General features: G+C 47.2%; 1 protein-coding gene and 3 long non-coding RNA genes across 7 annotated transcripts; 2 read left to right on the forward strand and 2 right to left on the reverse strand.

Moving 5' to 3' along the window:
* Positions 1-21,091: 21,091 nt before the first annotated feature.
* LOC105101258 (uncharacterized) lies at positions 21,092-45,901 on the reverse strand. The gene is made up of 6 exons (XR_004137271.2): positions 45,834-45,901; positions 28,749-28,828; positions 28,196-28,373; positions 27,507-27,614; positions 22,453-22,727; positions 21,092-21,834 (listed from the first exon to the last, which is right to left on the reverse strand). It is a non-coding gene; the product is annotated as an uncharacterized LOC105101258 (long non-coding RNA).
* A 26,614-nt stretch (positions 45,902-72,515) lies between these two features.
* Positions 72,516-81,703, forward strand: LOC135318911 (uncharacterized). 3 transcript variants are annotated; one of them, XR_010377357.1, is made up of 4 exons: positions 72,516-72,694; positions 80,517-80,569; positions 80,714-81,232; positions 81,410-81,703. It is a non-coding gene; the product is annotated as an uncharacterized LOC135318911 (long non-coding RNA). The 3 variants fall into 3 exon arrangements; XR_010377355.1 differs by having other exon boundaries at positions 80,714-81,703; XR_010377356.1 differs by lacking the exon at positions 72,516-72,694 and adding an exon at positions 72,997-73,047 and having other exon boundaries at positions 80,714-81,703.
* An 8,547-nt stretch (positions 81,704-90,250) lies between these two features.
* Positions 90,251-96,988, reverse strand: LOC116153490 (uncharacterized). Of its 2 annotated transcripts, XR_010383914.1 has the most exons (5): positions 96,937-96,988; positions 94,418-95,893; positions 93,221-93,290; positions 93,068-93,144; positions 90,251-92,163 (listed from the first exon to the last, which is right to left on the reverse strand). It is a non-coding gene; the product is annotated as an uncharacterized LOC116153490 (long non-coding RNA). The 2 variants fall into 2 exon arrangements; XR_004137274.2 differs by lacking the exon at positions 90,251-92,163 and having other exon boundaries at positions 92,244-93,290.
* A 1,176-nt stretch (positions 96,989-98,164) lies between these two features.
* On the forward strand, positions 98,165-100,672 carry HES1 (hes family bHLH transcription factor 1). Its single transcript, XM_010994381.3, has 4 exons — positions 98,165-98,534; positions 98,678-98,773; positions 99,009-99,096; positions 99,752-100,672. The coding sequence occupies exons 1-4, from the start codon at positions 98,427-98,429 to the stop codon at positions 100,300-100,302; spliced, it is 843 nt and encodes a 280-aa protein (XP_010992683.2). The 5' UTR covers positions 98,165-98,426; the 3' UTR covers positions 100,303-100,672.
* The last annotated feature ends 43,507 nt before the right edge of the window (positions 100,673-144,179 follow it).

Raw genomic sequence — 144,179 nt, forward strand, 5'->3', positions numbered from 1 at the left:
CCTTTTGTTATAACAAACATTATTTGATTGTCAAAACTTGAGTGGCATCTGAGGATTAGATGGTAGCAATGTATCAATGTTAGTTTCCTTGTTTTGATGGTTGCATTATATTATGTAAGGGAATTTCCTTGTTTGTAGAAATTACACACTAAAGTATTCAGACTCCAGAAAAAAGGTGGGGTTTTTTTTTTTGCAACTTTTGTGTAAGTACGGAATCATTGCAAAATTAAAAAATTTAATGAAGAAATTCAGATACAAACAAGTCAAAGTAGTGAATACTAAGCATTTTTTGATCACTTCTTCCAGGAAATAGGCTCCTTCCCTCAAGGGAGGTATCACAGGGCAGGGCAGTAACCTGCCTGCTGAGGTGGCCTTTCTGCAGGGCTGGAAAGACTTGCATGCAATATCTATAAACTGGTCCTGTTATCCTAGTTTAAATTGATAATTGGTAGTTGTTTACAGTTGGCAATGGCTCTTTCATTTTACCTTTAAGTTTGACCCATCCAACAACAACAAAAAAACAGTTCTGAAAAACAAAACACTGAAGGGTATTAAGATGGTTCCCATCTAAAAGAACACTTTAAGGTTTGTGGTTTTTTTTATTTAATTTTGTAATATGAATGCTGGTTTTCTTCAAAAGGGGGATCATCAGAAATGAATGTGTTCTCATCAGATGGATAAAGATGAATAAAAGCAGCACCAGCTCGCCACCACACAAAACAATGCCTTCCTGTGTTGGATTCTCCCCTGGTCTCTACTGCCTTCCACTAAATGATGAATTTCCAATGAATTACCATGCAGGGTATGTCTCTTCTTGTCTACCAATGACTGGTTTGCCCTCCCTTCCTTCTTCCTTCCCTTCCTTCCTCCCTCGTGGTCTTAATGCACTCATCATTGTCTGGGTCGATCAGTAAGTCTATTTTTCTTGCAGACTTTAGGAAACCTACAACACCTAGTGAACATATAATTTAGCTTAGTATAACCCAGAGAAGGCAGAAGAGAAAGCAAAGGAAGGCTGTGAATAAGGGGAGACATGCAGTCAGCACAAACCCATTTCCTTTGTGAAGAGTAAATGAAGTCTGCAGACAACCAGCGTTCCCTACATGTGTCCATCTTAGCTGTTTCAATTCTTCTTTTCAAAGAAATGGCGTGTCTGGGGAATGTGTGGAAGGTTTCCACAGCATTCCACAGGAAGCTGCACTGACCCTCCATTCTCTCCAAGCGGAACAGGATGTCCCCAACTCACTATCCTGCTCTGTTCCAAAAGTTCTTATATAAATTATTATTTAGAATGTGGAAATCATGTTACAAATTATGGTTTGATTTCCAGATTAGCCACAAAAACTCCCCATAATTAGTGTGTAAAGTAACCAACACACACACATACACACCCCCAAACTTCATCATTAGAACTGCTCAGGTGGCATCTGCAGGTAATGGCTGTGAGTCGCGTGTTTACAAGTCAAGAGTTCAGACACTCCATTGATGTAAATGATACACATCGACAAATGGCTCCTTCACCTGGAATTCTGATGTGAGCAAGAACATGGTGAGGGGTTCATGCTAGACCAGCTTCTCACTCACCCCCCAAAAGTATACACCCCAGGAGCTACACTGAGTTTTGTTATACTCTGATCACCATCTTGCTGTAATTCTTATTCCACCCCTCACGGTACCATTTCTTTCTTTTCTTTCTCTCTAGCATAGTCTGTTTCACTAAGTCCTGAAAATACGACATTTGGGCAGAAAATGAGGCCTGAAAAGAAATTTAGGAAAGCAGATATCATTTATCATTTTACCACTGAATAGGTATTTCATTTAGAATGGGTAAGGATACTTGGCAAAATTCTCGGGTTTTATACATCTTTTGAAGATTCTATTTGCCATGATAATGAGGCAAAGGAACAGGAAGACGAGGAGGAAGACCTCAGCAGCCCTTGGTATCAACTCATTGCCGTAACCACACCTGGCTGTAAATTTATTAGATGTGACATGATTTAAGTTTCAAAAAATCACAAGACCATCGCTGGGATGATCTCACTAAAAGTACAGACATCCTTCCAATTCTTATTCTGTGACAAAAAAAAAAAATGAAAGCAGATCTGTCTGGTGTTCTTTCTACGTGTGCTTCTTCAAGACAAAGTTTCTAAAATAATCTCAGACGCAGTGTAACACTTGCCAGACAGCTGTTGTAGGGAGAGCCAATAACGTAATCCTCAGGTCTATCATAGTCTTTCGTGTTTCTCCTCCCTTCAGTGAATTCTGGGTCCAGGCCAGTTTATCGACGCATGTTCCGAAAGTTCAGAAAGTCTCTCCGAGGAGACTTGATGTCACTTGAGGCCTTTAACTCCTATTCTACTGACCCAGTTGAGAAGGCAGTTTGTTGCTTCTTGGCAAAGGAATTGACCTTAACTCTGTTTCTAGAGGACAAATGTCTGTGCAGATGAGGCTTCCTCCCCGAGCTCTAACTGATGCATGTGCTCTCTCCAGCCCTGAGATAGCTCCCACCCAGAGTGGATAAAACCCTGGGACAGGGATTTACAGACTTGCTCTTAGAGCTGGAAGGACATTCTCAAGGTCATCTGGCCCAGCGTTCTCCTTTCTGATCTGTGGGTTACCCTTACCCCCACTGGCTAACAGAAATCAATTTTCTAGGAAATGAAATGCTTTTTACCAATAAACATGTTCAGAATCTCATATTCATGACTTTATCTTTCATTCAAATGAGTTTATTGAAAGAATTTTAGACAGAGAAAAAAGGATGTGGTGTGCTTTTACATGGACGAAGGGATGAAACCTTGGGGTCAGCCCTTCTCTCAGACTTCCACAACACCGGTTCTCTGAAGCTACTGCTTCTTAAATCATCATCATCTGTCAGACAACAAAGAGGACTGTCACTAGAAGAGGAAACAGGAGTGTACACTATGGACAAGGGACTGGAAAACACGCTGATGTCAGACAGAGGCAACATGAGGGAGGAACGTTCACGGCTCTCTTTGAGGTCTAGCTAGATGGTCGCAGGAAGCCATTAAACAAATGAAATCTTGCCATTTGTGACAACATGGATGGATCTAGAGGGTATTATGCTCAGTGAATTAAGTCAGAGAAAGACAAAGACTGCATGATCTCATTTACGTGTGGAATCTAAAAAACAAAACAAACAAAACAAAATGAAAACAGGCTCATAGATACAGAGGACAAATGAGTGGTTGCCAGAGGGCAGAGGAGCGGGGCTTTGGATGAAATAGGGGAAGGGGGTAAAGAGGTCCAAATCTCCAGTTAGAAAATAAATAAGCCAAGGGGATGTAATGTACAGCATGAAGAATTTGGGCAATAATATTACAATAACCATGCATGGGGACAGACAGTTACTAGACTTATGGTGGTGATCATTTCATAATGGGTGCAAATGTCAAATCACTATGTGGTACACCTGAAACTAACATAATGTCAACTATATTTTTAAAACAAGAATTAATTTTAAAATGTACTTTATCTATTTATCAATATATTCAAATTATCATGTTAATATGTCATCAATATTTAGAAATTATTAATGAGATATTTTACACTCCTATTTTTGCATTAAGTTTTCAGGCCATGTCTGGTGCTCAGTATCCACATGTGGCTAGTGGCTGCCGTCCTAGGCAGTACAGATGTAAACAGTGGTTGGGTCCATAGTGGTCCAGAAAATTGACCTGTGTTATGCTCCAAACAGAAGTCTGAGGGTTTCACGAATGAGCAGAATGGGTGTGAAATTGAGATTTTCACAAGGTCCTCAAGAGTGGCCAGTGCCTTCTGACCACTTCCGAGAGCTGCCTTAGGGACTTGTGAATGGGGTGGTCAGATGTCACTTTTTCAAACTCAATACTTTATGGACTAACCAAGGGCATGACTGAGAAGCAGAATAGCCCAAGAGGGACACTGACCTTCCTCCTATTCTGCCACTGATGAGCTAGAATTTTGGCCAAATCATCAAAGCCCATGCCCAAATAGACCTGAAATGTTCTGTTACCCACCCTTGTCTCTTTCCTTTCACGCTGGCTTTTCGAGGAGGTGAGAAGGAAGATTTTTTCCTGCAGACTAGCAGGTGTATTATGATGATGTGATATAAGGAAATATTCATTGAGGTATAAAAATTGGGAGGTGATGACCGGTTGGTGAAAAATATTGGAAGTCACATGGCCTTAGAGGATTACTGACTTGGCAAATTGTATAGGAAGTGAAGCATCGCAGCTCTCCCAAAGGGTTTTAAAGGTTTAATTCATGCCCAGAGATAAAGCAAGTGGCCTAAAGGCTGCTTTCCCACTACAATAACACAGGCTCTCTCCTGTGAGAGAAGTCATTTAAGTGTGGTGTTAGTCAGCAAGAATTCCATGGTTATCCACAAAGTTAAGGTTTGTCCCACCAGCACATTCCTTGTGTCCTGATATTGACATCTGTTTACATATGACATCCATAATGTATACAAAGTCAGTGGACCATAACCACGTCCCTGTGAGGCAGGACAGAACCCTGAGGAGCTGGCAAAGTTAGTGGGTTGTAGAGGATTTTAAAACCAGTCTTCTGACTCCAAATCTACATAAATAGTGCACAGGGTCATTGACATGTAATGTATGCTTGGCATGTAGTCAATAAACAATAAAAGTTGGTTGATGGAATGAATGAATGAATGAATGAAAAATAAGAAACTGAATTTCTTGAAATTCCTCAGAAGACACCATTTCCAAACTGATATATGAGCTCATCCTCAGGAAAGGGTTTTGCTTGATTAACGTTTAGGAAGAGCAGAAAATATTTCCTTTCATCTAGATTTCCTTATCGAATCATTATGCAGAAGTAGTTTGAGAACACCACACTACTGCTCCACACTTCGTGCAACTATGTTCAGACATCTCAGCAGTGAGTCCTGAACATTAGGCAAAGCAGCCTTCACCAGGGAATGTGTTGTCCACAGATGACTTGGATCCTCTATAGAGACAGAGACAGACAGAGAAGGTGCTGGTCAAGTCAGCCTCTGCCAACACCTGGGCTTTCCTCACTCACCTGGACGTGGGAGTTTCCAGGGAAGAAGATGCTAGAGAGGGGGCCAAAGGAATTCAGTAGACATAACCGAGTAGAAGGAACAAACCACTTAAGAGAGAAAATAGTCTGCCTATAGACTGTCTTGTCCTTCAAGTTCAAATTCACTTTCTCTATTTCTGGTGGCGGTGGGGTATTTTTCTCTATTTCAAAGGATCTCAGGCACTAGATATTCCAGCTGGAAGAAATTTAGAGATAATAATAACAATAAGAACCAACACTTGCATATCCCAGGTGTGACCCAAACGCTTTACCAATATTATTAACTCATTGAATTCCCCAGCAGGTACGGTCATCCCCCTCTTTAATAATCCCATCCTGTACAATCCCAGGCACCAGTGTTCACATTATCTTTGAGAAATTCAAGTGGACGGCGCCCACTGGAGTTTCGAAACCCTGCAGACTTGCCCGTGTTACAGAGGAAGAAACATCACCTGTCCAGCACTTGCATTTTACTGATGGAGAAACTCACCACACAGCAGCTTATTGACAGAGCTGATTCCAGAATCTTGACCCCCTAGTTTTGAGGCTCATGCCCGTGCAGTCTGACAAGTGCTCCGTTTTGGAAGCTGTGAGTGACTTCAGTATCCTGTCTTTCAAAGAGCTCACCAGTAACAGGGGAGGTACTGGCCACAGAAGTACCTAAAACTCAGCACATCTTCACATTCGGTTCTGGTTAATGGTTCCATCATCCTCTGGGTTGTACATGATTCTCCTTCCTTGAGTTCCCCGCCGGTAAGTGACCGCATCCTTACATCTCAGCAGAGCATAGTAGTTGTAGACCTGTGCCCTGAAGTCACGCCGCTATATGACCTTGGGCGAGTTTCTCTGCCTCAGTTTCCCCCTCCAGAATGTGGAGGTAATAACAGAACTTATTCCTAGGGTTGTTATGTTTCTAGAGCAACTAAAATAGTGCACAGCATGTAGTAAGCATAAGTATGTGTTTCCTAAAATGCTGGATTCTGAAACAGCCTTCTAGCTTCATTCCCTTCCTACAATATCAAAATACTCTTGCTAAAACCCAAGTCTGCTTCCAGGCTCCACATAATCTACAGCAGTAGCTCTCAAATTTTAGTTTGCCTAAGAATCCCCCAGGGTGCTGACAAAAAAAGGGCAAACTTCTGAGCCATTCCCGGAATTTTGGTTTGGAAGGTGTGGGTGGAGCTCAGGAATTCCATTTTTACCACGCACCCACAAGGGATTCTGATGTAGGTGGTCTGAGAGCCCAGTTTGAGAGGGAGCAGCCTCCTGAATAAAGTCCACTTTTAGCATGGCTTTCAGTGACCCTGGTCCACTGGCCCTTGTCCACATGGCTCGGAACACCACCCCTAGCCCTGCCAGCCAGACCTGCATCAGGAAAAATTAAAAGTCATGTTAAAGTCAAGCCCAACTGCATTTCTCCCTATGACTGCTGTGTGACATGAAATGAGGAAAAGATACCTGAGTTGACACCCAGCAAATTCTCTGCGGGCCCTGCCGGTGGGTCAGCCTGGGAACCACGTCTCCATGACTTAGTCCCGAGGGAGCATAAAAGCCCGAGAGAGACAAACACATCATGTTTCCGAGTTCCTGTTCTCCTTCTCAACCTCCCTTAGAGACCACGCCCCTTGTTTTCTTCTCTTAAAGTAACTCAAGGGATTGTCAGTTCTAGATTTGGGAAAAGGAAGGTGAGAAGGGGCTGAATGGAGACAAACATAGGCCTGAAGCCAGGGGACAACACGCTGAGACAAATGGCATACTGAGGTCCAGGAATGCCCTGCAGAACTCACCAAAGAAAAATCTATTTTTTTTCCTTCGTGGCAAAGCTACTTCAACTGACTCGGTATTAGACTCCCTAAAAGCTAAGTCTTGACTTACTAGTCCAAGAACTTGATGGCACCTGTTTTGCCCAGTTATACAATCCGAGCACTTTTCAAAGGCATTTAGTCAGAAAACAAAAGTCCCGGAGCTTCCTTCACAATGAATTCCAGGTTTTTTGGTTTTTTTTTTTTTTTTTTTTGTATTTAAAGTTGACTTCATCACCCACCCGAGGAGCCAGCGCCATTCTCTGCCTGGCCTGGGTTGAATAGTGTCCCCTCAAACGCATGTCTATCCGAAATCTGGGAAAGTGACCTTGTTTGGAAATAGGGTCTTTGCAGATGTAATTAAAATGTATAAGGGAAGATGAGATCGTACAGATTTTCTGTCTCACTCCGCATGGGCTGCTACAACAGAAGTACCACAGATGGGTGGCTTAGAAACAATAGAAACTGATTCTTCACAGTTCTGGAGAGAAGCCGGAAGAGGCAAGGAGGGGCTCTCCCCTGAAGCCTTCGGAGGAGCACAGCCCTGCCGACACCTTGATGCCAGACTTCTGGCCTCCACAACTGAGAGAATAAATTTCTGCTGTGTGGAGCCACCCAGTTTGCAGCACTGAGCTATGGCAGCCCCAGGACCCTGCCCAACTGGCCCTTTACTTGATGATAGAAAATCCATACTCTGCTGGCTTTCAAACTGATCATTGGACAATCATCAGGTCAGCTGAGCATGAAAACATCACTCGGCTAAGCTCAGATCATGGAAAACAGTAAAAAAAAAAAAAAAAGCAGCTTTATTTTTGAATTAGGAAATTTCCTTGAGCCAAGCCAATGTGGGGTGGAGTTAGAGCTCCCTGCTGGAAGCAAGTCCTTTGATAACAGCATTCCAGTCTCCGTTAGGGCTCTGTCCTCTGCCCTCCTTGTATGCAGTTTTGGTGAGGCTGTCAAAATTCCTTGACATCCCCCAATAAGGAGTTATCACATGACCCATGCTTTGCCACTTGGACTCAATCCTGGGATTTTTGTCCCAAGCACAGTGATGCTGGAAAGAAGAGCCAGAGGTTGTCCATCCAGCAGCTGAGCCCCAAAGGGACTGCCCACCAGCACCTGCTGCCTGGACACCGGGAGGTAATCAAGACTGGTTCTGCTCCTCTGTCTTCTGAAGCCATTTTTATTGCCTGCAACCCACAACTGTATGGAGACACCTGCCTGCATCCAACCACCCTAACCACCCCGTCCTCACAGAGAGACGGAGGACAGAAGGGATTCCTGGGAGGGTCTGCCGAGATGTCCCAGTCCCCCTACACACACCCCGCCGATACACAGACACAGCTGCACCTGTTGCAAAAGTGCAGCTAAAAATATAGTCATTACAGTTTTCAAAGTACCTTGTATACAGATCTTTGACATAAATTTATTTCAGAAATCAATACAGTTGCTTTCTAGCTAACACAGTTAAAGCTACTGCCAATCCTAACGACTGTATCATTTGCAACTTGAAGTACATTCTTCCTTCTCCTTTTCTGTTGTTTTTGATCTTTGATTTTCATTTCAAATATGTATTATAGGAATCCTAAAATCGCAAGTGGAAATAAGTGAGATATAAATTATAAACACATAAACAGACACATAGGGAGATCAAAATCTCCATAAATGTTGTCAAGCGAGATTCATAACTGATCTAAGTTTAGCTTCCAGAAGCGTGTCATTTATTCCCCAGACACAGTTTAATTGGGAAGAAGACAGATTGGATCACAAAATACAACACGCCCCACCCGATCTTCATAGACGTTGCTCATGCACTTACGTTACCCCCAGGCTCGGACACCATCACCTTCAAAGACCTCCCTCAAACCCTGAAATATATTCTTCCAAGTGCTGGGCAGTATTCACAAAATAAAGCAGACCAATTCCTAAACCACCAGTCAGAGGTCCCGGATGCCAAAGGCCAAGCCACACCCTCGCCTCGCACCAGGCACTTTGTGAGAAAGACAGGTCACACTGGGCTTCTTTTGTTTTCATATTTTTTTTTTTTAAACTAAATCAGTGTGCTCACCTGATCGGGCTGGCCCATCAGGAAGGGATTTCATTGGATGACCATTCGGCCAGAGAAAAGCCATCTTTGTTTTCCAACCCCGTCTCCTGTCCCCAGGGCCTGAAAATAACACCAACACCAACTTCTCTCAAATCTGAGGAGCTATTGTGCAAACTTGAGTAAGTCAGTTACTCTTTCTTGGCGTTGGGGAGGAGGAAAAAACAAAACAAAACACAGACGGGACTCTTCCCAAAAACCAGACCAGAGGACTGAAAAGCTTAATATTTTCCGCAGTCGGATGAAAGATGGGATATAAATGCAAAACGGGTTGCTGTACATTATTAAATTTCAATTACACTTGAATTAGTTATAGAGTGACATTTTGACTGTTTCCTCCTTATAATTCTCATAACTCCACCTGCCTGACATTTCCTTCCTCTCAGGGGCCCATGTAGAACAGGTCTCACTTTGTGGGAGGGAGGCCACCCTGAAGAACTTCAAGAACACGTTCCCGGGAAGGCCATTCCTCAGGCACACACAGGAAATTTCAAATACTCAAAGATATCAAGAGATTTGTCACCTGCAGGACTTGATCATTTGAGAAATACCCATGGAAGAACGGAGAAAGTTCTTCATAAAAAAAAAAAAAAGAGAGACAAAGAATTCGAAATCCTTTCACCTCCTTAGAGCCCTCGAGGACCAAAACTCACAAACAGACACTTCCCTCCTGATCTGACTGGACAGTCAGAGAAAAACCACAAAGACGAAAAGCTTAGCAACTACAGTCCAACAGAAATGCAGATGGCAGCGAGGGGTCTGGGAGAGGGGAACCAGGCTGCCAAGAACTGAGATTCTTGGAAAAGAAGAGAGAGAGAAAGAAAAGACCAAAGGCAATGACTTCAAGCAAATATAACCTTTACCGCATGGAGGCGGATGACAGGCAGAGTGTTTATGACTTGCCCGCGCCCCATCCCCACCCCTGCTTTGTCCTTGGGTCACAGCCAAGAGTTCAGGTGGCATCACAGATGTGATTCCGCAGACTTGGGCACCTTCCTCACTTCAAGGTAACTCGTTCAAGCAGAGTTCACTCTAACGCATATTCTTCTGTCTTGGATAAATCCAAGGCGCCTTCCTTGCCAAGTCCCTGAAGGCTCTTGTTATATGTGGTGGGGGGAGGACTTGCCTTGTCCCCCCACCTGGCTCTGTGATATTAAGGGATCATAAAGGAGTGATGTTGGCACCCAGCCCTGAAGCACAGGCATTGGTGGCCCTGCCATTTGAAGCCAGTGTTTCTCATATCTCCCTCAAGTACCCCAAATCAGAAAAAAAAAAAAAATGAAATCATACCCCCAAAGGCTTGCCAGCAAGGGCCCAGGTTTATCTATACACTCACCTCCACCCTCCCTCCACCTGCACTCAAGCCCAAACATTCCCTAAGGCCTGTGGTTAATCTTAGAAATGTATGCAGAATTTGGATCCCACTAGTCTATAATATGTTTTTGTTTTACTCTAAAAATATTTCAAATTACCACAAAGTGACCTTACACCCCATGAAGATATACCAAGTTTATCCTGTGAATTAATGTATTTTGCAGGGTCCCCGCCCCGAAAGGAGACCAAGAACCCCAGTTTGAGGAGCACAGTCTTAAACAATTGCTTTTCTTGGAAAAGCAAAGGCTTGGCCAATTATTCTGGAGACACATTTGGGCAGCCGCCCTATTTTATCTTCAGTTGTCACCAAGAAGGGCTTTTGATAGGTGAGCAACCATCTTATAACCAGACTGTTTTTAGTAAAGAAGGAAGCTTCAGCAGTGGTGATGCGCCTGCCTCCTTCCTCATAGCTCTCTCAAGGGAAGCAGCGGAAACAGGCTCTGCTTACTCACAATCTCTCAAATCTTAAAATGGTCTGCAAAGCTCTGCACGATCTGGCCCCTCCCTGAATCTCCAGCCTCATCCCACCATTCAGTCTTCCCCTTGATCACTGCACTCTAGCTTTGACCCTACTGGGTTTTCATTGTGAAAGTAACGCCTGCCTTGCTGCAAATTCCCCTAGTTCAGAAGAACGGAAATGGTTCCACTCTCGGTCCACGTGAGTCTGAGGCTCTTCTCTAACAGCTTGTCCAGGACCCAGCTCCTTTAGGACTTGCTCTCTCCAGGATCTTCCTGCCACCAGTCCTTTATCTCCTGGACACCCTTCCCCTACTTTATAACCGTCAGTCTTGTACAACTGGCCCCAACCTAGCTCCAGGATCAAAATCAGTCATTGTGATCCTCTTCCTCTCTCCACGGTTCAGGACTAGGCATGTGACTTCAGATCACTCAATGACAAAAGCCCGGGACTTTTATTTGATGGTTCGGGAGGCAACATCTGTACTGTCCTTCTTTCTCTGCCCATGGAAAGAAAGCTCGTTTCCTGGGGGCTCTAACAGACACTGTGTAAGCAGCATAGAGGCTTGTCTTAGGACGGAGCTGATACGCAGAAGGCAGAGAAGACGGAGCAATAGAAACTAGATCCTCAGTTACATGCCCAAGTCACTGAATTAAAGCGATGTTGAGGCTACCCTCTAGAATGTTTTTCTTTTTTTTAATTTAGTAGCATTTTATTTTTGTATTGAAGTATAGTCGGTTTACAATGCTGTGTTAATTTCTGGTGTACAGCATAGTGATTCAGTTATATATGTATATATGGAGAGAGAATGTTTATTTTCAAGAGCTAATACACATATTCATTATTTAAGGCAGTTGGATTTGCGATTAAAACAGATTCATTTCCTGCCTTGGGAAAGTCTACAGCCCACTCAAGAAGACAGAAAATACGTAACATAGTGAATATTAATCCTGGAGGAAGTATAGGGTGCTGAGAAGCATAGACCTGGGCCATCTGGTCCAACTCTGGAGTCCAAACTTGGAAAAACTGACCAAGATGTGATGAGTGGATAAAATTAGACAGGCAAAGTGAGGGGAAGAAGCAAAAGAAGAGGGAGGGGATAGGGCTCCACACAGAGAGAAGCAAAGACTTAAAATGAGAAAGAACATAGTGCTTTCATGCAACCATAATGGTCCCATGATTTAGTCCTGTCTTAAAAAACAACCACTGAGAGCGTGGTTACCATGGATCCCGCCACCCCCTTTAAATTAACTGTAGCCTGGTGACCAGACCCTGGTGCCATCTTCAGCCCGAAGGCATCCTCACAGGAGCAGTTCAAGTAGAGGCAGCAGGTCCTGACCCACCAGGTGTTTGGGAGCCACACACACCATCTCTACGCACACCCCCACTACACACACACACACACACATGCACACACACATACACACTCCTAGTACTAGCCCTGCACCTCCCTCAATCCTTCTGACCCCAATCCTCCTTACCAGCCAGGATGTGCACATCAAAACATCAGGCCAGAGGACCGTGGTGGTATCCAGCAATGGTCTATCCCCACGGAGGACACTGGCTCCGGGCAGGGATGCTGAGACCCTGGCAGCTCCCAGAGGCTAGTGGGAGGTCACACGCAGCCAGGCGAAGCCTGAACCAGACCTGCCTTTAGCCGTCTGAGCCCCTTCCCACACTGTGAGGCCAGCTGGGAGGAGCCTGAAGGAATGTGACAGTGTGAGAGGGACTTGTGGATGAGACAGCAGAGAATGGAGGGACCTCATCTTTAGCCCACCTCCAAGGAGGAGGAGGGTCTCTTTGTGCTCTGGACTCATCTGTAAGAGATGAGGGGGCCGCAGCCCCTGTACTCCAGCTACAGTAAACAGCAGCACAGGCAGGCGGTGGCCCACAGAAAGGCCCTCCAGCCTCTGCCCTCCCTCTGTGCTCTCTCTCCTGGGTGCCACAAGAAAGACTCCCATTCTGTAAACCAGCAGCTTCAGGGGGTCTGGAAACAATCCCTGAAAGGAAAAATAATCACTGTATTTTGAGCGGCAGGCCCTGTGATAAACATGTGCCATGTGTGGTGGTTCTGAATTCTCACGATGAGCTGTGAGCACGGTATTCTAATCCGCATCCTACTAAGAAGGAAACTAAGGCTCACAGGAGTGAAGTCGTTTGCCCACGTTCACACAGCTAGAACAGAAAGAGGGGGAGCTGGGACCTTCTGTCTGACTGCTAAGCCTGTCTGCTTATCTCTAAGCTCCAAGGATCTGACAGCGCTGGTCACTTGTTGGGCCGGGGCAGGGGAAGCCCTGCCTGCTACTGTCTTCCCTCTGCGCCCCCTCCTCCACAGCTGAGGCTTGTCTCCTTTGCCGGAACTGCCCCCATGCTGACCACAAAGCGGAATGGCCCCGTCACTTCCACACATTCACCGGACTCAGCCCTTTCTCTCCGATAGGCTTTCGGGCCTCTCCCAGGCATGAATGCCATCCCAGTGGCCCTGTCAGTTCCCAGGTGCTCTGCCCACCTGCCGCCTGAACTCCACTGTTGAAAGGGGGTGTCTCTGAGATGCTCAAGGGAGCCTCAGGTGACAGAGCTAACCACGGGAATGCTCCCTCCTCCTTGGTCGCCCCCCTTCAGGCGGCTCTTGAAGAGACTTGGCATTGTACCCACATCTCAGGGCTGAGGGCTTCCCCTAGCCTTCCCACAGGGTCTCACAAGGTAGCGCAATCCATCAGTCAGAGAAGTTCATTATCAGCCCGGTACCAGGCAGGGATGTGGTCCATGCTTCCCCTCGGCAGGCTGCCATCAGAAATGCCCCCTTGATCTTCACCTGCGCAAACAGCCCACAGGATGGAGTTTAGCCCTCGACAGGCAGGAAGGAGCTGGGGAATCTCTGGATCCTGCCACTGTCACCCTGCTGTTTGACCTCGGACAACATTCCTCCTTTTCCAAACATGTTAAACTGAAGGTCCTTCTGTGGATTTCCAGGGAAAGCCTTAAATGATGCAGTTGGCGGTCATCTTGGCCCATTCTCTCTGGAGGCAGTCACCACATCTAGCCTCCTTTCATTCTTTTTCCTCCTTTTCGTTTTTTTTTTTTCTTTCTTTCTTTCTTTTTTTTTCAAAGACATTTATTTATTTATTTATTTATTTATTTATTTATTTATTTATTTATTTATTTATTTATTTATTTATTTATTTATTTATTTAATGGAGGTACTGGGGACTGAACCCAGGACCTCACTGCATGCTAAGCATACACCCTGCCACTGAGCTATATGCCCAAACCCCTCCCCCCCTTTTTTTTCTTAAAACCGACCCTGTGGATGAGTGTGGGAGGAAGCCAATGAAGATCTCGTGAAGGCCCACCACTTAGGATGTTTCTTCTTTACATTCTTCCTAGGGTTGGGTGGGGGTGGGGCAGGGGGGTTGCATAAGCCAAGTCTTTATGGGGTGTTGCTAAGCCAGGTCAAACTCTCCCCAACTTTTCTCCCCAACCAGATCCTCTTTCCAAGGCCATGGACGAGCTGGGAGAGAAGGGCTAATCGGTGGCACAGCTGTGTTCCCAGGAGTCTGGGTCATGCCTGGCTGCCCAACTGCATTGGATTGAGTGACGCTGTGGTTAAGAGATTTGCCAAAAATCACACAGCTGGAGATGGCCCTCCCAGAGGGCAGGGATATCAGAGCAGGCCAAAGGGTCCAGAGTCAAGTCTTGAGGAGGAAGGATGCAGGGAGCCACGGAGAGTGCCCGGGGCTGAGGGTGGCAAGCTTGCTCTGGCCTGACTGTGGACAGCTCCGGGGAGAACAAATCACCATGCATTCCAGGGCCCCGGTCTTCTCATCTGGAAACCAGCAGGCCAGCCCATCGGAGGCAGAGAGATCCTAAATGGATCCAAGCTCCCTTCTAACTTTGGGTTCTCCAACTACTTTATAATATAGGGATCCAAAAATGCCTCCGAGGCCTTCTCCCATTTGCATGGAGTGCTGGGGCCACACCAAAGCTCAGATGTGGCTCACAGTCCCCCTCCCCTCCACACTCGCACCCTAGCCCTTGCCAAGGAAGTGGGATTCAGATCACTCTGATCCATCTTTATGTAAGGCAAGCAAATGATGGCCTTGCAGAGGGTTGATGCTTCCAAAGCCCTGCTGAGCCTGCCGGGTGGGTGACCTTTATGATTTCTCTCCCTCCTTGGGACCAGAAAGCTCTATTTGACCAACATTCAAGTCCCCAAACTTTTAGTTTGCCTGGAGCAAGCTCAGGTGTCTTAACTTTAGGGAATAACCTCCTCAGCCTTCACCAGACACCTTGAAGGGGGTGGGGTGGGGGTGGGGGACAACACATCACACGTACTGCCCTGTGACATCCTTATGGCCCCCACCGCAGGAAGAGCAGGTCCAGCCAGCGTCAGAGATCCAAACAAAGTTCCTTTTCCATGTGCATTTTCTTCCTCAATAGCTTAGACTGTAAAGTCACCAGGAAGCACGGTCTAGTGCTCCAAGCTCAGACAGACAGCCTGACCTCTGCCCTGGCTCCCAGGTCTGGCCTGGGCCAGACACCGCATTGCCAGGACTGTCTTCTCATCTACAAAACAACTCAGGCCTCTTCCTGCACAACACAGCCCCTCCCTCCTCTGGCAGCAGCAGGACTCAGGACCAGCCTATCTCTCAGGAGAGGGAATCACTGTGGGAAAGGGCCTGGAAAAACAGAGCAGAGTAAGAAAGGGTTCCTTGTAAGTGGGGGTGGTGGGGGCGGGCACGAAGACCTCAGGGAGTGTCTCCCCCATCTTCACTCTTCCACTCTCCTGGTCCTGAGGTGGAAGGTCCCTGCTCTGGGTTCCCCCACACTTGGGCTGGTTTCCTTTGCAGGGGAACAGCCTGATGTGCAGATAAACAGAGGGGCCCACTGTGGATGACTGCTGGGCATCTCCCGGGATCAGCAACACCTTCATCAGAGAGGTGCTTATGTAAGCACTCACTTCCCTTCCCCGCCCCCACCCCTTAAATAAGCAGGCCGTTTCCTCCCCTCCACCCCTCCCCTCGAGGCTGGGTCATTTTGCCTTCCTCAGGCTGGAGCCCGACTTCTCATCCAGTTTCGACCTCAACTGCCTTGGGTGCATCCTGTCTCTTGCTCCTTATGAGTTCTCCTTTTACACCTGCCTTTAACTGTGACCTGATGTAAAGGGGAACTTGTCTTCCCGGCTGTGCTGGTGGGACAAAGATTTTTGGAGCTGAGACACATAAGGCCTTGAGGTTGCTGAAAAATAAGCCCCTTCAGTGACACTCTGCCAGGCCTCTGGTGAGGATTTTCATCTGATCCTTAATCTTCCTTCTGCCATGATGGCCAAACACACCCACCATGTCCGCCTGCGGGAGGATCCAATGTCCCTGGCTGTCCTGCTACCAGACAAGGAAACGCATGTGCCTTTCATCACTGACACCAGACATGTGTTCATTCCCCATCACCAACACCAGGTGTGCATTCATTCTTCGGGGAGGAAAGGTTAATAGGAGCCGGGGCAGAGAAATCCACGGATTTGAAGAGGTAGGCATGCTTGCTTCCCAAAAGTAAACCATCAGACCCAGTTTCATGGCCCCTGGACAAGATCTATGAGAGTGGTTCTCAACCCTGGCTGCAAGGTAGAATCCAGCCCCACCACCCTAATATCAATTAAATGGAAATCTCTAGGGATGGGATCCAGGCATCCACCAACTTTGGGAGCCACTGATCTAAAATAAAGCCTCATTTAACAATTTGGGAAACAGAAGCTCAGAAAGGGCACGTGATCTGCTCAAAGTTAAACAGCCAGTTGGGACAGAGCACTGAACAGAATTTGGGTCTCTGAACTGTGAATTCACCTCTCTTCCTATCATGGTTTTCCTTCTGGTCATTTTAGGAAAGAGGGACTTAATTTCAGGTATACATTAAAATTATCTGGGGAACTTTTGAAATATATGATGACAGGCTTCATCATGGAATTCTGATTTAATTTCTCTGGAGTGTGGCCTGGGCATATATATGTTTTGAAGTTCCTTGAGTGACTCTGATAATCATGATTCAAAGAAATCCTGCTTTAAAGGTAAAACTCAGAAAAAGAGAAAGAAAGGGGAGGGAGGGAGAGAGGAGGAAAAGAAATAATGCTGTGGAGGTCAGGGAAGGGAAGAATGTTCCTGGAGGAGGAATCTTTGGGATCTGCCAAAATTACAGGATGTTTGAGCTGGATCTTGGAGGAGAAATGGATTTAGATACTTGGAAGTTGTCAAAGGCTTTCCGAGGGAGGGAACAGTATGAGCAGAGTCCCACAGGAAGATATGAGAGATATAAGAGTTGAGAAGTGGACAAACAGATCAACTTGGGACTAGAGTGTGGGAGATCGTGACTGCCACACCCAGGAGCTTGGACTGCATGGTCAGGGCCACACAGCAGAAGTGCCTGGAGGGCTGCTTAAAGCAGATTACTGGGCCCCACCCTCAGAGCGCTGAGTCAGCAGGTCTGCAGGCGGGGCCCAAGCACTTATATTTCTAACAAGTTCCCCGGTGATGCTGATGGTCCACGGAGGATGCTTTAAGATCCACTGGGCTAGGCCAAGGGAAACCACAGGAGGTTATGGCTCTCAGATCAGTTGCAGACTGCGTGTGAGAGAGCGAGAGAGAGACTCACTAAGACAGGAACATTGATCTGATGTGGAGAGAGACAAACAGGAAGTCCAGAGCAGAGGCTTCTAGTAGAAGCAGCAAGGGGCTCTGGGGAGAAGGGCACCTAGATGATGACCGTGGAGCAGTGCAGAGAACGTGGTGACCAACTGGATTTGGAAGGAGGTGGAATCAGAGTCCAGGGTGAGTGAGCTGTGGAGACTAAGCGGCCCAGACGATGATGGTACAACTCTCGGAGCTGAGGAGCCAGGAGAAGGAGCAGGTGTGAGGTGGCACCCAGGGCTCGGCTGGAAGACGAACACTGCGCCCTTGTCCCGAGCTCCCAGCAAGCCCGTGACCTCTGACTCAGGCCTGGGGCATGCCAAAGTAAAGAAGACTGGGCTCTACTCCCCTAAACATCCCTGCTTCTGCCTTAAAGCTCCTGCCCTCCTGGGGCTGGGGCATGGGCTGAGCCAGCGTGGCCTCACCCACCACACAGAGCTTTGGGCCTGGAGGGAGCCGAAGACCACGGTGTGTCTCTTGCAGGTCAAATCAGGGAGGCAAGTTTAGCAAGCGTGGGTATGTATGTTACTCACGCTCAAACTCATTTTGTCCCAAACTCACTTTCTGTCTGCCTTCATATTGACAGATCGTGCTTGTTCCCTAAAGCAGTGATTCTTTTTTTTTTTTTTTAACGGGGGAGGGGGTAATTAAGTTTATTTATTTATTTGATTTTTCAGTGGAGGTATTGGGGATTGAACCCAGTACCTCAGGCACGCTAGGCATGCGCTCTACCACTTGAGCTATACCCTCCTGCCTCTAAAACAGTGATGCTCAATCTTGGCGACAGGTGAAAATCATCTGGGAAGCTTTAAAAATTCCTTGCACCCGGGCTGCATCCCACCCCAATTAGAAGAGAATCTCTGGAGTGGTCCTTGGTCACCAGTATATTTTCAAGCTCTCTGAATCACTCAAAAGGGCAATCAGGATTGAGAAATGTGCCCTGTATGGTGTGGGTAGGGAGCCTTCAAATAGTGTATTTATGAAAATGACATTTCCTCCTGAAGGAAATGGTTTGAATGCATCTAACTCTGCCCTGCCATCCCCCCACTCCCTCTACCCGCAGTGGGAACTCATCAAGGGACAGCCGGCCCGCCTGTGAAGGTTGGGGTGGGGGATGTTGACCAGGGCTGTGGTTCATGGAGGTGGAGGCCGTGCCCTGGAAGGGAGGGGCTGGAATGTCCAAAGTCCAAGGAGGCCTGCACTCTAAGAGGCCAGCCCGAATGTGGAGGGGTGGGGTGGAGTTCACAGCCAAGCCCACAGGGAGGTTTTAAGGACCTAAGAAGCCCCGTGGGAGGAGGGAGACGTGGGTGTGGGCAACGGGAGGGGCTCTGCACGGATGCTGGCAACTCCCAGAGCTGCAGTCCAGGTACAGGTGAGTGTGGGAAGCCAGGAGAGGGCAGAGTGTGACAGGGGCCCCGCTCCGGGTCCTCCTCCTTGACTCTGCCCAGAGACAGAAAAGATGGGGAACTCACCAGGGAGGGATGAACTCTAAGACCACTGGGATTTGGGGTCCTGAAGCTAGTACAGTTTAGGGGACTATCTGCAGGAAAAAGAATACAAAGTGCCAAGTATAACATGGAGTCCGGGCCTTGGAAGGAGCCTGGGCGAGGAGGGGCCCTGTTGTGGAGTTTTGTGACCTCTTGGTAAATACACTCTGGTTCACAGGCTAACGTTTTTGTGATAGGACATTCACTGTTTCATTTCCAAAGCGTGTCGTACCTTCCAGGGTGTTACCGGTGTGGTCCTATAGGTACTGTGACCTTCGGGACATCTGTCAGACCAGGGAGGCCAGTCATCCATTCTGTTTCTGGGGAAACAAAGGTGTGGAGAGGTGTCTCTGGTCAGTCACCCAACACGTCAGTGACTGTGTCACCAGCAAGGCCCTCAGTCCCAGTCCCACATGCCGATCATTCCCTCCACAGGCTGGCACGAGGACTTCCTGTGTGTCAGGGCCATGCTGAGCATGTTCAGTTTCACAGTGACTCAGCTGTGGCCCCGGATCTCAAAAACGAGACTTTCCCTCAAGGAGCTGTAACTGTGGTGAGGAAGCCGACTCACGCCAGCAATTACAGTGGGAGGATGAGCACAGTAGAGCAGGTGAGAGGTACTCCTCTCGGGCCGTTAAGGCAGGCTTCCTGGAGGAGGCAACATGGGAAGGAGCCTGAGAGAACTAGCCCAGCGGAGGGAACTCACCAGCCTGGGAAAAGTTTCCTGCACAGTGAACAGCTACAATAGTACCTATTAAGCACCTACTATGCACCACGCCTTGGTCTAATCATTACATATGTATGAAGTCAATGAGTCCCCATGACATCCTCACATGATGGGTACCATTATTATCCTCATCTTATAGATAAGGAAGCTGAGGCATAGTGCCATTGAGGAGACTGTTCTCAAAGTCACAGCTATTTAAATGGTGGGTCTGAGTACTAAACGCAGGAAGTCTGGCTTCCAGAGCCCATGTAGGCACAAAACTAGGAGGGGACTACTTGGAGCATTTGGAGAACTGCACGACATTGAGCATCTCACACACAGGGAGCATAAAGGAAGCCAGCCAGGAAGGAGTCTGAGGAGGCCCAGAGGGCAGGATGGATCCTGAAGGGCCTAGAAGAATGAGTAACAGAGTGTGGGTTGGTCCTGTAAGGGGCAGGATAATGACTGAAGGTTTTCCAGATCCAGGCTTTAGAAAGGTTGCTCTGCACAGGAGATGTAATTAGAGAAAATGGACTGGAAGCCATCTGATGCGAGCAGGGGGGGCCTCTAAGGATGCTCTTGCAGAGTCCTGGCAAGTGCTGGTGCAGCATCAGCTGAGGCTGAGGGACTAGCTCAAAGTTATTCTGCCTCCAAAGACCAGTTTAACCAGCCTGAGAGAGGTGGGATGGGGGAGCAGGAGGAGGGTAGCAGCTGAATGCCCGAAAAGTGCTCTGGCTTTGGAGTCAAGAAACCTGAGTTCAGTGACCACATTCCCACTGGCCACCTTCGTGGAATAGTCAAATCCCTTCGCCTCTCTGAGTCACAGTTTCCTCATCCAGAAAGTGGGCATCATAATTCTTGCTCTGTCTGACTCACTCAGTTTGGTGAAATTCAAACAACATTATGTTTGTGAAAAATGACCCGTAAGTATCATTGGCAATCCAATGGAAGTTTTGACCCAAAAGTGATCAAGAAATGACCCACCAGTGTTATTGGCAACCCAATGGAAGTTTTAAAATGTCTTCACAATTAACTGACAGCCCTGAGACCAAAGGCTTCATCTTCTCAGGATGAAGTGGTTTCCTCTGCCTTGGGAACAGGTCTCACAGCTCATGCACGCTCCCATCTTTACAGGACTCACCAATCTCCTCCTCATTTAAAGCCGAGCCCAGATGGAACCCCCTCCATGAAGCCTTTCTTCAGACCTCCACCTGGAAACTGCCTCCTCTTCCGCTGAAGGAGTGCTACTGACCAGCCCTTCCGGAGCCTCGCTTCTTCCTATCTTTGACTTAGCTGCAGCTCGTAATGGCTTCTGTGCACACACACCCCCAGCCTAGTGGCTGCTGCCTTTCTAATTCCTCTTTGAAGCACAAAGGACACACTCCGTGCATTTTTGTTTTGAATGATTAAAATACCGAGTAAGTGAATGGGCTGTGGTTCCAAAGAGAAGTCTAGGAAGACAGCAGCCCTGACCCAGTGGAAAGCGCAGAGGGTTCTCTGTGATGGCCCGAGGGTCAGAGGCTACCAAGGGCCTTTCAAACCCCGCTCTTCTCCAACAGACATGGAAATAACAACAGTGAGAACAACTGTATTCGCTGACAGCTATGACTACTCATTCTACCACTTGTTAGGTGTTGCACTGAATCGCCTTATTTAATCTTCACCACAAACCTATAAGGAGGTGACACTTTCCTCCAACATCGTGCCCAGTGCCTAGGACGGAGACAGTGCTCCGTTAATTTACAAAAAGAAATGCTAGATGAGGAAACCGGGCACCAGGAGATGCAGTAACTTGCCAGCGGAGTTGAGATTCAGCTCTTTACGACTTCATACTGGTTCTCATAAAAAAAAAGATGACAGGTTGTGAGCACCATGAGGCAAAAGCAGGCAAGCTGAAGGAACCAGAGTCTGAAAATCCAGGAGAGGGCCTGGAATCAGTGGTGCATGGCCAGCCCTCCCCCACCTGAAGAGTCAAGTGCAAGTCGCGGGTCCGCCCTCCGAGGAAGGGGGATGGTTTCAGAGTCCAAGGCCAGCAGAGCCCAGCACCTGAGGAGTAATGGAGTTTTATCTGCTTGAGGCTTTTCCAGACATTTCCTTATCAGCATTTCTTCTGGAAGGATCTGGGCAATCAGCTTCATGACAGGACCCAGGCTGAGAGAAACCCTGTTTATTAAAAAGGAGGGAGGAGAAGGGAGGGTATTGCTCAGTGGTAGAGCGCATGCTTAGAATGCACAAGGTCCTGGGTTCAATCCCCTGTACCTCTGTTAAAAATAAATAATACATACATAAATAAACCAAATTACCTCTTCCACCCAAAAAAATAAAATTAAAAAAATTATAATTTTTTAAAGGGTGGAGTGGACTTGGGGTGTCCCAGGATCGGGCCCCCTCTCCCTCAGCTCAGCTGGTAAAGAGAAGCCAGAAGAAGAGACAGAGTGTGAATGTTCAGGAGAAAAGCCACAGCCATCACCAGGGAGAGGTGGAGAGAAGCAGATCCTGGCTGACTGATCCCAGACCCCTGAGCTGCCTCCCCTCCATCTGATAAACGCTTCCTGTGAAAATGTTTACCCAGGAGGAAATGGATCAGGCTTCCCCTCCCCACCATGAGGAGGGGAAGAGGGGCTGCACCAGCCCCATAAATCCCAACAGCTGTCCGTGCTCACCACCCTGCCTCCCCGGGTGCCCTGGAGTGGGTGAGACAAAGGTGCCAGACACAGAAAGAGCTGTAGACAGGAGGCAGGGATGCAGCCGGGGGGATCCATGGCCATTTGTCAGTTTTACCTCCTATTTTTATCTCCATTTCTTTTCCATTAAGTTGTCATCTGTCCTTGTTTGATCCTGGAAGTCCGAGACGAGTCACTGGGAACTGGTCCCTTTTCATTTTTCCCTGCTTAGGAAGTGATGTGAGGGAGGATCAAGAAAACTGTCACAGTGGATCTTAAACCTTGGGGGAAGTGTCCACAGGCCTGGAAAAACCATCTGCTTCCCGATATTCGGAGACTCTCAGCTCCAGTCTCAGGTGTGCTGCCGTCTCCTCTAAAGAGACACCGGACGTGCTGAAAAGAGTATGATGTCAGGAACCAGACCAGAAAGTTCAGTCCTGGCATCCCCACTTATTCACCCTGTGACCTGGGCGCGTCCCGTATCTTCTCGGAGCCTAGATTCCCTCCCCTGCAGAACAGAGACAATGATATTCCCTGCAGAATTTCCTGCGAGGGCCAAACTAGGGAATGTACGTACAAACGCTTAAAAACAGGAAAATAATGCAGTCATGGAGTTTTTTCCTAAGCCAAGGAACTTGGCCGCGCTCTCCATCTATAAAATGGGTACAGTAATCTCTGCACCTCACTTTCCTGAATGTCAGGAGGAGAGGGGAGATAACAATCACAAAGGTGTCCAAGATCTTGGGTCAATTTTCCATTTCACCAATATCCAACAATCAGAGAATGAAAAACATTCCCAAAACTTGTTTCAGTTCTCAACAATGACTATCTCAGTCAGCAACAGCATCCCGAGGCAAAGCACCAAAGGCTAAATTATTTTTTAAATATCACACCCTCAGTCTGTAAAAGTTTGTAATAACATATTTCTAGCTTAGCCCGAATATCTCTTTCACTAAAGCACCTCAATTCCCAGCAACAGTTCTATAACGTGTAACTCACAGAACATGTGTGTCAGAAGCAACAAGGACCTACTATATAGCACATATTCAATATTCACAGGGAACTATATTCAATATCTTGTAATAACCTATAATGGAAAAGAATCTGAAAAAGAATATATATATATGTATGTATAACTGAACCACCTTGCTGTACACCTGAAACACAACACTGTAAATCAGCTATACAGCAATAATAATAATAATACTAATCTCATGTTCTTGTGATGGACTGGATCAGAACTGCTGGGGGATCAGCTGGGAAACGACAGTTTCACATGCACATTAGGTGATTAAACGTCGTGCGTGCAGATGTTTAAGAGCTGCTAATCTGGAGGCCCCACGGTGTGCTGCCCAAGAGTCATTCCAACCTTCTCCAAGTCATTTAGCAGCCAAATCCCTGGACCCCACAAAAGAGGAGACTCAGATACACACAAATCTAGTAAAACCCAAATCATGTGACCCCAACTTCCAAGGCTTCACATCCATAGATGTGATTCTGGAAAAAGCAGATGGGAGAGGCTGGGTCAGGAGCCAAGTCTTAACTTGAGCCGAGACCACAGCAGAGATTAGCCCAAGGAAGGAAGCACAGCCGATGCATGGCACTTAAGTAATAAATAGGGCCACTGTGCCCTGCAAAGAGGGAGGTGGGCTGCAGGTGACAGCAGAGTCTAGGTCACAGGAACAATGTCAGAGGGAGGCAGAGAGAAGAGACAAACCAATCATTACAGATTCTTGGGACTGAGAGTTCTAATGACTTGCCTATTTCATTTTAATCAATATGTAGTTTCCGGGCATCTTGGATCTTGGAGACCCTGCAAGGGATTGATACATTCTCAGATACCAGGTGAGTGTGATTCATCTACCAGCTGACAGGATCCTATGACTTTCTGTGTGAAATTAGAGTTGTGTGTAGAGATGTTAGATTTCCCCACAGGGCTGACCTCCCATTTGCTCATCAAGATGACCTGAACTTACTGTTTTCCATTGTGATTGTTCTCTGTGGCTCAATATGACTATTAAGGAATGTGGCAAGTGTCTGAAAATGAGTAACTTTTCAGCTCCATATGTCATTGCTGATGGCAGCCATAGGCCCAGTGACTAAAACAGGATGAGGCCCTCTTCTCCATTTCTCCGGTGAGCAAGTGGAGGCTCAGAGAGGTTAGAATAATGTCCTATGTCACACAGTATCAAGTTCATAGATAGGACTCTGCGTCTTCTATTTCAAATTTCTTTCCACTACAGCTTTCTCATTAAGCCTCAGAAACTTGACCTTTGAGGTACATCTAGAAAGCTTTCTTCTTAGCACCTTGAAAATCTGTAGAGCTCTTCCTTCTTGTTTTCTGGTTAAAACGAATTCCTCATTTAGTACTTTGGCATGTGAGTCAGGGTGACCAGTCATCTTGACTTCCCCAGGATGGTCCTAGTTTTAGCACTAAAACTCCCATGTCCCATGTAATCCCTCAGTCCTGGACACACCGTGACAGTTGGTCACCTTACCTTGAGCTCAGACCATCTCATCATCCCCTCAGGGAGGCTCCAGCTACATGGGAACCCATGACTCCTGACTCCCCACTGAGGCTCTGACTCCCTTACCTACATCCTCTGCTCCCCAAGAATCAGATCCTTCAGAGCAAATATGATCCTGGGAAATCACTCTCCATCCAGGTAAGCACTTTGGTGAACTTCTGATCACAACGGACATATGAGCAATACAAGAGAAAGTACACAGAAAGCAATATTAGACTTATCAGTACCAGTTGCCAAGTGACCATGGGTAAGAATTTGCTTTATTGAACCTCGGAGCTGGAAGGGAAAAATGATTTAGTACACAAACACAATGTTGGTCCCCAAGTAGTCTAGGACAAAGTGGTACATGTGTTCATTATTACGGCCACTGGAACAGGCAAGCTGGTTAAATCCTGGTTCTGCCACTTAATAGCTGTGTGCCCTTGGGCAGCTTGCCCAGTATCTCTCTGTACCTTAATTTTCTCATCTATAAAATGGAAAGAACAAATTCTCCTCCAGAGAGTTATTATGAAAATTAACATACAAATCATTAGAAAGTGCCTGCAGTAAATGGTTCATTGCTCCCAAAACTGACACACTGCATGGCCAACGCCAATGTCTAAATACAAGTATCGCACAAACCAAGAGGAGGATAACAGGGGATTTGTTTCCCAATAATTGGAGAAAGTAAAGCAGGACTAGAAAACTGTTTTTCCAGAATATATTCTTTCTTCTTTACTTTGAGAGTCATTGTCTCCTCCACATACTACTGCCCCTGAACCTCATGATCGAGGTACCACAAACAAAAGAGGAACAAGCCACTGGATTACGAATTGCCCCTTGTGTTAGTATCACTTTATATATGTCAGGTCACTGTTACAAATCTCACCCCACCAGACCTGTACAAGCCCTTCCCATTATCAGCCAAGGTGGTCTGCCCTGTGATGTGACTAGTATTCACTACTTAGCATCTTAGTATTTCTTACTAAGCTGGGTACTAGGGGAGACGCAACAAAGTGTAAGAAGTGGGCAGAGCTGCCCCTTGATGCACATACTGTTTATCTGAGGGACAAGCTACGGGTGGGTAAGACAGTATGAATGAAGTTCCAAATGACCTGGGCACTCAGTAAGGATAGGAGAAGACAGAAGACACTGTGGGCCAAGGAGATCAGGAAAGGGAAGAAGAGAAACGAGCTGGCGTGGGGGGGGGGGCCTGCTGGACTCCAGCCTTTCACACACATCGCGTTCAGTCTTCTCTAACTGATGCTATCATAGCACTGCCTATGGCCTTCTGACTTCATCGCTTCAGTATGCTCCAGAAAACTTCCAGCTTCCAGGATCTGTGTCTCTGGGCCTGAGGGCTTTTTCGAGAACGCAGCAGTCCAGTTGAGCTTGGACACTGGCTCTCTCTGGGAAATTAGCCCCCGTGGGGGACAGCCTTCAGCCAGCAGACTGAGTGGAGTTGGTGTTGAAATACCCCAGCTCCCTCGCCCCCCGGGGAGAATGATTTTCAGGGCATGTGTTTTACACTTTTCCAACACCGTCTCTGTTGGAATGAAGCTGCAGTCACCCGCAGTGGTGACCGGCTTGATAATGAACCCCTGACTGGTTGCCTTCCTTTCCCCATCCTCTGCCCTCGCCTCTGCCTGCGCTCCTCGCCCCTCCCCACCTACCAAATACAGCATTTACACTCACAGCCTCCTCTCACGGTCAAGCTTCTGGCCAAACCCCAAGTAAGACAGCTTCCTATTTCCTGTAAAATTGGTGAAAACTGTATCCTTTTGACTCATGAGAAAACTAAGACTGAAAGAGACTAAGTAGCTTGTCTAAGGTCACATAGCGAGCATCGGCTGGAGCTCAGGTCTGAACCCACATCCTTCCGACTCCAGGTCCATGCCTGTCCTGTGAGCACACTGTGAGAAGGGCACATATAAGCATGTCACTTGACCATGGGAATACAGCCCATCCCTACTGCCACACTCACCCCACTAGGGAAACTGGGAACCTACCCCAAATCAAGGTCTCTGGGATTTAAGGAGAGGAATGCTGGTAACGGGAGAAAAACAGCCATGTGGAAATCCTGCACTACACGTGTGAAGCCAGGTGCAATCCAAGAAATGGGAAGCTACCCTCTCTGTATGTGAAGATGCTGAGAAAATGTGTCAATGTCATTTACTTGGATGCACAGAAAACAGCTTTTGCAGCCACACACTTCCAATTTGTGGCCGTCTCTGCAGATCTTCTGGATTAAGGCAGAGTGTGGGGCTGTGCTGGCATGGGGAGAGTGGACGTTAACTGACAACCAAACCAGAGTCAGGGTACTTGAAAGCTCTGCAGCAGTTCAGGATGCTGTTCGTGAACCCAGGTGAAGTTCTGGCTTAGTTCAGAGGTAACCTCATCCAAGTTTTCAGCAAAATGGAATTATCGTGGTCAGGAACAGGTGGATGGCATAAATCACATGAAATCAGCCTAAATTTATCAAAAGCCATCAGCAAAGTTTCTTCTATTTACACTTAGCATTCTGGTTATCTATTGCTGCGTGTCAAACCATCCCCAAATTTAGTAGATTAAAACCACCACTGTATTCTATCTGACAGTTTTTGTGGTTCAGGAACCTGGGCAGGGCTTGGCTGAGCAATTCTGTTCCACGTGTAACTACAATTACCTGGAGGAATTCGTTTGGCGGATGGGCTGGTCTGATGGGTCTGAGATGGCTTCGCTTACACGTCAGGTTCACGGATGGGCACGGTCGCAAGGCTGAGTTCAGCAGGGACTGTTGATCAGAAAACAAAAGTCTCCAGGAAACAAGGTGGAAGCTCCCTGGCTTTTTATGACCTAGCTTTGGAGTCACAAAGGGTCACTTCTGCCAGGCCACTTGACAAAGCAGTCACAAGCAAACTCAGATTCAAGGCGAAGGGACTCAGACCCAACCCTTCAGTGGTTGGGAATGGTAAAATACAACATCCAGTTTGGGTCAGAAGCAAAAGAGGGAAGTAAGAGCCTGCAGGCTTTCTCTAAATCCGAGAAGTGTAGCTGGAGCTGCCCTGTTGGGGGATTTGTGACCTAGGGCAGAGACGGAACTGGGAAAGGAGGGATCTGGCACCGCTGAAGTCCCTGCTCTCCCGACAGCGCTCCCCGCCCCGCTTCCGCTCTGCTGCGCTGGCGGACAGCTCCACACGCAGCACGGCAGTCCTGGTGAAAGCGCTGAGTGAAGGCTTTTGCCTGCTCAGGGCACTGCTCCTTGGAAACCGAGAAAAAGGGAGGACGCCAGTGCGGGAGGGTTTGGCTGATTTGAGCAAGGTGTGACTTGAGCGAGGCTCAGGAGCCCGAGGAAGAGTGCCTGGTGTTGCTCACCTCACAGAAGAGCTGCGGGTGATCTCAGGTGACACGGGGCACTGTGGGCGAAGTCGGCATCCCCCAAGGCAAGGTGACCGCGTGGGCTTCAATCCTGATGTTACTGGCCAGTTATGGAGAAGAGCCCAAGTAACAGTCTCTTACACAGCTACGGGCAGGTGCCTGGCACAGGTGTGTTCTTAGAGGAGGCCAACAAGGAAATACATGAACCAGTTTGATGTTTGTGTTCCTGCTTCCTTTTTTTTTTTTTTTTTTTTTTTTTGTCAAGTAACTACATTAGAATTAGAGACCTAGAAGTGGACTGCAGTAGGGTGTTGGTAATGAAAGGAAGGGAAAGAAAGGAACCTGTTGTTGCCAAAAAACAACTTCCTGGCCTTGAACTGTGGTCCGTCCTGGTGTCTGGGAGTGGTGGAATGGTCCAACCCCACAAAGACCCCACCTCGGCCATGATCTGTTTACTCAAAATGAGCTTGAAATGTTTGCTCTGGTCCTAATTATTTCCCTCCATATTTGCACAGATGTAACCAATGGATGGATGGATGGATGGACTTACATGTCCTAGGCACTGTCAGACATATGAATCCATCAGTCCTTAGAAAACTCCGAGGAATAGGTGCACTCATCCTTATTTTACTGTGGAAGAAACTCAGAATGAATCAAATGGACACTCAGATTTGTCTATTTCCTAAGCCCCTTTCTACTTTTGCTCAGGCTCTGAGGTGGCTCTCCAGTCACCACCCACTTCTCCCATGGGCTGGAACACTGAAGCAACGTGGGCTCCTCCCTCACCCCCACGTGTGTCAGCAGACGAGTCCCAGACGTCTTCATCCTCAGTGCTCTTCCACCATTTACTCTCCTCATTCTTTCGTCCTTCATCCTTTCATCCTTTGACACCTGGGCTATTGTGTCAGCTTCCAGGCTCATCCTTCTGTCTCAACCCCCTCCAGTCCATCCTCCTTACCATAACCAGAAAGCTGAAACCCAGATCTAATCATATAAGCCTTTGCCCATGAAATTTCAATCATTCCCCACAACCTACAGAATAAATCACTAACCCTTAAGCCAGTGTTTAAGGCTTTCTGTGATCTCCTCCTGATCAACATTTCCCATCTCATCAACTACTAGCCCACTTTACCATTGTTTTGCAAACCAGAGTCTATAAAACTCTGAGCATTGTTCTGAGAGAAGAGTGGAGTTCTATATAATGTTTTGAAATTTTATAGTATGAGCCAATCGTCTCATACGCTCACGCTGCCCCTTTGGTTTAGAACGCCTTCCCACATCCGCCATGCTCAGCTCCCACCCCTCACCACTCCCCGGCTGTATCGGGCACATCACTAAGGATAGCTCGATGTAGCGCTCCAGATGTAGAGATTCCCGCAGCTGGAATGGACGCTGTAGGTCATCCAGTCTACGGCACTCATTGTACAGTTAGGAAAGTCTAGGCCCAGAGAAGAGAAGTAACAAACTAGGTCTAGAGCCCAGGCCTCCTGATACCTATGTGGGGCTCTTTTCACATTTTGCAAATTACTGATCTCTTTCCTTGAAGTTTTATTATCCATCTTTGCATTAAGTCCCTGGCACAGTGGCATGCAGGGTAAACCCTTAATTTCCCTATAACTGTGGCTGACAGAGCCATCAAACCACAGCAATTCCCTCACATGTCCATATGTCTGAAGCACCATAATGAAAATCCCAAGGAAGCAGGCTGCTGGCAGCATTTCACATTTCTGCAGTGGACAATGGAGGCTGCTTCAGTTGATGCCAGTCAGATCTACCCACTCCTGAGAAGCCTAAAATTACATGCTAACTTATTGACCCTACTATCACGTTCTAAAATCAATTTCAAAATACTTCTGCAAACCAGGACATTATACAGAAGCAATCTAGCAGTTAGTTGAGTGCTCTGAATTTAGTAAATATTCACTAAATGTAGGCTAAATGAATGGACGCCTCATAGACTGGAAGCCAGGACACCTAAGTGCCAGTCTCATTCTTCTGCTCACTAGCCATGAGGTCTTGGGAAAATCACTTCCCCTCTTTAAGCCTCGATCTGTTCATCTGTAAAATGAGGCATTTGGATCAACCCACCATCTCTGAAGTAAATCCCTTGCAGCTCTAAAATGCTACAATTTCATGAAAACACTAAACCCATTTATACTATTGGTATCAAAGGAAAACAAGGATAGAACTAGTGTTTATTAACTGTTCTTACTTTGTTTAATTGCTTATTTTATACATCATTTTATATGCTTTCAGATTGATTATGTATTTTAGGTATTCTAACTAACTTTTGAAGAAAATACTATTATGCTCTGTTTTTGCACTGGGAAAACAAGTTCTTTTTAACTCAAGAAGACATCAATTTATTGTCTTGATAAAATTACAACTGCTTTCAGACACTGGGAAAGAGGCAGTGCAAAACTGTGATCCTCAAGAGAAAGGACCAATGAGGTGAGCCTTAAAATAACCCTGGATTTGTGCTTGGAGGCAATTCCCTTGTGGAAATCACAAGCTCAGCCTGGAAGCTTTGCTAAGCAGAGAAGACAGAGACCAGAGATTAGGGAAACTCAGGTAGATAGCAGTTGCGGATCACAATTCCAGAAAGGAGGGGCGGCACACAGACAAAGAGCACCGTAAGTCTGCTGAGACAGGCTCTTGAGTCTTTCGAGTACTAGTCCATGTATGTATAAAGTGAAACTCCACAAGACCAGGCAAAAGAAATGAGTAGTAAGGGAGTAGTAGGCTGAACAACCCAGAGCTCTCACAAGGTGGGGAAATGGTTGTGCACCAGTCAAAGTGGAGAATCCTTGGTGATCCCCTGGGGCATTCAATGGAGAACCCAGAGGAGTCACATTTGAGTCAAGTGGCTGAACCATTCCTGGAGTGAAGGTTACTCTGGACTCTGTTACAGCAAAGCTCAAAGACAGGACTCAAAGGAACCAAACCATTTCATGAGTAAATTAACTGCCAGTCAAACCAAAGTCAAAACAAAAACAAATTAACTGCCAGTCAGCAAAGTCCAAATACTTAATGATATAGCTTGACAATGTCTACCATCTAATAAAAAATTACTAGACATATAAAGGAGCAGGAACACGGTCACCCAGAACCAAGGGAAAAATCAGTCAGTAAAAACAGACCAATAAATGACAGAGATGATACACATGTATTTAAATAACTCAATTAGACCCAACAAAGAGTCAGTAGAGAGTCCAAATTCAAACCCGTATCTCCTGATACTTTCACATATTGATTGATTACCTATGCTCACCAGTCTCTGCATCTGTGGCAACTGATGCAGTTTTACCACAAAAATCCCAATCAAATTTTCCTATACTTTTGGTCTTCACTTTAGTTAGAACTTCACAGAAGCTTGCAGAGGTAAATGCAGATCTGAAATCAGTGAAGGCCAGTCTCTGATCAGGGACCAGCATAGGCCATCCACATGGACAAAATTTCAACAATACTGCAACAGAACTCCTTGTCTCTCCCCATCCCCTACTAGGGTACCTGCATGGAAATTCCCTATGGCCACTCCTAGTTTATATCCCTGGTCAGAGGAGCTCTGTGCCAGGGGCTGTGGCTTAAGGAAACACAGGAATCAGGGTGTGAACACCAGGAGGCAAGGCTCAGCTTCAGTCCTGAGTTGGCAAAAACTTAAGCAAGAGGTAAAGCGAAACACAGAAAAGTGTCACAGGCTATTGTCACCCTGCAAAAAAGGTATATAGCCCCTCCTCCCAATGCTAGGGGTATAGCCATGTGCGCACTGCCTATAAGTGTTTGTGAGAAAATGGTTTGGGGAGCATGGACACAGGGTCACCTCCCAGGCTGGGGGTGCAGTTTTCCTCCCTGCAATTTACTACACAAGTTGTTACCAAAGCAAATATCAAAGCCCTGCAATTTGCTAATTACAGGCAGGATCCTGGGCTTGTGGGCCCAATTAACCACTTGTTCCTCATTTTCTGTATGTGACCCGCTGGCTGCACCCACAATTACCCACTGGTCTTTTAACTTTCTGAGAGCTGGCTGACTCCCCTCCAATTCACTCCCATTATCACCTCCAGATGGCCTTCGGTATCTTTTTGCTTTCCAGGTTCCCCCCACTCCCCTATTATCTCTCTCTGCATCACAGGCCAATGTCTTGTCTCCCTGGTTGAGGCTCCTATGAGATTTCCTGGTCTTGTTCCTTGCCTAGACTTGGAGCTTGGAAGGCAGGAAGTGGCTTCTGTTGGTCTGGGCTTCTTGCCTAGCTCCCCCAAGGAAGTTCAGGAGGCTGTGGCCACATTCGACCTCTGCCCCTCTCCCCCAAGACACAGAAGGAGTAAAGAAAATTACAGCTTCTCTGGAACGGGCCCACTGCCAGATATCCTGCCCACACTCTTCACCAATGCCCCACTGGCTCTCCACCTTGGTCAGACCAGGGCTGGATCCAGGGAGACTCACCACCAGCCCTGGGGTTAGAGGTCCCAGTAACTGCTAGCAGTAGCTCTCCAGGGAAATACAAGTTGGAGAAAGAGAAAATCTCTCATGACCCTCTGATTCATTAAGCAGGCTACCTGGCCGGCAAAAAATTTCCAGCAAACTTTTTGATGATTTATTACGTCAATGGTTCCTATTCTATTTTGTGTCATAGACATTTTTTGAAAATCTGATGAAAAGTTCTGGACTTTCCAGCAAGAAATGTTCATATTCAGTTATCTACTTATTTATTTAGTCACTGAACAAATATTCATGGAGCTGGGTACTATTGCAGGGACTAAAGAAACATCAGGGGGCAAAAATAGACAAAAATTCCTACTCTTATGGAGCTTACATTCTAGCCGGAAGAGATAGGCAATAAATAATGAATGTAAATAAGTAAGTAAATATATAATCTGCTATGGAAAAAGAAAAATTCAAGCAGGGTAAGAGAGTGGTTGGTAGGTATGAGGTTCTATTTTTAAATAGCTTATGCCAGGTTATCCTCATTGAAAAGTGAAATGTTAGCAAAGAACAGAAGAATGTAAGAGGCTTCCCCATGTGGGTATCTGGAGAAAAGAGCGTAGCAGCCAGAGAGCACAGCCTGAGGGCACAGCCACGCTGGTGTGCCTGAGGAAGAGTGAGAAGAGCAGTGTGGCTGGACTGGAGAGAGGGAGAGACGCAGTCTCAGTGGGAAACAAGGTCGGAGAGGCAGAGAATGAGCTGGGGGGACACACATCACTTAGGGCCTCATGGTCTGTGAGGACTTTGATTTTTATTCTGAGTTAAATCAGGAGCCTTTAGTAGGATTTGAGCAAAGGGGTAACAAGATCTGACTAATACTCAAATGTCAGAAGCTGTCAAAGGGAGTAGATGGTCCAAGTGCAGATAATGCTGCTCTGACCAGTGGTAGCAGTGGAGACCACGAGAAGATGGAGTTGAGAGGATCTCCTAAATAGCTGTGATGTGTGTGAAAAAGATGTGCATACATAATTTCACATACAATTCAGCAGTCTACCAATCTACTAAATCCCATCCATGGATGCAGGTAAAGGGCCCCTGATGGAATGATCAAGAGAAGTGCTGACCCCAAGAAGGGAAGGGAAAGTGAGTCCTCCGTGGAGATGGAGAGCCTTAGCTGTACCTAAAAAGATTTTTTTTTAATTGAAGTATAGCTGATTCACAACGTCATGTTTTAGGTGTACAGCAAAGTGATCTCATTATAAATATATATGTATGTATCTATATTCTTTTAAAAATTCTTTTCCATTATCATTTATTATAAGATATGAATATAGTTCCCTGTAATAGACAGTAAATCCTTGTTGTTTATCTATTTTATATATGGTAGTATGCATCTATTAATCCCATACTCCCAATTTATCCCTCCTGGCCCCCTTTCCCCTTTGGTAACCGTAAGTTTGTTTTCTATGTCTGTGAGTCTGTTTCTGTTCTGCAAATAAGTTCATTTGTACTATTTTTTAGATTCCACATATAAGTGATATCATATGGTATTCTACTTTCTCTGTCTGACTTCCTTCATTTAGTATGATAATCTCCAGGTCCATCCACGTTGCTGCAAATGGCATTATCTCATTCTTTTTCATGGCTGAGTAGTATTCCACTGTCTATATATACCACATCTTCTTTATCCATTCATCTGTCGCTGGACACTTAGGTTGCTTCCATGTCTAAAAGTTTCATTTAAAAAAATAGTAAATAAGAAGATATTTAAGGCAAATATGGTAAAATACCACCTGGCAATCTGAGTGGTGGATACATGAGTGCCTATTTTAATATTTTCCATATATTTAAAATAATTCATAATTTGCTAAAAGAACTGCTCATCTCAGGGTTTTGCAGAAAGCCTCCCACTTGCTCTGTCAATGCCACAAGGGGAAATCAGCACAGTCAGTTCCGCTCGTCCTTTGGGCTGTGGCACCTGGCTGGTTATACTTCACCTCTCCAATTTCTGTTCCTTCCCTTCCTGCCAGCAGCTCAGAGTCAAAGGGGAGATAAGTTAAGGACTAACCCCCAAACCACGATCTACCTGACAGAGTCCAGAAGAGGAAGAGGGTAATGGCGACCGGGAAGACTGGGGAAGGCCTCCTGTCAGAGGCAGCCTCTCAGCAGGGTCCAGGAGAACAGGCAGCCCAGGACTTGCAGAGAGGAGGGAGTCTTCCCAGCGGAGGAAGCCTGGGGAACCCAGGCTCGGGGAGGGGACCCACACAGGCCCCCATCACCTACTCTGCTCTGGCCCATTTTAAGGAGAGCAGGCAGATTTCTTCCTCCTGGTACTGAACTAGAGCAGAAAGGCCAGAGGGGAGGAGCATTCTGAGCCCTGCGGTTGCCCCCGTGGGGTCAGGCCAAGAGGCCCAGTGGCGGAAAAGCTTGGATGCAGGACAGCAGCAGCAAGCCGAAACCTGCAGATAAGGGTGACTTCAGGCCCCAGGGATCCGGGCTCCTGAGCTGGGTGGAGTCTCCTTATGGACCTCGGGGGAGACCTCCTCGGGGAACAGGAGACCAGAGAGGCTCCCCTGACCGGCTGTGCGTCAGCCACCCCAGGCCATGGCCCTCCAACTGCAAATTCCTCCCAATCTGCAGACCCAGCACAGAGCCTGGGGGAAGGTCCCCTGCTGCCCACATTCTGCAGAAACTTGCCGTGTCACAAGCCCTGATTAGGTGCCAAGAGAATGATTTCCCAGGCCACGGCTTTAACAAGACCATGCTTCCTAATTACTAGTTTTCTTCTAATTAAATAAAAAGAGGGGGAGAGAAACCAGTGATTACTCCACCTCCTAATACCACCTTCCATTTATGTGCGTCTCTCTTCAGAGGCACTCAAAATGCTTTGTATATTATTGTATATTTTTCCCCTCGTAATGTCCTTGAGATTCCTAGGGGTGGTTATTATCATACCATTTTACAGCTGGGAAAAGGGACGCGGCTGACGTTAAGCAAAGTGTCTGAGTACCCTCACTGGCTATGGTCAGTATTTTGAAGCTCTTACAGGAAACCTGCTCATATATGAAAATAAAGTCATCCCCTGGGAGATAAAGCAGGCACATAAACTGCAAACTTTACAATAGTAATTAACACTATTTAATTCTCACAACAATCCTGTAAAACAGAGAGTATTACCCCCATCTTACATCTGAGGACAATGAGATTCAGGGAGGCAGAGTAAGCTCACTAGAGTTGCCTAATAATAATAGTTGAAATGGTAGTAAAAGCAGAGGCTAATATCTATTAAGCGACTTACCATGTGCCAGGCATTTTACATTTATTAACTCGCTTTATTACAACAACCCTCTGAGATGATTAGTATTAGCACCATTTTGCCGACGACAAAACCAAAGCACCGAAAAGTTAAGTGACTTGCCCAAGGTCACACAGCAAGTAAGCGGAAGAGCAGTATAGGAACCCATGAGAGGTATGCATGTTCCACCACACCAGTTTAGACAGTTCCCCATCTAAAGGAATACTGTACCCAGAGGGCTGGCCTGGTAACACCCAGGTATAGTCCCGGTGACCCAGCTACAGCTGCAGGACAGCTCTGGGCCCTAATCACTGTCCTACGAAGGTGGGTGGGGATGTACTTTCTGTACTCCTGCTGTGTTCTCTGTGCACCAGTGGGGGAAAGGCTCGTCCTGCCCGACTGAAGGTATATGTGGCTGTACTTCCGCTGGTATAAAATGGGACTGAGGGGCTGTTACCACAAAGGTGGCAGAATCTGAGAGTAAGAATTAGCCTAGAGAGACATTCGGACCAGTGGGAAGTAAACTTCCTGTAGTGTGTGTATGAGGGAAGTGATGCATCGAGCTCTTCCATACTCCAGAGAAATGAGCCCCCAAATCAACCTAGAACCTTGGCCTTTTCCCTGCCTTCTCCCTGAAAGTCTCCTCTAATGACTCACTGCACGCCTCATACCTGCATACCAGGAAAGGGGGTGTCCTCAGTGGGGAAACAAATTCTGACTCCTCGACAACTTTGTCCATCAGTAAATTAGAATGGCAGGCCCAGGCTTCAGAGTAGGAGGGCTCTGAGTGCCTGGCAAACTTCCTGGGGCAGGGAGGGTGACACCAGGCCCATCCTGACTCTCAGGTAAGGTCCTGGCTGAGCTGCCAGGTGGCATGTCACTCTCACTCCTCTCCTTTTTTCAGACAAACATTTCTAGCCAACTGACTCCCATCACTACCTGTTCTACCCCTTTCCTTTAAGTCAGATTGCCAAGAGCCCTTTCTGAGAATGACAGAATGAGCATGAACAAACCACCAACCTGTGCAAAACAGGCAGCACGCACGCAACTCCCCGTGGGTGTCGTAAACACCACCCCTACAGGCCCCAGCTCTTTCTGATGAAATCAGAACGTTTTGAAAAGTCCTGACTTCCAGACTTCCCAGAGTCCGTCTCTCCACCTTGTTGAGATCCAGCGTGCTGGGAAGGAATTCTAGAACACAGCAACTCCCATCTGGTGAGCACACCGGTTACAAGCACAGGCTCTAGAAAAAGACTGCTTAAATTTAAATCCCACCCCTACCACTTCCCAGCTGTGTGAAGTTGAGGAAGCTGCTCAACCTCTCTGTGCCTGTTTTGTTGCCTGTAAAGCAGGGATAATAAGAATTCCTACTTCCTAGGATTCATTGGATCGTTGCAAAGATTAAATGAGTTACTGCATTAAAGTGCTTAGCACAGAGTAAGCGCTCAATACATGTGAACTACTATCATGGGACCTCAAAACTTCTACCCCCGAAAGAACGCATTTTAGGGGGTCAATTCCAACTTCGCTTTCCCGTACTTCAGGCAGGTCGAGGCAGCTCATAAAGCGGCAACCTCAATCAGTTTGGTGGAGGGAAGGCAGATTTCCTCCGATGAGGGTTTAAATCTTCCCTGCCCTTGTTGACCACATAGTATCTGCAGGAAAGAAAAAAACAAAAAACAAAACAAAACTCCAGGCCGGAGACCCACCCCAGGGAGGATGAGGAAACAGGCTCCTTCCAACCTCCTTGAAAATCCCTTGGCCGGGTTCGCCCCAACCCCCCACCTCGACATCCCCCGCAGGCTCCGCAGCAGATGCTCAGACCCTTCAGAAACGTAACACCCGGGAGGCGAAAGCTTGCAAGTTCCCAGAGCCTCCCAGGCACGCGGCCTCTCTCCCCACCGGCAGCGCCTTAAATACCAGAAGACTTGCCAAAGATGGAACTGTTTTGTTGGGAGCTCGGGTTTCTCCCGCCGCGGGGCTGAGCCGGTGGCGCAGCTGCTCAGAGGTCACGCCCGAGACTCGTCCGCACAAGCCCGGGCGGGGGCTGGGGACGCGGGGGCGCGCAGGCTTCTCCCGGGACCTGCCGGGTGTCTCTTCCCATCTTCATTTCACAGAAACACAACCCGCAGAGGTGGCTTTCCAATGCCAACGAAAATACCCTTTTTTGCAAAACAAAAGGGATGCAAAACAAAACCAAACAAAAAGGCCCTTAAGTGAAAAAGAAATGTTTCTTTTTTTAAAAAAAATGCTAATTATGAGTTTTTGTTGTTGTTAATTGTTTCAGAATTCAGTCTGTATGGGATATGGAGTTCTTTTTCTGGAAATGGCTGAAAGAGATAAACCTAAATTTGCCCTAGGAAACCTGAAGCTGGTCAACCTTGAGAAGTTAGTCTTCATTTTCTATTAAAATATTTGCATTTGTATGCTTAGAGCCCTCTGCATATGATAAAAATAGAAGGCACTGAACAGTTAACCACCTGTGTTTTCCTTGGATTGCGTATTTTCCATTGTAAACAAGAAAATACAGATTGGAAATCCATTCATTCCTTCGTAAGAAGTGGTTCAGTTGGGGTTTATTTGTGTTTTCAGTCAATGGAACCCCAAAACAACCTTTGCAAGATTAAGATATTTCATGCAAAGAAGCTCCAAGACATCTTTTGATCCCTTCTGCAGCTATTTCCAAGATGTTTTAATGCAGTTAATAATCATAATTACTATTTAATTTACTAAGCACATACGAGGGCACGTACTATGTGTTTGACTTGTCTTCTCATTTGTGATATTACTGGGAAGGAGTTATTCTTAATTTCTGTTTTACAGGTGAGGAGACAGCTTCAAAGAAGAGAAGCAGTAGCTAATAAATGAGGTGGCCTTTATGTCCGTGCCACTCAGCTCAGAGAGCTGCAGAACTGTACTCTTTTCACCACCATAAACCACTTCCAGTGTTTAAGTATTTCTAAGTAAATGGATGGTTAGGAACATAAAGGTGTATCTGAGTTTTTAATTGCCAATATAACTTTCAGGGGCAGAGGCATACAGTGAAAGGCACTGGTTTCTAGAGCTAGTGCTGCCTAGATTATTTTGTCATCCAACCTTAATAAGCCCCCTGCCTCAGTTCCCCCTCTCTAAAATTAGACAGTCTCTCTAAAGTGCTATCAAGCACAGACATCTAAAGATTTATCCGAAATTAAAAGTTCAGACTCTCCAGCCTGTTCTTGGACACGGCATCATGTTAATCACTGCATTCCTGATTCCCGGGTTCCTCTTACCCAACTGTGGTTCTCAATACTGGCTGCACATCAGAATCGTCTGGAAGAGCTTTTCAAAATACAGATGCTCAGGCCACACCCCCAGACTCTGATTTAATTGGTCTGACGTGTGGACCACTGGGTATATTTCAAAAGCTCCCCAGATGAATGTGCCGCCAGGACTGAATATTGATCTAACCTAGTGAACTACTCCAATTTCACCCACCCCAGTCATGCTTTTATACATGTAGTTGCTGTAACTGGAATTCCTTTTTATAAAACCCAATAATACTAGTGCTACCAGAGTCAATCTCAAAACAGATGTGAGCTTTTTACTTTATTTGTGTAATTTGCTTGAATAAGTTAAGACGTGTCACCAAAGCTTCAAAATGCTGTAAGAGTGTGTGTGTTGTTGAGATAATACATGATTCTTCAAGAGCTGAGGCAGAAGAGCATTACAGTAACTAGAAGGTTCTAGGTCAACCTGATCCAATAATTGATTGGCCAGGTGAAAGAAATAACACAAAATATTTATTTAACCCAAGGGTAATACCCAATTCTTTGGAAGCAACTTATTTTAGACCTGGTCTAAGAGACTGGCCTGAGCTGGAGGGGGCACAAGTATAGAAGTCTGGATAAGAGGTCATCAGCTTGGAGCCATTTTTATGGCTATTTTATGTACTATTAGTCTCTTAATTCGGCATCTGTTAGAGGGAGGCAAACTTTCCAAAGCTCTCCCTCTAAAAGTGATCCAAAGACAAGTACCCAGGGAAAGTCCAAACATTCTGGTAAATCAAAAAAGATTTACTTTCTTTATGGAAAGATTTACTGATTTCTTGATATACAAAAGAAACCTGGAGAGTTTGTTTCATTAAAAAAAAAAAAAAGGTCTGTTATAGTTTGACTGTTCATTAAGCTTAAGCTCTTCTCGTTATTTTGCATGAACCTACAAAACCCAGCAGTCCACCACCACATCACACACACACACACACACACACACACACACACACACACACACACACACACACACAATGGAAACGTAGTCTTTTCATCCAACCTCTGGTGACATTGTTCAAGTGGATGAAATATGAGTAGGTGGTATTAATTGATACTGCGATCAGGACAGTAATTTCTCCAAACATCTTTGGTAGGAGTGACATTTAAACAGGAACTTCAGGTGATTTTGTGGACCTTTGGCCTTTACCTGTTACTTGTAAACAATCTCAACCCTACAAAAAGGACACAGGATTCTACTCAATGTAAAAATGTGTGAAATCGCCTTACATGTTAAACCGCTCTGTTTCCCCTTGGCAAAAGGCAGAGTAACATTTCTGTACAGGGAATGGCTTTGATCTTGCCTTCCAGCGACAGTGTTTACATCCCAGTAATATTCATCTGGATCAATTAATAGTCACATGAATGAATATACAGCCCAAGATCATGTTCTTAAATAAAGTTACCATTCAAAGAATGAATAGGGTGGGGGGCGCAGTGCTTGTGAAGATCTTATCCCAATAATCTGAAGATGAAAATGCTAGAAAGATGCAGAAATGTTCTTAATATGAATTTCTGTGATAAACTCTGGGTTCACAAAAAAAAAAAATCATTTCAGGACTAAAACAAGGCAGGTACAAACTGATTAAAACTTGCTTAAATGACGAAACTGGGGGAAAATATCTTGTCAACCCAGATACATTGTCCTGCATAGATGAAAGATGGGTCTGGGTTTAAATTTTTCAAAAAAATAAAAATAAAAATCAGCCTAGGTAAGAGAAAGGGACTTTGAAGTAACAAGGAAGTTGTCACTTCTTGTGTGAACTACAGGGATCAGATCAGAAATGCTGACCTTGAGAAAAGAAGCTAATAGTGCAGTTTCCAATGCAGGAAATGATTTTTTAAATCTCTTTCCATGTAATGATATGTAGTCTGAGTTTGGGGACAGAAGTAGCCGAATCAAAATATGTTTCATTTCTGCCTAATCCAATAAATATTTACTGAGCATTTACTATGTAGTAGGCACTGGGCTAAACATAAAGATACCAAGATGAGTAAGAGTCAGTCCCCCTCTTCAAGACACCCGCCCTCAAGAGACACTGCTTATGGTGAAAATGCATGTGAGGTATTAGGATGACCGCAGCTTCAGAGCTGATAACTCTAGTTGCTGGTAACTCGAGGCTTGGGGTTCAAGATTGATTGGGGGTAACTTGGACATCCCACCAGCTTTGATCATTAGGTCAATCCAACAAAAGATCCCTTGGGGCCGACCCTGGGCAAGAACGGGAAGATGCAAAGGAGAGGGTAGAGATGAACGTCTTCCAGAGGTTCCCCAGCCGTTTCCAGATGAGAAGGAAAACTGGATGAGTAAATTCAATGAGAACACATTGCACTGGCAAGTAAACACTGCTGAATAATTGGTTCTCCCCAAGAGGAACTAGATAGACCTTTGAAATGCTTTGCAAAAATGACACTTTAAAACGCACAGCAGGTTAAAACTCCAGAATGACAAAGTAGCTTTACCAAGCACTTAGTCAGTGGCCTTCCTTCAGCGCATTGGGCTGATTATGCAGAAGCAGATATTAACTGGTGAGCTTCTCTCTTTCTGTCACAGACATTCAACCCTTTGTAGAGAGGTTTTAGGAGCCATCAGTTTATAATTTAATGGGCTTCTAAAGGAAAGCAAAGTACTGATACATTTGAATTCAAAATAGAGATGCCAGTAAAAAGTCCAACCACCTGTAGACAAGAGTTGGAGCCAAAAGTTTATCACTGAAGGAAATGCTACATCATTCCAATGGTTCCACAGCTTTCCCAACCATCCCAGCCTGGATGGCTGTGACTGCACCTAAATTCTCAAAGGCCCCTGGGCTGTATCCCTGTGTCCCACATCGGGCAGCACAGTTTGGAGCTGTTCTCTGGTTGGATCATGGTCTTCCCGATCAATCTGCGAGACCAGGACACTAGAGATCACATCTCCTCTCCCCGCTGCCAGGGCTGCTTGCACAATACGGCCGAACACAGCCTGACAGGGGAAGCCTTATTACACTTGGACCAGGAGACCTGGGCTATGCCCAGTGTGACCACTGACTAGCTGCTGACCTTGGAAAATTAACTTTTTTGTCTGGACGTTCGTATCCTCATGTATAAAGTAAAGAGGATGGGTTATACATTCTTTGAGGCCTGTAAGATTATGCGATTCCTAGGGAATACCAAATATCTCTCTCAGGTTCTCTCTCCACACACACACACACAAACACACACGTGGGCGCACACATACCACACCACCTCCCACCTCACTTCTCCTTTCTTAAATGAGTCAAACACACACCATCAAACACACACCTCTCCGGATGAATGCTCTAAGACTGGCATTTGATTCTAACAATATCAACAGGACATTGACCCCAGCTCCCACAGAATACAAAACTGAGTACCACACGTGACCAATTCTTTACCGTTTCCAGGACAGGATCCCACAGAGTTCTATAGTAACCTGTTTTCCCTCTGGGCCCACTTCACAGAAGAGGGTTCGATGCATCACATCACTAGCTAGTAAATCAGCTAGTACGTTGTCTCCCTGCCACAGAAGCCCCTGCCCCCCCTCCCCCCCCCCCCCCCGAGGGGCACCAGGTACAGTTGAGCATCCTTCTTCTCCAAGTGGGCGGAGTGACTGAAGTTCAAAAAGAGAGAAGAGCAACACAGGAAGAGACGGGGAAAGAGGGAGGGCGAGGAGAAGAGGGTACTACATTGCTGATACTGGACAAAAACCCTCCAGCCTTCATCCGCCCTCAGCTCACAGCACCTCACACCTCCTAGGATGTGGAACCTGTGGGTTACTCTTCTGACCCTCTGCCCCTTCCCTGCCCTTCTCTGCTCCCTCTCCTCCCTAGGCTGCCCAAAAAGAATGTCCACTGCACTCTCTCTCCAGCTGTTTGATCCTTTTAAAAGTCTCTCACTTGTCTGTGGCATATGCTTCAAACGAAAAATAGACCTTGGGCATTCAGGATGGGAAGAGTATTAAATGGCAACAGGCAGCCTCGTGCCCAGGGCGTGGGCAGTCCCTGGATAGCTGTGATGACCAGATGACCTGGATTTGCCCGGATGGTCCTAATTTAAAACATTCTAGCCTCTTGTCCTGATAAGTGCCTTCACACTTGTCAAACCATGTGTCCCTATTTGGGGTTTGGAAAATATAGTTACCACATGGATACCTGATATCCAAGTGTCGAACAGGCCCAGGGTCAGCGTCATGTGGGTGGAAAGAGGACAGACATTGGAGCCAGACAGATCTGGGGTCAACCAGCTCTGCCACTTACCGTGTGGCTTGAGGTAGCTTTTATTCTTTCTGAGCCTCAGTTTCTTCATCTAAAGAAGGGTGAGTTTCCCTAGAAGTCAGCCCCATGGATTTTGATTTAGAAAAACCACTGCTCCCAGGCACTTAATATCTCCCAGATGTTTCTGCCTTTCTGTCTGTACTGTCATATTGTTTGGATTTTGGTTAAATCTGGTGTGTTACTATTTAAAGCATTAACCTAAATGCATGGTTCAGAGTGTCATCTTCAACGGCCATGATAACAGCAAGCAAAATATCCCAGCAGATGTAAAACGCCCTTCTTCCTGCCTGCCCACCTAATCCAAATCCTCCCCAGTCCTCAAAAGTCCATTCCAGCCCACTCTCCACTGCCCCCTCACAGGTTCACGGGGGCTGGTCCTGCCCAGCCCGCTCGGGGGGATGGGGGATGGGGGTAGCGGTTCTCATCTAGATCACTGCTGGAGGTTCCAGCTGCCTTTGCCCCTGCGCTCACCCTCCTCTAATCAGTTTGGCACAAGCCCAGCCCACGGACCTTCCTTGAGTCCCTCTCTCCACCTGGTACCCAGGGACCAAGGCGGACAGTGGAAGGTGGGTCTACTGGGGAGCCAGCCAAGTGCCAGCACTGATCATGGCATCCCACTAACCCACTGTTGGTCTTAGTCTCGTCACTTGACCTTTCTTACCCTTGGTGCCCTCATCTGAAAACTAGGATTAGGTTTCCTATAACTGGTGCCTAGAAGAAGCATTTTCAAAGCCTTATTGTTGTCATGTCTTTTAATAAGCGTTTACACCTCCACTCCCAAACCTTCTTCATCTCCTATTTCCAGGATATGTTAAGCACAAACTCAGGCTTAAAAACCCTCCAAATATCCAGCATTCAGAACCTTCCATAATCTGGCCACACCCCAAGTTTCTCAAACTTATTTCCTGCCTGGCACACACTTTTGGTACCAGCCATGCCAGGCTCCTCATGCCTGCTCGCCCCTTCCTCTGCACTTCTGCCCAAGCTGTTCCCTTCACCAGATGTGCCCTCTGCCCACCTAACCAAGGAGGGCTCTCCTTCTGGACTGAGTCACACCCTTTCCCCACTGCTATGACTGGATTGTGCTCCCCGCCTCCAAATTCATATGTTGACACTCTAATTCTCCTAATGTGGACTGTATTTGGAGATAGGGACTTTAAGGAAGTAGTTAAGGTTAAATGAGGTTATAAGTGAAGGGCCCTAATCCAACAGCATAGGTGTCCTTTTAAAAAAAGACACCCAAAAATATTATATGATATCACTTATATCTGGAATCTAAAGAAATGATACAAGGCAGAAAGGGTGTAGTTCAGTGGTAGAGTGCATGCTTAGCATGCACAAGGTCCTGGGTTCAATCCCCAGTACTTCCAATAATAAATAAACCTAATTACCTCCCCCCCAAATTTAAAAAATAATAATAAAAGATATTATTTAAATAAATAAATGATACAAATGAACTTATTTACAAAACAGAAACAGACTTACAGACACAGAAAACAAACTTATGGTTACCAAAGGGGAAGGAGGGGGAGGGATAAATTAGGAGTATGGGATTAACAGATATATATTACTTTATATAAAATAGATAAACAACAAGGCCCTATTGTATAGCACAGGGAGCTATATTCAGTATCTTGTAATAATCTATAATGGAAAAGAATCTGAAGAAGAATCTATATATATATAACTCAATCACTTTGCTGTACACTAGAAAGTAACACAACATTGTAAATCAACTATACTTCAATTAAAAAAAAAAAAGACAGCTGAGAAAAACCTTATGAGAAAAGACTGCCCCACCCCGGCCCCGCCATGTGAGGACACAGTGAGAAGGTGGCCATCTGCAAGCCAGAAAGAGAGCTCTCAACAAAAAACAGCACCTTGACCTGGGACTTTCAGGCTTTTAAAACTGTGAGAAAATCACTGTTTCTTGTTTAAGCTCCCCCTCCCTCTCACCGGTCTATGGCATTTTGCTATGGCTGCCCTGGTAGACAATATCCCCACCATCACCGCTCTCTCCTTCCTCGGAACCCTGTGTCATTGTCGCCTGCCCTCACATGATAGCACTAAATTTGTGACACTCTCTCTTGCTGAGTCAGTAATTTCCCCCGTGCGTGCCCATTCTGCACCTCCACTGAGGAGAGAAGCTCTTTGCAGGTAGGAACATGCAGGTCTCTATTACCCACAGTCCCAGCATGAAGCATTGCACACAGCAGATGCTTAAGAGATGCCTACCTGGTTAAAAGTCATGCCCTGAGGGAGGAGGAAAAGTGGTCCTGAGAAGACAGGAGTCTGTCCAGTGTGGCAGTGAGACACGTTTAGACACACACACTTACCTACACCGAGACATTTGCTTCTCTATGTCCAGTCTCAACTCTGTCACCGCGGCCCCCGAAAGGACACTGGGAAAGGGGAAATACACAAAAATAAACAACAGATGGCCCACACTGAGATAACAAGGAGTTTCCCCAACCACCAGGCTAGCTAACAAAGAGATAGTTGTACCATATTGAAATAGTCCTTGAAAATACTAGTCATTTAGTATCGGCATATTTTATGTGTATGCTGATAAGAATTCACATACTAAATATTTTAGCAATTTCATATAAATATATATGTATATATGTACTTTAAATTGAGCTCCTGTTGTGTGCCATCTACTACACAAGTCACTTCAGACCCAATACCAATTGAACTTGTCTCCATCTTACAGGTGAGAAATCTGAGGCTTCAAGAGGTGCATTGCATAACTTGCCCAGGTCACACAGCCAATAAGTGAAATTGTGAGCCAGTGATAGATGGCATTGGAAAAGCATTCCTACACTAGATCGTGCAGCCAACAAACAGAAGAGACACCATTAAGCAGAACTTCCAAACTACGGTTTGTGGCTAATATAGAAAGGAGGGCAACATAGTCCCCATCCTTAAGCAATCATAGAAGAAAGGAGAAGACATGTAGATCACAAACTGTAGGTGGCTGTAAATGCCAGAAGAAGGGACAGGAGTCAAGTATTTCAGGAGTTCAGGAGAGGGACCAGTTGTCCCCTGACCTTGGGCCCAGACATTGAAGGACAAGCAGGAGCTGGGTACCGACATTGAAAGATGCTGATGTAGCACTGGGATGCAGGGGAGGTTTCACTAACCAGGGCCCAAGGCTTGTAGGCAGTGCACCCCTAGGAAGACATGGTGAGGTGACAGGAGTAGGACCTCTAGCAGCGTAAGGATGACTTTGGGCAAAGCTGCTGGGGTCCCAGCACACACGGTTTACCCCCACCCTCCACATGTGAGTGCTCCACTCCCAACTTCTCTAAGGCAGGGAACTCAATTAGGGCACTTGGCTGCTGAGAAGGGCATGATGCCTAGGAAGGGAGTTTTGGGGGTGTGGCAGAAGGGGCCCCAGTCTTGGATTCTATAAGTAGTTTTGTTGCCACCCAGCAGGGTGAACTTGTCTAAGTTTCCCAGCGTGGCTGGACTTAGACAGCCTTGGCCTGGGGGATTTCTGAGTACCGCGTGGTTCCCATTTACACCAGGCGCTGCGCTGGAGTCGTGGGTGCACGGAGAGAGGAGGCATGATCCCGCAGAGTGGCTCAGAGCCTCTGGCCCTGAAGGAAGCTGTTTCTGATTTGGGGGACCCAGGTACAGCAGGGCCTCCAACTCAGAGTTCTGATCACTGAGCATGACCCCAGGGTGCCTAGTGGGGCACCGAGAAGGTGCTCAATGGACACCCCCAGTGGTGTCTCAAACCACAGCCCTCCTGGCCCTCATTCCCCACGCCCTGCGCTCAGACGACTGCTGGGTCTAACAGGGCCAGCCTAACTAAACCGAGAGAGACTAGATCTTACAGCCAGTATCTGAAAGGCAAGGACAGGGCCCTGCTGGGCTGCCGCTGCGGCTGCAGTGGGCGGGCGGGCGGAGCGGTGGGTGCGGCTGGCGCGCGGAAGTGCCCCCGGGGCCCTCGCGGCAGGCGGCTCCCGTTTCCCGGCTCGGCTGGCCGGCGGGCGCGGGGCAGCTGCTGGGAGGTGAGCGGAGCAGCGTTTTCCCACAGTCTGGGGCGGTGACACATGGCGCTCACACATTCCACAGCCGGCGGCCCGCGCCAGGCCTGGCCGCGAGTCAAGGCAGCGCCGGAGCCGCTGCCGAGCAGGTTCCGACTTTGGCACCCGCCGCGCGCTCTCCCGCCTCCCACGCCGCCCGCTTAACCCTTGCAGGGCTGGACACCACTGCAGAGGCCTTTGGGGTTGGTTTTGTTTTGTTTTGAATTCCGATGCGTGGCTCACCCGGATGCTGAATAAAAGTGGAATGAATAAATGAATGAGTGAACGAAGGAAGGAAAGAAAGGGACCTCCCCACCCCCTGGCATGCAGGCACCACGTGCCTGTGCAGTTAAGCACAATTTCCAAAGGCCTGACTCCCACTGTCTACATACACTCTTGAAAAGCCCCTGAAGGGTGGGCAGAGGGGGATAAGGTCCCTCTACTACCCTCCCCAGTTTACCATGGGGAAAAAAAAAAACAATTTAGAGAGAAGTGACTTGCTAGGGGTGGGACCACTCTTGCCTCTAGATTCAGGTGGGAACTGCCTGTCTTTGGTGGGGGAGGGGTGGGCAGAGGGCTCTCCATCACATCCATCCTCCACCTTTTAGTCTATAGTGAGGGGGCCAGCCGATCTCTAGCCAAGATCCACTCCCACTAAAAGCAGTGAAACACTTGCCTTAAGTCACATAGCTATAAATGTGCTTAACCCCAGGTTTGTCTAACCACCAGCCCAGTGCTTTGTCAACTTGCTCTCAAAGTTCAGATGCAGGCACACCCCCCCCCCATCGCGCGCACACACACGCACACAGAGCTGCCCAACCTTGACCTTCTCTGAGCAGAATCACACTGGTTCCTCAATGGATTCTCACCAAGGATTCTCAATAACTCTGACTTTGGTAGAACTGGTAGAATTTTTCAAATGCACTTTTGCTCTGCAAAATAAACTGCTTCATCCTCGGATTCACAAGCAATATGGTCTCAAACCTTACAACATCATCAAAGGACCAAGAGGTCAACTATGGAGATTTATGAGGTCCTGGGTACATTTGAGTTAATTCACTCAATCAGCTAGCATTCACTGTGAGCCTACTATAAGCTAAACACCGGCTTCTGATGGAGATCAGAAAAGAGACTAGGGCGGAAGAGTAGGAGGAGGAGAAGATACCAAGGAGAATACAATCCAGAAGACCCTCAGACTCCAATTGGAGCTCCCAGTCAGGAAGGCTAGAAAGACCCATGAAGAGACAGTTGCATCATAGCATGATCAGAGAGGTACAAACTACTTGGGGGTACAGGGGTGAGGATGCTGCTAGTTGAAGTCCAGAAAGTATTTCCCAAAGAGGTGCCCTTTTTGTTGGGGCTTGAAAAATGAATGGTTCTCCAGACAGAAGCAATGCGGAAGTACACTCCAGGCAGAGGGAGCAAAAGAGAATATCTTAGAGCAGACACAGAAAATACAAACTGTACGTTAAAATTTGATAAATTGTATGTCATCAAAATTTCAAATATCTGCTCACAAAAAAAAAATACCATCAAGAAAATAAACAGGCAAACCATAGACTAGGAGAAAATATGCATAAAACAAATATCTGACAAAGGGCCTATATGTAAAATATAGAAAGAATTCCCACCACTCAATAATAAGAAGACAAATAATCCAGTTTTTTTTAAATGACCAAAGGCTAAACAGACACTTTACAAATGAAGACATACAAATGGCCACAATAAGCACATGGGAAAGCCCTCAACATCATCAGTCACCAGAAAAATGCAAATTCTGACTACAATGAGATACCACTGCACCAAAACGGCTGAAATTAAAAACTGACAGCACCAGATGTTGGACAGGATATGGAGCAATCAGAATTCTCATACATCTCTGGGAAGAATGTTAAATGGTTCAGCCACTTTGAAAAGCTAATTGTTTCTTAAAATGTTAAACACACATCTACCCAGTGGTGTACTGGTAAATGTTTAACAACTGGCTCCCCAGAAGAAAAACAAGCCTGATTTGTAGCATCTGCTAATTTCCCTGGTATAAATTCTCTCACCGTGGCTGATTTCAAGTTGCCAATGACATCACTGGAAGCCAAGCTGGGAGTAGATGAGTATAATTGCCTCTCGGAGCCAGTACCAACCCACCCCAGCCCACCACCGCAACTACCCCCCGACCCAGCAATTCTGCTCATAGGCATTTACCTAAGGGAGATGCAAACATCCGTCTACAGAAAGTCCCATAAGAATGACTGTAGCAGCTTTTCTCATTATAGGCCAAAATTGGAAACTACCCAGATGCCCACCACAAGAAACTAGATAAATAAGCTACACTGTGTTCACATGATGGAATACTACTACTGATAAAAATGAATGATCTACCAGGACATGCCAAAACACAAGTGAATCTCAAAATAATCTATGTGAAAGAAGGCAAACGTGAGCCAAACACCCGGTATCATGGCATTTATAGGAAACCCTAGAAGAGTCAAAACCAACCAAGGGTGATAGAAATCAGACCGCGGTTGCCGAGGTAGACAGGGATTGACCAGGAAGGAAGGACCCCAGGCAGACTTTCTGGGGTGATGGGAATGTTCCAGGCCTTGATGTGCATTCGTCAAAACAGAACACTTCAGATTTGAGCATTTCACTCTTTATAAGAAAAAGATACTGGTAGCTCACAGAGAAAAAAATGTGACAATGAATATATGTATGTTCACGTATAACTGAAAAATTGTGCTCTACACTGGAATTTGACACAACATTGTAAAATGATTATAAATCAATAAAAAACGTAAAAAAAAAAAGAAAAAGAAAAAGAAAAAGATACTGCTGCTAAAAATCCTGGATTTCCCTTCCCTTGAATACTCAAGGTACCGTAAGGGGCAGAGGACCGCAGCCCAGCATGGGGGCTGCAAAACAGCTGGCTCAGCACAGGCGCCTCAGGGAGTAAATGATGTTTCTCTTATTTTCTTTTAGCAAAACTAACAAAGAAGTATTTGCTTTGCTGTGCGCTGTGGTTACTAGGTCCCCCGCCACAGGGCAGCGCGTGGGCTGGACACTGGGGCCGAGGCCGTCTGGTCTAGTCACCCCAACGGCGCGCCCTATCTTTCCCCACTCCTCCCCTGCCCCCATTTTTGAGGAATTCGTTTAAGGAACTTGCGAAGTTACTGTGCCTCTTCATTCTCAGCACTCTCATATTTTCCTCTAGCGTTCCCTCCCTCCCCCAACCTTCCACTCCTCTTCTACTTAAATACAATTACAGAGATGCATACTAATTACGTAATAGCTCAGAGCCCTCAGGAATCCCTGTCTCAAGAGTTCTACAGTAACTGAAGCCCCAACATCGTAAAGTGGTGACTAACTTGTCATCCAGTGTGTTGAGTTTGGAACCTAGTTCTGCCACCACTTAACTAGCTGTGTGATCATGGGAATGTTACTCAGACTCTCTGGTCTCAATTATCCTATTTGCCAAAGAAGGGGAATAATTCCTACCTCAGGAAGCTATCTTAGGGATAAAATGAGATAACTTGTGAAAGAGCCAGCATATTTGAGGGGCTTAATGTATGGAGCTGGTTTCTCTTTCCAGAGGTCACTGTAATTAATCCTTACTATAAACATTTCAATAATACCATTTTAAAGAGTTTGTGCAACTCCGGGTCATGCATGAGGTGCAAAGACAGGATTCCAACCCAGGTCCTCCAGCCTGCAGTCCAGACGGTGCTTCCCAGGCTGAAAAACCATCTGGCTCAGGGCACAGCAGCGGGCTCCACCCACTCAAGCTTCCACGTCAGCAATGCCAGAAAAATAGCATGAGAGGGCCAGGTGCAAGAAGGTGGAAGAGCTCTGGTCTCACACACAAAAACAGTGAAATTCCTTTCACACCCGCCTACCTCCCACTCCTTCATGAGTCTCTTACGAACCCAGTCTCCTTGACTTTTCAAAGTTTTATGAAAAGTTACTCCGAGAACTCTTGGAGACTGAATGTAAGGCACTTGTAAAACTTCATATAATACGCATGCAGGGTTTACTTCTGCTTTTCCATATTTTATTTGCACATCCTTTGCCATAACAAAACGTGCTAGTCCTTGTCTTCTGGCTCCCCACCCCTCCCACCTCCTCCACTTCCTTCTCACGGGCACTCTCTCTACTGTAAAAATGGCCGGTTCCACTGTCCACCGAAACGGCTGGGTACTCTCCTTGATTGCTTTGGTCCCCAAAGTTAATGTTTCTTTAGTCTCCTTTCTTATTTGACCTTCTTTCTTGACTACTCAATGTGCCCCAAACACAGGACTTTCCTATCTCTGTGTCTTCGCTCATTACCATCTTCCCCATACCCCTTCTTCCTCACACACTCCACATCCTTCAAAATTCAGTTCAAATGCCAGCTCTTCCACGAAGCCTTCTCTAAAGTCTCCAGTAGAAAGGATCCTTCCCTTTATCTGAGCCCCCCAGCACTTTTCTAAACCTCTTTGTTATGACACTTACCTGTCTCCCATGTAGAGTGTGAATGAATGAGATGGCCAGACTGGCAGACTGGTAAGCTGACCGGTGGATAGGTGGGTGGATGCCCAGATGGAAGCAAGGGTGGAAGGTCTATGAATTGTTGAGCAGACAGATAACAGGCTGGCAGCATTTCCTAGAGTTACACGACATCCTCATACCTGGGTGTCTGCATTATGTGAATGTGTTTACTTAGTCAACATTTATTCAACAATGTCTATGTCTCATCTATCTATCCACAATCTATGTCTGATCTTGGGGAGAGGCATTGGAAATATTTCATTCAGTCTAGATTTCAAGTCCTCTGCAGTCAATATTTACAGATGACAAAGGGACAGATAAATTTTAATTTGTCCCTAACCTGAAGCCTGATGAGTTTTTACTAGCATTCAGAAGTAGATGTCAGATTTCTTGTTTCTGTTCTTTGGGTCCCAGCTGAATGGCAGGTCAACCAGACCAACTGCTTATTTTTCTGAAGAGGAAACCACAGTCTAGAGAGGGAAAGAGAGGCTAAGACTTTGCCTGGACTCCCAACCCTAACTCCTCACTCTGTCCTTTATCCTTTAAAACATTTTTAGGGATGTTTCAAACCTTGCTGAAAAGCAGGAAGGTTTGGGAGGAAAACTAAGACTTCCGTGAAGAGAGGCACGCTTTCTCTTATTATAGATTCTATATTTAACACCAGTAGATTTGGGACCTTAAGTTTCCAAGGTGTCCTTTGTACAGTGAAGAGGAAAATGCTATGCCTCTGACTCCTTCCTGAGAGTTCTAGAAAATTCAGAGTTGTGTTTGCACAGAGAGGTCCTCTTGGACATGAAAAAGGAAAAACTGGAGACCTGCATGCTGTTGGTTCTGACTTTTCTTCTCCGTGGAATTTCTAACATCCACTAGGACTTGGCAGCGTTTTGAAGAACTCCTGGATTATCAGACCAAGAATTTACCATTCCTCTGCTCTGGCGATGTAATCACTTCCCATAAAAGTGAAGAACGAAGTACTTCGAAGTAATTAATGAAGAACGAAATACTCAGGCAAGCCTCTGGGCACTAATTTCTCTGACTTCTCTAGAGAAGGCTCTGGCTACTGTGCCCCAAAATACAACTCAACAACACTTCACAGGAAATTCTACAACTTGGACCTGAAGCTTCCAGCTCCTGCAGTTCTGTTTTTTCATTCTAACTTAATTTCTCAATGAGCATGCTGGTAAACCTTGGCTCCCTCCTTTAAAAATGACCACTATCTGCCTCAAAACTCTGCATCAAGAACTAAGGACGTAACTTAAGACCATAAATAAAGCCAGTGGCTGTTTATGGACAGTAAAAATCTTCTCTGACATTTTCTCCTGGAAAGCCCAAAAGTAAAAGGGAGAGAGTGGGAGAGAGCAGCCAGAGAATGAGGCCTGGGGTGGAGGGGTGACTCCCCCCTCCAGCGCCCAGGCAGCAGTCATGACTGGTCAGCCAACCTGAAATGCATCCTGCTTTTATACATTTCCACCAATACTCAAAATGCCAGAAGTTTCTTTTCAAATAAAAAAAAAAAAAAAAAAAAGAGTGAGGGAGGAAGAAAGAAAATCCAAACAGTGGACAAAGCCCAGGCGCCGTGGCCCCCACTTTAGCTTGTGAAGCGGCGACAATGCTGAGAAATCAATGCCCAGAACCACAAGGCAGCTTGCAGACACCTCTTGACCTTGTCACTTCCTGGGTAATTAAGAGGCACTACAGTTTCGTGTCACTGTCAGGGCCTGAATGTATCTCGATAGATAGATATATATGTTCTTAAAAGATTCTTTTTCTACAGGCTTCATCAGGATCCTGCCAAAGAAAGAGGGGAAAGAAAGGCCTTCTGTCCAGTGTGCAGTGAAAGGCAACATGAAAGGAGAAACCTAAATTTCTCAGCATGGTCTGCTCCCGACGTGGGAAAATGGCGCAGACAAGAAGAGACAGCTTGTTCACTGTGGGTTTTCCCTTCGTTCCCGTGACAGATATCTCTGTGCTGTAGGCAGCAGGGGACCCCCTTGCTCTGTTCTTCTTCAGATACCTTCAGAGGAATAATGCCAACCCCGAGGGCTCCGAGACAGGCCGCACCACCGCTCTGCTTCATGGGTTCCCAATGAGAGCAGGTTCCTTCTTTGGGCCTCAGTTTGTCCAAATGAGGGAAATTGGACTAAAGCCTCTTTGGACCCTTTTCCAGGGCGGACATTCACTGAGGTCATGAATGGTTTCTATCCCCTGATCCTGCCAAGGAAACAGGGAATCTCAGAATACTGGGAGAGCGGGAGAGAGCCATCCTACCTGTGCCTGTCAATCTCCAGCTACCCAGGCTGCTGAAACCCATAGGGAGCCCCAAGTGAGGACACTGGAGAAAGTCGTACAAACCCACCGGAGAGTTACTTTGCCAGATCTGACGGCTCTTCGGTGAGTCTGTGTTCTTGCCCAGTGGCTTGTCTGTGGGGCCCCACTTAGACGGCTGATCACAGTCTGCTTTGTATATTGATGCAAGTGGCATCTCCACCGTGGCCTGTGAGCTCCCGGACCCACGGCCCTCACTGATGATCTCCGCATCCTCCTCAGCTCCAAGCCCAGGGCCCAGCATGCAGGAGGCGTTCGGTGGATACTTATTAAGCCAATATCTAAATTTAAAGATACAGCGGGAAGGGGAGAAAGATGCTAGTAGTGCCAGGAGCCTGAGTCAATCACATCCACATAAAACTGGTTTTTATTTCAGCAAGACTCGTCACTTTACTAAATTGGAGGTAACTAGTTTTCCTCTGGAGGACAACAATCTGGTTCTATCATCTCTCTCTGCCCACCGCTAGCCCAGTGACAGGGCACACAACCAGTTAAGTTCAAGGGAAGGAATGACTATATGATGTCGCCCACTGAGGTCTTCCTCTTTGGTCAGCCAACTCTGTCCCTTGGCATAGCGGCTTGTGCATGTAGTGACTGCCCTGAAAATCCTGTCACTGTTACCCCAGAATGAGTGACATTCTTTGCATGCTGTGGCAGGAGTGTTACCTACACACGGGCTCCCAGCAGACGACAGAACACTCAGCAAGTTACATTGGCTGTCACATCAAAGATGCCCCCTTTCGCTCTTGGGATATCAAAAGCATAAACATAACAATAAATGTAAGAGGGAATTCACTTGTCTGGAGGAAAAGTACAATATAAATTACGCATTGCCGTAGCAGTAAGTTTATAACCCAGATGAAGCTTGTCATGATGTCCCCTCCGTCTGTCAGCTAGGTGCTGTGCTCTAAGGCATTCCAGCTCAACTTAAGAAAAGCTGGCTCCCAGACAAACTGGCTCCCTTTGCAGTGCCCCCTGACCCCCACCGAGGGGGGTCCCAGGTCAGTGTGCTCCATCCTAAGGAAGGGCAGCTTCTCCCCAGGTACAAAAAGATCCTTAGTACTTTGGCCTCTTGGCTACTCCTTCTGGCAGGCTTAAAGCCTTCTGCATTTGTTCTCACAGCTGCTTGAGGGGCAACAGGGACAGTATTAGCAGCCCAGGGAAAACAAGGCACAGAAAAGCAAAGCTATTTGGTCCAGTGGAATGAATACAGTGGAAGTGAGATGTAGACTTACAGGGTATCAATGTCAACAATAACAACTTGAGTCCTCAAAATATTATGGGAAGAGATGGAAGGGAGAGATCACTTAAGAAGAAAGGCAGAAGGAGAAGACAAAAAGTAGCTAACCCTTTAAAAATAGAACAGTAAAAGCTAGTGGCTGAAAAGCCACTTTCTGTACCAGGGCTATCCATAGAACATTCAGTGATGATAGAACGGCTGTATTCTGTGCGGTCCAATATGGTAGCAACTAGCCACACGTGGCTACCGGGCACTTGAAATGTAGATAACATAACTGAGAAACTGAGTTTTACATTGTATTGCATTTAGTTAACTTAAACAAATTTAAATAGCCGTCTGTGTCTGGTAGCTACCCTGTTGGACAGTGCAGTCTATGCCCATCTCCATCACTCAAAATATTACAAAATGTCAAGTATTTGGGGACTTGTAAAGCCTTAAAAAACCTGAATAAGACAATAAACAAACCAACAGAAAGGAGGAAGAGGCTTCTTAACTCTCACTTGGCATCTACTAGGGACTGTATTTTCAAAATCCACTAAGAGGGAAGGTATAGCTCGGTGGTAGAGTACGTGCCTAGCATGCATGAGGTCCTGGGTTCAACCCCGGTACCTCTATTTAAATAAATAAATAAACCTAGTTACCTCCCCAAACCAAAAAAAAAAAAAAAAAAAAAAAAATCCATTAGGGCTTTAGTGGTCATGGAGCCCACCCAAAGACAGCCCCCAGTAGGATATCCCTTCTCCCTCCCGTGGCCCCTGGCACGCATTGACCTCCATCCCTACCCCCTACCCCCAGCCATCCTAGCATTGACGATGATGCGTGGTTGTCTGAATGTGCATCGGCACCTCCACTGGTCTGTGAGCTTCCAGAGAGCAGCAACTGGGTCTCACCCATCATTAAATTCCTCCCTCCAACTCCCGGCCCAATGCCTATCACAGCAAATACTCAAAAGAGGGTTGTTTTGAACAGAATTCCCAATGTTCAGTTCAGAGGTTGTCTGCAAGCTAGACTGTGGACAAAATGTCTGTGTCCCTCAGAATTCCCTACACTGAAGCTGTCATCTCCAGTTAGGACAGTGCGTGGAAGTGGGGCCTTCGGATCAGTGTCCTATAAGATGGAGAAGCCAAAGCCCTCCTTTCTCCAGCATGTGAGGGCACAGCAAGAAGGCGGCAGCCTGGAAACCAGGAAGAGGGTTCTTGCCAGAGACAAGTCAGCGGGCACTCTAATCTTGAACTTCTCAGTCTCCAGAATTATGAGAAATAAGTGTTTATCGTTTAAGCCACCAGGTCTACGGTATTTTGTTATAGCAGCCAGATCAGACTTAAGACAGGGTCTTTGAGAAAAGCAGCTTTTGACATCAGCTTTTTCACATGCACTCATTAAAAATAAAAACACAACCAATCAGGGGGAGGGTATAGCTCAGAGGTAGAGTGCGTGCTTAGCATGCAAAAGGTCCTGGGTTGCATCCCCAGTACCGCCACTAAAACATTTAAAAATACATTAAAAAACCTAATAATCCCCCCCCAATACACACAAAAACAACAACAAAAAACACAACCAAACTGAAAATGACATTTTACCAAGCACCTCTCGTGGAGACTATAGAGCCAAGAAAGTGGGAGAAGTGAACTAAACACAGTAGTAATTATGATCGCAGGCATAAAGTGACTGGTGTAATCTGAGTGATGTAGACAGAGTCCCCAGAGACTTCAGAGGAAATAGGGATGGATTACTGTTAAAACTGGGGGCAGGAGGAGACAGAAGGGGGTGGCTTCCTGGGCAAAGTGGCATCTGAGCTAGGCCTAGAGGAATAAAGTGGATGTGCCTGTGCAGAAAGGACATTGGGATGATAATAAAAAGCAGCGGCCACAAGACAGGAAGTGGGGGGAGGGGGCCTTTGGGGGCTAGGGACTAGTCTAGCGGCTTTTATGCAGCCATGCGCTATACTGCGGCTGGAAAGAAACTCTGCTCTGGCTGAAGCAGTGAAGGTTAAGGGGTTCCCTGCCCCCACGGCTCCTTGGAGCTCAGGTTTAAAACTATAAGGAACTAGGGTATTTTGTATTCTGAGCATTGAGGCTCACCTCCACTGAAATAGATCCCCCATTTCAAGCCCCACCCCTTTCACAAGGAGTGAGGGTGGACAGCTGAACAACCAGTGTGGCCTCCCAAGTGGCCGTGGGAAGGGGTGGCTTATCTGCTCCCCCTCACTTTCTTCCGCCCGCTGTGAAATCTGCATCAGCTGGAGATACCCAAGAGATCTGTTTCCATCTGTTCTGGGCATGGCTGGTGGGAAAGCCTCGGGATCAGAGAGGGCAGCTTAGCCTATCGGCCTGACAGGGGCAGCCTGGGGTGGGGGGTGGGAGGAAGCCCGCTGCAAAGGCATGCTCAGCCAGCCCTGGGAACAGCTGCCCAGCCATGGGGCCAGGAGGCTCCCAGCTTCCCAGCCGCTCTCAAATCACCCATTTTTGTAGCCCAGTTGCTAATGATGTAATTAAGTTCATCAGAACACCATCTGTTCTGAATGATAGGGACAGGGGTAGGCTCTGAGGGAGGCCCACCAGAGTCAGGGGACTTGGGTAACTAAATGAGCAGGGCCCTTGATGTCCCCAGACTTCATCTGGCTCTAACTAGACCAGGAAGCATCCTCAGCCAAGACCCCAGGACAGGCTCGTCCACAGCTGTGCAGTGCTCTGCAAGTCCAAGGAGTTGCTGCCACTCGCTACTGCTTGCCGACACCAGCTCCCCAAAGCTCTGGGAGACTGGGCAGGGCTACACTCTTGAGCAAATGTGAGAGGAGCACCTGTCTGTTCAGGCATGTTGTCTTAGCAGTTTCCTCCGAAAGCAGGGCTGGAAACAAAGGTTCCCATACAGGTGTTCATTTGGGTAACGATCCCTCCTGGGGGCAGAAGGGAGGTCCAGGGAAGGGGGGAGAGCCAGTACAAGGATGCATGACTGAGGAAGCTTGTACCTGGGAACTAAATGCTTAATTCCTTGCAAACTCCTAAAGACCTCTGTGAAAAGCATCTCAGAATGGCTCACCTAAGAGTCCAAAGGGAAGCATTTACCTGCAGATTCCTGTGCTTCATTGGAGAAGGGTGGTCCCAGGCTGTTCCAGGATACACATCGGTTAGTGACAGTACCACACAGTAGAATGTCCCTGGACAGGAAGTGAGAGGTACATGGGATGGCCCAGGATGATTTGCAGCTGGAGCACCTCCATGCAGATGCTCAAAGCCTTTGCACACCTGGTCGCTCTACCATGGCTGCAGTAGGAGGGGCGCAAGGAGGAGTTCTCTGAAGAGCCTTGGAGGACTCTGTCTGCTTCTACCATATCTGTCCCTGGAGTCCAAGGCACAGGTTAAACCACCTGAGGCAGGTTCCTTTCTTTCTCAAAGGAAGAGCTCAAGGCATTTATGAAGTTAATTTGGGAGACTCTCTGCCCGGTCCTTGGAACCAGGAGGGGAGCCTGCCTATCCCTGAAGCTGTCCTTAGGATCTCACATCTTCCTAGCACAGGAGCCTGCTTTGCCAAGGACAGCTGAGCCCAATAAAGTCGGAAGACAGACGGTCCGAGGGTCCCAGGCAGGCCTGGGCTTCAGGGAAAGGACAGAAGAACTGAGCTCCAGTCCCAAATCAGTAATTAGCTAGCAGTGTGACCTCGAGCAGGCTACCCAATCTTTCCAAGGCTCCACATCCTTGTGTGCAGAGCAGGGCCAATATGCTAGGGATTAGAAATTCCTTTTCAACCTCCAAGAAATATCTGTTGAAGAATTACTATGTGACCACCACTCTTGTAGGCCCTGGGACTACAAGGGAACAAGGCCAAGTCCTCATCCCCATCCAGCTTCCATTCTAGTTGGCTATAACATATATAGACACTGCCTGGAACATAGTAGATGCTCAACAAATTGAAGACATCACTAGGGCTTTCAGGGCTGTAGCTCTCAAGGAAATGATACTACTCTTTAGTTACTTGCTTATTTATGCAATAGAAAATATAATCGTAACCACGACCTAATTTGATTCTCAAAACAATAATCCAGAAAGATAGGTCAGATAGCAGCCAACTCTAGGCATCTTCCCGCAGCCTCAGTGAGACCTGTGCCCAACCCAAGCACCGCCCCCCCACCCCCCCACCCCCTGCCATGAAGAGGAGGCCACCTCATGCCCAGTTTCCCTACTTTCATTAGGCAAAGGCTTGGGGCGTGAGAAACCAAAACCTAAAATATTAGAACGGCTCTTCTTTACAGCTACAGATGCAGTAAAATATTTTAAAGCCATTTTCTCACCTGGTATAAATGTTTTAACCGTATTTGTGGGGGGGGGGTGGAGTGAGGTGGGTGCATCTCTCTTTTTGCATTCAGCCAGGGCTGCCCTGCTTTAGCATGCATGTTTTCTTGTCTCTCTCCCCATGGAGCTGTGAAATCATCATCTAGTGGCAGCAAGTCCTCTAGAGGTTCTTTGCAATGACTTAGAAGCCCAGCAGGAAGCATTTGCTAATCTGTCCCCCTCCCAGCCCAAGGTCTCTCAGTGGAGGAGAATCTAGAAAGATTCCTCACCTGAAGCCTCTGGTGGCTACCCTAGGCATGACAATCTCTCCCTAAGTCTCTACTGTTACACTCAGGTTGGCAGGTGTGAGCTGCAGTCAGCTGGCCGGAGAGCACCGGGGTGACTCGGGCCAGCCTCCCACCCGCAGAGCAATAGTGAACGGTTGGTGCGCGTGCGCGAGAGCGAGGCGCATCAGGCTTTTCCCGAATCGGGTCTCCAGTTCCTGGAAGGCGAGCTCAAACCTCACGCAGCCCGAGGGTCTGGGGAGTGTTGGGGCGTGATGCACAGGGCGCTGGGCGCCCTGCTTATCTGGCGCGTGCCTCCGCTGCCCGCCCTTTCCCACACTCTTGCTTTCTGCACCACTAGGGCTCCCTCCTTCACTCAGGTCTCCCAGGCTCAGCAGGCAGTATGCCATAATTCTCAAGAAGAAAGAACACATTTTAGGGTTTGACAAGCCCAACATTTGCATGTCTGTTTTCAGAGAAATACCCATCTGGGGGGATTAAGCCTCCCCTCCCCCCCATCCAACCCAAAGTATGAAAACATTCTTGACATAACTGCCTTAAAAAGGATTTCTAAAGAGAAAAATACCACCCATACCTTGTGATTTCAGTGTCTTGGTGTAAAAAGTACAAGAAAGAAGGGGGTGGGGTGGAGAACAGAAAGGAAAAAAATATATATCTCCTTAGTCAAATGTCTCTTTAATCTTAAAGTAGGCAGTACATAGTCTCTAGTCTCAGGAAATACACGTTGGTGTATATTTCATCCTTAGGCATCATCTCTTCTCCGAGGAGCAGGGGCTGAGCTCCCCTAGGCCTAGGGGACAGGCAGGACCAGCACTAGAGGAAGGGGTGAAACCCAAGGCCCAGACCCAGAGGCACTGGCAGAGCAGGGAGCGACAGGGAGCACTCCCTGGAACATTTTACACTGGGACTTGGGCTATTCAGATATGAAAAGGCTCTGAACTGGAGAGAGAAAAGATAAATCTTACCTCATATTTGGGCCTGGCCTACTGTGAGCATATAAATTGAATTCTTCAGGGGGATTCCCGGAAAAAGGCCGAGTGGGGTGACTCATCCTAAATTTATTAGAGATTTTAGTTGAAGATGATTTCCACAAAGGCCAACTCCTCTCTGCCAGGTTAAGAAGCTGATGAAATTATAAGCAACCAGGCCCTTCTGACATGGTGGGCTTTACTGCCATTGTCCCAAAGAAGGTGAAGTTGTACCCAAGAAAGTGGTTGAGGACTGAGCAGCTGGTCCAGGGAGATGTAACAAAAGTCAATTTTAAAGTTTTGAGGGTAAAGGGAATGTGGCATTGCCCAGGATAAGAACCATCCGCTCAACAATTGAACATCTATGCTGAGCAGGACCCTGAGTTCCATGGTGATTCCTTTCAACTTCAAGAAAGCATGTTGGCCCACAAAGGCCTGGAAAGGCAATATGGAGGGAAGAACGGGAAATTTAGAAAACCCCCATGAGTTGGTTAACTGTGGAAGGGCTGGGAGACAGGACCCAGCACATGATGCTGGAGACAGGTGACCCCCACCTCCCCATACACACACAGGATGCTCAGAGACTTCCTGTGGCCTGAGCCCAGAATGGCACAGGCTGAGGCCCACACCTTTGTGTGTCAGTCAGGAGGACAGTTTCAAAATGAAGCCAAAGGGAAGGAGCCAGCAGGAAAGGACCTCTTGTCCAAGGAGTCCAGGAAGGGCTAATGGGGAGAGCTCCACCTGGCCTGGGAGAAGAGGGGGAAGACCTCACAGGACCTGTGCCCTGATGGAAGGAGCCTGCACAGAACTGCTGGGACCGGGACCAGGGGAGGCCAGGAGCAGAGGCCTCACCTGGGCCTTGGGCTGCACTGCGACATCCAGGCATGCCCTCCAGCCACTGCAGAGGGCAATAATCTAATCACTGCTGGAAAGCAGAGGGCTAGGCCAGGACCGGCCTGACAGAAGAAGCTTGAAGGGGGAAAGAGGGTGAAGGGCGCGCACTGTGAAGCCAGAGACTTGCTTTAAAGGAGAAATATTTCCTCCAGTCCCCATTAATCCTCAAATCCATAATTAGCTGCCTGAGCTAAGTGAGGTAAGAAAACTCGCCAGGAAAGAAGTCCTCCTTTCTTGGCTCTTGTCCAAAAGTGTGGCCAAAAGAACAATTGCACCCCCTTTACGTCTTCTCCCAGTAACAGATTAATTTCAAAATTCCTTCTGAGGTACACAGTAGGTGTACCATATAAGATGGTGTACTTTGGATGTCACTCCTGAATTTCTGTGTGAACATCCAGATTTCCCTCTGCAGGACCTAAGTGAGGCTGGAGGGGACGTTTGCAGGCGGCTGACAGCGATGATGTCCCAGGCAGACAGGCTCTAGGAGACAGTGGGGACTGATGTCTGGATGGGACATCTGGCCCCAATACTGCCCCCCTGGAAGGACAGCATGGAGACCCTGAGGCATTCAAGCGGAGGGCTGGGGGGGGGGGGTTAAAGCCCACTCAACACCCGGCACCATCTGCACCACCTGCCTCGCTGCCACCCTCGGCCCCGACTCGACCACCCAGTTCTGCTCCGTGCTGAACTGATTAGTCATTCATAACGCTTAAGTCATTAATTCAGGAAGGAAGCCACGCTAGCTGCCTCCTCTTCTGGCCGGGAGTTTGCTGCCGTTGCAAAACAGATGAGTAATCAGACATTCCCGGAGCCCTCGTTAAGCCCATTGCCAAGAAAGGTGTCTCGCCGCTCATTTGCTGGTGGAGAAACCACGCTACAGGACCTGAATCACACTGGGTCCCAGGGAGAACAAGGCCACACTTGCCTGAGTTCAATATTGCATCACTGAGATCAGCAACAGGAGAGGCTCACCAGGTCACTCAGCCCCACGGATCCCACCCACAGCCCCAGCCTGGCTGACCCTCTGTGGGGCATTCTGCTACTTCTGGGGTTTGGGGAGACAAACAGGCTGGGAGGGATGCTAGAGCCCACTGTCCCCATTTGATAGATGGTAAAACTGAGGCCCAGGGAGGCAGTGGCACTTGTCCAAAGTTAAATAGCTAATTAACACAGACTTTGGATAGAACTCTCATCTCTCAATTCTCTTGTTCCCACTGAACTCCAAAATTGCTCCAAGATTCATATTAAGGCTTGAATGTTAAGGAAACGCGTGAATGACAAAATAATGGAAGCCACCCAAATATCCATCAGTAGGCAAATAGTTTTAAAAATGAAATGTAGGTTAAATAATGTGAACTGCTAATCAGCCATTTAGAAAGATTGGCATGGCTCCCCATGTTCTGATATGGAGCTATCTCCCTGATACAGTTTTATAAGCAAGGAAACAAGATATAGAAACAGTCCATGGTATGCTACATTTTGGAAGAGGAGAAACACACACACATGAGTGTGCATATGTGTGGACTATCTCTGAAGGACCCACAAGAAACTGGCAACAGTGGTTGTGCCGGGGAGAGGGCCAGGGAGACAGAGTATCATGAACAAGACAGGAGGGCCTTACTTTTTTTTTTTTCTCTTACAACTTGGATTGTTTACTGTGGGCCTATGCAACCTACTTAAAAATCTAAAAATCACACCTCACCCTTGGACTTGGAGTCAGGGATCCTGATTAACCATAACACATAGTAGGTTCTCAGGAAATTCAAGCTGAATAAACAATAGACTGATGATTGGAAGATGAGTGAATGAACAGAAATGAGTCTGCTTTTTCCTGAGCTCCAAGATAATAATTAAATATACACATCACATTTTGGAAAAACACAGGAACATAGATCACAGTACTTAAGAACCAAAAGGAAGAACTAGGATTATGGTGGGCAGCTTCTCAATGGGAGAGTGGTAGGAGTCTGAGAACCGGGGCTCAAGTTCCTTGGTCAACTGAAATCTCAGAAACCTCAGTTTCCTCATCTGCAAAATGGGAATAGTTATATCTCCTTCCTGGAATTTTTGTGTGGCTCAAATGAGATCATGGATGGGAAAGCACTTCATGACTTCTAATGTTTGGAACAGGTTGAAGGACTGTGGTTACCATTGATAATACCAGTTATTTTCAGAGCCTGTGGTCACAAAGGGGCAGCAGCAGGAAGAGAATGGCTTCGTTCCTCCATGCCCTGAAACTTTCGTTCCTGGTAAGTTGTCTGGTCACTGGAGAGACCCTAAGAGGAATCACACCTTGAGCTGAATCAGCCACCACCTTGTCATTGACCCACCAGCCTCTCAGTGGGGCATGACTGATGTCCAGGGGACAGCAGAGTCTCAGGAAAGGCCCAGGCACCCTCACAGGGGGCTGCGGGGGACAAATCCAGCTCCTGCTCTGGGGGGCGGGATGAGGGGCCGCCGGCTGAGCCTGTCTGGTGGGCGTGTGGCAAGAACAGTACCTCGAGGAAGGATGGAGACTGCAGAGAAAGCAGAAGGAAAACTCCTCCACAGTGACCCGGAAAAGGTGCTGCAGGAGCTCCTAGGTCATCTCTCCAGCTCCCAGGGAGCTGCCATCCACGTGCTCCGGAGGGAACTCAGGGAAGCCCGGACGCTTGTTCCCACCCTGTGGCTGAGGCAATGGAGGCTCAGAGAGAACGGAACCATTTATGGAGACTTAGAACCAAAGACCCTGCCTGCATGCCAGCTGTATCCATCTGTGTCCACGAAAAACAGCGCCTAGTAAGCATTTAGTCAGTGTTAGTGGACTAAATGGAAGAAAGCCCCACAATGATGCTTGGAAAGGGTGGGACAGCCATCATCTCAGATACAAACATTCGTTGTCTGAGTGGAAGAAGAAAGCTAGGCAGCGCTGTGGGGACACGAGGACTTCGTGAGGAAACACCCTTCCCAGTGGAGGGCCATCCATCTGGTACATTTAGGGACCACTTATTTTGCATACGGGCCGCCTGGGGCCCAGCGTTCTGAGCTGCCCTTCACCCTTGGTCTCTCTCACACCCACTCCTGACCTTCAAGGCATCTCCCAGCTCCATCTCACCCCAGCTGTATCATGGCTGCCATATTTCCTCTGTTTCCTCCATGGGGCCCGCCCATCTCACATTATTGTGCTCGCTCGTTCATTAATTCATCCAATGTCTACTGAACACTGACATGCCAAACACGCCACTAGTATTATTTCATAGGAATGATCATTGAAAACTGCACAAAATTTGGTATGTCCCTCAGAGAAAGCCATTCCAAAGAGAGAAAAAGCCATTCCAAAAAAAAAAAAGAAATCTTAACATGAAGTCATTTCTAAGCAAACCGGGGCAGCAGTCAAAAGCTTGAGTTCTTATGAATGCGTTATTATGCCTTAATTATATTCCTCTGTCTTAAATTCTCCTTCTGTCAGCAGAATGGAATCAAGAAATGGCAACATTTTCCCATCTGATGTTTTTAAACCAGATTACAAAGGCATGGAGTTTTCATTTCACATGCATTCACTTCTGGGTCTTGGGTCTTTTTTTTTTCTTTTTCTTTTTCTTTTTCTTTTTTCCTCAAAGCAGATAAATGAGGTTCTAAACTTCAGATAATAAGGCTTAACAGTGAGGTGCTCTTTAAAAAGTGAATCATTTCTCAGTTCTCCTTTGCTAATCGCTCTTGGTAACATTAATTATGAGTTTGTGCAGCGTGCCCCAAGGCGAGCTCTGCTTTCCCAGGACAATTAAAGTTACTTAATTATTAAAAACTGTGTGTGCTGCTGCCCAGAGAGAAAAAGGCAGCCGGGCCTGGCTCCCACAGCCCCCCGCAGGAGTGACCGGACACTCTGTGGGAACCCAGCTCCTCTCCCTCCCCATTGTCACTCTTTCAATATAATCTAGGAAAATCCCCTCCGTGCCTGGCCCGGCCCTCCCACCCGAGCAGGAGTGATTTAGAGGCTGGCTCCTCACCGCCTCGGGGCTGGACTCCAGCTTCCCCAGGCCAGTGGCCTGGGGCTGGGAGGCCCAGCGAGATGACAGGGCCTCCACCTGGCGATTCAGGCCGGAGCAAGGCCCTTCTGACTGAAAGGCTTGGAAAACACTGAGCCCTTGGTTCTGAATGGGTTCCTCCTGAGCCCATTCTCCCTCAGGAGCAGGAGGGGGGCCATGGCCAGGCGGCATCAGCAGCAGACGTTACCAAGAGCAAATGCTCATTTGTAACAGCCTGCTTCCTGATGGTTCTTGGTGGTAGGAGTGAAGAAATTGGAGGTGGTCCTACTTCTGTCATTCCTGCCTCCTGAGTCTTGGCTTCAGAGTCCGAGCATCCTGCCATCTCTAGAGCCTCCGACTCCTGATGCTTTGATGAGTGTAACGCTTACCTAGAAAGGAAACTCAAATTTTCCATTTTACCTCCTATTTTCATTCATTCATTCTGCAAGCACCCAGCCTGTGCCACGCCCCATTCTAGCTCTGGAGACAGAGCAGAGGATGAAGCCTAGAGGGATTCCTGCCCTCCCGGAGGCAACATTCTCAGATTCTTGTCACTGTCTTGCACACAGGAGGAAACCTAGACCCGGAAGGAAGGAGGCTGGTCCTAGAGTCTCCCAGGAAGTCGCTGACTCAGGCAGGGACCCAGTCCTCCTGACCCCCAGCCTGGGAGCTTTCAACAGGCTACTCATCTGTTTCTACCTTTACTTTGCCCCCTCCTAATCTATTTAGTTCCTTCCCATCCCCAGCTCTCCCCTGGGCTCCAAGTCTCCAGGGAAATCTAGTCCAGTGAAATATGCTGCCCGTGAATGCGAGCACATACATTTTAAAATTCTAGTAGCCACATTTTAAAAAATATACTTTAAGATGAAATTTAATGGTAGATTTTGTTTACCCCATGTATTCAAAAACGATAATTTTCATTTGAAATCATCTGAAAATAATTCATAAGATCTTCCACATTTTTTAAATTAAATCTTCAAAATCCAGTGAGTATTTGACATTTAGAGCACATCTCAATTTGGATGGCCATGTATCAGGGGCTCAATAGCCACATGGGGCCAGGTTCACTGTCCTGAACAGCACAGGTGTAAGGTCCCTCCCATCTCTATCGCCCCTCATTACTCAGTACAATCCAGGGACAGGAGTGAGCGGTTCATGCATACAGCATGGCAGGGGAAGGCTGGAGCATGGCTCCTTAGATACGGGGTTTAGGGGGGCATCTTCCCCAGGACACTGGTACTGTGGAATACTATGTAGCCAAGAAAAAGCCCAAAGATACTTTTATGGATTCTTATGGAAAGAGCACAAAGATATGTCATTAAGTGAAAAAGGCAAGATACAAACAGTGCATATGGAATTCCACCACTGCATGGGGATACATGTGGTTGGTTGGATATGCACAGGCCACCCGTAGAAGGATTCATAAGAACTAAAAACATCAGAAGGGAGAACCGGATGAGTGGAAGACATGGGTGGGGACTTTCGCCTCATGTGTGTTTTCAGTTTGAATTTTGGAATATGTGGATGTGCTACTTACTCAAAACTTAAAATAAAAACTCTTCAATTAATGGGCACACGTGGAGCACATGAGCCTGCCCAGCACAGCTCTTGTCCCCCTACCCCATGTGGTGCATCAGGAGGGGCGAGTACAGGTCTCTGGTGTTACTGCTGCCCCACAATAGGAAGAGGGAGGCTTGGCGAAGGCCCAGTGCAGGAAGGCATGATATCAAGTGATTTTAAAAGGCTCTTTTGTTTCTGGAAAGGCAACAGCTTCCACTCCGCATCCCTGCCCCCTTTCCCAGACCGCTGTCTCTGGGATCCCTTCACCACCTGCTGCAAGAGCATCACTCTTCCCCCGGAAGAGCTCATGGCCTGAGGTGGGAGGGGAGGGCGGCGCTGGCTGGGAAGGGGTGGCATCTTCTCTTCCCAAAGGAATTCACTCCCAGATGTCATTTCCAGAGGCATGATGCCACCCTGCCAGCTGCCCTCTAGATCCTGGCATCTCCAGCCTGCATATGACACAGAGCGATGGAACTAAGAAAAGAGAGCAGGAGCCTGTGAGTGCACATGTGAGTCCATGTGCACAGCTGGAGTCCATGCTCCAGCGTTCATTCACTCATTCATTCATCCTGTCAACAAACATAGCTGGGCATCTCCTCTTTTTCAGTCGCTGTGCTAGACCCTTGGGGTAAAGCAGGAACAAGACCACTGAGACCCTGCCCTCTTGGAGCTTCCAGTCCAGTGGGAGACATAGGTACTAAATTAAAAATAATCCACTCCTATCTATTGTCATATGTGAAAGGAAAATTGCACGAAATCAGGGCACACAAGCTCATCTAGGTGGCTGCGGAAGGTGGGCTCACGAACTGGCATTTACTTGACTCTAAGAAGTTTATAAATAAAGAGATAAGATGTGACCTGTAGGCTTACATGGATAGGGGTCCCACTATTAATCTGCTCTGTGTTCTTAAATAAACCGCATCCTCTTTTCAAAGAAATTTTTATTTGAAAATAAATTAAAAATTTCAAAAAAGTGTAAAAATAAAATCAATACAAGAGCATCTGTATGTTTTTTAGCCAGATGATTCACTCTGGTTACATTTCTCCCCATTTACTTTATCAGTTGTTCTCTCTCTCTCTCTCTGTGCGTGCACGCACACGCACACACACACACACACACACACACACACACACACAATTTCTTTCTGAACAATTTGAGGGCACCTTCCATACATCATGGCTCTTAACGACTGAATACCTCAGAACCCCATGCCCTTTCTGAGCTCAACCTGCTCAGCTCCAGTGTGGGAAGGGAACTCTGTCCCCTCTCTTCTCCCAGAGCGGTGACAAAGAGCACAATTGAGCCCGCACGAGCATATCTTGGCATGTGGAGCAAAATCACTGTCATCTTTTTGCTAAGCCCTTCTTGGCAATCAGAAATGAAATTCAAAGTGTTTTCCCAGAGACATGCCCAGGGTCTCAGTTCCTCCAAAAGACAGCCTGCTCTTCAGCGGCCTGGGGTGTGGGTTTTTTGGAGGGAGGGTCTTAGGGGGTCAGCTGTGCTGCCCTGGCGAGGGCAGCTCTGGCTGGCCGGCTCTCCACACTGCTCAGGGGAAGCTTCTCAAGGCAACCGTGGCTGACACAGCCGCTGCTCCCCCGCCCCAGGGAAGGGCTCCTTCTTGATGAAATGGAACTGAGCCAGGGCAGAAACCCTCTCCCAGCCGGGCAGCCCTGCATTCAGAAGCACAATAGCGTTGGTCCTCTCAGCGGGTTTGGAGAGCCATTCCCTTAATGAGAACGATAAATTCACAAGAAAAGACTGGTTGCCAAGCACAAACCGGGGAAGTGCTCTCCGGGCCCCGGAGCATGGGACACGCAGAATCCACAGCTGGACAGGGACCAGTCTCAGACCTACTGAGTCAGAACATCTGGGCTCCGAGCCTGGCAAACTATATTTTTAAAAGCTTCCCAGGTGAAGAGCAGTCATTTTAGCAACCACTGGCCTAGAGACCCTCTGAGATTCTTCCAAGCCTGAGGTCCTTCGATGGTGGGAAAAGAGACCTAGAGGTAGAAGCTACGCAGACTCAGTGAAGGGGCACCAGGAATGAACTTCCGTCTCTCCAGAGCAGAAAACTCTCAGGGCCTTTGCTGGCAGCTCATGAGTCTCGGAAGGGAACCCAGCACAGCCAAGCCTCAGTGTGTGTGCAGAGATGTCATCAGCATCTCTCCTCCTTGGTTTCCGCAGACCATCCCTGATGCAGGCAGAGTTCTGTCCTTGAAACAGGCTCTCCCTGAGCAGGGGGTGAGAGGCAGAAGAAATGCACTGAAGCGGTTGAGTTCTGCTCTGGCAGCGATGGGGGCCACTCGCTGGGGCACAGCTGTGGGCAAGGCCAGGTGCGGTGGGCAGCCTCCGGGTGAGCCCGAGGGCCCAGCTGCCCACCGCAGTCAGGGAGCAGTGCCGGGTCTTGACTCATTCAGTGCCTCTCAGCAGCAGGCCCGGGACTTCCCCCTCTGGCCGCCCTGCAGCTTCTCCCCCTGCTCTGGATGGCTGGCTTATTTTCTTTTCCTCCAGTTACCCACACCCCACGATGGGGTCACTCTGCCCCACACTGGAGGCTTCTTCTTGAGTTTCTAGGCAAACACAGGGACCCTGGGGCCCAGCAACTTTATCCCTCCCATCATTAAACACTGGACTCCCAGGAGGCCAAAAATTGTGTCAGAGTTGGCTCCTTCCTCCGCTGCCCCAGCCCTCAGCCCTTCCGGAGGCAGAGAGCAGGCATTAAGGACTCAAGAGGGAGGGATGAAGGGAGGGAGGGAGGGAGGCAGGGAGGCTGCAGTAAATCTGCAGTGAAATCCAGTTCTTAATTGACGCACTGCATCAGATCTCTCCCCAAGGTCTGTTCCAGGAACGTCCCTCAATCAAACCCAGTTCAGAATGACTTCCCCTCCCACCCCCATCACTCTAGGACTTCTCTTGTGAGGACAGAGTGTGAACTAAGCTAAGAGTGTGAACTAAATGGATTTTATAAAGATTTGCCAGATGTAAACATAGCACAGAATAAATAATCAATTGAAAGAATGAACATGTCTGAAGGTCCACATCTGGCCTATTCCTTCAGACCTGGAGGCAAAAGACACCTCCTCAGTGAAAGCTTCCTGGATTTCTCCAACCAGAAGTGATCAAGTGATCTCTCCCTCCTCTAAAACCACACAGCACGGGACCCATCCTTCTTTGGCTGACTAGCTGAAGTTTTCTACCCGTTGATACAGGCATTTTGTGTACATGGCAGGGTGATAGAAAGAAACCAGCAAAGGCTTTGCAGCCAGAGGGTCCCAAGTTCAAATCCCCCTTCTCCTTCAAACTTGCTGGGCAAATATGGAGGAGGTGCTTAACCCTTTTAATCCTCAATTTCTTCATATGTAAAATCAGAATACTAACTATGTCCAGAGTTGTGGTGAGGGTTAGCAAGGTGGTAGAAAATAACAGCATTTGCAGTATTTCCATATTTCTTCTCTTCAAAGCCCAGAGAAGGATTACACTTCTCTACCCTGTGCTTGAAGTTAGATGTGGCAATATGACATCCTCTGGCCAATGGGATATGAGCAGAAGTGGTGCATATCACTTTCAGACAGAATCACTTAGAAGCTGGTGCACAGTTCTCCATGCTCACTTCCCCTGCCACAGGGAGTTCAAAGGAAATCGTGGCATCCGATGGTGGAGCATCCAGCAGATTGGCAACCATGAGCAGCCCCTTCCCCAGAAAGCTGTATTGGGAATGTAACATCAGTAAGAAATAAACTTGTGTTGCTTCCAATCACTAAGATTTGGGGCTTGTTTGTTACCACAGCATTACCTAATTTATCCTGACTAATACAAGACATAAGGTATGTAGGACTCAGCACAGCTCTGATACAGAGTAAGTGCTTGATAAAACATGTCATGGTTGAAGAAACACACAGACAAATGTCTGATCAAATGACCAAAGGAATGAACTAGTAACTACTTCCAGACCAATGCTGCTTTCTCTAAGGGAAGTTTGTGACAATTCTTCTAACCTCTTTATGGTGAGTGTAAATGCTTTATGCAGATGCCACTGGTGGCCAGGTTACTGCCAAGGCAAGAGGCAAAAGGCTGCCCTTTATGACATTTTTTCCTGCCTACCTAGGGATGCATTGTCACCCATGCGGTCCCACATGTGTCCTTGGACACTACTCTGCTACCTCTAACTGGGGTGATGGGAGCCAGGGTCCTCAGTTCAGGCATCTTTGCCATGGGAGATCCCATCTGGAGACTCCTAGCAAAGTAACCCTTGAGAATCCCTTGAGCTTCCTCACCACGCACAAGGCACACTCATCTGGGAGAAGAGCCTAAGGACAGGGAGCAGATGGGACCCACAGCTGAGGTTCTCCCCTCCTGGAAATGGAGGGGCCTCTGTAGGGGGCTGGGAAGCACAACCAGGGCCCAGTGGAAGATACACAGACCTCAGTCCAGAAAGGGGCTGAGAACTGGCCTGGCAGCTCCCTGGCAAGTGTATGGGGCTCAGCAAGCTTACCAAGTAATTCCACATCCAGAGACCAACTTGATGATGCTGCCTAGGTGGGAATCATTACTGTCCCCATTTCACAGAAAAGGAAACTAAGGTTCAGAGCAGGGAGATGAATGCTTCAGGACACCGCATAGCATCTACAGGAGGTAGATTCAGTCGTCGACGTGAGGAGCTTGCTCAGGATTTTCCCTCTGCACCTAAGGGGAGCCCTTTTGATTCCTTCATGTTGCTTTAAGAGCATCCTTTTTCCTCCTGTTGATTCCTACTGCTTGATGAAGCAGGCATATGGCATGTTCACCCCCAAAATCCTGAATGACTGCTCCCCACAGCTATAAACAATGACGGAGAAGGAGTGAGAGAGAGAGAGAGAGAGGAAATGCAACCCCGGAAACCAACACAGCACCGAGGAGAAGAGGAGAGCATTCTCTGAAGAGCCGCACTCCCGGCCCCTCTGCAAAGGGAGGTGTGTGCACCAGAGGCGGCAGCAGTAATACACCGAGTGTCACTTTCCAGCAGACTCAAGGCCATAGCAAGGAACTGGCAAGGATCAAGTCCAAAAGGCAAGACGACTGGAGCTGGGAGAGCAAATGCCAGGTCAGGTGGAGGGAGGGTGGGTGACAAGAATAGGTCCAGGAAACCTGAGGGCACTGGGGCTCCCTCTCCTGCGGTGTTTGTGTGGGTCTGAGGACAGGCGTGGCAGCCACAAGGGCCCTGCAGGGTGGGGCGTTCCTGGCTGCAGTTTCCTTTTCTGGCTGATGAAGGGTTGACACGAGTTCCTTTGCTTGCCCCAGCTCTGACATTGCAATGGTCTTCGTGAATGGAAAGCCTTCTGAGTTTCCATCTCTAGACCACTGAGGGCGGAGCCACATCCAAGTTCCAAGTACACCAGCCAGCACAGCAACTGTCACTGTGCTGTGTCCTTCAGTCCTCACGACCCAGCAAGGAGGGTAGGTCACTTGTGCGGGACCAGTGGGGAAACTGAGGCGTGAAGTGGTGAAGGTCCTTTCCTAAGCACCACAGTTCATCAGTGGAGGACCCCAGATTTGAACCCAGCCCCACCTGGCTGCTCATCTCAGGCTATTTCTGCATTATGCTATGCCCAAGTTTATCAGAAAGATCCACCCTGAACAGCAAACCCCCTGGAGTCGTATTTTTTAACAGCTGGCCATCTCCACCAACAGAGAACTACAAGAGACGAGGGAAAAGGGAAGATTCGATCTATTTCCTTTGCCTAAAGAGAACAAATGCTAATATCAAGGGCACTGGTACAGAAAGCCATTTGCCCCGATGTCCTTGCCAGAGACAAATAACCTTTATTTGCAAGCTGGATTAAATATTAACTTGGGACCCAAGGGCGCTGTCCCACACAAGCAAGACAAAGTCCTCGCCTTTAGCTTCAGAGCTCTGCAGTGGGGCCTGAGCATCCACCAGGCTGCTTTCCTACCACATCAGAGCCCAGCCCAGGGGCCCCACCCCTCCCCATCGCATGGTTGCGTTCAGGGCCGGTCGGTGTGTGTGCACTGAAGGCCTGGACAAGCTGGTGAGAACTCCACCCTCCTGTCAAGCTGAAAGGCTCCTGGCCTACAGGAGAATGCAGACTCCACCCCATGCCTGCTTCTGCACATGCCATCTGGTGTCCCCCACACTCACTCCTGGTCTCACCGGCTATGACCAGGCAGAGCCCAGATACGTGGCCCCCATGCCCTCGGCTGCATCACGTGGGAGCCGCCTCTTCCATGCATATCAGGGTTTCTGCTTGCGGGGCCTCAGTGGTATCTGTACCTTTGTCATCTGCCCACTGGCCAAGGGCCATGTCACCCTGAGCCTGTGTCCTCTGTTGCTGCAGACACAGTGGGGTGGCAGTGGGGGAGCAGGGTAGTGACAGGTGTCAGTGGTGCTGGAGGAAGGCTTTGGCCATTTCCTAAGCACGCTGACATCTCAATTCTGTTACCACAGGTGCCAACTTGACTTTCCAACAGGGTCATAAAAATAAGTGACAAATCTAGAAACCTACTTCCCTTCCTTAACTAAACCCGGCTACTCAGGGTTATGTTAAAATCTTAGGAAGTAGGACCTTGGTGTTGGCAATAAACCTCACTTATTAGAGCAGATGAGGAATGAAAAGAAAAACAAAAACAAAAAAAAAGTGTCTTCCTCTTAGGCTGTTGACAGCGCAGGCAAGACTATAACTCTCAGGCCGGTGGCCACACCTGGAACTGGAAGCTGAAATAAACCAGTCGATGGGCCCCAAAGAAATGAAACAAGCAGCAAGACCCCTCCTGTCCACACTCGCCCATCAAGTCGCGGGGCCATCTGCAAACACCCTACCACTCTGGTCACTTGTTAGACCTGAGGACTAATGGCCACCCCAACCCCGACCCCCTTTCATACCGCAAATCCTCCATCTAGAAGGACCTTCTCTCCCTCCTCCACCTGGCTCACACACCTGGGCGAAGACTCTCCTGATGCCTAGCCCCGAACTTCAATCAGAATTGATTGTTCCCCCTTACCATCCCCTATTTTGAGCATAGCTATTTGACAACACTTACCACATTTTATTGTACTTAGCTCTTTTAAAGAGCAGGCTTTTAGAATACTTCAAATTATTCCTAAGCAGAGAACATATTTTCTAAACCCCCAAATCTTCCTTAAAGCTGCTCAGCAAATGTTTATTGAGTGGATTCGTGAGTGACTGGATAAAATGCCTTTACGATGATAAATGACTTCTCTATCTGGTCCTCGTATGGGAAGAACAAAGATTATTAGCCCCATTTTACAGATGACAACAAAGTCACAGGCTCACTCCCACTCACTCACTTAACTCATGTTTATTGTGTGCAAGTTTCAGTCTAGAGCAGCGCTTCTCCAACTTTAACGTGCACACGAATTTTCCGGGGCGCTTGGTAAAATGCAAGTTCTGATTCAGCCGGTCTGGGGTGGAGCCTGAGATTCTTCGCTTCTAACGAGCTCCCAGGTGACACCTGTGCTGCTGGTGCAAGGGCCACATTGGAGTGTTACCGACCTAAAAGGGTGGCTGAGAGAGAGAAAATGCCCAAATAGCTTGAGTACATAGCAGGAGGCAGAGTTGTCTTTCAAACTTGAGGAAGGAGAGACAGCATTGTGCCCATTATACGGATACGGAAACCGAGGATCAGAGAGACTAAGTGCCTCCTCCAAGGTCTAATCCAGCCCAGTTCAGTGCTGCCTTGATGGCCGCCCACTGCACTGCGTGCTGGGTAGATTCAGAGACGGAGGCACCATGTCCAAGCTCAGAAAGGTGACGAGGGAGACGCACTTGCACCAGGAGCACAAAGACTGAGAGAAAAGCCAGAGGTCCAGAGGCGGGGGAGCACGTGCTAGGCAGATTTTACCCCCAAAATGTGCCGTGTCTTTGTTTTCCACCCACAGCCCAATTAGACTGCGGATGGGGGTCTTCTTCCATCAACCCAATCCCTTTAAAAGAAAGAAAAAGAAAAAACAGTGGCTTCAGGAGTTCTCTTTTAAGCCCTGAACCTCTTCAGTGGAAAGCGCTGCCCTTCCGACCCGTTGATGTAATTGCCATAATTGAAGATTCCAGGCCCCCATGGGGGTGGACAGGGCCCCATTCAGCCATCAGGTCAGCGAAGTGTAAACCTGCTGAGTCCTTCAGATGCCCCGGCCGCAGCCTCTCCTCCCTGCCCCCAGCCCCGCAGGCCTGCTCCCCGTGACGCCAGGGCAGCCAGGCCCAGGCTGGTCCCTCTCTGGCTCTGGGAATGGTGCCTAATTAAAGGGTCTGTTCTCATCTCCAGGAGGCGACTTAAGGCCTCCTGACAGTAATGAGAGCCACACGTGTGGGGCTGGGGGGTGGGAAGGAAGGCCCCCCTGCTGTCTTAGCACCCTATTAAACAGCAAGTCATACATGTACACACACACACGGACGCGCACACATGTCCATGCACACGTTGCAGTTTGGCTATAATCACCCTCAAATCTTCAGAACCACAAGGAGCTGCTCCCATTTTGAAAGAGGAAGGAACCAAAGAGAAGAAACAGCTTGCCCCGGGGCACACAGTGAGTCAGTGGGGCTGGCCTCAGGTGTCCTGTCGCACCTCGCAGCACAGACTTCCCCTAGGAGGGTGGGGCTCCCCACTGCAGCCCCCAGGGAGCTGATGTGGGGTGGGGTGGGGGAAGGGAGGAAACCAACTCACCCAGCTGCAGCAGCCAGTCTCAGAGGGCCTGTCGCGGTCCCCACAGAGCAGAAAGGAGCAGTTCCCGGGCCTGGGGCTGCTGTCTGAGACACCCTTTGATCACAGAGCAAAGCCACCCTGAGAGTGTGCCAGTCACTGCTGCAGGGGGACCCATACCTGATCCTCACCCTCCTGGCATGAACAGGAGCCAGCCTCGGTCATCTTCTCCTGCATTCTTTGTGCCCCATCTGACCACCTCCCCCTTCTCCTCCCCAACCCCCCCTCGCCTAGCAGCCCGGAGCTGAACCAGCTGCCCTCAGACCCATTCTTTCTGCCTCTCTTGCAGAGGAGCAGCCAGATATTACTAGTTCTTAGTAAATATTCATTAACTACAGTAAAAGTCAAGTCGATGTTTGCTCCAACTCACGGTCACTGTCAGTGCATTGCTCTACCACAACTGCCTACAGAGAGGACACTGGGGTGAGGTGAAGCAGAAAGGCTGAAAATAACATGGCTCATTTATAAAGACGGTGAATGACGGAGCATTTCACTTCTCCCATGGACTGTGATGAATTCCAAGAAGAAGCCAATAAGATCCTGGGTCCTAACAATGTAATCTGGAGACCCAGGTTTCTTCCAGAAGCCCCCTCACTAGCATCTCTACTCCCATGTTCCCTCTTTCCACCTCCCAGTCCTCCATGCACACTAGCTACCTGACTGCTGGATCACACCACTTGTATCATAAGATATTCCTGCTCAAAAGCCTTCAGTGGTTCCCTATTTCCTCTGCATGAAATCTGCACTGTCTGATTCTCGGTCTGGTTCGGCCTCAACACCAGTTTCCCCTTTAATCAAGTTGGTCTCCTCACCCAGCTCAGACAGTGTAGGGCAGGGTATAGAGGTAAAGACAAAATTTGGAGCCAGAAGACCCAGTTATGGGTCCCAGGTCCACCATCTGACCTCTCTGAGCCCAGTTCCCCATGAGTAAAATGGGGATGATGATAAAATCCACATTGTAGAGTTGGCATGAGGGTTAAGTAGGATAATGGATGTTGAAGTCCTTTACAAACTGTAAAGGGCTAAAGGAATGACAATTGTTCATATCTAGTCATGATTAGTCTCACCTCCAGCACTGCCTTTGATCTCACAACTCTTAGACCTGGTCAAACTCAACTCAAGCCCTGCCACCCATCGAAAAATCATGCTGGTACCTCGAGTTCCCACTGACTCTCACTTTTAAGGCCTCAGCCATAAAATGCCTTGATTTGTTCACTGTGTCTTGCACATGTCAGCCATAGAACTCCAAGCCTACGGGTGTTTACTTACATACAAAACAAAAAGTCTGGCTGCTTACAATTAAAAAATAAATACACTTATAACAGCCAAGCTCAAGATACAAATGGAGGGAAAAATCAGCAACGCCACGAGAGAAGAAAAGGACGATTATGTTAGACACCGAAGTTAAGCTAGCTACCCCAGTTACGTCCCTTGGGCATAATCCTCATGTTCCCTTCTCTTGTCTGCAGAAGAGAGACTTGTACTCATCAGCCCACAAAAGGGGAAGGTTGGAGTGGGACTTTCCCATCTCTGTCCTCCCGGGGAGGAGGAGTAGCTAATGAGTTGGGTGAGGGCAGCATTTACCAGGAGGTCGTCACTGGATCAGGGGCACTGGGGTGCAGTCACTGCCTTGGGCTCCTCGGTCTCATCAGGCTCCTGCTCTCTGTCGCCCTGGGATTGCTGTGATCAGCCACCTGCCCAGGGAATCTGTCCTCACTCTCCGCCCCCCTCCCCCCACCCCACCCAGCAGGATGGGCACCACTCTTCTGCTGTTTCCACTCCACCGGCCTTCTAGAAGTAGGCCATAATCTTTTCCTTGCAGTAGCTTGAATAAGCAGACTCAGCATGTACTTAGCAGAACATGCAGGTCCCAAAGTCAGGCTCAGGGAGGGAGGAGGAAGTCCCACCCCATTCCCTGATACAGAGATTCATAGAGAGCCTGCAGTTTGGGAAGCTTCCTTCGCCGTCAGTGAAGCTGATACTCTGCTGTGCATTCGCCTGGTGGTCCTGGAACCTGTTCTCAATCACCCCGAAAGCAGAGAGGTGGTCTTAGGGCCCTTACTGCCAGCAAACACAAATGTGAACTATGAGCTTCCCAATAGCCTATGTATCATTATTTTATTTAAAAAAAATGGAAATATGACTGAAGGTAAAGAGAGATGTGTCCTGATATAAGGGACACAATGGATGAGTTGTCAAGGGTGGTTTAGCAGAAGATCCCTGCAGGCGGCTTATCACAGAAATCCCGGGGCGACAGAGAGCAGGAGCCTGTTCTTTTTTGTTTTATAATAACACATAATAAAAGTTAAGAGCATGTATTAATTTACAATTCAATGTAAAGGAACCGCACTAATGTATTTCAAATCTATTCATTTGTGTTGACTCGATCAGATGCAAGGACAGGGCTTCATTCATTATCTCAGTTATGTTTTTGGCAAGAGATAAACAGCAGACAATTTAGAATTAAACTTATGAACTCTCATATACTGTGGAAATAAAAATTGATATGACACTTTGGAAAACAATTTGGCGATATGTATTGAGAATCTTGGTAATGTTCCTCTATTTAGCAATTCCACTTCTGGGAATTTGTCTTAAGAAAGAAAATTTTTGAAAGTTAAAAGTCATATGCTTAAATCTATTAAGTAAATCATGGTACATTGATAAAAGATTATGCTGGTATTCGAAATGAAATTTATGTTGCTATCATGTTAAATAACAAAAGTAGATTATAAAGTGGTGCATTACAATAGTTATAATCATGTAAAATCATGAAAGAAAAGGAGGAAAAATACCAAGTGATGAGAGCAATTTTCTTTCCCTTTCTGTATTTTTCTGTTTTTGAATGAGCACATACGATAATTGGAAAAAAAATTAAGTGAACATTATTGTTGATACACGTAATTAGCTGCCCTCTGATCCTGCTACTTTTTGATACCAGTCTGGCAGACAGCAGAGCTGGCATTCTGTTACAAAAACTAAGAGCTGTGCTCGCTGCCTCACCCGGGTGAGGGGGCATCTCACTTCTACCCAGAAGGAAACTCACTGTTGCTGGTGCGTAGGACCGACCTTTTCCTAAACTCAGGGTTTTGGAGGTGACTGGGCACATTTGGGCATCTCAGTTCAGCTGTGGACTCCCTGAGCAAGAGACAGTCTCTTCTTCTATTTAGTTCCCAGGGCTTGACTGTATCTTGTCACCTGCCGGGGGACCAACAAGTTGTTGGTTTGATTGGTTGATCTAATGATTTGTCTAGCCAGTTCGCTAAGAACATCTTAGGTACTCAGTCCTCCATTACTGAGTGACTGAATGATGAAACAGACATGAGTGAACTTCTTGACTGAGAAGCACTGAAAGAAGAAAAACTCTTATATATGCTTCTAGGTCCAGCTCAGTGGGCCCCCCTGACCACTCTGCCCTTGCTCCCCCTACCCCACCCCCACGTTCCCCTGTGACCTTGTACAGACCATGACTGTGCCCTTGCCTGAGCCAAGATCCCAGCCTTGATGCAATTTGTTTACTTGTCTGACTCCCTCACTCAACTCTGAGCTTCTTGGGTCAAGGTTTTACATTTTGTTCATTTTAAAATTAAATCAGCCTCTGAGGTTATCAGCTCAGAGTCTGGGACATAATTCATCCAACACGACACATCACAGGGGTTCCACAAATACTTGCGAATTCAGTGGACAGGATATCTCAAATACCAATGAGCCCTCCAGCCCGGGGCCAGATGCAGTCCCTGAGGGCTCGAAGGAACCACGGAAGAACTGGCAAAACTCTCACCACACTTCACTGCCATCCATCCTCTACCTGTTTCTCTTCTCTCCTACGTCATAAACGCCGTGAGGGCAGGGGCTGCGTCTGCCTCATTCACCCCAAACTCCAGCTCTCACACAGTCAACTCAGTCGATTTCCATTGAAGGAATGAATGGATGGCAAGGGACTCCAGTTTTCAGTTTTTATTTCCTCCAAATGTGATGACTCACTGAGCACAAGGGCAGATCCCATGTAATGCAGTACAGCCTGCCCCTCGCTGCCCTTTCTCTTGGTTTTTATTAAGAACTAAGGAGAACTGTGGGAGGCTGGAGGGGCTTTCTCTCCTCAGCTGAAGATTACCTGGCAACTTAAGTGAGAACCACAGCAGATCCTCGACCAAAGAAGCCTCAAAAGAGAATGTTTATCTTCCCCCAAGCAGGTGCCGAGCAACCGATAACAGAAACAATTCGTCTCAGCGATGTCCTCGGAATTGTACGTACATCTTCCAACTTCCTTATGCAAAAGGTTTCCTTAGAAAAGACGGGGGAAACGGTTTCCAAAGAAAGGAGATTCTCTAAAGTTTCAAAAAGTAGTTCCACAAATACAACCTAAAAGAAGCCCTCTGGTCACCTTTAGAGCCTAGAGAATATTGTTTTCCACACTCAAGATTTGTGGACCAAAGGGCTCTGCAGCGGTGCTGCGGTGGTACCCATGCCGGAGAGACGGTGCCGACAGCATCTTCCCTGCAGGAAAGCCTCGTCAGCCGGGTCAGGTTTGGGGGAGGATGGGAGGCTGATGGTTTGCTCTTCTCCACATCTACTGCTGAGGGAAGCCTTGGGCTGGAAATGCAGGTTGGGAGGTTAACGGTGAACTGTGAATTAAAACACAGTAAGCCACTTATTCCTTCCCCATTCACATCTTCCTTTCTTAAGTCTGGTGGGGAAAAAAAAGACCCCTTTCCCCTTCCTCCTTGGCAAGACTGCCCCAGGGTTAATCAGAACCTTAAGCCACTGTCCTCCACCCACGTTGGAAGCAGGGTGACCGTGATTAGAAGAGCCTGACGTAAGCGCAGCCCGCGATGAAAGAGTCGCTGACAGACAGCGCAAGCTGACACCGTGAGAACAGCCGGGGCTATGAGGTCACTGGGTCCAACAGGTAGGCCGTTCTGTTTTCTCAGCCCTGACATTCAATGCCCCACCGGTTATTCAATAACCAGAAATGAGGTGGGTCTCACAAATTCCTGAATCTCCTTGGGGATGGAGGGGGAGGAGCCAGGCTTCCTTGATCTAGGGCCCCAGAGGAGAAGCCAGAGCTGGAAACCTGCCCCCCTAGGAGGATGGCTGGATGAAACAAAACGCAGGAAAGATATTCAGAAGCAAGTAGCATCATTTCTGCGGAGACACGAACGATTATCCTGCATCACACTTAACCCAGACAGTCCTGCCCTGCTCCGAGACGGCAAAGTGAAACTCACCCCTGGACTGAACAAACGTACAAACTCTCAGGCCAAACGGAGCGGCCAGTACTTGAGCAAATTTGTTTTTGAAAAGGCGGGGGCAGGGGGGTCATTATTTGTTTGGGAGGAGGTTGTTTGCTTTGTGATTTGTTTATTTTACTACCCAATATATGCCACACATATGACCTAATATACAAAGGTTTTAGAGCTTTAAATATATGAAATATTTTGACAAGACACTATAATTAATGCTTCAAAAAACTAAGTTCAAACCAAACATATTTTCCTGTGACCATTTCCTAGAGGTTAAAGGAAAAAGGGGTTGTAGTTTTTCTTTTTGTTCAAGTATAATATCAGGAGGTAGGGTGATATATTTGTGTCCCAGGACTAGCAAAACAAAGTATCACAAAATGAGTGGCTTACAACAACAGAAATTTATTGTCTTGTGAGAGTTCTGGAGGCTGGAAGTCCCGATCAAGGTGTCAGCAGGGTCATGTTCCCTCTGAAACCTACAGGGGAGAATCTCTGCTTGCCTCTCCGACCCTCTGGTGTTGACCAGCATTCCTTAGTGGTCTTGGCTTCTAAAGGCATCACAGCAATCTCTGCCTCCATTGTCACATGGCCATCTTCTCTCTGTGCATCTCTGCCTCTGTGTTTCTCCTCTTCTTAGAAGGACACCAGTCACTGGATTAAGGGCCCACCCTACTCCAGTATGACCTCACTTCAACTGATTACATCAGCCACCAACCTCTAACAGCCCTTGTTTCCAAAGAAGGCCACATGCTGAGGTACCACGGGTTAGGACTTCAACACATTATTTTTTAGGGGACACAATTTAACCGATGACAGGTGATGACCACCGACAGCTATAATCAGCCCAGCTCACAAAAGGAAAACACAGAGCCCACAGCATCCACAGAGCTCCAGTCAGCCCTGGGAAGGCCCTTAGCAACGGATACAATGCGATTCCCTCCAAAGAGGGGAACAGGCCATTTATTGATGAATCCTTCCAGCAAATATTCACTAAGCACCTACCCAGGGTCCTACACATGCTGGCTGTGGGTGAGAGGGATGAGACAATGTGCCAGTTATTGGTGGTGAATAAGAGAAGTAAAACACAAGGGTAATACTGTAATTCTGCGTTCCCTGCCTCAAGCCTACGCCTCACTGAAATGTGAGCAGTTTAAGTACCAGGTACGCTGCCCCCAGCAGCCTGTACAACAGCTCCCACATCCTCATAGTCTTTTGTAGAATTCGGTTTCAAGGAGCCTTTGGGATGAGGAAAACCAGCATACAAGTGGTTAAAGAACCAGTGTACTCCAGGTCAGAGGAGGCAAAGTCCAAAAGCCAGGGTGGTATAAGGGAAGAATCATCAGATTCTCCAGCTGGAGAGGATTTTTGAGAGCATTTTAGTTGATAGCTTCAAACGTGCCCCAAAACCAATGGAACATTTTCTTTGAACAAAATCTTATAAGGACACACAATGTGTGAACAGGCAAAAGCCAGATCATTCTGGTGGAAGGACGAGAGGGCTGGGGAGAGCCCCGCCTGGTCAGCGCCATCTCCAGGCATTGTCTGAAAACCATTAGACACCCGACAGGGAAACTGAGGTCCAGGAAGGTGGCAATGCGTACCATGTTCAGCAGCATGAGTTTAGGACAGAAGCAGGACTGGAACTCAGCTCCTTCTCTGATTCAAATGCACCACCTCATGTGCTCAGCATGAAGGGGACAAGAAGACAGAATTTCACACCCTTTGGTCTCCCTTTTCATTCATACAGACTCTCCTTTCCTATGGCCTCTGCCTGTCCCCTAGCAGGGACATAACCAGTGCCAGCCCTTGGGCACTTGCTCTAGTCCTCTTCCCCTGGAGGTAGGAGGAGAAGGGACTCAGTGATTTTCTGGGTCTCTTCCAGCCCAGTGATACTGCAGCTCCAATTAGGCTGCCTCTTCCTGTAACCCTGATGGCACCTTCTAAGCCACCCGGGACTTACCCCACTCCATCCCTTCATTGGAGAGGAAAAATCAAGGCTCGTGACACACAAATGGAAGGTTGTTTCTTCACAAGTTTGCTCTGAATCTAGCTTTTTCTGATCCACATAATTGACAGAGACAGAGTGAGTTGGGGAGATGCCTAGATTTCAAAAAGGAAATGAACCCCAAGGATATGTCCAATTCAAATTGGGACAGTTTAGAAAACCATACTCAAAGACCAAAACCCAAAGCCCAGGTTTCTGAGCTCAGCCAATTCAGCCTTGAGAGAAGCTTCCAGGGCTGCAGGCTCTCCTCAGGAGGTGTCCTGTCCACACCTGAGGTCACTTTGGCCTCCATCAATTGAAGTGACTCCCATAGACTCACTGCAACCTTTGAGGAAGTTGAGTCCAGATTCACTTTCCTGCCAGTCAAAGGAAGGACAGTCATTTGGAGAAATCTCCAGAGAGTGGTACCTTTAGGAGTAATGACAGGCCTTGATGTGCGATTTCAAGACCTCTGGGTTCAGATCCAGGCTTTGCCCCTTATTCCTGGTGACCTGGGACCAATGTCTTCATTCCTCTTGAACCTGTCTCACCCCTATAAATTGGGAGTTTACTCAACAGTCATACAGTCATTCAACAAACACCAAGTACCTGCTAGTGCCAGGTGGAACTGTGGTAAATTCTCCTCCTCCCTATTTCACAGGCTGTTGTGACCATCAGACTAGCAGGGACTCGAGGGGCTGTCAGTGGTGGGGACATGTGAATGCTGTTTCTACTCCAAGACTCCCATGGAGTGGGAGACATTTATTTCCTCAGCACCTCCTTTACTCCTACAGACCTCATTCTCTTATTTGATGCCAAAACAATGTGATTGGACCTCACGTTTTTCACGATTTTCCATCACAGCACTTATTTTGAGGGCTGAGGTAGCACCTGAAAATCCATGATCACGCAAATCAGCATTCTTCAGTTTTAAAAAAAAAAAAAATACTGAAAGACACAGACTTTGCCTTATCACCCTGTATCCTCAGCAGAGCCAGGCACATTGTAGATGCTGGATAAATATGTTGAATGAGTGAATGAATCTTGCCTCCAAGGAAAGGAATTATTCAAATTAGAATTAAGAGGAAGAAACACTTTTCTATGGGTTTATTTAACCCATCTCCCAATAGTTCAACATCCTAATATTTTCCCAACTTCCATGAATGACCCCAGTTGTGTGTTCCTTCCCTGGCTATGGCATGAAAACCCTTGGGACACAGTGTGCTGTCCAGGTGCCAGGCCCGACTCCAGTTTCCTGACATCTTCCTATCACACTAGTCCCACACAGGGCAGCAGACTATGCGTGTGTCCCCCGCCACCCTCAAGCTAACTGCCAGGGCCAAGTGGAATATTTTCATCCGGCCTTTCTCCCCTTTCTTTTTTCTTTTAAGCTTCTTCTAGTGATAAAAGCTGAAGCAAATTGAAATTGGCAGCTCTGTGGTCTTCTAGCAATAGGAAAAGTACTAGAGATCATGTGAGCCACACTTTTGAAAACTTAAAAAAAAAATCTAATCTTGCCTCAATAAAAACGACATCATGTCACTGTAATCGGCAGGGGGAAAGGCTTGAGAGTTGCTGGCAGCGGCCCAGCAGAGTTCAGGGGTTCTGTTGGCTGCGATGAATTCCCACGGGAAAGGTAGATGGAGAGCCCTGCCTTGCAGGTGAGCCTCAGAGGCCCCAGGAGGAGTGGGGGGATGACAAAGCTCCCCATGAAATCCCACTGCAATCTCGGCATTGCTGTCATCACAGCTCGGGGGCTGGCCCCCTCCACCCCTTTTCCCACCTGCCCCTCCTCCCTCTGGCTTGGAGGGAGAGCACCAGGACCAACGATCACCAGCTGCCCAAGCCAAGATTATTTTTTGATGATGGTTCCATGGTTATATAAGATAACCAGGTCATCATGATGGAGGGGTAACATGGGGGAATCAGTTAAAGGGTCTAAGGGAGCTCTCTGTATGACTTTTGCAACTTTTCTAAAAGTCCACAATTCTCTCAAAATAAAAAAAAATATTTTAAGGGTTGTCAGGGTCAAATCTGACAGTTATTTTTCACTGAACTATAGGCTTTGGGGCAGAAAGAAGAGAAAATAAGTCTAGGGGTCATTATTAAAAGTGGGATTGTGGAAGAAGGGTCTACACGGTCGTCCAAGAGACAGACCCACATGTCATCTACTGAGTCCTCTTTCCCCAGCGTGACCCAGTCAGTCGGCAAGGCCTGTCAGGTGTCTGACTTGAATCCATTCTCTCCGGCCCTCCAGCCCCACTTTAATGAAGGCAGGTCTCCGTCCTCTCCTCAGCCAAGGCCTCGCTAGCACCAGGTGAAAACAGAAGCGGACAGCAAGTGAGACTGGAGAAAGGCCCCCAAAGCCCCGTAAAGAGACCCCCTCGCAGACCCCGGGCCTGGCGTGACCAGGCAGGTGGGAGGAGAGCAAAGGCACGTGGCGTGGGAACCGAGGGGAAAAGCTGCCTCAAATCTATCAGCAAGTGAAAGGGGGAAATCTATAAAACTCAAAAGGCCCAGTCTTGGTCTTCCCCCACAATCTTTATTCCTTGAGAGAAAGCAGTGGGCCCCACACAGGGTATCAAAGACCGAGAGCCCACGTTATCTTCAGTTTTCACTCAAAGAACTCAGCATATTTGGGTGTTTTTCTTTTTTTAATCTCCCCCTTTCAGTTATTGTCTCAGGGTAAACACTTGTGATTCATAAATGCCTGAAGAGTGAATCAGTACTCTCCTGTTCAAACCAGCACAGGCCACATCAAACAATAGCCCACAAGGTATTATTAATCATTAAATAGGCACATAGACGAACACTCAGGCGAGGGAGCCATTTTTCTTTTTCTTCTTGTCTTTTTTTTTTTTTTTTTTTTTAAGGAAATTAACGAAGGGGAAACCTTGAGTTTGACCAACTCAGAAAAAAAAATGTGTTTCTTGTTTGTTTGTTTGGCTTTTGGTTTGGGGTTTGGGGGGTGTTGTTTTTTGTTTACCACTAAAGGCTTAGTCAAATTCAAGGCTAAAAGGGCAAATAGTTCAGGTAAGAAAAGTGTTCTTTCCTTTGGAGTTGTCCTTCTGTCATTCAACAACGGCCCACATTTCAAATAGCCGCACTCAGTTTTTCCATATTCATGTGCTCAAGAAAAATAAGAGTTCTCAGCCACTGTGGGTCGGCTGGTGGGCACGAGTCCCAGCAACATTGCTACACTGCAGCTGTAGCCGGGGTGCAAACTTGCAGGTGGGGGAACTGGGGACACACCTGCTCCGTCAAAGAAGATACCAAGTTATGTCAAACAACCCTTCCTCTGACCCTCTCTTCTCTTATATACACTGAGGAACATCCTCTAGGTTCAAAAATGGGGCTCCTCCCAGTACGGAAGATAGATCAATGGTGTCACCTTCCACAGACATAGGGATGCTAAAACATAGTGACTTAAAAATATTATTTCTTCTCAGGAAGCATCTCTGATAAAAAGATACCTGAATAGACAGATGAACGATCCAGCACCTGCCATCAGAGGCCTGCAGAACTAGGATGGCGCGGGTCCCAGTTTAGGCCAGTCGTCCTGATATAACTGTTAATAGATTAGCTTTCACCCTCAAGTGTCCCAGTTCAGACCGTAAGTCCTATGGTCATCTCCAAGAAGCTCCTAGAGCAGGAAAGTTCTCAGACGTGCATCTTGCCCACCTATCTTATCTCATGTAAGTGTGACTGGGATCCAGGGAGGGCCTGCCGGTGTTTACTCTCTCAGATTAAGTGTCCCTCTGCAGCCCTGCCCCTTCCTTCCTGTTGTGGGGGAGGGGGGGTGAGTCGCCCCCACATCCTGTGTGCCTGGCCCATGCTCATGCCCTTGCCTCCATCCAGAACTCTCCTGAGGCTCATTTTAATTATTCCAGGCCGGGCTACACCCAGGTCTGCATCTGCCCACAATCAAAGCTGCTGCCAGAGTGCTTAGGTGGTAGAGACCCTCCTCCTTGGAAAAGGAGGAGTTGGCTAATTTTTTAGGTGTCTCCTGGTCCCGCAGCCTGTGATTCATAAAAGACTGGCCGAAGCTTTTGGTTTGTCAAATATGTGTGGACCAATTTATCACAGGGGTTGTCCATCCATTTCTTTAAGAATATTAACACCTGCTGAAGATTTTTTAGATGAATGAGAGTATGTATCCTGTATGTCATATGGCAACGACAAAAGCAGCTGAGGATTTACACTGGATGCACAATACGCCAGGTACTGTTCTAAGCACATTGCGTATAAGTCCTTATAACAATCCTATAAAGTAAGTACTGTGACTATCTCCCCATTGAACAGGTAGGTAAAATGAGGCACAGAACAGTCATGTCACATGGCTAGAGTGTCGGTGAACTGGAGAAGGAACCCAGGCAGTCTGGCTCCAGGACCTTTGCTTTTGAGCCCCTCTGCTGTAGCTTTTCCTGCACATATACAGAGACATGCGCTCCACATTCCTAACAGAAATAATCACCAGGTTAGTCAAATCTCAGCTGTAAAACTCTGAAGTTCACAGAGGGAGGTGCTATTTAAATACAAGAGGCCACTTCGCCTCGACTTTACAGCCCCTTTTATCAATATCACTCAGCATCATAAAACAACAGGTGTGTTGGGGTGCACTATAAAAACAGGTGTTTTTGTGTGCTGTATTTGCACGTATTTAACCCAGGGTGTCTTGACATGATTGCTGTGTACTTCTCAGTTACACAAAATCTTCCGTGAGGCGCTGGCATGGATGAAGAGAATGAGGGCAGGTGAAGGGGTCAGCAGTGGTCCCTCCTAGGGACTGTGTGTAGGCTCCTGCATCTCCCAGATAACTGCCCACCAGACTCACCTTTCCCAGGTAGCCTCCTCGTTTTCTTTCCCAGTTTTCCAGAAGGACCAGTGATCTCTCCCATGGCCTGTTTCCTTTCCGTCTGCTGCCCAGCGGTGGAACCTGCCTGCTTAAATCTTACTTATTAACTATACGTAGATATGGTAGACTGCGATTGCAGGAGAATTGTTTGGGAGCTCAGTATCTCGCTCCTTCCCACGTACCTTACCCTGGGAATTGCTTTGTACTTTCGTATTGCCATGTGGTGGTGTGTCTTTAATAACCATCCATAAAGATAGGCCTGGGAAAGCATGGACAGCAGCAGACTTCTCTCAATTCACCTGATTGCAACAGAGGAGAGCTGTCTGCAGGGTTGTCCCTGCCGCCCAGAGGTGGAGATCCGGAGTAGTCAAAGGAAATCCACCCCTTTGATTCAGCAACCCTGGAAAATTTGGAAAAACACACTGACCCTCTCGGGGCTCTGTTGAATCGCCAGTAAAACTTTTTTTTAAAGTTGAAGTTCATTCATGCATTTATTCTCCAAATATTTGGGGTGCCGACTCTGTGGAAGATATTGTACCAGATGCTATAAGGAACTTCTTCATTTCTTTATCAGAGAAGAAATAGAGATGAAAGATGTGGGGAGTCAAGGGGAAATTTTTATAATATAAACGGGGGATGTCGCCCCTCTGCACAGATGAAAAGCATTTGAATAGCAGGCAGGGATGGAAGTAACTGTCAAAATAGGGGTGTAATTCTGCCTACCACATAGTAGGTGCTCACAGATAGTCACTGACCGGAATTAAGTTAAACAGGTCATTGGAAATTGGACGGCTTTGACCCCTGACTGTATTATCTGATTACCATCCATACTCCATACAAAGAAGACAAGCTGGGACTCCGCCCTCCATCCAGATGACTTGTAGTTCTAGATGCCAAGTCCAGGTCTGTCCCCGGGGGCCAGAACTTTGAGGGCAGGTGAGGAGGGAGTAGAGGGTTGAATAGCTGCCCAGGACAAGGAGCTCAAATACTGGAATATGAGGACTGAATCCCTCCTTGACTGTGGGAGCCTGGCAAGATAAAGGCCACAGCAGGATATGTGAATGAGATCCACACAGCTTGGCGACTTCCTCCAGAAGCCAGCCTCGCTCCGGGACTTTATCAAGAGACCTCCATTAGTTAGGCCACGAGGGTGCCGCTGCACACCAGCCATTACAGCAGAGCTCACCCTCCAGGCTCTCAGATTTTAATCAAGGTGCCCGTGGAAGCCCAACCCTGCAAAGGAGCATCCTTCTCCCCGCCTTCCATAATGTCTCATGCAGAGTTGAGCTGAGGGGGAAAATGCACTGTAATATGGGAGTGCTTGCCCACGTGGTCAGGGAGCTGGAGGTGAACCGTGTCCTTGGTCCTCTTCCTGGTGCTACCCGGATTTGATGTGCTTGCCTCCCCTTTTGTTCTGAGTCACCCTGCCACCACCTTTCCAGGACCACCACCCTCAGACGGGCTACAGAGCAGGATGCAGTCTCCCCAATGCTCCTGTTCCCTGCCATCACTCCAAAGAATCTCACAACTTTTTCCCGTCTGTGGGATCTTATGTATGCCTACAGCAATACAAACAGCACAGAACAGAACTAACTAGTGAAGAAAAGTGTGTAGGTCCCATAGTTTGCCAAAGGCTCTCAATCACAGACTGGGTCTCACTTCCTGAGATTTTCCGGGAAGCCACTCAGAAGGTACTGGAGCTACCCTAAGCAGCTCAGCCTCAGCCCAGGGGAGATGATGGTCATCACCTTTCAGTGTTCTTTCCAGAACCTGCTCAGTCATCCTGCTAAATGGGATTCCTTCCCCTCACCTCCCCCGCCGGCTTCCCGCCACAGAAAAGCATCCTTCCTCCTCATCCCCTGCCACAGATGCATCCTCTGGACAACTGAGACTCTTGTACCTAATCTTATTCTTGCCAGTGGCTGAGAAGAAAAGTCGGTTCTCTCGTGGCCTCTAAGCTTCCTGCTCTGTTTCTCTAAAGGTACTATTTTCCAGAAAGCTTGTTTATCCTATATCCTGTGTCTCTAACAGTTAATGGTCCAGGCAAATGTCTCCTAAATTGACCGCTTGAATCCTCTCTCTTCGTCCCTGGACCTTCCACCCAGGTCCTTCTAAGCTGGATCTTAAGGCAGTATGTGAGGGCAAAATGCTGCAATGCACCAGAAAGTGCCCTGTCCACTGCCAAGGACTATAAGGTGGGATGGCAGGTACCCTCCAACTCCATGAAAGAGACCAGAAGCTCCCCACCACAGCTTAGAACCCACAGCTGCCTGAACCGTCTTCTCTTGTTCCCTAAGCCTAACATCTAAAATGAAAATATCTCTCTCACAAGTAAATACCACCTATCTAACGCTTAGAAAAGCCATTATTTTTCTCACCTCTTCCTCTGCTAGTCTGTGTGGCCCCTGCGAGCGGCCTCCTGTCTCCTGGAACTCCAAAATCAAGATTCCTTCTTTTCCAGGGGGGTACAGGGTGGTGAGCAAATCCAAGAGGGAACGACAGTGCAGCAAGCCTGGCATTCAACCACGCTGTGTGCTGGGCATTCTGACACACTGCCCCACTCACTCACCAGCGGGCAGCTCTGGCTCTCAACAGGAAAATCCATCTTTGGTGGTAATATTAGTCACTTGCAGATGGTATTTCAAAACGTTCTGCTCATACAGATACAGTGGGGCGGGTTTCTGGACTGGTGGGCAGGAAACCTGAATCTAATTCTGGCTTTACTCTTCCCTCTCCAGGGAGGCTGTCACACCTTGGGCTAGTCCCTTCTTCCTGGGCTCAATTTTCCCATGCATTCAATGAACGACCCACTCAGCCACCTCTTAGGTCTCTCCCTCTGCCTCCCCCACCCCTCTTCTATAAGCTGATAATAAGCAAGGGTAACAATGATGGCTATCTTCATTTAAAACATGCCATATGCACTCATCCCAGATCATTTTCAGACCCTAAGCTTTATCCAAACAATTTTTGGACTAGCTGCATTTTTATTTTTAATTTTTTTAGAAATGTGATCTGATGCTACAATTTGAGCAGCTATCAGCACGTCAGACAAATGTATGTCCTGGGTTTAAAGGGGCTAAGGCTTCACCCCACCTTCCTGAGCCTTCCAGAGACCCCCACAGGCACCAGCCCTCGCACAGCTGTGAGCCTTTTACATGCAAGGGTGCAAGTCAGCGTCTGTGAGATCCCTCAGGAATGCCCATCTTCATCCTTGGGCTTGCAGGCTTGCCTCACAGCTCGGAGGGTAAAAGGTTAGCTGAGAGCACATTCAGAGCCTGCCCACCACTGCTGCTGAGGCCCGGCCAAATGTGGGAGTTAAGCTGGTCCCGGCGCCCTGCCCCCGCCCCACTGGGAAAGGCTTTCTTGGCAACTATCCTCTTTCAGAGCCCATTAGAAAAGTGCATATTCCTTTGGTCCCACTGGCTCTAGTCAAGTTTTCCGAGGAGGGGTTGGGGTGGTGGAAAGCATTACAGGCTGCTGTGAGCCAATGTTGAAAGCTTCTGTTTTCCACCCTTACCCCCCAGGTTGCAGTTCACGGTCCCAGCTTGGCTTGAAACCAACAAGGCAGTTTTGTTTAGATGTAGCAACTTATTTTTATCAAAGATGGAATGCAGAGTTGCCGTCCTTTCGAATGCCTCTGCATGGCAACCAAGACTCTTGCTCCAAGCATTCCTGAATCCTCTTCTATGGGCAGACACTTGGCTTTCTTCCCTATCCCTTTCTCCATCCAAATGCTGGGTGCAGAGCAGCTCAAGTACCTCAAAATTAAGGGGGGAAAAGGCTCTATAAATTCAAGGTATATTTATTATTAAAGGATCTATTTTAAATCCAAGTTTGGGTAGTGATCACAACTCTATAAACCCCACCCTTAGTTTCCTAGGGCCCTCTGCACCGTGGCGTGGTAGAAAGGACTCCGAACTGGCTTCTGGCCCCTACTCTGGCCCTATGTTGCTGTAGGCCCTTGAGCCAGTCCCTGGCCCTCTCTGGGCCTTAGAGTATCTACTCTCTTGTAAACAGAGATTGCCGGCATCAGCTTCCTCAACCTTTTCAGGTCACAAAAACCTTTGCGATTCTGCAGAAAGCTATGCACCCTCTCCTCAAGGAGAAATGCATTCGTTCATTCCCTCAAAAAGTATTTAATAAGTTCTGTGAAGTACGCATATAGAGACATAATTTTAAACTCCATTTCAGGGGCTTTAGAGACTCCCTGGGGGTTTATCCATGAACCTTAAGGTCAGAAATCCTGGTGATGAGTTCCGCTGCAGTGAGCATGTACGGACTGTTATCTAGAAGAACCACAATAATGATTCTAGTGAAGGATCACAAAACGACCAGTCAGGCTGATGCCGGAAAATGGAGGCAGCGAGGCAGTCAGTGTGCAGGTGATGTCTGGCTTCCCTCCGTCTCCAGGTGCTCCTACCCAGCACATGAGGGCAAACACACGTGCACACCCGGCCAGGGAATGTGCTGTTTCTGGGCACTCGGACTGCGGGGAGCTGGCTGCAGCCCTGCAGAGACGACAAACGTCTCTTCTATCCTGGGCTTTATTTTTCTCACGGTCTCTGAAAAGGCTGCGATCAGGTGATATGTGTGGGACTGCTCCCTGTACAGGTGCGGAGCAGGTATTGAGGGGAGGGGAAAATCTGCCCCGTGTGTACTCACTCAAAGCTCTTTCAATAGCCCTCCCAGGATAGCTCTTGGCAGGGCAGCTACCACGTCCCTGGCAGGCTGCAGGGAATCTGAGTGTGAGAAAGTCAGTCAAGCGGAGGAAAAGGGAAGAAAAAAAAAAAAGCTCCAAGTCCTCAGGCAAAATACCTTTTTTCTTCTTCTCTCGCTCTTTCTCCTTTCTTTAGCTTTAAACCAAACCCACAAACCATTCAGATACCTAGAGACAAAGGAGAGTCTCAGCAGAGATGCAGTTATTTGTTTTATGGTTTAAAGCAAACAGGTGATGCAATAAGATGGAGAAAAATCACCCTTCACAGGGCAGAAAGGGGCAAGGAGGTAAGCACAGCAGCCCTGGTCGTGTTTATTGGGCGTGATACAGTGGGAAAGACTCCTTGTGTTTTGCCGGTCTCACAGGAGGATCAAAGAAGTGACCTCCACTAATAAAGTGTTCAATTTTCTCTGTGCTTTTGTGGGGCGGGCGGCAGGGAGAGAAGGAAGACTGAAAAATAAAGGCTGTTTCTCTCTAGGAGGAGCTTTCCAAATTCAAAAGGCTTCTCTTGAGTTTAGGAGTTGAGTCCCCCATTTGAGAAGGTGAGGAGAGTGTCCTCTTGGTGCTAGTCTCACTGCTCAGGATAAGAATGCTGAAAAACAGTCTCTGAGCACATTTACAAAGAAACTTTCTTCTTGAATGGCTGGGATGGAGGGCTGGTGATTTCATGGGTTGGTTTTTTGTTTGTGTCTTTATTTGGGCCAGACACAAATTCATGGCAAAATTTTGACAGACCCCTATCTAAAAATGTGCCTGTGTGTATGTGTTTGTGTTTGTGTTTGTGTGTGTGTGTGTGTGTGTGTGTGCATTTAAATCATTTGCTCATTCTACCAGTCTAAGCACTCCTAAAGTGGCAATAGAGTTGTTTATTAACTATTAGTCCAATGAGGCTGTTTTAGGTACTGCAGTGAGACCATAACTTGACTATATTCAACATTCTCCAAGCACCTTCAGGGTGCCAAATCCTGAGGAGACAACAGAATCAGAAACAAACAAACAAACAAAGCCTCTTAGGCTAGAAGGGACAGGGGGTGGTATACCGGACTAGTTAATTAGGGCCTAAGAGCAGACACCAATGTCATAGCAGTTTAGTGGAGGAAGTTGCTGGCTCTTATAGATTCAGAGGGACCCTGGAAAGGGTTAACAAGCTTCCCTGGGAAGGGTTTCACTCCTTGGAAGAATCTGGGTCAGAGTATTCACGCAGTTTTTAAAAAGTCAGATGCTGAGCAGAAGCATTTTAAGAAGCTTGAAGAGTTTGCATGGCAGAAAGCAGGGTAACTTCATAGGTTCTTCACCTTTCACCAAGAGGATGTCAAACACACAGGAAAACTCCACATCTTCCCAAAGCAACAGACAATTTTCTGTCATCACCACTTCTCCATCTGTTTAAAATAAGAAAGAAAAGTCCTACCCTACTGGCCCAGGTTGCAGGTCAACAAAGGAAGCATTGTTCATCATTTCTTCAGAACATGATAGGGCACAGCCCACTCTGCAGTGTGTTAAGAAAACACAAAAAAAATCCCAGAGAGCAGCCTGAGGGGCGAGAGAGAGTGAGTAAACTTCGCCTGCAATGAGGTACAGGTTTGGCTGCAGATTTGGGGGCTGCTCTGGAAGATGGAAATGAGGCTTGGGAGGTGGATACGGTCTGGGTCACAATGATTCCTTAGTTAGACTCCAAGGTTGTGGGGGAACATTGCATTAAAGGGTAGGCAGGTTTCTGCAGAACTCAGATTATTGGACAATGTGCAGTCAACGCCCAGGTGAGCTGGTTCTAGACAGGTGCTTCCGGGTGAGTGTCTGTCTACACCTGTCACCTAGGAACCTCCTTTACTGGCTTGAACCTCCTAACTGGGCCTTCTGCCTCCAAATCTTGCAAACTACTATCCATGCTTTTGCGGGAGCCATCTTTCCAAAGGAGAACCTTGATGTCTCTTCTCTGCCTAAGAGCATTTCATAGCTCCCCACTGTCTCACGGTAAGTCCAAAGCAAGATGGCTACAGGTCTTGTGACAGGCCTCCAGCCTCCTCCTCTAGTCCCTGTGTGACACTCCTGCCTGTCACACACCTGGGATCCAGACCATGTTCCCTGAATAAGGACCTCAAGTTCCAGAGTGGACGCTTTTAATGCCATTGGTACTGCCATCCTCCCCAGCCCCATGGCTCATCACATTTCCAATGCCCCAATTCTACCTATTTTTCAAGATACAAAGCACATGCCACTTCCTTCAGGAAGTTTTCCAGGATATCCCGATTTATGAGTAATTCAATTACGCTGAATGTCCACAGCATTTTATTTCTATCTAGACATATAACCGTCTCTCTTGAACCTAGGACCTACCAAAAGGGGGGGGGGGAGGGGAGGCAGCTGTCAGCTACCCTTAGGAGTACAGTATCTCTATGCCATAGGCTTCCTGAGGACAATAACTATTGTATCCATCCCTGTATCCCCCAGAGACCAGCAACAGTGTTGCCCACACAGGTGTGGTTCAGCATTTCTTTTAGGTTCTCCTGATCTCTCCGGCCATCACCCAAACCCCAAGGGAATGGCATAACAGAGGAACGCCTGGTCATCAATCAGAAACTCAAGTCTGTCTGCCTCCAGAGTTGACCTGTAAAACCCCATGCAGGCTGCCACTGTATCTCTCATAGTGGTAATCCAAGGGTTTAACACAGTGTCTGGCACAGAGCGTGTGTTCCATAATGAAAGGAAGAGAGGGGCTCGCCCAAGGTCACCCAGAGTCAGGAACCGCTGCATCTCATCCGGGACGAGATCTGGTGAAATCATTTACAACATTATCTCAGTGGGGAGCTCAGAGGAAGGAAGGAATGAAGTGACTGAGAAATGTATGCCAGGCCTCCGGCGGCCTCTAAGCCTGGAGAAGGGCTGGGAGGGCGGGGTGCGACATCAAACAAGACGCTCGGCTCCTAGGCTGCCCCGAGCCGCCCGAGCAGCGAGCCGAGCTCCAGGGCGGCGGGAAGGGCGGAGGGAGTGGAAGCGCGGGGGCCGGCGACCCGGGCAGGCGGGCGGGAGGGAGGCGGCCGTGGCGGCCGGCCGGGGCAGTGCGTGTCGCCCGCCCAGCGCGGCAAATCCCCCAGGGAGGCCGCCGCCAGAGCCCTGGCGCTCCCGGCCCGGCGCCCGCCACGTGGCACCCGGCGGCGGCGGCGGCGGCTCCTCCCGGCGCGCGGCCCGGCCAGCCGGCAGCACGCAGCCGCCCGCGCCGCCCGCCTCCTCCCGGCCGCCCGCCGGCGGCCTCCGGGGCACAGCGAGGGGGAGCTGCCCGGCCGCCCTGGACTCGGGGAAGGGGCGGGCGGCGCGAAGCCGCTTTAACCGCAGCCGCCGAGCGGAGGCAGGAGACTGACCCGGCCGCTTCCTAAGTGCGGTCAGGCATCTCGTGACCGCGGCGGGCGCCGGGGGCCCCGCGGGGGGAGGGAGGGCCGGAGCAAGGAGCAAACAAGAAGGTCCGCACCCCTCCCCCAGGCTGTTGCTAGTGAGGCTTTCGGCGGAGTTAAAACCCCAAGCCCGAAATCAGGGGTGGAGTGGGGGGTTGGAATAATTCCCCACTCCCCACCCCTGGGCGTGCGCTCCCCGCCCGGAAGGGCTGACCTTGGCCCGAGGGAGGTGGGGGGCGGGTGGTAAGCGCCGGGGCTCGGCTCCCAGCCCGCCGCCCCCTCGGATTCCTGGCCCGGCGGGGGCCGGAGGAGGGGGGCCCGGACACACACACACACACACCCCACACGCAGCGCGCGCCAATGAGCCCGGGCCAGGCGCAGGGGGCGGGGTTTTCCCAGGCTTGAGCACAGCAGCTGCTATTTACCTTCTTGGCTTCTCCCGGGGACCAGGAACCAGCCCCCGCGCTCCGCCGCCCGCCGCCGCCCCCCGCCTCCCTGCCCCCGGGGCGCGCGCACACACACTCACACACGCACGCACACACATACATCCTCCCGGCCCGGCCGCAGCCGCGGCGGCAATAAAACATCCTGGCACGTGCTCCGGCTCCAGGCGCGCCCTCGCCGGCCGGCTGATGTCAAACTGCAGCTCGGCTGGTGTAGCTCTTAAAGGGCCCGTGCGCGCCGGGTGCCGAGACTGCCCGGGTCGCTCGCGGGGCGAGAAGGAGGGAGAGGCTACCGCTCGGCCCGCCACCTCAAAGTGCAGCAGAACCGAGAGCCGGCGGGTGGAGGGAAAGGGTGACGAGGACTCGCGCGCGCGTCCCTGAGGCATTGCCATCAAAGCCCCCCTTGTTCATCTTTCATTTGAAATTCCATTTCCTTTCTGCTCAGTTGGAAATTATTCTGATTGTTTCCTGGGGAAGTGCGGGGTCCAAGGCCCCAACTCCTGAAGAGGAATGAGGGAAGAACGAGGGGAGCGGGGCGGGGTGGTAGGCGGGGAGGGCAGGGATCAAAAACCACCTTGCTCAGAAAAACCTGCAAATGTAAGATGGAGGCACTTTTTCCTTTTCTGCATACAAAAAGGAATTTTTCGTCCTATTTCTGCATGGCCGACTTTCACCCCCCCCCCCGACAATGTTCTGGGTCTGAGCGGGAAATCACTTAGGTGTCTCCGTAACTCACACCCTTGCACGCGTTCCCCCCTTTTCTTTCAACTACTGCAACTATAATATTTTATCCTTATACTTCTATGGCTTTTTAAAAATATATTTCAAATGAACTTCTTATTAGTTCTGCCAAATTAGAGCTGTCAAAGCACTTCTGTTACTCACATGAACGGAAATAAGAAGCAAAGACCCTAGCCTCAAAAGAAAAAAAACTAGAGTGGAGCAAACCCGAGGAGGAGAAAATCCTCTCTAAAGCAAACCCCAGCAGGGAGAGGCAAAGGGTTAAAATCCTTTTGATTGACGTTGTAGCCTCTGGTGCCCCGGGCTCAGGCGCGCGCCATTGGCCGCCAGGCCTTGTGCCTGGCGGCCAATGGGGGGGCGCGGTCCACGAGCGGTGCCGCGTGTCTCCTCCTCCTATTGGCTGAAAGTTACTGTGGGAAAGAAAGTTTGGGAAGTTTCACACGAGCCGTTCGCGTGCAGTCCCAGATATATATAGAGGCCGCCAGGGCCTGGGGATCACACTGGATGCGGAGCTGGTGCTGATAACAGCGGAATCCCCCGTCTACCTCTCTCCTTGGTCCTGGAATTGCGCTACCGATCACCAAGTAGCCATAAGATATTATAATAAACCCGCAGCACTTGCTCAGTAGTTTTGCTAAAGTCTCAGGTAAAAGGGACACAAACAAAACAGTATTTTTGTGTGAACTCCAAAAATAAAATTCTCTAGGGATTTAAAAAAAAAAAAAAAGAAAATGCCAGCTGATATAATGGAGAAAAATTCCTCGTCCCCGGTGGCTGCTACCCCAGCCAGTGTCAACACGACACCGGATAAACCAAAGACAGCATCTGAACACAGAAAGGTAAGGGCAGTACCTGTATCTCTCTGCAGCCACAAGAAATTAAGTCGGGGTTGGGGGGCTCTTTTCTCCCTTAAAATCCCAGGGTGAAATGGCAGGTCCCTTGGGAACTCAGGACTTCTTTTTTTTTTTTTTCTCCTCTACAGTCTTCAAAGCCTATCATGGAGAAAAGACGAAGAGCGAGGATAAATGAAAGTCTAAGCCAGCTGAAAACACTGATTTTGGATGCCCTTAAAAAAGATGTAAGTGGGTAATACTGCTTTATTTTAGTTAAAAAATTAAATACTATTTCTCAGGTATTAAGAATGAAACCCCCACCCCCCGCCGGCGGGATCTTCCCCGCCTGCACTGCATTCTCGGAGGCGGGAGGGCTGGGCCGCTCTATCCGGGGTCCGGGGCCGGGGGGAGGGACCCCCAGCAGTCCAAGGCTGCTGGCGGGGGCTCTCACTTTCCTCCTTTGCCTCCTCTTCTGTGCAGAGCTCGCGGCATTCCAAGCTGGAGAAGGCGGACATTCTGGAAATGACAGTGAAGCACCTCCGGAACCTGCAGCGGGCGCAGATGACGGGTGAGGGCGGCTCGCCGCGTCCCCCTCTGCGGGCGTCCCTCCTGCCCCGCGGTGATTTCTTCCAGACTTCCGCCCGTGGTTGTGAGAGGCATTCAGCTACATTTTACTGCCTTGGCTCACTCTTGTGTTCCCACGGTCTGGGGCTTATTTATAGCCACAACTCCAAGTTGTTACTGTTCCGGAAAGGGAGGGAGAGAGGTTGTAGCGGCGAGGGCGACGGGCTGCTTGGCTATGCGGGAAGCGGGTGGGGCGAAAGGACTCAGAACCGTGGCAGTTTTTAAGCTGCGTGGAGCCTGGGGTCATCTGGTTTAGCACTCCCTCCTCCCCCACTGCATAAGGGGAAATAAGGCTTGGATGGTGGAGAAGGGGGGAAGGGCATTATCCAAGGTCACATCGCGCGGGGGCGGAAGGGACGCAGATCTGGGGCTGAGATCGGTTTAAATTGAGCGACACGGAACAGAGAGGGAGAGTCTTGGCTCAGGTCGCCAAGCTAGTGTGGAGAGGCGGATGGTTTTTCTAAACCCACCCCGGTAGCCAGAGGCAGTTCTGCGGGCGGTTGGTCAGGGAGGCGCGCTGCAAGGACCTCCCAGGGCGGAGGCGGTGGCCTTGGGGCCGGGGCCGTTCGGTGACCCGTCTGTCTCCTTCTGGCCCACAGCCGCCCTTAGCACAGACCCGAGCGTGCTGGGGAAGTACCGCGCCGGCTTCAGCGAATGCATGAACGAGGTGACCCGCTTCCTGTCCACGTGCGAGGGCGTTAACACCGAGGTGCGCACCCGGCTACTCGGCCACCTGGCCAACTGCATGACCCAGATCAACGCCATGACCTACCCGGGGCAGCCGCACCCCGCCTTGCAGGCGCCGCCGCCGCCCCCGCCTGGACCCGGCGGCCCGCAGCACGCGCCGTTCGCGCCTCCACCGCCGCTCGTGCCCATCCCCGGGGGTGCGGCGCCCCCTCCCGGCGGCGCGCCCTGCAAGCTGGGCAGCCCAGCTGGAGAGGCGGCTAAGGTGTTCGGCGGCTTCCAGGTGGTGCCGGCTCCTGACGGCCAGTTTGCCTTCCTCATCCCCAACGGGGCCTTCGCTCACAGCGGCCCCGTCATCCCAGTCTACACCAGCAACAGCGGGACCTCTGTGGGCCCCAACGCAGTGTCGCCTTCCAGCGGCCCCTCGCTCACGGCGGACTCCGTATGGAGGCCGTGGCGGAGCTGAGGGGTCAGGCCACCCCTCTCCCTAAATATCAACCCACCTCTTTTCCTTCGGGACACTAAACAGGAACTTGGACGCTGGGATAGAAGAGAGGACTTTTGTGATTAAGTGGTTATTTTGGGTTTTTTAATTTCTAAAGTTACTTTTTTGTAGAGAGCTGTATTAAGTGACTGACCATGCACTATATTTGTATATATTTTATATGTTCATATTGGATTGCGCCTTTGTATTATAAAAGTTCAGATGACATTTCGTTTTTTACACGAGATTTCTTTTTTATGTGATGCCAAAGATGTCTGAAAATGCTCTTAAAATATCTTCCTCTGGGGAAGTTTATTTGAGAAAATATAATAAAAGAAAAAAGAGTGAAGGCTACTATGTCTTAGAATTGATTATTTCATAATGGATAAAAAAAGGTCTTGGCAGAATTTGAATTACTTCTAATCTGAGAACTCAGGAATTGGCTCTTTTGTTATTAAGTGAACTTTTTTTTTTAATCCATCAAAACTTTCACCAACCCTCCTTGAACTAAATTCCATTTAATTTGCGAGAACCCATCTGATTGGCTTCCCTGATGAATTTGTGGCCAATCTCTTAAAGTATTTCAAAAACTTTTTAAGTTGCATTTGGGTAAGTCATTAAGTCCTGGTTCTCTCTGAAGGAGGTTGAGCAGGGCTGAATTCATGAAGTTACTTCATCTGGTCCTATTACCCACTGCACATTTACGGGTGGCTCCTGCAGCATGTCTGCCCTGGAGTAGCTCACCAACATCCAAGTAAAACACTCTTAATCGCTGCAACCTCCAGCCTTCAAGTGTTGGGAATCTTCCTTTAATTGGTCAATGTTTAGGTGCAGCTAGACATTGCCTTGTACCAGCATCTAAAATCTGAAATCCCTCTCTGCACCCTCTTCAAGCAAGCTGAGAAGGTCAACGGATTCCTTCTGCCAAGGAACAGCTAGTCAGACTCCCAAGTGGACCCCGATTCCAGATGATTAACACCAGACATATGTTTTTGATAAGTTTCTGTGCTTGGCTCTAATAGAGAAAGCATGTGGGGGCCGTGCTGGCAAGCTCACAGGCCATCTTCCCCTTTTAATACAAACAGCAAGCGACCCCTTTGCTTGGTCATGCCCCATTTCCAGGCAAGATGTGGGCTCCAGATAGAAGCAAAAGGGTTGTCTCGGGTTTCAGCTCACATAACCCTCCTTAACAAGTCCTAACTCAAAGCGGACAACTTTAAACTGTGCCAGGATCTGCAGGGAATTTCTTCCAAATCCCATCACAAAGGCTTGTCAGATTTTGTCAGATTTGGCCAGGTGTTTGACTGCATCCAGGTGTTGGGGAAATGAAAACCACGAGCCCTGCGAGACCAGACACATCAGCCGCGCTGTGGGTCTGGCGGGCGCGCCCTCCTCCCCCACCGCCGGCCAGTCCTCCTCCCTGCCCTGGCCCCTCCCGCCGGCCTCCGCTCACCCCCCCTTCTTTTAGAAGGGCTTCTGGGAGGAGAAGGATGAGGCGGGAGAGATCAATCTTTGAAGCCTTCCTAACAAAGATAAAGCCAACGATTTTCTGTCTTGTTTCAAAAGCTTTACCTCTCCCCCGCCTAGCTGGCCTTTCCCACAGGCCAGTGTGGAGAGCCGCTCTATCACAGGAATGATCTAGCAAACAGCAGTCAGTTTTCTACTGACTCAAATACCTTCCACCCAGCTTCAGACCCAGAATGGGTGGTTTAAAAGATACTTGAAAATTTTTGGCTCCTACTTGTTTTATTTTGTGTATGTGAACAGAGTCCAACACACCTTTCCCTCAAAGAAACACACACACACACACACACACACACACACACACACACACACACCCTTATCACATCGTTTCTCTGCCATTTCCCTCTTTGTTTAAATGCAAACATAACAACAATTGCTCTTTTAAGACATCCAACCCAAGCTCAAATGCTTCATTTGGTAAATGTATCCTCTGGACCCACTGGAAGTGTCCCAGGAGACATAATGGAGACATTAGGGTCTCATTTTTATCAAAGTACGTTTAAGGTCTCAAAAATTCACACACACAAAACACACACACACACACACACAGTGCAATCACACCAACCTAAAACTAAATCTCTGTCTTTCCCTGTGCTAAAGGGGAAGAACTGAAAAAGTAGATTTTTATTAATATCAGAGGTATACAGATATAGGGGGAGTAATAAATTTAAAAGAAGTAAAACATTTGTTCATTTGAAAATAATTGGTAGTTTGAAAATGGTCTTTTTTTCCCTGAAATTTGGGTTTAGACTAGCAGAGGAGGCTTTTCTGTACAATATGGGAAGAATGGGAAGAGACCCTAGGCCCCTCAATGAGGATGTTCAGGCTCTTGTGCCAGCCATGCCACCAAACTCAGTGTCACTTTGGATGAGTCATTTCCCTTCTCTGGGTCATTTCCAAGTCCGTAAAATGAGTGGGCTTATTTCTAAGGCCTCGTGCCCTCCTGCACCCAGGCTGTTTCTGGAGTAATTAGTTGGGGGAGAGGAGAAGCTACAAAGACGACTTTAGTCTTGCCCCCACCCAAATCCCTCGGGCCTGAACGAATTACAGCGCCTCAGCAGCCCCTCTCCCACCCCCCCACCCCCCGCCCCGGGCGTTGCCGATGGCTCCAGGAGATAAGACGCAGCTCCCAGCTCCACGTCCGGATGCGGGCTGCCGGCCTCGGCCGCCGCGCGCATTAGCCTCTCAATGGAGACCCTCGGGGCCCCGGCCCCCCGCCGTCCCCGGCAGCATCCGGAGGGGGAAAGGCGCTGAACTGGAAGGGGGGGCTCTCCTGGCTCTCCTAGACGGGAGCCGTCTCTAAGCGGTGAATTGTCGCGACTGGCAGGCGCGCCCCACGTGTTGCTGGAGTGGGGACCTAGGGGTTAAGCCGGACCCCCTCATCGTCACCGCCGTCCCGGGAAACCTGTCATTAAAGTCAATTAACTTTTCCCACACCCCTTGGCCGGTAACAACCCGCTGCTAGCTTCCTCCCCGGCTCCTAAGTGCAACCAGATGGGCGGCCGAGCTGCCCCCGCCGCGCGCCCGCCGGGGCGGCCCGGGGGTTCCAGGGAGGCCGCCGGGGCCCGCGCGGCCCGGGCGGGAAGCAGGCCGGGGCGGCCACGCCGGGCCAGCCCTGGCGGCCCTGCGGCCAAGGTGGTTTGCTTAGCAGGCCCGGCTGCTTTCTGGCAGGAAATGAATAGCTCCCAGATGAGCTCAGGCAACCTGAGAGGTCGTGAGAACGGCGCGAACCCCCGCCTGTGCAGCCGGCAGCCTGCCAGGCCGCGGGGGGAGCGGGCGGCGGCGGCGGCGGCAGGAGGCCGGGAGGCCTGGCGGGCGGGCGGGCGGGCGGCGGCGGGGGAGAGGGAGGAGGGAGCCGCTGACACACGAGCCCGCGCCCGCTCCCGCTGACAGGCAGGCAGCCGCCCGCGCCCGGCCGCCTCCCCCGCTTCCCCGCCCGGGGCCCCAGCGCCTCCCAAGCAGCAGGCCTTAGCCGCAGAAACGCGGCCGCCCGGCCCGCCGGGCCCGGGGGTGGGGCCGCCTGCCAGTGTTTTTCCAGTTCCCCCGGTAGCTCCGGGCCGCATTTAGCAGCCGGGAAACTGGGCCGAGGCCAGTGTCGGGGCAGCGGAGGCCCTCGCGGCCGGCGGAGCCCTGCCAAGCGTCAGGCCTGGCCGGGGCAGGGGCGGGCCGGAGCGGGGAGCGGCCGGGCAAGGGCGGCTCAGCCCACACCGTCGTCCCAAAACAGACAGAGCCGGCAGACGGCAACTCGGGACTCCTTAAAAAATGAGGCTCGCCTCCGAAAACCCCGAGCACCTACTGAGAGCGCAGCGAACGCTGAAAAGACAACACTAAGTCCCACCCAGCCCCTGCCCTCCCAGAGCTCTCGGTTTAGCTGGGAGATAGACGAACCCCCAAGGGATTCATCCCCGGCACGATGTGGGAAGTGCCAAAAAAGAAGTTTCAACAAAGGGCACCTAAGAACAGAGAGATTAATTCTGATTTGAGAGGAAACTAGGGAAGGGTTTCGGAGAGTTGGCACTTGAAGCGGAGAGGTGACAGATGTGTTCATAGAGATGGGACTGGAGAGGTGAAGGAAAACGGAAATATGCAAGTCCAGTTTGGGGGAATTTCAGGAAGTTCGCCATGGTTACATTGAAATTTTCAAATACATACATTTGACTTAGAGGTCAAAAAGAGGGTCAAGATGTCTTGTTTCGGTCCTTGGACTGCAGAATAGCCCAGAGGTTAAAAGCACATGATCTGGCTTCAGGTTGCTTAGGTTGTAAGTCTAAGCACATCACTTACCTTCTCTGTAACTTCGTTTACAACGCTGGGCTCACAGGGTGGTATTTCATAGGATTGTGAGGATGAAATGAGTAAATGCACATAAAGCATTTAGAACGGTGCTCGGCACATAAGCCCTCGATGCATGTCAGCTATTATGATTCCTAAACCACAGTGAGGGGTGTTCACCAAATGGGAAAGCCAGCCCTGGCTTTTGCCCAGTGATTTCAGGCCCCATGTGAAAGCACCACTGCTCCTTCCCTAGGTTCTGGATTTCATGTATTCATTTGACAATTATTGAACCATGCACCATGGAAATAAAGGGAGGAGAAAAGCATGATCTCTGTAGCTATCAAACTCACAGTCTAGTAGACCAGACAGACCAGTGGACAAAAAAGGTTTGTAATTTTTTAAATGACTGTATGTTGAGTGCTGTAAAAGAGTTGTGTACCTGCATGGTACAAAAAGAAGGTGACACATTATAACAAGTAATTTTTGGTCCTCAAAATTATAATTAATCTTTGTATACATTTTTGTGACCATAGAATTTGCTAGCAGAGTAAATAATGAGTCAGATTCTACCCAAGAAAAATTATTGTGAAGTGGTTAATTTCTAGATTACTCAGTCTTGTAATACTAGTATCTTCTGAATGAGCAGTCACCTTGATATGGTCAAGGAACGGGTGGGAAGTCAGGGAATCCTGGTACCAAACTCACCACTACCTGTGAGATCCTGAACAAGTCCCCTTACATCACTGGGCTGCGGTATTCTCACCAACAAGGGGGGCAGGTTAGACAGGAAGTCTTGGAAGTCCTTCTCAGCTCCACAGTCTGTGATTCTCTCCTCCATGGAGAGCATGCTTCCGTGCATCTCCACAGTTTGACACTTGCTCTGTGGCTATAAGAACCTACATTGAGCACATTTCAAAAATTTCAGCGAAGGTCCTAGGATGATTTTACACCTAGGTTTTTTCATCTGCAGTTAAAGATGTGGAAACAGACCTGAAGGATGGGCACTGTACTTCCACTATTGCAAGAAAATTGACCACACGTCGAGTTCTTGGAGATCTGCTATGTTCGAGAGAATTGTGTTCACTGCGTGACCCATCAAAGGAAGACTGCATCTGACAGGATCTGCTCACATATCTGCTGCTAAGACCCCATCCTTTGCTGTAATATCTTGTTATCTTACTTGGAAAACAGAATAGCAAGAGTTAAAAAGTATCATCGCTCTCCCTCTTCATCCTAGAAAACATTCTCCTTCCCCTTTTCACTCTTTTCTGCAAAGAGAATGTAATCTGTTGGTTATCAGGACTCTTTCCAATTAGGAAAGATATTTTCCTAATTAAAGTTTTTCTACTAGTACATTTACTGAATTAACTAAACTTACTGAATTAGTCTGGTTAAACCAGAGTGAATTAGTAAAGTCAGTCTGAATTTTAAGTACCCAATAGGAAAAGCAGTAACCTTGGCAAATACTTGTAGTGAATCTGAATTCATAGTTTACAAAAGCACTAACTTTCATAAAACTAATGCATTAAAGTCATTTAAAGAATGTATTCTCTTAAGCAGGTTAAACATACTTCTGGCCATATTATTTATACTATAAATCTTCCTTTCTAGTAAGAATAAGAGGAGCCATGATTGCAGCCCAAGTAAATAATTGGACTCTCAATTAATAATAAGGCTTTACTGCAGCTATTCTTTCTATGTCTGGATGTGTCTCCAGTTGTAATTTGCCTTTTGTGAAGCAGAGATCAGTAATTTCCTTTTTTTTTTTTAAGAATTCTAAGTATCACTTAATGAAAGTGATGTTATTTAAGGAGCACCCTGTGTAATTTACTATTTTGTTATTCACGAAGGCGATCTGTTTTCATGTTAAACTAACTCTGCCAGTTCAGTCATCAATGTGAGACGTGACATTTATAAATCCAGCTGAGAGAACACTCCAGCCTAGAGGAAAACCACTTCGATTAACAAACACCACCATCCAAAACTTCATGTTTTCTGCTACATCGTTCCTCTTCTGTCTGATTTTCCCGTTCGCCATAAAATTTGTCCCTAAGGCATCAAGATGTAAAACAGGAATATGATTTCTTAAGGGGGCCAGGAGAGGGTAAATGCCATGTCAAATCAGTTTCAGAAGCAAGTACCATATATGACATTTAAAAGTAAAAGTAAGTAAAAGTATTCAAGGCATTTCTTCATTTTCATGAATACCACAATAGATACCTAGGGTCAGGGATGAGATACAAACTGTAAAGCAAGGCATTCCAAGAAGGAATACCTTTGAACACACAGGGTTATTCTTTCCTGTGTCTGTCCCATAATTAGTACCCATGTGATTATTTTCATACAAATAGAATCTTGAAGGATCAAATAGGTATTTCCCTTAAAACTCTACATACCAAATAACTGTGGAATTGGCCACTCATGCCTTACAGAGAAGAACAGCCTCTAAAAATCTCTGAAACCAAAGACTCGTTCACTTTACTTTTGTTTTCTTGTTTTGGAGTTGGGGAGCATCATGGCCAATCATCTAGAGAACCTGGGAACTACTTTACTGTAATCTCTTTGAGATTTAGTTTTAAGTTCAAACCAGAGAGTTTCCGCAAAGAAGAGACATTTTGAAACAGTTCAATGCTGGGAGCAGTTCCTAAAGGATAATGTAAAATGTTCTTGCTTCAAATATTCGCACGGCTCCTATATCAAAGACCTGAGGCTGTAGTCATATTTACACACATAGCTGGTTTGAAAATCGAAGGGGGATTTCAAAGAATCAATCGTCTTGAGGTCTAGCAACTGGTTTCTAACCTGATGTCGGGCTGAATTCAACTTAATTTTTAAAAAGCCAAGTTTTCATGCTGAGTGTACAGCCTCCAGCCACGGGTCCAGCTCTCAACTCTGCTGTCCCTCATCCAAGTGGGTGCCTCAGTCTTTCCACTGCGCTCTCTGGAAATTTCTTCTCTTTTAAACAAGTGCCCCTCCACCTGCAGCCTCGGTATGAACCCCTTCATTACCTGATTCCACCTTTCTCTTGAGCCTGCTGGATTGATGACATGATGTTTGGCCCAGGTGTGAGTAGGGAGAGAAGCGGGGTAGGGGGATGAAGGTATGGGTACCACAGACTAGGAAGTGAGGACACATTCTGTGCCTTTCCATCCCCTTGACCAATCATGGCTCTTCCTTCCTCAGATAAAAATCTGTCCCTCGTGCCACCCAGCTCTCCTACTCCTTAGTTTGGTCCTTATTGGCTCCCCTTCTGACTAGTCCTGACTTCTCCCCTTAAGCTTACCTCCACCTGTGCTCCATCCTCCCCTTCTCTCCCAGGGACTATGCTCTGGGGCCCTTTCCCCTTCATCAGGGAAGTGGCCCACAGAGCATCTGTTTTTCTTCCTGAATGTTCAGTCTCATTTACCTTTTTTTTTTTTGCCTGTTTCCTCAGTCTATAAACACATTTGTTTCTCTACCGTCTTTCAGAGCCAACTTCCCCAACCCTGCACCCCTCTCTGTACCTGTGACTGCTCTCCCCTCTCCTCACCAGGGACCACGGACTTTCGCCCAAAGCCTCCACTGCCTCACTTCTCTCTCACTGTGACCCGTGCAGCCAGGCTTCTGAGTGCCTCTCTCCCACTGAACAAACCAGATGCTCCCTCTTTGGTCCTTTTCCTCTGTCTACATTTATGAGGTTTTGACCATGTGCCAACTCCATCCTTGAAATTCCCTCCTCCCTCAGCCTCTGTGGCACCTCTTTCTCCTGACTTCCTGCATCCTCTCTGGTGATTTCCCAACATCCAGTATGGGATTCTTTCCCTCCATTCACCTCATTAAGGTCGCTGCCCCTGAAAAGTCTGTCCACATGGAAACAACCTAAATGTCCATCAACAGATGACTGGATAAAGAAGCTGTGGTATATTTATACAAAGGAATACTACTCAGTCATAAAAAAGAATAAAATAATGCCATTTGCAGCAACATGGCTGGACCTGGAGATTGTCATTCTATGTGAAGTAAGCCAAAAAGAGAAAGAAAAATACTATATGATATCACTCATATATGGAATCTAAAAAAAGAAAAAAGAAGACACAAATGAACTTATCTGCAAAACAGAAACAGACTCACAGACACAGTAAATAATCTTGTGGTTACTGGGGGGGACAGGGGGTGGGAAGGCATAAACTGGGAGTTCGAGATTTGCAAATATTGCCTACTATATACAAAAATAGATTTTAAAAATTTCTTCTGTATAGCACAGGGAACTACATTCAACATCTTGTAGTTACCTATAATGAAAAAGAATATGAAAACGAATATATGTATGTATATGTATGTCTGAAACATTATGCTGTATACCAGAAATTGACACATTGTAACTGAGTATACTTCAATTAAAAAAGAAAGAAAGAAAAATCTGTCCATGTCCTTTTTCCCTTGTCACTCACAGCAGTGACTGGCATCTACATGAAGAACACCAAATTTGGTATCTTAAATCCCAAATTGTTTCCTGAGCTTCAAACCATGAGTCCAACTGCCCACAGGCCATCTCCACATGAAAGTCAGTATGTCTCCACCTCATTTTGTGATGCTAGTCCCCATCTCTGAAGTGCCCCTACCCCTGTCTTCCCAGGCTTAATGTGTCTTCCTCAACACCCAACACCCCTGCCCGCCCCCATCATCTCCTCCCAGCATCCCACAGGGTGCCAGGAACCTTCCGGCTTCCCTGTTGTATGAATCGCAGCTCCCTTTGCCATTGCCTTTGGGCAGGAGATTCGAGTTTTTTGTTTTCATCTCCTCCAGACGGATTGCCTCATATTCAGCCTTGCCTCCCTCCAACCCGTCACAAATGTGAACAACCACATCTCCGAGAGAAAACGTCCAAAGGCTTCCTGTTGCCTACAAGACTGGAGAAATCTGTGTGATTTGCCCTTGGCCTCCTCTCCCACTTATTCCTTATAAGAAGTCAGCATCCCAACCCTGTTTCCCCCTAGCACAAAGCTGCTTCAGTGCCACAAGCCCTCCATCCCTCCGCAAACACCGTCCCTGAGCGGGAAGCCTCCCCCTCCACTTCTCCATCCAGGGACCTCCTACACACGCATCCTTCAAGACTTTGCTCAATTTACCTGCTTCCAGAATCCCATCCTGATGCCTCCAGATCCCTGCTCTGACCCCTCCCCATCCCTCCTGCCTTCCCCCACCCTGGAACATTTTACACAGATCCTAGATTATCCTATCTGTTTATCTGTCTCCCCAGCCCAGACTGTGCACGTTTAGGGGGCAAAAACAACGTATTTTCCCCATACTCCCAGCATGTGACAGTGCTTGTCATACAGAAATCATTCAGGAAGTTACATATTACTAGTATAGTAAGAAGGAGGGTATTAATAAAATAACAATCCACATTTGAATAATACTTTGAGGTTCACAAAATGCTTTTACAAAAACGTCATCTCCTTTGATCCCAAAAGCATGTAGGTAAGTAGGACCAGAACTGTTTTCCTCATAGCGAATGTGGATGATGTTTCTCAAAGAAAGTAGATGGTTGGGCCAAGGTGGCAGCTGGAGAGTGACAGAGGTGGGTCTCTGAAAGCCATCTCCCTGGCTGTGGTGCCACACTCCCCTCCTTCTCTGCAGAAATGGACAGGACTAAGCTGTGCTATCTACAGCCTGTCTCTAAGGTCGCGGGGGGACACCTCCCTGCTGACTGCCAAGGGCAAATATACCTAGATCCAGTCTCAGTGGTCCATGCACTTTGGCTGCATGTATAACCAGAGCCAATTGGGGGCAGCTGGAAATCCATTCTCCTCACTCCTGCTTTGCCGCCTTAGCGCGTGTAACTCAATCTCTCAGGACAGCAGAACTGCGGGTCCCTCCCTTCCCTCCTCCTTTCTACCAAGTGACAGAAGAATTGATGCAATCGAAGGCAAGTTTTGTTTTTTTAACACATAAAGCTTGACGATCCTCAGCAAAAATGAACTGCCAGAAATTTTTCAGAATCAAAAATGATAGCGAGAGAATGGGAAAATAAATCCTAAACTGTAAGAAGTAAGACAAGTATCTGATTTTGAAGATCATATTTGTGTGGCTGATTTGAAAAAGAGTCATTCTTTAATAGGTGACTGACTCACACTGTGACCCAGAGAAACAGTGAGTAAAAGCATATAAGGGTGTAAGGGGTTCCAAAGCACCAGCCGTGGGAAAGGCCACGTCAGAAAAGCCACCAATACAGAGCAGCTGTTTGCAACAGAATCATTACAGTTTCTGTAAGCAAAATGTCCCCCAGCCGTGAAGCAGTTGCTGGATTTCGACATATATAGTTTGTTCAGGCTTTTCTTTCTTGTCTGTGACTACCAGTATTTTGCGTTCCAGTTTTGTGGTAGGTCAAAATGAACACGTATTACCTGAGGGGTTTCTTTAGAAGAGACACTACAGTTTGTGAGGTCACCTGCAGCTCAGGATGCGGTACCCGAAGCAAATGGCATCTGGCACCAGTGTGGGTCACTGGCCCACAAAACAGCTCTCCCTGAGGCTGGCTTGTCATCCACCAGGGATTCACGCAGCGCCTACTCTGTGCCAGGCACTGTTCCAGGCAGGAGAGTCTCTGCAACGAACAAGACAAGCCAGGTCATGGCTCTCAGAGAGTCCACATCCCACTGTGGAGAAGATAATAAAAAAAGAAAAGAAATAAACGAAGGAGAAAACTTCAGCTCATGGTAAATACTATGAAGAAACTAAAAGCAGGTGCTATGATAGAGCCAATTCACTCTCAATGCCACCACATCTGTCCCATCATCTCTAATCCAGCTCAAGTGTCGTCAACATTTTGCACATCGGTTATTGCTACGTCCTCGGAATTGGCTTTTTGCCTTTACTCTACCTCCACCAAACTGCTGATGTTTCTGTTAAAACACAGATCCCTCTTCTCCCTTCTCCCCTTAGAATCTTCCATAGCTCCCACTGCCCCTATGCAACACAAGTAAAACCCAGGCCGTAGCTTGGTCCACTTCATCTCACATGAAATAGTGACTTACACAAGTTATGAAAGTCATGTTATTTTATTTTTCAAAACATCCTTAAACACTGTGGAGCAATTGTAATCAAACATGGAGAGCTGTCAAGATTTTGTTTCCATTTATTATCCCTCTTGTAATTTTCCTCTGTGTATGAGGAAAATTTAATCTTATTTAATAGTTTTATTTTGTAAAGTTGTCTTTTTTTTCTCTTTAAAGGCAACTCCAGTGACCTGCATCATTTAGATATGAGTTGCCTACTTATTACTTGATTTCTTGGTAGTCCTCATCCCACAAGCCAACTCCTACCAAAAGTGATGCATGGTAAGTGTACACAATCAGGTGTCACATGGGATGCGTGTGTATAAACATTTAAGCTAAAGTAAACTTATTTGTATTTGGAGCAAGCTATGACATCACTTGAAATTACAAGAAACTCTATGGGATAGAACAAGCCCAGGCTGGGAATCTGTCCTTGACTTCGGTTATGACCTTAATAAGAGCAACTGAGCTGCCATCTTTGAAGTATGGCTGAAGGCCATTCCTCATGTTTTTCTTTTTCTCTTTGGTTGAAACACTTATGTAATTGAATATGCAATTTTTGCAGACTCCACTCCAAAAGAGCCATCAAAACCAGAATTCACATGATATCCACATGTCCACACAACCAGTCTTGACTATTCATGGATGTGAGATATTAACCCCAGAAACAGACTGGATGTGAATTGAGTCATAAATTGCTTTTGAAAGATGTTTGCACTTAAATCTCTGGAAATTAATATTAAAAGGCCAGGGGTTCACAAGTCAGTCAGAGTCCCCATTTCCTAAGTCTTGTCTACTGATTTGAGTTGGCTTCATCCTAATTTGGTTTGAGAGCCTACTTTTTTTTTTTAATTTTAATTTTTTTTAAATATTTATTTTTGGGGGGGGAGGTATCAGTAATTAGGTTTATTTATTTATTTCTGATGAAGGTACTGGGAACGGAACCCAGGACCTCGTACATGCTAAACACACACTCTACCACTGAGCTATACCCCCCCCCCCGAGAGTCTACTTCTGTCCTTTACATGTATTTGAGTATAAATAAAGGTCTAACAGCAGTTTTTGCTGGTCTAAGTGGCACATAAAGGCCCTTCTCTTTGTCAGAATACGGGGTCCAGGGCTTCTCTGAGAAAATCCACAAACAAAACTCATGGCTCCCCAGACTTCCTAGACTTCTGGTCTCCATCTTTTCCTACTTCCTCTCAACACGAAACTCTTACTGAGCACCTACTATACGCTCATACTGTGTCACGGTGGAGAGACAGATGAATGAGACACTGGTCTCTCCATCTCTGGAGAATTTAGGTATAAATAAAGAATTTTCAGAAAGGGGCCCCCTAAGGAAATTCGAGCAAAATGGGCGCTTCTTGTTTTAAAGGCTGGGGAGTCCAGGCAGTTGGCAGGCGAGAGCAGTGGGAGAAGTAGAGAAGAGGCTAGAAGAAGCTCCAGGGCTGGGTGTGTGGGAGGGCAGAGAAAGGCCAGGTCTGACTGGTTTCATGTGCCTAATGAGTCACTGCCATCAATCAGTCCTTGCCCAGGAAAAGCTGCCTCTTTAAATCCCCTGGAAGGGCCAGGTGGAGCCAGAACCTGACCTGGAGATAGGCCCTGCCCCAACTCACGGTGACCTTGGCAATGTCACTTGCCCTCAGTTAACTCTACTTTCTTTATCTGTAAAATGGGAGCACTGGATTATACAGTCCCACGGGGCCTTCAACTTTGAGACCACAGTCCCCTGAATTACCCTCCCAGTAGCCTACGCCCTGAGTGAGGGTCAGTATGTGTGGACAATGTGAACCAAGGAACTATTTATACGAGGTGTGCACTTAGATGGTTATGATCCAGGACTTGCAAGTTACATTATCTGCCCCCAGACACAGATGCCCTTTCAATGGTTCATTTCTCCACCCTTATCCCCCCGATCTCTGCCCACACCTGTTTCTACCTGCTTTGCCTCCCTCTCTCTTTGGTTCATGTTTTAATCATTTATTCATTCAACAACGACGTTTAGCACCCACAAGGTATTGAGCGTGACATCAGGGCCCGCTCTCTCTCCCAGCCACACTCTGGGGTGAACTTCTAAGTGGGAAGGGAAGAAGAGAAGGCAGGGAGAGGGCCCGGGAGACTGGGCTCTCTGGTGCTGTCAGGCTGGTCCCAGGAACCTGGTGTCGGGCCTGGGCTCTGGGGAGGGCCCTGACCCTGTGCACCGGCCCTCCTGCAGCGGACATCCATTTCCTGGATTCCTTCCAGATTTCCGGGGTTGAGTGGGGAGTTCCTGTTCCCGGGGTCCCACTACCCTTCAGACTCAGCCTTCCAAAATGAAACAAGATGGCCTCTCCTTCACGCACGCCTCCCTCCTCAGCTAACAGGAACACCTTTCCTTTCCCTCCAGGGAGTCATTTCCGGTCTTTCGGCCTCTTTACACTCCAGGATATTTAGGGTGTTGATGGGCCCAAGGGGGAGGCACGTGATCCCAGGAAGTGGAAGGGCAAGTGTGGGCATGGCCAGCAGTGTGGTGGGCGTACTGGGCCCCCAGCAGAGGGAAGTTGTGCTGGGGGAACAAGATTTGATGGGGTGAAGCCCCTAGCAAGGCCAGAGAGTGGCTGAGTCACTAGGTTTTGCGGTTCAGGTGACCTGACAGCAGCTGGCATTCCTCTACCTCCAGGTGACCCTCTGTTCCCTCCCTGTGGCTCCTTATTTCTTTGAGCTGGGAGGGGCTGTTAATAGAATCTAATAGAGGCTCAGAGCTGGAGGACACTGACCGCAAGGGAGCTGAGGTGAGTCCCCTTCCCTCCCGTGGACCGAGCGGCTGGCCTGGGCGTCTGCGATCATGGTCTCCCCCAGCCCAGCCGGCCGGGACATGGACTCCTCTGTGGAGCTATCGCCTTGCCTTCTGTCGTGTGGGAGACCACATCGTCTTCAAGAGAGTTCCTGAATGTAATTAAAAAGGTGGTGAAGGCGGAAAAGGACAGTGTTGAACGGGGATCCCAGGGCTGCCCAAAGTTGTTGCAATCCTTGAAACAGAGAAGAAAGAATCTCTGAGTTGGGGTGGGGAGGGTTATTTAAAGGCAGACATAAATTGGGGTGAGAGAGTGGGGTTGTGGGAGAGAGGGGGAGAGAGAGAGAGAGAGAGAGAGAGAGAGAGAGAGAGAGAGAGAGAGAATGAGGCAGATTTATGGTATTCTGGGAGCAAAAAGTTAGACTCTGGTCCCTCACCACAGCTGTCCAGGACTCAGGCTGAGAATCTCGATATCTCAATCTCTCTCTCTTTTCCATCCCTCATCCCGCCCCCTCCCACTCTCCCTCTCTGTCTTCTTCAGTGGTTTGCGTTGTCATTTGCCAAGCTCCTCGGGACCTAGTATGTACTCCAGCCCCAGCTGTAAGTCTTCCTCCCCACACCAGGAATTGTACACATAAACCCCTGAGAACAGAGCCCTCCTGACTAGAGACAGCACACAGCCTTCTGCTCAGCCTCTGGAGCCTTGGACCAGCTCCCGGGATGGGCCCCTGTCTGGTGACAGGCACCCCCATGGCCTGCTTCACAGATGCTCCCAGGGGAACGAGCAGGCCCGGCTCACAACCACCCCTCACCCTGGGCTAAGCCGGGTCCAAGGTACAAGACTTCTCTCCCAGGGGACCAACCACGTCACTCAGCGACCTTGCAAGTTATTTTTGTCTCTGCCGACTTCCCTTTCCCTGTTTTTAAATAGATCAGAAATGTATGCTGCTTAATTCATAAAGAAGCTGCATGGAAAAAGACTGACTTGTTGTGAAGTGTTTTCGCTTCCTGAGAGGAACCCGAGGTTCTGGGAAACCTCTTGCCATCACAGATGCACGTGTACACAAACGCACGATGCACGCATCTGTACCCATGTGCATGCCACGCCACATCCATTCACTGACGGGGCTGTCATGCCCAGAAACAAGGGCATTGCTTTGTGCACTACTGGCTTCCCTGCAGTAGTGTAGTGCTTGGAATAAAGTTAATACTCAATGAATACGTACTGAACGAATGCACTGGACAAACACTGCCTATCTCCCCTCCTTGTGCCAGTCACCGTGACTTCAAGTTGCTCGAGGTCCAGGAGAGAGAGAAGCATGTAAACAAGTAGAGCCAATCCAGAGTGTTAACAGCCACCAGGACAGCAGAGCACGCCGGGCACCAGAAGGCTCAGAAGAGTCTGGGAGATTCCATCCACCTCTGCCCCCGGGGTGGGGGCAGGGTGGGGCAGGGACAGGGGCATGGAGGCTCTGAGCATTGAAGAAAGGATGGGATTTCATTAGTTGGTCAAGAGAGGAGGTGGGTGGAAGGAGGGTGGCACTGGTGGCAAAGATCTTCCAGCAAAGGGAAAACGTATTCAAAAGCACAGAGCCCTGAACCAGCATGAAAGAGTTGGGGCACCAGGAATTGCCCCTCCCTTGGAGCTGGACCCCAGGAGGGAGGCAGAGCACTAGGAGAGGAGCAGCGGAGGCTGGAGGCTGGATAAGGAGGGCTGGATCCTGCAGGTCCTTGTGTCCCAATATTTTCAAGTGATTCCTGTACGAAACTTCAACATTCTTCTTGGACCTTTAAAATGTAGTAGTCTTAATCTTCTCTGCTGACTGAGAAACACATAAGCATGATGGGCTTACAGACCCCCACAGTAACTCTGAGACTCCCCCCACCCCCATGCCTGTCTCTACACCAGGGCCTGTGTCTTGGAAAGCATTGCTTAGGAGGACCATATAATTTATCATCCAAGCTGGTTCATTCTGGGGAGTGAAGGCGGTCACTATGAATAACTGCACCAGGGCGACAAGCAAGAACTAGGGCCATTCTGGGCAAATCAGGATGTCTGGTCACTCTAGCTAAAGATCTTAGGCTGCCATTGAAGGGTTTCATAGAGGTAAACAGTGTGATCAGATTCGTGTTTTTGGAATTGAGTTACTGTCTTACTCTCATATCTTCACAGAACCGAGGGAGTAAGAGGATAGGGGTGGTTCAGGTGCTCTCGGAGGCCCTTTCTGGCTTCGGCATTCTAGAAATCTGTTTGGTAGGCACTGGAACGGTCAGATGGGTTGGATAAAACCTAACCTCAAGGAAGTTTGGGGGTGGACTGCAATTCAACCTAAACCATGAAGATCCATCTCGATATCCTGTGTTTTTAGTTGAAACCCAATAAAAATGCCCAAGAAAAACACTCCCAAGGAAACTCCACTCATCCACCCATCCCGGAAGGGAAAGGCGATGCCCATGAAAACATTCCATTGAAATTGAAGCCCTGCTGCCCATCAGCCTCTCCCCCAAATCCTAGCCCCACCTCCTTCCCTCCCTCCCCATCCTGACTCCAGCAGTGAGCAGGTAAAATGTGAGTGGACCTGTAAAAGGATGTGAGTGTGAGATGCTTACATTAGTGCTGTTGGTTCAACTGCTATAACAATCCTCTCCTTCCTAAAAACCCTCTCTCAGAAAAAAATCTTCATGGTACCTCATTGCCTAGAGAATTAAGCACAAACTCGTCAACCTCTATTTCAGGACTCTCCACAGTATGAAGACAAGCCACTTTCTTCATGCACCTTTTCTTACAATCTAATTGGAATTCAGTTAGATTCCATGTCTTACAATCTAATTGTGCTGAACACAATTTATATTATTCTCTGTAGGTGCTAACTCATGTTCTATCTACACCCTTCTTATCAAAGTTCTATCAATAAATTTCATCTCTTCCATGAGGCTTGTCTTATTTCCTCCCTCTGCTCCTTTCTTTCAAGTTACTTAAACATTTATCTTTAAGGTACTTATATACTATACTTCTAAATAGAGGTATAATTAATGAGTGCTGGTATCTATCTCTGAATCCTTTTTCCTAAGGGACTGATAAGTGTGGTTGAAAGTTTAGATTTCCTTCTGTTATGCCCCACACCAGGCTATATATGTCCAATTTGAAGATGCAAAGGAACTAGAATTAGCCAAACACTTCTGAAAAAGAACAAAGTTGGAAGATTACGCTATCTGATTTCAAGACTTATTTGAAAGCTTCAGTAATCAAGACAGTATGATATTGGTGTAGCAATGGGCAAATAAATCAATGGAACAGAGAGTCCAGAAATAGACCCCACATATAGAGTCACTTGAGTTTTGATAGAGATTCAAAAACAATATAATGAAGAAAGGTTGATCTATTCAACAAATCATGCTGGAACAATTGAATGAACAATGCAAAGAAAGAAAAAGAACTTTGATCTCTACTTCACACCATATTGAAGAAATAACCCAAAATAGATCCAAATCTAAACAAGAAACCTAAAACTATAAAACTTCTAGAAGAAATACAGGAGAAAATCCTTGGGACCCAGGGTCAGACAAAGATTTCTTAGATACAACACCAAAAGCATAGTACATTACAAAAGTTAATAAATTCTTAATAAAATTAAGAATTTCTCTTCAAAAGACACTCTTTTGAGAATAAAAAACCGCTTTGGAGGAAAAGGAGAAAAAAAGAATTTGGAGAGAATATTTGCAAATCACAGATCTGATAAGAGATCTGTGTTCAGATTGTACATAAAGAACTTTCAGAACTCAATAATAAGAAAACAAACAAATCAATTACAAAATGGGCAAAAGAGTTGACACTTCATCCAAGAAGAATACAGACAGCAGCCAAGCACATGAAAAGATGCATATTCTTAGTCATCAGGAAATGCAAATTAAAATCCAATGAGATATGACCCCATGCCACGCCCACTAAAACCAGTCAAAAACTAAAAAGACTATGTCGAAAGGTGTGGAGTAACCAGAATTCTCACACCCAACTAGGGAGAATGTAAAATGGTTACAACCACTTTGGAAAAACAGGTTTTTTAAGAATTTAAACATATTCCCAAACATATGATCCAGCCATTCCACTTCTAGGTATTTACCAAGAACTAGGAAAGCATGTGTCCTTACAAAGACTTATCCATGAATATTCAAGGCAGCTTTATTTGTAGTTACCAAAAATTGGAAACAATACAAATATCTCTCAAAAAAAAATGGATAAACAAATTATAGTATACCCATACAATAGATTACTACTCAGCAAGAAAATGGAATGAATTGTTGACATATGCAACAACATGGATGAATCTCAAAGTAATTATTCTGTGAAAGAAGTCGGAAAAAGGAAGAGTACATCCTCTAGGATTCCATTCATATAAAATTCTACAAAAATGCAAATTAATCTACGGTGGCATAGGCAAATCAGTGGCTGCCTAGAGACGGGGTGAGGCGGGCAGAGAGGGGGCCGGAGAGGACTAAGGGGGCTCACCAAGGGAGAAGGGGAAACTTTGGAGGGTGATGGATATACTCACTATTTTGATTGCAGTGATGGTACCTGAGCTTACACATGTCAGAGCTTACCAAATTGTACACTTTAGATATGTGGAGTTTATTTTATGTCAAAAATTCCTCAATAAAGCATAATTTTTAAAAATAGACATTTTTAAAATCTAAGAGTCAGAGTCATGGTATGACTGAAGAGATACCACTGGAAGAAGAGAAGGGTTTTCCTTGGTTTGTCCACTTTGTCTTAACCTGGAGTCTGGCATTCTCCACAATCTGGCCTAACAATGTCCTGCTGTCCCTGCTAAACATCCACAATGGCTGCTGGATCATCTGGGTGGGAGGAAGGGTAAATATCTAAGTCTGATTTTTTTTTTTTTTAATTTTTTTGAGGGGGGAGGTTGTTAGGATTTTTAATCTATTTTTCTTTTAATGGAGATACTGGGGACTGAACCCAGGATCTTGTCTATGCTATGCACATGCTCTGCCCCTGAGCTATACCCTCATCCTTCTAAGTCTGATTTCTTGAGACTCGCACCAGTTGCTTCTGAACCACAAGTAGTCCCCTGGGATAAGACTGAGGGACTGTTCCACAGGGCCTTAGAGCTGGAAGGGGCCTTTGGGGGTTTCTGGTCCCACTTCCAACCAGTGTGGGAATCCCCCCTACTTTGGAATAACCATATCATCTACTTTCTGACAATATCTCCCAAGGATAGAAAACTCCCACCGTTCACAAATATGATGCAATGAGATACATTTTAACAGGAAGAAACAAGAGCAGGACAAGAGGAAGTGAGAGCGCTGTCCCTGAAACCCATCAGGGTCCCTGTCCTTTCTTTCAGTGTGGTTCCTTAGGACCCTTAAATCTGGGAGGAAATCAATATCTTTTCAATAGACAAATATATTTCCTTTGGCCTGTGATGGAGGAGGAATGGGAAGATGGAGAGATAGATGGATTTGAAAAACGAGACTTGACACTGTATGTGGATGACATGATACTATATATAGAAAACCCTAAAAGCTCCAAACAAAAACTATGAGAGCTGATAAAAGAATTAGCCAAGATAGCAAGATATAAGATTAACATACAGAAATTAGTTGCATTTCTTTACATTAACAATGAAATATCAGAAAAGGAAAGTAAAGAAACAATCCTTTTTAAAGTTGCATCCAAAAAAATAAAATACTTAGGAATAAATCTGACCAAGGAAGTAAAAGGCTTATATACAGAGAACTACAAAACGTTGATTAAGACAATTAAAGATGAATTTAAAAAATGGAAAGATATCCCATGCTTTTGGATTGGAATGATTAATATCGTTAAAATGGCTATACTACCCAAAGCAATCTACAGATTTAATGTGATCCCTATTAAGTTACCTGGGACATTTTTCACAAAACTGGAACAAATAATCCTAAAATTTATATGGAATCACAAAAGACCCAGAATTGCCAAAGCAATACTGAAGAAAAAGAATGAAGCTGGAGGAATAACCCTCCCAGATTTCAGACAATACTACAGAGCTACAGTAATCAAAACAGCATGGTATTGGCATAAAAACACACATATGGATCAATGGAACAGAATAGAGAATCCAGAAATAAACCCACACACCTATGGTCAATAATTTTCAACAAAAGAGGCAAGAATACACAATGGAGAAAAGATAGTCTCTTCGGCAAGTGGTGTTGAGAAAACTGGACAGCAGCATGTAAATCAATGAAGTTAGAATACTCCCTCACACTATACACAAAAATAAACTCAAAATGGCTTAAAGACTTAAACATAAGACAAGATACTATAAACCTCCTGGAAGAAAACATAGGCAAAACATTTTCTGACATAAATCTTAGCAATGTTCTCCTAGGGTAGTCTACCCAGGCAATAGAAATAGAAGCAAAAATAAACAAATGGGACCTAATTAAAAGTATAAGCTTTTGCACAGCAAAAGAAACCATAAGCAAAACAAAAAGACAAACTATGGAATAGGAGAATATTTGCAAATGATGAGACTGACAAGGGCTTAATTTCCAGAGTATATAAATAGCTAGTACAAGTCAATAATAAAAAACCAAACAACCCAATACAAAAATGGGCAGAAGACCTAAACAAGCAATTCTCCAATGAAGACATTCAAATGGCCAATAGGCACATGAAAAAATGCTCAACATTGCTATCAGAGAAATGCAAATCAAAACTATAGTGATGTAGCACCTCACATCAGTCAGAATGGTGAGCATTAAAAAGTCCACAAATGACAAATGCTAGAGAGGGTGTGGAGAAAAGGAAACCCTCCTACACTGCTGGTGGGATGTAGTTTGGTGCAGCTATTATGGAAAACAGTATGGAGATTCCTCAAATAACTAAAAACAGACTACCATATATGATCCAGCAATCCCACTCCTGGGGATATATCTGGAGGGGACTCTAATTTGAAAAGATACATGCACCTCAATGTTCATAGCAGCACTATTTACAATAGCCAAGATGGAAGCAACCTAAATGTCCATCAACAGATGACTGGATAAAGAAGCTGTGGTATATATATACAATGGAACACTACTGAGCCATAAAAAATAACAAAATAATGCCATTTGCAGCACATGGATGGACCTGGAGATCGTTATTCTAAGTGAAGTAAGCCAGAAAGAGAAAGAAAAATACCATATGATTTCACTCATATGTGGAATCCAAGAAAGAAAAAAGGCACAAATGAACTTATTTACAAAACAGAAACAGACTCACAGACAGAAAACAAACATAGTTACCAGTGGGGAAAACAAACATAGTTACCAGTGGGGAAAGGAGGCGGGAAGGGATAAACTGGGAGTTCAAGATTTGCAGATACTAACTGCTATATATAAAATAGATAAACAACAAGCTTCTACTGTATAGCACAGGGAACTATATTCAATATCTTGTAGTAACCTATAGTGAAAACAAATATATGTGTGTGTGTGTGTATATATATATATAAAAACTGAATCACTATGCTGTACACCAGAAATTGACACAACATTGTAAACTGACTACACTTCAATTAAAAAAAAAATGAGGCTTGAGTGATCAACAAATTCTTTTTAAAAAGAAAACAATTTGCATTTCTGACTCAATGGGCTATTTCTGTTTGGTTGGAGCAATTTATATGTTAGCTCTGACTAACTTTGAGTACATCTCTTAATGTTTCGTTGTCTTGGCTTTCCTAATTTCAGGCATTTTTTCATTAAGCAAAGGTATGTTTTTTATTTTATTTGTTTAAGTATAGCCTTTTTTTTTCCAGAAACTAAGTATCATTTTTACTTTATTTATTTAATGGAGGCACTGGGGATTGAACCCAGGAACTCCTGCATGCTAAGCATGCGCTCTACACTGAGCTACACCCAGCCCGTCTTGCACATTGAGAATCAGAAGCCTGGGCCTGCCTTTCTCTTGATCAGCAAAGCTCCTAAGAACGCTCGGTCTGGGGAGAGAAAAAAGCTCTGTATAGATAGACCAGGACTGTCATTTCCATTTCTCCTTGACACCTTTTCAAGCTTGGTGAGTTCGGCTACTTCTCTGAAGGGAATAATCTTTTAAGCTCTCCATCCAATCTGTTCTCAGACAGGAGTTTAAACTCTCTCCGTTTCGAGGTTTATCAGACAGATCTACAGAGACTTTCCGGGAGGATGTTTACAAAGGACTTTTTAGTGTTGCCAAGAAAAGAACGGGAAAGGTAAGCTTTCTGAAGGGCAGTTTCAGAAGCGGTGAGGTTAAAACATAAAAGGACCTTTCTTTCTCATACTAACAGTTTGTCCTAAGGTCAGTGGTGGGCAAAAAAGTTCGTGGCAGGGGCAGATAGCTCTCTGTAGGAGACGGTTCCTCATAATCACTGAAGCTCGTGGAGTTTGCCTCTTAGGGCAGCCTTGCTTGCTCCTGTTGCAGAGTTGGAATTATTCCAGAGAGTAAAGCCCATAGTTCTGGTTTCCTCCACTCCTCTGTCTCTCTGAGAATCACTTCATTTTTCTGGGGGAATCTTCCTAAAAGGCCATGTTATGCTGAGAAACAGTATCACATCCACATGACTGTGCAGCAGTAAGCCTGTGAGAATAAACTCATCTCCTGTGGGGAGAGGGGAAATCTAATAAACCATGAGCCACAGGCACAGTGCATTTGAAGTATGGCTTCAGTAATATCCAAATTCTTTAGAAATTGTGTACCTAGTCAGGTATTTACAACCCCGAAGGTCCCCACCTGTAGAAATCTAAATGCATTTGGCTTATTAAATTTGGATTCATTATGTGAGAAACTTCCCTCCATATTCAAACATGCATTAATGCAAAGTTAGAGCTGGAGGATAACTTCACTGAATGTATTACTTCAGGGACTTAAAAAAAAAGTTCTAGAAAAACAAATACATATGCGGTCAGTTCTGAGGCACTTTTCTCTCTGGTCGAGATGACTTCATTTTATCCCGGTAAAGGGTAAGTTTTCATCATCATAATCAAGCAGGAGAGAAATGGCTCCTAGGGAGCTGCAGGGCAAGTTGTGTAATTGCAGTCAATTTTAATTAACAAGCTTGATTTTTGAATTGTTAATCTCCATTTCGTTCATTTTAGTCAAGATTAAAGCTAAATGGATTCCTCCCCCCCTTTCAATGAACTATTATATTTCAAGTGTCATATGAAAAGAAAATGAATTTATCCCATTCGTCGTGAAGCTGAGGTCTTCCAATGGAGGAAGAAAGTCCTTGTCATGCATGGCAACACCCTCGTGTGATGAAAAAGAAAACCTAAGGAGACCTTCCAAAGAGTATTCACTGCAAAATAAGTGGTCGGGAGGGGTATGTGTTTGGAGAGAGGGGCAGGGGGTTGGCATTTAGCAGGCAATTTCCATCTAGGCTCAATGGATAGTGAAATTATAGTAATAGGTACAGAGCTCTAGCCATCAAGTCAAGTAACATGGAGAAAAGTTGGGAACCAAATTTTAGGTTTTATGGTACTGTTTTCAATGCAGCACATGCACACACACACACACACACACACACACACACACACACACTCCTTTTTTTTATTAGTCTTTATTTCTTAGAGCAGTTTTAGGTTCAGTGTATTTTTTTAAAAGAAGAAAAATCATGAGTCGCCACATATTATCAAGGAAGGCCTCTAAGAACAAAGAGTGGCAGTAAGATTATTGAGAATTAGGCAAAAGCCTAGAACAGGCTTCACTTATCTAAGTTACTTCTACCCACCACTGGGTGGTAGTATGACTGAAACCTTCCTTCCCAGGTAAACTGTCCTCAAATCCCCCCCCACTCTCCTCGGGTCACTGATGTCACCAGCTGGGAAGTGTGTGTGTGTGTGTGTGTGTGTGTGTGTGTGTGTGTGTGTGTGTGTTTCTTTTGAATCAACAGAATGCCGTCCTGATTGAATGCAATCTGCAGTCATCATGACAGAAGGTATTGTCCTGCCCTTTTCAATCAACAGTTTTCTATCCAGAGGACACAGAGGTGGCTTAGAAAGAGGTCACTGCAGGGCATGTGGCCTGCACTGTGGTCCAGGGCTTGTTTTATGACGCCAGAAGATATGCAGAGTCAGCCTAAGGGAATGAAATGAAAGCCCCGCAATTAGATTTTAATCATGCACACGTGTCCATTCCACTGCCCCCCTGAAAATCAAAAACCTACAGTCGCCAAGTGTAAAGGATCTCAAATTTTCATCCACTAGAACCCCTCTGAGGTACAAGTTTTGAAAGGTTTTTGCCTATCAGTATGCTATTTTAATTAAATCATAATTCCGTTTCTCATTTTTCATTAACTGAAGCGACTAACAATAACAGCTGCCTTTAATCGAGGGCTTACTGTGGACTGACCCCAACAGCTCTGCGAGGTGGGCAGGATTATTGTCATTACTTTACAGGCAAGATTGTCCTTATTTTCAGGTGAGGACATCGAGGTTGAGAGAGATCAAGGCGCTCCATCAAAGTCATCCGGTTAGGAAGTGGGCAGGCACATGCTCGACCCCAGGCCTGTCTGCTGTCAAAGCCCAGGTCATTCATCACGATTCTCTTTGGCCCAGCAGAGCTTCTGGTTTGCAGGAGGAAGTCCCCGGTATAACCAGACAGCCAAGAGCAAAGGAAGGGGGCATCTTGATGAGACCACAACCCATATCCAGGCAAATGAGGAATTCCCGTCAAGCTCTTTGAAATACTGAAAATCGTTCACAGACTTCTTCTCATCTTCCACGCCGTTAACACCTTTAACAATCCCCAGAGTCCGTGGACTCAGAGATAGCGCATCGCTTGCTAAGTCCCAACCCCTCACCTAAGAGACAGCCCGATTTTCAGTGGGGCTGCGGAGGAGACATCTGTGTGAGGACACGGAAAGTGTGCCTCTCAGCCCCCACCGCTGTTGGTATCTGAGCTTAGGCAAGACATTACTCCTTATTTTCCTTATTTATTTATTTTTTTCCTCTGCAAAATTGCTTTCCCTGGGATGCTCTTCCTCACTCCCCAAGGAGTAAAGTCTTCAGCCTTGACCAACAAATATCGGAGAATTCTATTGTTTTTTGAAATAATTCCTTTAGTTGTGTGATGTTAACAAGTGTGTGATCTGGTGTCTCTAAGATTTCGGAGATACCACATGCTGACTGCTGCTGCTGGCCATTTTGAAACAATCTGGGAACTAAACCTATGGGCCAAGGAATACAAACAGACAGCAGGGCCATCAATCATTAGCAGACATCCCGGAGCCGCCTTCTCGCACCGCAGAGGTGGGGTGGGGGTGGGGCAGAAGAATGTGAATGTTGACATAGATCTTACTGGGACTTAAAAAGTAAATTAGTATCATTAGATCTTTGAGACAAGCAGGGTCCATGTTGAAAAAGTATTTGAGGAACACCATGTGCCCAGCTTCTCTTGCAGGTGAAGCGGCCAGGAGCTCACATCTCAGATGACTGCTGTTCGCTGGGAGCCTGTGCTGAGTCTGTTCATCTCCGTGAACCCCCAGGGCCTCGTAGACCACTTGACACACTGGAGAGTTAAGGAAATACGGGCTTTATTACTAAAAATAAAGCCCGGAGGCTCCAGAATTGGCACAGGAAGGAGACTGGCTAGGGGGCAGAGGGGGAAGGTAGCTCTAGGGAACCTCATTGTGTATGTAGGGTTTGCCTTCTCCTTGGAGTGGTCTTAAGCCCACCACTGCCACCTCCATGGTGGTCTCAGGGAAGGGCTGGACTTCCTCTAATCTGTAGCCCCGGCTGTCTTTCCAGATGAGGTGTGGAGTCTGCTGAGGGGAGACGGGAGCATTAAAAAAAAAAAAAAAAAAGACTCCACCCAGGGAATGGAAAATCACAAGAGGGAGGTAATTGAGACTCGGTGAGTCTTGAGAACCTGGCTTTAAAACACGGCTTTACATATCAGCACCTTTCAGGTCACCATGTACCCTTTCCCCCGCCTCCATGTGGGGAAAACATATTTCCCCCATGTCCCCAGGCAGGGCTGCATGAAGCTTCCAGAATTCTCCACGTCTGCTGCCCACAGTCCATGTTGGTTGGCAAAGCCACTCTCAGAGAAAAGTTCCGATTTGCAACCCAGAAATGATGTAACAAAATAAATTATGCAAAATGTATCCGATACAGAGGCTGATAAGACAGCAACTGGCACCCCTATCCTACAATTTCAAAATTTTATGTTCGTTAAGACAACATAATTGAGTTGAGTTGACAATGTCATATATTTGGACATAGAAAATAACATTTATGCTGGCCAAACACCACTTTTATTTGCTTTATATATTGGGTTCCACCTTTGATTTTACGTTTTAAAAAAGACTTCTGTGTCTCAAAAAGTTTGAAAGCCCCTCCTTAGAGCATTAAAGGGAGTTTGAGCCTTTTCACCTGTTCCTGGGGAGCCTGAGAGCCACCAAATCACAGACTTGCCCCTGTGCTTGGAGGACCACAAATAGGAAAACCAGGTCTCAAGGTAATTCAACCAGGAGGCACGTGGGGGACCGGAGGGTGCTGAGGGGAGGGAGGTGGTTTCTAAATAAAGCCTTTTGCCGACTCCACCCATTTCTCTCCCTGGGTGGTTTTCTTGGGTCTGAGGAGCTGTTTTCCTCTACTAGAGCTGAAGGACTCTATGGACTGGCCCACCACTCCCCAGCATCTACTCAGGGGGACAGCCATCTGAAAAGCCTTAAGTGCTAATTTTCTTACACACAACAGCCCAGCACTTGCTGAGATTATTACAACGTCCTTGCACATGAGTACCAAAGGGCCCTTCAGGGTGACCTGGACATTTACAGTATGAGGAAACTGAGGCCCAGACAGGGAAGTGACTTACCCAAGGTCACACCACCCCTGCTCCCTCCTCCCAGCGCCCCACCTCTTCACTTGTGATGATCATCAGCTTTGAGTGAGAGGGTTACCCTTCATTCTGATAGACGTTAGTAGTGATTTATACTTTTAAATGTGGCTAATGGTAGAAATAAAATGATAATGAGAAAGCAACACAGGCTTTCAAAGTAACTGTTCACCAAAAACGAATATTAAGCCTGGTTTGATCACACCCATTAGAGATTTCAGCTGAACATTACAAGGGTGTTTCTTGAGACTTTTTCTGATGGATGTGGCAGGGTCAGCTGCTAGGGATAAAGAATCATCACTGAAATGTCCAACTAGACAAATTTTTATCAATTACAGGTATAAGAGAATTTGACATGCTACATGTAAATCAAAGTATTTCTAAAATGAGGCAGCTATTTTTTTAAATTCATTTTTAAAATACAAGCCGTTTTACCTTTATTATCCTGTTTCATAAGTTAAACGCTGTTTTGGGATGGTGGATTTTATTTATTAATTGTTTCATATGCTGGGTTTTATAAAGCTTTAAATCTGGAAGGTAACTTAGATACTACTATCTGGTGCCACTCCTTCATTCCGAATGAGGCAGCTGCGGTCCAGAGGGGGGAAGGGACTGCCCCAAGGTCACACAGCAATCAACATCAGAGCTAGGACTACGAAAACACCTTTAGATCCAGGACAAGATGTTATTTGATTAACAGCCAGCAGAGCTCCCTGCCCTGTGAGTTGCAGGAACAAGATGACGGTACTGAGAATACAAAGGACCACAGTCAACTTCTTGTGAAAGTCATTTTTTTTACTTTTAAAAATGGAATATTTTTACTTACTCAGTTTTCAAAAAATTAAAACATAGTATACAATAAGACACTTGCAATCAAACAAGAAAGAAAGGAAGGAAGGAAAGAAAGAAAGCAGAAATGAGAATGTTTATGACGCATGCACTTATATGTGTGTGTGTGGTCTGTGTGGCGGGGGGTGGGTCAAGGAATATATATTTTGAGTGAAATCAAAACTTCTAATAAGATGGTCACTAAAATTGATTTAGATATGAGTTTCCTGGTAATAAAGTTTTCATTTGCTTATTTATTTCCTGAAAAATCTTCGCTAGACGTGTAACTAGAGATCCTCCCTTCCGCCCCTCTCATCCCATCACCTCTCCCTACACCCCAGCCTGAGAACCAGGGCACAGAACTGCAGCGCTCTGGGGCTGAAAAGCTCCTGAGACACTTCCAGGGCCGTCCCTCCAGCTGACACAGGACACTGGACACTCAGGGAGGGAGGGAATTTGCCACAGTGATGGTGGAGTCCAAGAAAACTCATGTTGAGTTTTAGGGAAGTTAGTGATTTTTTTAAATATTTAAACTTGTTTTTACAAATATCTCCCGGTGCATAGCAACCGACAGTACCCCTGATCCCCTTCAGCCAGTTCTCCCAAGACCTTGGGTCCGATGGTCACAGAGCTTTTGGCTCCCATGGTGTTTTATTTACCATATCCTTTCATGCCTGGCATGTTCCATGGAACCACAGCTGATCTCTGTGAGGCAAGAGGACAGAAGAGCCAGAATCCGTCACAGTCACACAGGCAGTGCTGCTGGTGGCCCAGCTCGCGACAGTGAATCAGGCTCCGGAAGCCAAGTCCACGTTTTCCTCTCCATGCAGTAGCCAATCGGGAAAAAACAGCAGGCAGTGACGGAGGAACCAAGACATCCCACTGCCCACTGACAGAGCCCCAGTTAGAACATCGTGACAGCTAGCTGGGGCGCCAGCTCCACGGTCCAAGTACCATGCCTCATAAGCGTTAAACATCGAATACAAAGGGGTTTCAGTGAAATGTTGTTTTAAAGGGATATGGTATTTTTTCAAGGTAAAACATTCAAGGGTTTTGTGCTTGAAGTTCTGCAGAACGCTGTGGGTACCTCAACAGATGACCTGCAAGCCTGACGGTCACCCAGGGGTTTCTAGGCATCAGGTTAACACTGTTCATGATTCAAGAGAATTAAGAGAAACTTCAAAATGAGAGTCACTGGGTCTTGATGAGGCAAGGACTGAGGGAGACAAAGGGAAAAGTGAAGCAATTGTCAAGTATGGTGGGGGATGTAGTCAGGATCTTACTTCTAGACCTGAGCCTCAAAGTTGAAAATAACAACAACAACAACAATAACAGTAACAATAACTTGATATCTTGATTTAATTGAAGTATGAAAAGCCAGTGTCCACAGGCGGCTGCTGGGCTGGGCGCGTCCCACCGGGGCATCCATGGACCCGTTGTCAGAGACAGAGGATAACTTCAAGCAGAGAGGGCCCAGCTGGGTGCCACCCCCTCAACCCCTGTTTGAATTTGCAGTGCTGGCGGTTAGAAAAAGTGTCTCCATCTTGTAAACACAGCAAATTTAATCTGGAAGTCATTGAGAAAACATAAACACGGAGCCTCCAGCGGTCATGTTTACACTGTTCCAGCCCCGGTGAAAGATGAGCCCGTTATGGAAGGATTGGTTTTTCTCAAAGGCGCTTTTCTTTTTAAAATGAAAATCCCAAGTACACATTACCATGATGACCAAAGTCCCGACACAGACCACAAGTGTGTGTACAAGTATAGTTTAAGCAGGTAACAAACATAATGCCACACTTACGCGTGTCTTCTGCAATTGTAGAAACTGCTTTTCCGAAAAGTCAGTTATTTTTGAAGTGGAAATGAACAGCACCAGAGCAGCTTCTAAGCTATGTCTTTAATTAAGAATATAGTTTCTTGACTATTTCATGTTGCCCAAATCCATTCTAAATTTGCAGGAACATGGACCAGGAATTTAGCCCAGCTCCCTTCATTTAACCAGTAGAGACGCAGATGGAGGAGGCGATTTACTGAAGGTTACAGAGCTTATTAGTGCCAGAGGTAAAACAGGACAGTGATTTCCCGATTCCTACCGGTCCTCTCAGGATATGTCTCTTGCAGGTGTTGCTATTTACGGAACAGCTTTTGTCCAAGAGCATTTATTAGATATTGCATTCTATATGGAGCAGGTAATGGGTTTTATCCCACAAACACAGGCATGAAAGATGTGCCACATGATTTTTCTAAAAACAAATGAATTCTGATGAGGAGCGTCCGGTTCACTAGGCTGGTGGAGAAACCCAGTCATGAGTGAACGGGGCTCATCGCGGAAGCAGCAGCGGCACCACCCAACTGGGGCTCATGGAAGGGCCCAAGGTGTGGAAGTGGAGCAGCTCTAAGGGCCCCTGGTTACTGATGTCTCCATAGTCCAAGGTCCCTACAGGCCAGCAGCTCACCTGCTCTCGGGCCATGGTCTCTGCAAAAAATGGGGGTCCCTGGGCTCACTGAGGCTCTGCCCCGGCAGGGAAGGGAATAAGGGCCTGGAATCCCAAACTGCTTCTCTTTTAGGTCTGGGAGGACCTGTCACCCACTCTCCTCTCCCCTCCCCTTCTCTCACCTTCTGCTCCCCAGCTTCCCCCCACCCCCCGTCTCCTCCTGTTAGCACAACCTTCTCTAAAGCCAGGACAGAAAGGCAGAGAGAATGATATCCTGTTTTCAAACCTATGGCTCCAAGAGTCCTGAAACAAGGAAACCCAGAGTCCTAAGTCTCTTACCCAGAATAAGAGAGGGGAAAAAATACAGTGAGGACAAATTCCAAATGGATATCTCAATAAATTATCCTGCCATTGCTATGTGTCGTCTTTGCTATGGAGAATTCCAACCCTTCCGTCATGAAAACAGTCATGCACTTGTACAACATCTGATGGTTTACAGGGCACTTCATACTCACCAGCTCGTCATACCCTCAAACTCAGCAAGGTGGATTTTTGTCATCCCATTTTACAGATGAGGAGACCAAGGCTTAGTGAAGTGATGAGATATTTGCATCTTTTCTCCTGGTCCTGAGAAGAGGGCGGCAAGCCATGCATGTCAAATATCCTCTGAACTTGGCCGAACTCTCAATAAACCCACACTTGTCAATACTACTCCATGATGTATTTCCTCCTTCATTTCTAAACAGCCGGATGAACTTGGGTGAAACACCAAATGTGACTTTCAACATTCTTCTCGGGTGAGCTCCATTGTTTTTGTGCACTCAGCTTCAAGGTTGAAAAAAAATAAAAAGAGGACCAAAGATCATAAACAATCTCCCTATTTTTGTTCCTCCTCAGCATTTGAAGGTTTTGAAAAGAAACCCACTGAATGATGGAAAAGAATTGTTTAAAAGCCCTAGGGCTATTTGGTTGAGGTCATTGTGCCCTGGTACCAAGACTTCTGAGGCTGTGTCCTCAATCTCTATGTGTCTCCACATGCCCAGCCTGATTTGCACCTCCAGGGCTGTGGCACTGACTCGTGTCAACTTTTTCGTCTCCCTGGAGAAACAGGCAGCAAACCTACAAGGGCTTCCTTAGTCACTGATACGGTCTGAATGTTTGTGTCCTCTCCAAATTCGTATGTTGAAACCCAACCCCCAGTGTGATGGTATGAGGAGGTGGAGTCTTTGGGAGGTGATTAGGTTGTAAGGGTGGAGCTCTTGTGAATAGGATTAGTGCCTTAATAAAAGGGATCTGGGAGAGCTCCCTTGTCCCTTCCTCTAGGTGAGGACACAGTGAGAAGACAGCCATCTATGAACTGGGAATCGAACCCTCACCAGATATCAAATCTGTTGATGCCTTGATCTCAAACAGCCAGCCTCCAGAACTGTGAAGGAGTCAACTGCTGTTGCTTCTAAGCTTCCCACTCGGTGGTATTCTGCTACAGCAGCCTGACCCAGCTATGAGAGTCATAGCGCCCGGTCACTCGGCAAACATTTGCTGAGCAGCTGGCATGCACCAGGCATTGTTCTAGGCACGCGGATACAATCACAAATAAAACAAGTCCCTGTCTGCATGGCGCTCCTGTTCTAGGGGAGGGAGGGCATGACGGATGGTAAATAGAAGTAACTAACTAATGTCCCAGGTGATGGTAGAAGCATGAAGAAAATACGGCAGGGTAAAGGGGCACCTTCTTTTAAAAAATATTGTCTCCAGAAGGGTTGGGGGCACTTACTGCAAGGACTCAGACCCACTTCCACTGCGACCTCATCTCTGTTTACTAGGTCTGCGAGCAGCCAGGAAGCACGAACTATCAGCAGAGACGTGCTCTGGGAGCTGTAGAGGGCTGTGCCCGCCCAGAGACGTGCCAAGACATGGAGGCCATCTAGCCTGGGGCAGGTGGGCGGGGTGGGGGGAGCAGCTCCGGGTGGAAGTCCCACCGCTGTTTCCCCACCCACCACCCACCCTCAGCGTGGCCTTCCCCATTCACATCACCTCTCCCGATCCAAGTGTCCTCTTTCATAAAAGGCTGAAAAATCCATCATTGTTTCCTAGCATTCTCTGAGACTTTTATTCCACTTTGTCATTTTATTTTTAGTTCTAACTAGTTAATTAAAAAAAAAAAAAAAAAAGACCCAACGAATGGCCAGTAGGCCTTGTCAAAGACCTGCCTCAGGAGAGGACAGGACATTCCTTCTCCAGCAGAGGATGGAACTGGTGGTCTAGGTATCAGAGCCTTTTGCACTGACTCTGTCTGGGAGGGACAATGTCAGAGAATAGCCCAAGAGAATTTTGAAAAAGAACAATGAAGAGAAACTTATCACACCAAACATCACGACTTACTACATTGCTAGGACAGTTTCAATCGCCGTTCTGTGCTGGTGCGGCACCGGGCAAAGAGACCCATGTGCTACTGAGTACATGGCTCCGTGGCAGCTGGTAAAGGGTTACTGACCAGCGCCCCCTCAGTGTGCCCTGCCTACCCGGTCCCCGTCCTCTCCCTTGGGACCCCCAGGACCCTGCTCCACTACTGCAGGCTGATGGTAAGCATCTGTGTTGATCAGCAAATGTTGCACTCCCCAGACTCTACTGGTGGTGGTAGGTCCTTTTGAAGGTATAATTTGACAGTTTCTATTCAAATAAAAGCACGCATACCCTTCGACCCAGAGATTCCACTTCAGTTATTTTCCTGCAACATAGTTTACATATACAGAACACTACAGAGATGTTTATTGCAGCCTTATTTATAATAACAAACAACAAATAAAAACACCACAGAAGTCATCTTAGAGCCCAACACTAGAAGGCTGGCTAAGCAGTAGTCCATCCAGGGCATACTGTGTGGATATTTCAGCGAGGACCCCCCCAAAACAATCTTAAACTACGCAGCAATTCATTGGCTTATTTACTGGAAAAGTCCACATGTAGGGAGGGTTTCAGATTCAGTGTTTCTATTCTTCTCTTGGCTCACTCTCCTCCATGTGCCCCTTCATCCTCAGCTGGCTTCTCTCAGAGCCCACACACTTCAGAAGACAGCATTCCTGGGTCTGACCTCGGCACACTGCAGAGCTCGGTGGGGTGGGGGGTGTGCTGCTCTTCCTGCAGCCACCCGGGGATCCTGTCCCTCCCCGAGATTGGAGTGATCCTGAGCTAACTGCTGAGGCTAACACTAACCAGGGCTCACCCCTACAACTAGGGATGAGGCCAACCCCACCCAAATCCCAAGGCTGCCCCCCAAGGGGGAAGGGGCAGAGTGAGTGGGTGGAGGGGACCCACAATACCCAGTGTGGCAGCCATGAGAAAGAAGAGGTTGCATATCTACTTGTATTGACATTGGAAGCTCTTCATACTATATCGTTAGGTGAGAAGATCAAGGTGCAGCACAACATGCAAAGGATGTTCCCCCTTAAGTAAAAGACTTAATTAACATATTCATAAGTGTACCAATATACGCATGTAAATTCTGGGAGGACACACCCAAACCACTGATAGACATGTCATCTGGGAGTGGAGTGAGGAGGGTAAGACTGTGCTTAGGGTAGGGGAAAGGGGAAGAGTGGGGCTTTTGTTTTTAACTCTAAATTTATATTGTATTCAAATGTTTAAAATTTTAAAATCATATATTGTATAGATTTAAAGTTAAAAAAAAAAGCAATATTACTTGGGTAAGCACGGCTGTCTTTCACTAAAGTTTCGATTCTAATGTCCCTCTAGGATGTGGTCTTGCCCAACTCTCTAACATTTACTCCAGGGTCACCATGTTCAGGCATGCAGGTTGTGCACAGCTCAAGGGGGAACCATTCACGTAGTGCCTTCTTGATTGTGAAGTGTGGGACTCACCCTCTCCAGAAACTCTTCTCCACCACTAACCTCATGCCAACACATGCTGTATGTTCCCACAGATACATTCCCAAGATACGTAATGTCCTTTTGTTCCCTTTACATACACTGGTCCTTCTCTTAGGAAAGTATCTCTTCACCTTGTCCATCCGTAAACTCTTACTCTTTCAAGACCCAGTTCAAACATCTCTCTTTTTCAAGGGTCCTTCTGATTCCCCAGCAGAATTTCTTTATTTTGTCCCTACCACTATCACTTCTCCTACTATATTGGTTTGTAAACCTTCCCAGTGAATTCTTTGGGACAAAACTTGAATGTTATCTTCATTTGGTTTCCTCAGAACTCATTGCATGTAACATGAACAATGGGATAAATGCCATACCAGTAGCAATTCTAGAACCCTGGTTTTTAGGTTGATTGCCCAAAAGGTTTTCACTATTAGACCAATGTTTATCAAACTGTTCTGCAAAACATACCTCTTAAAAGGTTAATCTGAATTTTAAGAAGAGATTCAGGAGGAGGGTATAGCTCAGTGGTAGAGCACATGCCTAGCATGCATGAGGTCCTGGGTTCAATCTCCAGTACCTCCATTAAAATAACTAACTAAGTAAACCTAACTACCTCCCCACTGCTCCCCTCCTCCAAAAAAGAGAGAGATTCAGTGCGCAAATATTAGGAGAACATTGCACTACAATTAAAAGTTTCTTTAGCTAGTCTCCTCAGAGGTTTTCATGTGCTAATAATCATTTTGTAACACCAAGAAGAGGGGATAAGAAACCAGTTCTGAACTAATTTGACCACTGATCTACTTTTTCACAAATACCTCTCAAGAGATCTATTGTGAAGGCTCATGAAAAGACACTCAACATGGCTAATTATTAGAGAAATGTTAATCAAAACTGTAATGAGGTATCATCTCATACCAGTTGGAATGACCATCATGAAGCAGTCTACAAGAACAACTGCTGGAGAGGGTGTGGAGAAAAGGGAGCCTTCCTGCACTGCTGGTGGGAATGTAGTTGGTGCAGCCATTATGGAAAACTATATGGAGATTCCTCAAAAAACTGAAAATAGACTTACCATATGACCCACCAATCCCACTTCTGGGCATATGTCCAGAGAAAACTCTAATTTGAAAAGATACACACACCCCCATGTTCATAGAAGCACTAGTTACAATAGCCAAGACATGGAAACCACCTAAGTGTCCATCAACAGATGACTGGACAAAGAGGTTGCAGTGTATATATATATACACACACACACACATACATATATATATATAAACACATACATATATATATATATACACACATACACACACACACACACACACACACGCACACACGTAATGGAATACTACTCGGCCATAAAAAAGAATGAAATAATGCCATTTGCAACATGGATGGACCTAGAGATTATCATACTAAGTGAAGTAAGTCAGACAGAGAAAAACAAATACAATATGATATCACTTACATGTGGAACCTAAAATATGACACAAATGAACTTATTTACAAAACAGAAAGACTCACAGACATAGAAAACAAACTGATGGCTACCAAAGGGAAAGAGGGGTGAGGAATAGATGAATTTGGGATTAGCAGATACAAACTACTGTATATAAAATAATCAACAAGTTCTACTGTGTGGCACAGGGAACTATATTCAAATCCTGTAACAAACTACTATGAAAAAGAATATATATAAATATATATGTATAACTGAATCACTTTACTATACACTGGAAACTAATACAACACTGTAAATCAACTATACTTAAATAAAAATAAATAAAATATTTTTTAAAGAGATCTATTGTTACACTTTCTCTATACCTAAGTTCCATACGCCCTAACCAAGCAAAAGGGAAGCAGGGGTTTCATACATTAGTAAAAGTAAAGACGGAGGGAAGACTGAGGCAAAACACCAGAGGACTTTCAGTGTCGAGCTAAGGATGGGTTTTGTTTGGTTGGCAGTAGGGAGACACAGGAAGATGTAAGTCAAACCTTTGTATTTAGGAAGTCACTCTGGAATCACTGGAGAAAAAGGATTGCTAGCATGGGTGGATGAAACAGGAAGGCCAGTTAGAAAGCTGTTGCTGTATACTAGCTGGAAACAATGGTGGCCTCTTATGGAGTGGTGGCAGCAGACCTGAGAGAGAGACAGACAGAGAGACAGAGAGACCTGCAGACAAAGTTACAAGGTGGAATTGGCAGGATTTAGAACTTGGTCATCAACTGAATTGCACTGGAGAGTGGGGAGGGGTTTAGGCAAAGTGGAGAGCGGTGTGCAAAACTGAAGGGGGAGCCAGAAAACTCAGTAATCAAGTAAATACTATTTTAATGCCATGTTTTTAAAAATAAGAATTAATGCAAAACATTCATGATGTATAAAATATGAAAAATTTAAATAAAGACAGGATATATATTACTGAGTTTTTCCTTTTGCCTCAGTCTGCAATATGGCCAAGCACTGCACTGAATGTGGGAGGACTCCCAGGGGACGAAACCGCAGTGCTTAAAGTCAGTAGGAGAAGGAATGGGTTTGGGGTAGAAGTTGGTGGGTGTTATTTTGGCTGTTACAGGTCTGTTCAGACTCCTCAAACTGCAGCTGAGGTCCATCCAGTGTAGGAATAAAAAGCCACTTCTGAGACTGCACGGTGAGAGGGGGAGAAGAGAATTTGGGCTCAGTATAGAGACCGTCAAAGTCACTCTCTTTGCAAAATGAACTGTAACCTTTACTTAGCTTCCCACATCAAACAGAATGCGGCAGGAGGGAGTTCCCTGGAAGAGCCCATTGCTTAAGCAATTCAAATTGTGCAACACTCCATCCCGGACCTCCACTCAGGTGCCCAAACCAGGGCTGCAATCATCACCGTTACACTCTTGTGTTCATTCATTCCCAGTTTCTGCTTCTCGTTTTCCTGCTCCCCCTCCCCTACTCCTGCCCTCCTCTCCTCCTCCTCCTCTTTCTGTGTGCCAGCTCTACGGGGGGTGAGGAAGAGGAGGAGGAGGGAGAGGAAGACAAGAAACAGGCTGAGAGGAAGATAGGGGGAGAAAAGAAAAAGAAGAAAGAAAAAAAGGGAAGCAGAGGAAGAAAAGAAACGGTACTAAGGTCATTGGTTTTCTACATTATAAATAAACTATTTCCTGTGAATGTCAGAACTGAAAATGGCACCCCGCCTCCACCCCCACAGACTGCAGGGACAAACTGAAGAGTGATGACAGATTAATACAACGTTTTTTTTTTCTTTTTTAGTAACAAAAGAAGGCCCAAATCCAGGGCACAGAGCTACCCTAAATGGGTGCTTCTTATAAGCACCCTGACTAGAGGGACAGGGAGGGAGGCGGTTTCTGGGCACAGAGGCGGTGTCTGCACTCAGCCTTGCAACTCTGCGGCTTAGCTCTGTAGGTGCTCACCAAGTTCTAGCGAATAAAACTATCCCAAGGGTTAGTGGCTAAAAGGAATAGCTGCTTTCTCTTCTTTGAGAGAGAGAGAGGATGGAAAGAAGGAAAGATGGAATGAAGGAGGGAGGGAGGGAAGGCTAAGGAAGGAAGGAAGGAAGGAAGGAAGGAAGGAAGGAAGGAAGGAAGGAAGGAAGGAAGGGAGAAAGAAAGATTTCACCAGTAATGATACCATTGCTACTGTGAATCTTAAATATAGCTGTCACGATCCATCTTGGACAAATACACAGACAAAGAAATGACCCACGGGACACTGAACCAGACGGAGTAAGTTGGGCAAGAAACTGAGTTTCTTCCATTTGAGGTTTTGGTGACGTGAATGTGGTTGCCAGAGGCAGCCGCTTCTCTGTAAAATCAAAGTATGCTGGCACTGCTGCCACTACGGGGCCATTTGTCAGCCCTGGAGGAAGAACTGCATACACAGAGCGGCTGGGGAATGTCCCAGTCTTTGTGGGCCAACCAGGAGAACCATTCAGGGGATTGGCAGGCCTTGGAAACAGTCTTGGACTCGGTTAAGAGACCCCTGCCACTAACTCATCAGATGACCTTGAACAGATCAGGACCTCTTTCTAGAACTGTTTTCGCCTCTCTGCATTGAGGAGGATGGGGTGGGAGTCGATTTACACCTCCTGTGGTTCCCAGATGTACACCCACCAAGAAGCTGTATCAGATTCACCAGGGGTGGGATGAGGGGCAGGGGCATTTAAATGCACCTTGTGGGCCAATCCCCCATTCTGATTCCGCGGTTCCAGGGAACCTCTAGGCTGGTGCTGATAACTAGCCACGTCAGGTCACCTCTGGACTTAAATGACCTCAGAGTCCTTTCCTGCCCAGAGACAACCACTGAAAAAAGGCTACCATAAATTACATCAAAGTCATTGGGGATGGAGCTTCCTTTTAAAGGACATGGAAAAAGACAGCAGGACAGCTCACCGATTTCAGAAGATTTCAAACAATTCTGCTCATGATGGGAAATCCAATCCACATAAATAAACAGAATGGAAAAGGCCATTTTTAAAAAAAATTTCCCCTCCACTTCAACTCCTTAAATCTCATCTGCAGGCAGTGTAGGAGGGTCGGGAGGGAGGCGAGTCTCTATCTCGAAAGTGATTTATGGTGGAGGTCACCGCGGCCCCTGTTTGGGCCTGTTACAGTTCGCTAAGCTCCACTAAGCTTAGGTATTAAGGGATCCTTCATTGCAACATTTGTGCAGAAGGAGGAGGAAGGGAAGAACGTTTGGGTTTTTTCTTTTTAAGCTCTGGAGCTGCCTGAGGCTTCGTCTAAATCTTGGGACCCAACTCTATTTGTCTTCCTTTTCTTTCCACGTTGCCGATGGTCCTCAGAGCCTGCTCTGCCCCACTGCTCACTGTTTGTTTGTGGCAGCCAAGTAGAAAATTGTCATGTCTGTAATTGTTATTGGTTTGCCGATTGTGTGACCACCTGGTTTGCTGGATCGAGGACAAAGGCAGTAAGTCCCCCTTTAAAGCCAAAGCTGTGTGCTTTAGGAAGAGGAAGAGGGGAAGGGGATGTTTGGATGTCTTTTATTTGTGTCTGTGTGTTGTTTTGTAAAGACTCATTCAAAGCTGAAATTATTTTAATTAAAACAATCAACCCCCCTTAGCACACTCTTCACGGCACGAGTTTGCTCTAGAAGATTTTCTTTTTTGCAAGGAAATGCCCTGAAACTGAGGAATTCCTTCATAAACAACTTTATCCTTGATTTGCTGTGTTGGAGTGAGATGTGCAGTTTCCAGATGTTTTCCAAAGGGCGTTGTGCCCTAAGGTCCACTGACTGCTTTGAGACATCTCTCCAGTCTACAGAGACCCCACAGCTGTTTTAGCAGAAAATTATTTTCTTTTAATTTCATAAAATGCCACATTCAACATGCACCTTTCATCCAAAGAGGCCGCTAAGATGTTCAAAGGATTCAGAATTACCAACCCACCCCTTACCCTCTGGAGTCACACACCCCAAATATTTAACATCTGTACCGCAGTACCACCCAAAAGTTTTAAATTGAAGGAAGATGTGTTTCTTGCACTAAATTACCAGAGGAATTTTCAGAGTAGAGCTCAGTTATCTAGGCTGGCCAGGACATCACTGCAGGGAAATCCTCCTGTTTTTCCGGGCACTAGAGGCCTGTGAGTGGTCAGCCGAACAGCCCTCCCCTCTGCACCTTGATGGCCATGCAGGCACCACCTGGGTGGCAGCAGGTAACTGGCTCTGGTCTGGTAAGAATAATAATAACTGGTTTCACTGGGCACCTACTATACACCAAGCTTTGAGTCTCTTGCTTCATGTACATGATTTCATTTGCAACATTAATAGGAGGACATTGTTACTAACCCTAGTCTATAAGAGGAAAATATCTGAGGCTCCAAGAGTTTGGGTATCTAGTCAAAGATCACAGTCAAGGAGCATTTGAATCCAGGTTTGTCTACTTGGTGCTCACAGTCTCAGCCACTTTGCCCCGCTGTCCTGGTGCTACATGGCACTGAGGCGTGTGGAAAAGCATCAGTTGCCTTATCACCCAAGTGTGGCACATCTTACCAAGAATTTGCTACGTGCAGAGCTGTGGGGTAGAGTCAAAAGTGAGGAAGAATGAAGAATAACCAATGCCTGGCCTTTGCTGAACTCATTAACAGAATCACCAGCAGCCTCAGTTTGCCTGGGGCTGTCTCAGTTTTGGCGCTAAGAGTCTTTCATCTGCCCAGAGGTAGTGGTCAGAATTCTAGGACTCCTCCCCAGATTCCTAGCCCCTGCTGTACACACAGCTTCACCCAGTTCTTCAATCAGACATTACATTTAGGTATTGCTGTGAGAAAGTTTTGCAGGTGTAAATAAATTGACTGTAAGATCGGGAGATTAGCTGGGTGGGCTTGACCTTATCAGAGGAGCCCTTGAAATGCAGGTCTGGAGGTCAGAGACAAAGACGTCAGAAAGATTTAAAGTGCAAGACAACCCAATGAGGCTTTGAAGATGGAGGGGGGCCACATGGCAAAGAATATGGGCCACATCTAGGAACTGAACAGCCTCCAGTTGACAACTGGCAAAGAAGTAGGGATCACAGCCCCACACTGCAAGAAACTGAATTCTGTCAACAATCTGAATGAGCTTGAATATGGATTTTTATCCAGAGCCTCCAGATGAGAATTCAGCCTGGCAGACACCTGAAATTCAGACTTTAGTGACACTCTGAGCAGAGTACCCAGACATGCCCTGCCAGGACTTCTACCTGGGGGGCTGTAAGCTAATATGGGTGCTGTTCTAAGCTGCTGAGTTTGTGGTAATTTGTTATGCAGCAGTGGAAATGTGATACACCAGGCAATGCTTCAGTCCCAGGCAAACTGGGACAACTGGTCACTCTAGAAGAGTGTAGGCCCACGTGGTGTGTGCTGCTGGGGGATCTGTTCAGTTTTCATGGAGGAAGTGGCCAGTCCCTTGGGTAGGATTTAGATAAGGGGGAAGGAGCTAAAAGGCACTTTAGAAGGCAGACATAAGCAAAGACAGAGACATAGGAATATGCAAAGGGGGTCAACCAAGATGCCACGAAGGCACCAACAAAGGCACCAGCGAAATTCTTCAGGGAGTTAAGGGTTTGTGGGCAGAGACTTTGTAACCTCAGCATTTGAAAGAGTCTGTCCCAGGGTCATGAAAACGGCAGTGCAATCAGCAGCAGCCTGTGGTTGTGTGTTTCTCTTTCTGTCATCCTGACTGCTGCAGTTAGCCTCCTCGAGGAAACTGCACTCCTTGAAGGCAGGGAGGTGGCTTATTCAGCGTGTCACCCTAGCGCCTAGCGCAAGGTCTGGCGCATCACTGCGTGTTCAGTAAATGCTAAATAAAGACAAGGGTGAATGGTTTAATGTGGACAAAGCAATACCACTTTAGGCCAAATATGTAGCCACGTTGTCACTGGAAATACTAAGAGATTAGCAAGGCTGCCCTGTCACACTCCCGCCCTCCTCCAGAACCTGACCCTTCTGCTACGTACAGGAGCCTCCCGTGTCCTCCTCCTCAGGACCTGGGGCCTCAATGTCTGCAGCCTGTCTCAGTGCTGCTTCACACCAGCTGTCTGACGTTGGGCAAGGACCTTAACATGTTTGTGCCTCCGTTTCCTCATGCGTAAGAAAGACACGCTAGGACCTGCCTCATTAGGTGATCGTAAGGATTAGATGAGTCAGTGTGACACGCAAAGCCCAGCAAAGGGTGAGTTTCAATAAGTTTAGTTCTTATTATGATTTATTTTATTTTAAATAGCAATGACATATGTCCTGACCCAATTCAGGTGGAGACCTTTGCTGCACCCCCATCCCAACCCAAGGGCATTTTCGTTTTTCTAGAAGCCTTGAAATTAAAAGAAAAAAAAAAATACTTTGAACCCCAATGGAAGGACTGCCTGATGGAGGTGGGTCAGACCGGGTCCTCCCGCACTGAGAGGAAGCCACACCCTCCAGAAGGCAGCTCCTCAAAGCCTAATGGGTGGACTAGCAGAGTCCCGCCCTCCTCCAGACCACCTGAGTCAGGAGCTGCGTTTTCACAAGCTCCCTGGTCTAGATAAACTCCTATCAGCCCAACTGGCAGTACAGCATCTCTCTGACCTTACGATTTGCTTTAAAAGTTAAGGTCTGGCTTAACTCAAGCACATGGGCGAGCCAGACCACAAAACTCTCAGCTGGCAAGAGAGAACCTCATTTCTAGGGACAGCTGGCTCTCGACATGTTTCAACAAACTGGCATTATCCAAGAGCTCTAATGGTCTGAAGTCAGGCTTAAAACTCAGCAAAAATAAACTTTCCAGGAAATTTCTGGCACACCCACTTTTCAAACCCATCATCTCAGGAATGCTATCCACGCAGTGGCCTCTTTCCTCACATTTAACTCCATTTCCCAGTTTAGGACAGTTCTCCTTCTGGCCTTGAACTGACAAAACACACACACACACACACACACACACACACACACACACACACACGAGGAAACAGGGAGGCCACACTTAGTGTGGGGATTTAGATAAGTCTGGGAAAGTCCATGATCTCATTTTGACACAATTATTGTTCTACTTCTTAATGCAATATTATTTTTAAGGAGGATCTTAAATCTGAGGGACATCTGCTCCTGGTCACTGGGGTTCAAAGAGGCCTATTTGTGAGTAAAAGCAGCAGAACCTACAGTCTGCCTCCCTGAGGTCAACAACGCAACGTCCTCCATTTCTTATTTCTCTACTGGGCAGAACACTCAAATCTTCCTTGAGGACCAAAACACAAATCAGCCACATCCTTTGGACCCATTCACAACTCTCCATGACAGCTGCTCTAGGGAATACAACAAGGCATGACCCCTTCACCACAGGACACTCAGCTCAGGAGGGAGAGGTGTTTCTGTAACATATTCATCAGGGTCTGCCCTCGGAAGCTCTCTGCAGTCTGCACAGGTGCCCCTTCCTTGAGGCACATAGTGCGGAAGTTTTGGGGGCTGCAGAGGGTCACAAGGTATGTGATGGTGGCAGTGGTGGGTGAAGGGGTGTCACACAGCAGAAGTATTATCACAATTTAAACTAAGAGGTATAAGAATCCCAAAGACCACTTACAGGGGTGGCCAGGAAAGATTTCACTTGATTCTTGGAAGAATAGATAAAATTTCAGCAGGAAGAGATAAAAAAAGCATTCCAAGTGACAGAAGAGAATGAGCACGAGAATTAAGAGTCAAGAAAAGACAGTTTAATTTTAAGAAACGTAGGAATATTTACATGGAGAAGTAATAACTGGAGAAGAGCAGGGTGAGGCCAGGTCATGAAGGACCTGGAAAGAAATCTTTCCCTTTGCATTTGAAAAGTCACTGAAGGCTGTGTGCAGCAGTAGGGTAACTGGGTCTGAGCTGTGCTTTAGAAAGATTAAGAGTGACAGTGCATAGGATGCAGACCCTGTGGTTAGGACGGTGGACATTCATTAGGCATAAACTCATCAGAGCCTCAGGTCCACGATGGCGTCATCACCATCTGGTTTGCTAGCCTCTGTTCAGCTGTAGTCCCTCCTGATCCCACACCTGCGTTTCCACTTTCATGTCCCACAATTTCCTTAAATGCACCCAGAGCCAAACGTCTCATTCCCTTCTGCCCCCCGGCACCACATCCTGCCACGCCTGTCTGCCCCCCATACTCCCTTAGGTGTGCTGTAGCCCCCAGCTGCATTTTCATTTTCCTCAACTTCCCTCCCTCACTTCCTCCCCTCAACCTCAAGGATGCCTCCAGTCTCTATGCTCAGCATAGCCAGATCCTTCCAATC

Source organism: Camelus dromedarius, chromosome 2 (genome assembly GCF_036321535.1).
Source record: "Camelus dromedarius isolate mCamDro1 chromosome 2, mCamDro1.pat, whole genome shotgun sequence".
Classification (NCBI taxonomy): Eukaryota; Metazoa; Chordata; class Mammalia; order Artiodactyla; family Camelidae; genus Camelus; species Camelus dromedarius.

Excerpts from the sequence above, each read along its gene's own strand:
- HES1 (XM_010994381.3), top strand. The coding sequence starts at position 98,427 with ATGCCAGCTGATATAATGGAGAAAAATTCCTCGTCCCCGGTGGCTGCT. Across the intron at positions 98,535-98,677 it reads CAGCATCTGAACACAGAAAG|TCTTCAAAGCCTATCATGGA; the intron begins GTAAGGGCAGTA and ends TCTCCTCTACAG. Across the intron at positions 98,774-99,008 it reads TGGATGCCCTTAAAAAAGAT|AGCTCGCGGCATTCCAAGCT; the intron begins GTAAGTGGGTAA and ends TCTTCTGTGCAG.